The 139,730-nt window shown below is 45.6% G+C and overlaps 7 protein-coding genes and 1 long non-coding RNA gene across 13 annotated transcripts; 2 read left to right on the plus strand and 6 right to left on the minus strand.

Annotated features, from left to right (window-relative positions):
• Positions 1-9,803: 9,803 nt before the first annotated feature.
• Positions 9,804-34,439, minus strand: GLP2R (glucagon like peptide 2 receptor). Of its 3 annotated transcripts, none has more exons than XM_023938476.2 (13): positions 34,061-34,439; positions 29,020-29,128; positions 26,534-26,638; positions 24,270-24,391; positions 22,167-22,273; positions 21,412-21,568; positions 20,755-20,914; positions 18,847-18,907; positions 17,638-17,707; positions 17,115-17,203; positions 16,306-16,444; positions 12,402-12,443; positions 9,804-11,283 (listed from the first exon to the last, which is right to left on the minus strand). In XM_023938476.2, exons 1-13 carry the CDS (start codon positions 34,163-34,165, stop codon positions 10,966-10,968), a joined length of 1,584 nt encoding a protein of 527 aa, XP_023794244.1. In that variant the 5' UTR covers positions 34,166-34,439; the 3' UTR covers positions 9,804-10,965. The 3 variants fall into 3 exon arrangements, with proteins under 3 accessions (XP_023794244.1, XP_086712812.1, XP_086712813.1); XM_086856686.1 differs by lacking the exon at positions 34,061-34,439 and adding an exon at positions 31,530-31,767; XM_086856687.1 differs by lacking the exons at positions 9,804-11,283; positions 12,402-12,443 and adding an exon at positions 13,207-15,060 and having other exon boundaries at positions 34,061-34,388.
• A 1,761-nt stretch (positions 34,440-36,200) lies between these two features.
• Positions 36,201-46,578, plus strand: LOC111937513 (germ cell-specific gene 1-like protein). The gene is made up of 5 exons (XM_023938935.2): positions 36,201-36,836; positions 38,417-38,464; positions 41,406-41,558; positions 43,697-43,808; positions 46,281-46,578. Exons 1-5 carry the CDS (start codon positions 36,527-36,529, stop codon positions 46,534-46,536), a joined length of 879 nt encoding a protein of 292 aa, XP_023794703.1. The 5' UTR covers positions 36,201-36,526; the 3' UTR covers positions 46,537-46,578.
• Positions 46,579-49,437: 2,859 nt separating this feature from the next.
• Positions 49,438-64,507, minus strand: DHRS7C (dehydrogenase/reductase 7C). Its single transcript, XM_023938478.2, has 7 exons — positions 60,571-64,507; positions 59,922-60,077; positions 55,190-55,302; positions 53,294-53,504; positions 52,937-53,029; positions 51,035-51,190; positions 49,438-50,593 (listed from the first exon to the last, which is right to left on the minus strand). Exons 2-7 carry the CDS (start codon positions 60,073-60,075, stop codon positions 50,385-50,387), a joined length of 936 nt encoding a protein of 311 aa, XP_023794246.2. The 5' UTR covers positions 60,076-60,077; positions 60,571-64,507; the 3' UTR covers positions 49,438-50,384.
• BLOC1S3 (biogenesis of lysosomal organelles complex 1 subunit 3) lies at positions 64,508-66,065 on the plus strand. The gene is made up of 2 exons (XM_086857009.1): positions 64,508-64,544; positions 65,122-66,065. Exon 2 carries the CDS (start codon positions 65,125-65,127, stop codon positions 65,602-65,604), a length of 480 nt encoding a protein of 159 aa, XP_086713135.1. The 5' UTR covers positions 64,508-64,544; positions 65,122-65,124; the 3' UTR covers positions 65,605-66,065.
• Positions 66,066-66,315: 250 nt separating this feature from the next.
• Positions 66,316-69,235, minus strand: CCDC61 (coiled-coil domain containing 61). Of its 4 annotated transcripts, none has more exons than XM_023938479.2 (14): positions 69,127-69,235; positions 68,552-68,711; positions 68,389-68,471; positions 68,134-68,291; positions 67,932-68,060; positions 67,762-67,837; positions 67,597-67,679; positions 67,396-67,508; positions 67,234-67,312; positions 67,062-67,126; positions 66,895-66,973; positions 66,760-66,823; positions 66,601-66,667; positions 66,316-66,512 (listed from the first exon to the last, which is right to left on the minus strand). In XM_023938479.2, exons 2-14 carry the CDS (start codon positions 68,697-68,699, stop codon positions 66,415-66,417), a joined length of 1,242 nt encoding a protein of 413 aa, XP_023794247.2. In that variant the 5' UTR covers positions 68,700-68,711; positions 69,127-69,235; the 3' UTR covers positions 66,316-66,414. The 4 variants fall into 4 exon arrangements, with proteins under 4 accessions (XP_023794247.2, XP_086713133.1, XP_086713132.1 ...); XM_086857007.1 differs by having other exon boundaries at positions 66,760-66,817; positions 69,127-69,214; XM_086857006.1 differs by having other exon boundaries at positions 66,760-66,817; positions 69,161-69,212.
• A 1,195-nt stretch (positions 69,236-70,430) lies between these two features.
• On the minus strand, positions 70,431-73,732 carry LOC111937223 (ADP-ribosylhydrolase ARH1-like). Its single transcript, XM_023938482.2, has 7 exons — positions 73,706-73,732; positions 73,416-73,639; positions 72,616-72,714; positions 72,439-72,544; positions 71,807-71,886; positions 71,553-71,736; positions 70,431-71,044 (listed from the first exon to the last, which is right to left on the minus strand). Exons 1-7 carry the CDS (start codon positions 73,714-73,716, stop codon positions 70,672-70,674), a joined length of 1,077 nt encoding a protein of 358 aa, XP_023794250.2. The 5' UTR covers positions 73,717-73,732; the 3' UTR covers positions 70,431-70,671.
• Positions 73,733-76,596: 2,864 nt separating this feature from the next.
• Positions 76,597-82,056, minus strand: LOC111937224 (ubiquitin carboxyl-terminal hydrolase 17-like protein 6). The gene is made up of 11 exons (XM_023938484.2): positions 81,891-82,056; positions 81,237-81,428; positions 80,687-80,797; positions 80,503-80,605; positions 80,292-80,359; positions 80,065-80,135; positions 79,464-79,546; positions 79,114-79,225; positions 78,272-78,412; positions 77,954-78,054; positions 76,597-77,229 (listed from the first exon to the last, which is right to left on the minus strand). Exons 2-11 carry the CDS (start codon positions 81,412-81,414, stop codon positions 76,686-76,688), a joined length of 1,512 nt encoding a protein of 503 aa, XP_023794252.2. The 5' UTR covers positions 81,415-81,428; positions 81,891-82,056; the 3' UTR covers positions 76,597-76,685.
• Positions 82,057-96,770: 14,714 nt separating this feature from the next.
• LOC147649788 (uncharacterized) lies at positions 96,771-101,204 on the minus strand. The gene is made up of 2 exons (XR_015277934.1): positions 100,887-101,204; positions 96,771-99,867 (listed from the first exon to the last, which is right to left on the minus strand). It is a non-coding gene; the product is annotated as an uncharacterized LOC147649788 (long non-coding RNA).
• Between the last annotated feature and the right edge of the window lie 38,526 nt (positions 101,205-139,730).

A 139,730-nucleotide genomic window follows, 5' to 3' on the forward strand; every position in this document is an offset into this window, starting at 1 on the left:
GTTAACACTTTGCTTTCACTGGCAGAGGTACAGCAAGGGGGGGATTTTGCTCTGGTGCTCAGCAGGTAGCTCTGTTTGCCCAGGTCTGTTAAGCCACCTGTGTTTTGGGAGTGGAGCCACACCTGTGAGCTCCCTCGTGCTCTGAGCAATGCTGTCACACACTTGTCCTGTGCTGGAGGGCTCTCTGGCAGAGAGAGCCTCATTTTCAGCCAGAGACTTTTGGCCCTTCTCTTAGCAAAAGGGCTTCCAAATTCCATGGCTTCAGATCTGTTTGGTGTCCTGAGTGCCAGAGCTCAGTGGTGAGTGTGCTTGCCAGCTGCACCCTCAGCTGCCACACAGAATGAGAACTTTTTGTCCATCATCCAGACCTTCCTGCCTGTGTCTTCAAAGCACAGTTGAAAATCTTTCTCTCTAAGGTATTCTTTCAGCTTATTTCCTACCAGAACTCATTCTGGATCCAGTGCTGTTGGCTGATTCCTGTAGGAGTTTTTGAGCTGAAAGCAGTGAGTCCTTTACCACACGGGCCAAATGCACTCTTCTCCCATTAGCAGCAAGATTCCAGTTTCTTTCTTGGAGCAGTATCCCAAAAAGGCCTAATTTTCACTTTGCCAACCTGCTCCAGATTCAGTCATCTCTCTGACTCACGCTTGTTCATCACTTCTATGGGTTGGACATCTTTTGGAAGACTTTGGTTGCTCCCTTGTAGGGATGTTAGTTCATTATTGGACACTGGAAATATAGAAGATAGCTTTAATTTTATTTTTTTTTTTTTTAGTTTTAAAATACTGTAACAGCAGTGAAAATCATACAGAAATCCCTGTTATGTTTCTAGACTCCCTTTCTCCCTGTGCAGCCCCTCCTGAGCTGCTGGAGTGCAGCTGTGCTCCCCCTTATTGCACAGGTAAACACTGAAGTCACTTCCTTGAGTGCCTGCCAGGCAGGTTGCAAACTTGTGCACTGCTTCTTTTTCCCTTTATGCAGATATTTTTAATTTGCTTGGGTTGTTTTGGGTTTTTTTTCTCCTAACAGGAATTTTCACAGCATTCATGGGAAACTTCTATATGCTCATAGCAGTTGTAGTTTCTCAGGCTTTGTTAGAACTTCCTAGAATTGTCCCTGTTTTTAATTTCATTATTTAAATATTGGCTGCAAGTTAGGCTTGTTGTGTAGAAATGGGCATTCTTCACCTGTTCTTTGAAAGTGCTTTGAAAATTGGAATACAGCAGGGAGCTAAGAGATAAGACTCTTTGAAAATCAGGCTAACAAACAAAAATGCATAAACCTCTTTTTTCCTTACTTGTGCTCAAGTACACGGATAAAGTAAATCTCAAGAAATGAGAAATAATTAACGTGTAGTTGCTCTCTGTGCAGCTGCCAACAGCTCCAGTAGTGTTCTTGTGTGGGGCTGCAGTCAGAACACACCTCTGGAGTATGGACCCACAGGTCCTGATGCAGCTGTAAAAACCCAAATCCATAATTCAGTGTCAAAGTAGCTCTGCCCATTTATTTCTTCAGTCACACACAGGGAGAGAAAGGGCACTGCTTAGCCAGGTGGGTCCTTCACTACCAAGCACCTTAAGAAATCCACACAAGCACTTTGAAGGTCCCCCTGGAATGAGTAGATGTGACTTCTTGATGTGATTATTTGATGTTTCCTTCTGAACTGAAAACAGATTTACTGTTTCACAGTATCTGGTGTGCCCTTGGCCACTAGTGCAGCCTGCTGTGTCTGTTCCCAGAGGCAGCAGCAGACTCTGGTATCCTGAGGGCAGTCCTGGTCACCCTGGCATTGCTCTCATTTGGCAATTATGTCTTCAAAAGACAGTGCCAAAAAGGCAGTTTTCAAAATAATGAGCTTTTCAGTTCACAGACCTCTCTGGAAAGCCTGCAGGCTTTTTGCTACCCAGTGTGTGTTGAAATGGGAGAGTGGCGTGGCAGAGGTTGCTGAAGCATTGGCTCTGAGGAGTTCCTGCTGTGTGGACATCTCCTCCCACCCTCTCACAGGGATGGGGAACAGCCCCCAGGCATCCTGTGTGCACCAGAGGAGCCTGCTGGTCACATCTGTCTTAACCAGGTGGGCAAGAGGCACAGATAAATTCAGTTTAGAGCAGACACATAGGGCAGGAGGATCATTACCTCAGTGGCATCTCTCTCAGACCCTGATGGGCCCCTTCCTTCTCCCAGTCCTGCTCAGCACTTGAAAATCAGTGCTGAAATGTGTCTGTTGCTTGATGCAGAGGTGTCCAGCTCTCACCTGGTTGCACCCATGGAAGACCAGCAGGTGCCAGTGCTGCCCTGGGCACTGGGGAAGGGCTCTGGCATTTGGCTGCCCAGACCCCAGGGCAGCTGTGCTGAGGCTGCTGTGCCTCAGGAGCCTGGAGCACACAGCCCTGCTTTGCACAGTGGGAATGAAGTCTTTCCTGGCAACAAATCTTGGTCTTTTCCTCAGAATCATTGTAAGAATAACAGCCATTGCTTTGTCTTACAGTAGATTTTATTCATACAAGTGTTGCATCTTTCAACTCCTTATTGTACCCTCTCCATTGTTACTGTAGCCAGCCCTTCATCAGTGAAATACAACACTTTTCAGGACCTTTAAATTTGAAATTTTATAGAATATATCTGTTATTTCAATGTGCTGACCAAACTTCATGCTTTTGGGTGTTTTCTGAGAGTTTTAAGAGCTTTTTTGGAGAGGTTGTTTTGGGTTTTATTTTGGATTTTTTTTAATCAGCCACAAGGTTTGGAAGTGTAAAAACTTCTTTCTGTGCTACCCACAGTTTCTTTTTCCTTCCTGGATTTTTTTTTTTGAAGGGACCAACACATAGCACAATTTAACTTAAATTTCTAATCCCATGCATTCCTCAAGGCAGAAACCTTTTGTGCCTATTGATGCTTCTGAATTTAAGAACTGTACGTGGATAAAATCTTTCATAGACCAATAAAAAAATTAAGTCTTAGATTAACCACTTAATCACAGAAGAAAACCACGTATGGATTTGAGACACTCAAATTTAATTCCCTCAACTTACATTAAGTTGAACTATTTCAGGTGTGTTATAAGAGACAAACTCAGTGGATACTCAGAACAAAAGTTTTCCAGCTGCTCTATCTAGGTTCAGTGAGTGGACAGGACTAATTTTGAATATATATCAGGACTATAATTTTGAATATATGCAGGCTTTTAGGGCTACTGACTTAACAAATAACTGAGTAATGGTTTGTATCTCAACCCTATTAAAATTCTGCTAGTAGATCCCCTTGAAGTGCCTCTTTAAACAGTATCTGCTACAAGCACCTGAAGAATACACAGATTCACCCTCCAAATTGCCAAACCTCAGGAGCAGCCACTGTGCACAGATCTGGGCAGGAATCTCAGCCCCTTCCTTGCTCTGAACTGTGCACCCCTTTAGGACACCCACATGTCCAGGAGACCTGCCTTTGGATCTGATAATTTGCTGTCCAGCTCAGGCATTCTAAACTCTCAATCTTGAGAATGAAATGGAAAAAATTAGACTTAAAAGCAACTGCATTGAAGCTAATCTTTGGACCCATCCTTGGGTTCAGTAGAATAAGCAGGGAATTCTGCATAAAAACATTATGCATAAAAGAGTTGTTACACTTCACTGCATAAAAATAATTTATAATAATTATAATAATAAAAGCCCACCACTTTTTTTTTATTATTTTTTTTTACAGCAGTTGCAGAGAAGAAATATTTTAGTCCTGGAACTCAAAAGCTGAATGTGATTTCAGGGATCTCACACGTGCTAACATAATGATCAAAGTCATGTTAATCCCAGAATTTGGGAATGATTGACCTGAAATCCCTTGTTCCTTTGGAGTTTTTTGATGAAATGGCTGAGATTATCAGAATAACCTAAGGAATTTGGAAGTCCATACTCTGTCAGGTCAAAAACACTCTTTAGGGGCAGCAGCCTCTATCCATTATGAAAACAGCAGGTACTAGTGTTGGACAAAAATGCTTTTTTCTCCTTTGATGATTTCCTTGTTTTCTGCAACACAAGACAGTGTGAGAATTCCACTGGGCAGTTCTGCAGACACTTTAGCAGCAGGGATTCACAGGCAGGCCAGATTTATCAGTCATACACTAAACCAGAGTTTTCTACCAAAATAAAATTGCTTATTTGGTTCTTTTTGTGTAAGTTTTCCTAAATACTTCTAAATTTCTAGGAAAGATGTCTTTTGCCAGTACTAATGGCTTGTTTTTAAAGATGCTTAACCAAAATTTTATAACTTCCCATAAATTCTGGCTGACTAGACCCCTTATAAATAGTTTATTGATCATGCAGCCTCTGTCTGGGTTACTAGTAAATCTTGGATCATTGTGGCAGTTACAGGATGGCTTTTGTTCCCTAAGGATAGATGAAGGAATCGTTTACTGAACTGAAACTGAATGAAGAAAAGATTTAAGGGGCAGATCTTCAGCTCTGGTAAAGTGGCAGGATTCAGTGGAAGCTACTTGATGTCAGCTGTGGATCTTGTCCTTCAGTGTTGAAGGCATTTCCTATATGTAATTTTTCTGTCTTACTGTAAAACAATTTCATATGGTTAAACTGTATTTTCCTATATTGTTCTGCAAGTTTATATACACCATAGTGCTCATCTCATCTCCTGTAAAATAAACTGTACAGAGACACATTGAGCATGGAATTGTCTTGACCCAGTTGCTTTTTCTTCTCCCACAGCCCCAAAGCTCACGAGTGAGATCCAAGACATCCTGTGCATATTATATTGTTGATATTAGCTTGATGCAGCTTGAATTTGCAGCCACATCTGGGGTGTAATCTCCTTGTGCTTACTCTTTTCAGGTCTTTACATGATATTCAGAACCATATTGTTCCTTTGGTTTTTATTTTAATTTTTTTTTTTTTCTGGAAATCAGCTGAAGAAACTCATGTGGTTAAGTGGTTCTTGAGCAAGCAAGCTGAGCACAAGCAGCCTGGAGCAGCTGCCTTGGAATGGGTGTGTTTTCATGTTTTAAGTGATCTGGAGCTCTTCCCCACCCCGTCAGTCCTTTACTTTCAAGCTTCACATGCAGCTTGAAGCTCAGTCAAAAACACTTTTATATCTAAAACCTTGTTAATGAATTTTCTCCTTTCGGTATTTGCGTTGACATGTGTGCTGACAGGTTTTCTGACAAAGTCAAAATCAGGCCTGCCAAAATCCTGCCTAACCCAGCCCCTGCCTGTGGGAGGGGGCTCAGAGCACTGGGGTCCAGTTCTGCAGAACAAGAGCCCCCCTTCCAGCAGGGTGTGACTCTTGGAGGGAGCACACCCAAACATCTCATAAACCTCGGTGGAGATTCTTTCTAAGAATTTTTCCAGTTTTGAACTCACATAAGAATTGGTTTCTGTGACTGCCTGCACTCTGTGCTTGTGCATGGAGGTGGGAGGTGGTGGCAGAGGTGTGCACAGTCTTCTCAGAAAGGAGAAGACACTGAAGGTGAAACATTGAAAAAGTTCCAGGTGAAAGCTCAGTTTTCACAGCAGTGTCTTTGCACCTTGTCCAAAGTTACCTAAATCTGTTAAAAACCTCTCAAAAGGCTGTTTCAGGTTCTGGTGCATGGTGTAGAGCAGCTGGTGAGTACCCTCCACATCCTGTGGTACATTCAGCTACAACCTGACAGCAAAAATCACTTCCTTGTAGAAGAGTTTGACACGACCTTGAAAGCCAAGTTGGGGAATTACTGAACGAGGCATTTCCTGTGCTGATGCAGTTCCATGGCCAGAAAAACATCACAGTGAGAGGACCAGAGCAGGTACTGGCAGTGGCAGGGTGGCAGCCTTGCAGTCTGCAATATTTAGATGCAGAGGTCACGAGGTTTAACACCATTCTGCACAGGAATTTCTCTGCTAGACTTCTGCAGCCATGATAATTAAAAAACAAGCTCAGATTCCACAATGTAATTGAGCCTTTGACTTCTGAGGTCCATCCAAGAGGAGAAACAGGAGATAACTGCACCTACAACGTTCCTTAGACACCTACAGATGTCTCAGGCCAGAACCTAAAGCAGTGCTCCTGGAGCCATGGGCCAGCCCTAAGGCAGGTAAGTGCTTTGGTGCTCTTGGGGACCCTGACAGTGATCTCTGGGATCTGTCTTCATCTGTGTTGGCCACTGCACACAAAGAGACAACTCTGCCTGCAGAAGGTCACAGATGTTTATGATGATTTGCAGTGTTCATGGAAGGATTCACATAAGGCCATTGAAATAGGAGTAGACATGGTAACTGCTGTGAGTCAATTGAGAAAGTTAAACTTATTTTACAGGGTGAATGGGCTGAAAGTGTTTTTTAACGTTCAGGAATCAATGTGACCTGTGCTCTGCACAAGGCCCTTAGAAGTGAAAGCTATTTTTAAAGCAAAAGTAAAGCTAAGTGCAAAGTTAAAGCAGTTGGTTTGGCTCAGATCTTGGAATCTTTCCTGGTTTGCTGCACTCTCACCATTTTTGTCATGTGGTTTCAATGAACACAGTGGCAATTTCTGAATTGATGGTCAGATGGCCCAGGGAATTGTATTTGCACAGCTTACTTTGAACTATCCTAACACACAGGAGAGGTTTCAGCAGTCATGATCCTCTGGCTTGACTTGAGCCACAGAAATACTCAGGTCATATTTCTTCCTTGGGGAAGTTACTGTCTCGGTCCTTATACAAATGAAAAATAATTACAGACATGCACTGGTGAAGTATTTATTGTAGGGACAAACAGTCCAACCTCAGTGGTCTGTGCTGCAGGCTGTTTGCACTGTTGTTTTCACAAGTCCCTGAAAGCAGAGGATGAAAACTTTCAGCTCAGATTTGATTCTGACTTCCTGTTTTATCGAGTAGAAAACCAAACACTCAAGTCTCCCAGAGCTACAGCAGAAGTTACAGGTTTTTATTTACAGAGCTATGATTTTTTATTTTTCCTTTTTTTTTTTTTTTTTAAAGGCTGTATGATTTGTCTCTGGTTCTTTTCTCAAAGAGACTGAGACTGGATTTTTGTATCAGCTGCTTGGATATTTTTAAGCTGAGTTCTACAGTCAGCTCTGCTCTCAGGCTTCAGGGGCTCTTCCCACTGTGCTTCCTCTTTCTGCAAGTCTGTGTGAAAGGGAGGAGGGCTGGATGGCACTGTGCTGGAACATGGAAATGTGGGGGTTAAGTCCAGACACCCTCGTAGCACTGCTGACAGTTCTCAGGGATCTTTCATGGTTCCTCACATTCTCATGTGAATGAGAAATTGAGCTGCAAATTGTGTGCAGCTGTGCTTTAGAGCACAGCTACCAGCCTGGCTGAGGAGCTTGCAGAGAGCACAGGCAGACACGAGTTCAGTGCCTTTCTGACCTTCCTTGCTTTGTGCTTTCCTTCGTTGCTGAAACCAGTTTATTTCTTACCTCCCAGGTCTGTGAAAAGTAAAACTCTGGCTTAGGCCAAAGGTCCACACAGCCAAGTGTCCTGGCATGACAGCAGCAGTGAGCTCCAGTTTCACAGGGAAGGGTGGGGGAAGAAAGCTTTGTCATGAATTACATGGAATACATTGTGATTTAGCCCTGGATTTCACTCTGATCCTTTGCTCAGCAGTGTTGGAGTTAACCACCACTTGACAGATTTTTTGCCTCCCTGCAAATAGACAGATGGACAGTTTAGTCAGTGATTGATAATTGATTTTCTGTGATACCTTTCTCAAATGAAAGCAAATAAATCCACTCCTTTCCTTCCCTGAAAGACAAAAGAGAAAGGGAAAAAAAAAAAAAGACAAATTCTTCCTAATGCCTTTTTGCTGGTTTTGTTCCTTTCCTTAATTCTTCTAGGTGGTGTTTTGCATCCTCTTTGGTGAGCCAATGTGATGAACGTGATGCTCAAGGAAACAGCCTTGGAGCCTTTGAGGGCTGTGTAGGTGGCAGCTGAACTTTAATTTCCTGGAGCTAATTGCAGCAGTGAAGATCACAAGCAGCTGCTTCTAATTGTAGTTGTGTGTGGCTCCAGGAATGGCTGCAGAGATACCTAAACATGAGGTGACATTTAGCACAGCAGAGAGTTTGTGGGATTTGAAATGGCAGGTGGAAAAAAAATAGTTAAAAATCCAGAAGGATGGTTGCTGTGGAAGCTGGGAAAGATGATGGCAGCAAAATAACATCATGAAGAATTCTACAGATACAGAATTTTCCTTCATGGGAGCTCAGACTGATGGAAAGAGGGAAGAAAATTCCTGAATCAAATGAAAAGAAGTGAAAGGAAGGAACAGTATTATCAATTCCAAGGCATAACTGACAGAGCTTTCCAGAATGGAATGTTTGTGCTTTACTGTTTGAGCCTTTGAGGCACAGACTCTGGCATGTAGGAGCAATATATTTAACAAAGAATGTAAGTACACATGAATAATTAGCATACATTTGACATCTCTGGCTGTAGGAGGAGCCACTGTGTCTGGAAGGTTGTGCTCTAGGTGTAGTAAAATATAAAAGATTAATAGCCTGTCTCACAACAGATTACTGAGATGGAATAAACCTTATTTGTACATACCAGATCAGTTATCACACCACATCTCATGGCAAAGCTCTTGTGAACCCCACAGGCTATTCTGGGCTTGGAATGTAATTTATTAATTATTTTTTTGTCATGCAAGTTTTGACAAGAAGAAAAATCCTTGGCAAAGACAACTCCAAAGCTGTGGCAGTCAGGTTTGGGCTGTCTCTGATGTCCTGAGGATTAATAGAACACCTTGTCTTACTGAATGGAGTGCAGACCCCAGGACTGTGGGAAGCCTTTATCTCCCACCAGGTTTTTTCATGAGGCAGTGGAAATCTGGGAGTAAAGATGAAGAGAAAAACCTGTTACCAGATCTGCACAAGCAAGATTCCCCCTGGGGGAATGTTAAACTTTCTGTAGCCTGACAATTACTCAGTGTGTAAATTATATACATAATTCACATAAAAAACCACTTTAAAACACCAGCTTAGGTCACGCTGTCTCCTCCACTCTTGTTTTGTCAGAACAAGATCCTGTTTCTTGTCCTTCCCACTGTTTCTGTGTCCAGTCTGTGCACTTGCAGCATCCCTGGCTGCTGCAGGTGACTGTATCAGCTCCCCAGGCTTCAGTGTTCTTCCAGGGGCTCCACAAAGGGTGCAAAGAAAATCCCAGCAGGATTCCTGACCTTCAAGTTCCCAGGAGGACAGTCAGCTACTCCTGACTCTAACATATGTGAATTGTGAAGTTTGCTGCTGTCCCCTGGAAATATTTAGAAATTGGGAGTTTCTAATAATTCTGTCAAGTAAATCATGCTGTATTCTTGGTGTTATCTGCTTAGGAAGGCGCTTTCTGAAGGAATCCATGTGATGGTTGTTTTTGTCTGGATCAGACCTCAGGCCAACAGGACCTGCTTATATAACAAGAGTTGATTTTATAAACTGAAAGAGGCAAAAAGCCCAAACACATAATAGAGAGGAGAAAATGCAGCTAGAGGGGCTGCTTTTCAAAACACTCAAAACTGGTTTCTTGACCATATGAAAATCTTTAAAATGCAATTAAAATGTAAACTATTTCACTGAGATGCCATAAAATCTTATCATTTCAATGTTTTTAACACCTAAGTAAAACACATTGTAAATCACTTTGATCTCTTTTGTGTCTTAAACAATGGCTCTAGAAGAAATCAGTCTGTTTTAAATTGAGGAAGACACAATGTGTGCATGTGTGGTGTCTGGTGTTTCCAGTGGCTGCTGAAGAAATCCATTGCAGTAAAATTCTTCATAAACAGAATTCACATTCTAGTAAAAATCCTTTAAAAACTCCAGATCTATTATTTTAAAACAGATCAAACATTTACAGTTTATTAATATATTACTGAAATATACAACTTTGTATTGATTAAATAAACACAGATAGAACTGTAAAAGAAATACTTTTTTTTAAGTGCCAGAAATATGTTTTGAACTAGAGCTAGTCAATGAATTGATCTGTTCTTTGCAATAAAAGAGTATAAATACCACAGGTGGCATGGCTAAACCTTTGTAGCCTGATAAATAATCATTGAAGCACTGGTAAGCTATATAAGCTGGATCATAGAATATTAACCAACTTTATTGCATTTCATGGGTCTCTGGATGAGTTTGGATGTGAGAAATGAAACTTCACCATGGCTCTTGTTAAATGGAAGAAGAAGGATTTCACAATATTCTTTTGGTGCTGTCACAATCCCATGTCTTTATCCATTTTGGGTCCCCTGGGAGGAAGGTGGAGGTGGAATTTACCACTGAGTTGTTTTGTCATTAAGGACACATGTAGGGGAAACCAGAAATCATGGTGGCTTGTGTAAAAAAAAAAGAGCCAGAAAAAAATAAAAAGTAAAAAAAATTGCATCAGAACATTTTATTTGGGCACATTCCATGGAAATATTTGGGGATTTTCATCTCATAATGACATTTCCAGCACTAAACTTTTAAGTGAAGATGCTCAAAAATGCAAGCAAAAGCTTGGTTCTTCCCAAGTTTGTTTTTTGGGTTTTATGTATATGTTTGGTCTGGTTTGTTCTAGAATTGGGGCGGTTTTCTTGAGCTGGGGTATGATTTCAGTCTGTGAAGGAAAGAGTCTTCCACACACATCTCTCTATTTATGAACCACTCCTATGAAAAAGAAAAACTAAGAACTTCTCATGATGTGAGTCAAAGGCAGTACATATGGATGAAGCTGATAAAATGTGTCTCCAGAGCTTGCTTATTCCCAGAGTTCATCCAGCAAAAATGTCAGCTGAAAGCCAAACTTCTCCATGCAGAGGAGCTCTCCTGCCCAGCCACAGGTCAGCCACATCCAGATAAAAATCACTTTTCTCAGACCAAGGAAACAGGAACACCTGGGGTATCAGCTGCTTGTTCCTCACACTGCACATCCCAGAGCTCTGAGCAGCTGCAGGTGACAGATCTTTGCAAACACTGGCTGCTGGCAGGTTCTGTCCCAGGGACACCTTCCTAAATCTCACTTTCCTCAAAGACTTCCTCGGTCGTCTCTCCGGTGGTGACCTCTCCCTCGCTGCTGTCCGACATGCTCATCTGGGGAGGGCCTGGGCTGGCCTCTGTCCTCTGCCTGCCCAGCAGCTGCTTCAGCTGCACGTCCCAGGGCTTGCTCACCTCCAGGCAGAAGCGCTGCTTGCTGCTCAGGTGCTGCTTTCTCCGTTTCTGTGAACATTTCCTCAGGTATTTTATGTTTTCCCCGACAAAGCAGAGTTTGCAGCCAAAGGGATCTGCCAGCAGGAAACGGGACCAGTGCTTCTGCAGCTCTGCTTTCACCTGAGGGGAGGAGAAAATAGTCACTGGTGATGGCATGTGGGCAGCCTGTAGTTCACTGACACTAATACTGGTTGTAAAATAAGAGCTTCCTGCCCCTTTGGGGTTTACCTTGCACCCTGTGCTTGGAGGGGAGGAACAGATTTGTTTGCTAAATCAATCTGAAGAGTTCAACCTCTTCACCCTGACTTAAGAAAGTTTTTCCTCTGCAAATGTGACATGTGAGAGTTCAAATGACTCCCCTGTTTACAGCCTGCTGCAGCAAGGAGGAGGAGGAGGAAAGCCCAGGGGTGTGGAAGCAAGGACCACGCAGCTTTACCAAGTTTTGTGCTGGTGTAGCTGCTTTGTTTTGTTAAAACATTTATTGGCAGCCTAATGGAAATCCTCAGCACTGAGTGTCCCCCTGCCTGGGCTGCCCTCAGTTTCAGCTGTGACATTTCCCAGGTTCTGCACTGGTTCCTAACTCTGATCTCCACACAAAGTGTCAGCAAGGTCTCCTCACAGCTCAGGCACACACAACAATCCTTCTCCAGCCCCACAGCCAAGGACACCGCTGCAGCTCCAGGCCCAAAAAGTGCAACCAGCAGGGAATTGAGGAGAGCAACCTGGGAGGATGGGACTGCATCACCTGCAGCTGCAATTGCACAATTCAGCCCAAGCTGGAAATGGACCAGAACTGATCCAAGGGTGAAACTCCTGAGCCAGGGCCCATCCTGGGTGTACATGTTGCTGCCTAAGATAAAGAACTCCAAATGTGATCACTTCACGTGGAGCTCAGGGGTAAAGTCAGGGCTCAGCCTGACTGACCACACATTCTGGGGTTTGAGCTGGTTAAAGGGGGGGTTTCAGGTGACCCTAAACCTCCAATGGCATTTCAGACCCCCCAGGCTCCCCACATCTCCACAGTGCTATCACCACTCAGCCTTCCATGGAAAATCTTTGCATTTGAGTCCAAACCTGTGCTAGTTCTTGCTGTTCCCTTCACTCAAAACAATTTTACCAGCTCAGAAGAACACGTATGCTCTCAATAAGCAGAGCTGGTCAGTGTGTTCATCATCCTCAGTGCCATTAATGTACTTTACTAATGAACTAAAAACTTCTCTCACAGCATTGTGTCTTACCTCTCCATTAGCAAAGCAATAGAGAACTGCTACCAAAAAACCCTGTAAGAGAAAGGGAGTGAGAGAAAAAAGTCAGTGTGCAGGAAATACCTGAAGGTATAATTTAAATGTGACATTAGTGGTAAAACCATAAATATAAACAACTAAGTGTTGTTTAATGTTCAAAGTGTTCCTTAATGTTCAAAAAGGAAACTAGTTGCCTGCATTTATTTATTAATGAAGTACCCAGTCACTTGTTTTTGTGAAGGTCCTTGGCAAGTGCAAGGCACATTCTGTGCAGATGCTGAAGAACAGATTACAAAACCCAGTTTTATCTTCATTTTGCTACCCCATAATGTTTTTCTCCAAACTATTGCTGTTATACTGTGACTGCTGCTATTTCCAAATGTGGTAAAATGAAAAAGACACAGCTTGGTTTCTCATATTATCTGTATGCTTGGTTGTGAGTGATTCTCATTTGGGTTCTTTTTACAAATTATTTCTATATTAAGTGATTAGTGTTAGTTCAAAGTTCAGCTACACTGAGTGTTATGGCCATTTGGAATTGCTGTTTTTCCTTGGAAACTGATTTAGATAAAAACCTTAAAAAATCCTACAGATACAACTTGTTTTAAACCAACCCCCAAATTATTATTTCCATTTGCCTCTTTCTGTCTGTTTGATCTCAGGCTAAAGCAGATTACAGGCTGCATCTCAGCCCCACAGACATGCAGATTTATTCCCACTGCTTCAGGAAATGCCCTTTTTTGGTGTGTCTAAAGGCATCTGTGCCACAAGTTCTGATTAAGAGAATAAATACTCTGAGTCCCAAGGAAATATTTATATTGCAGCTAAAAAGGTGCAGTTCAGTTGACAGCATTCAGTTGTTCTCATATTTTTCCAGAAATGTTTCTGCTTTGCCCAGACATAAGTTTAAAATTAAATTCACATACACAGAAGCTTCAACTTTTTTCATTATATCTAGAATTAACCAATAGCGTTCTGAGCCTGCTGTTAATTTTCTAGCAGTCCTGAATTATTTAGAGCCATTAATTCCTTAAGCATATGTGTAGTTTATCTGCCACACCAGTGGAAATGGGGACAGGAGAAATAGCAAACAGAATTGCTTTCTCTATGTATTTTACTTCTCTCTTTTTTCATGCTTCACCTGGGTTATGGGAGGAAGATATAGTTAATTAGAGTTAATAATAGGTGATATTAAGTACAAATTGTAATATAATAATTACATCACAAATATATAATGTAGTTTCATTTAATATTTTAAATATTAAAATATCTTAGCATATATTATATTAAATAAAATTTGCTAGCTTAAAAAGCAACTTTTTATGCAGAACTTCTCCTGCTCCTGGAGGCAGTTCTCTTTTTTTGGGGGGGCAGAAAGTTCATGGTTCTGCTGGGTGGTTTTTTGTTATGAGTATGAACTCTTACATTTGGCCTCACAGGCACCTCAAGCAGAATCAGGATTTAAACACTCCTGAGCCTGGTGATAAGCACTGGGAAAGGCTGAGGCTCAGGAGCTGCCTGTGTGAACCTCCCTGGGCTGCTCTCAGTTTGTAAAAACCTCTGGGAATGTCGTTCACTGTCGCTGCAGGATCGGAGCAGGCGGTGACAAGCGCTGTGAAATCCCACCAGGAGCTGGAAGACTTCGCTGATTATTTATATTTGATGCTCACTTTATATCCTGGTTTCTTTCATGCTTGCTCATTTTTCTCCCAGTAAATTGATTTTCACACTTTGAAACCTCTCCAATGTGTTGTGACTTCTCCAACACACGTGTTCAGAATTATCCCAGTGTGAGTGAAAACGCAGAATCAGAAATTCAGAAGAAATGTTCATTAGCACCAGTAGGAAAGGACAGATGCACACGTAAGCCTCGCTGTTGTTCTTCAGTTCTAATGACAATTGTAATGTGATAAATTACTCATCAGATAACTGGGTTATCTCCACCAGAAACCAGTGGTTTTTTCCTGAGGGTAACAATTTCCATGCACAAGCGAGCCAAGATGTTTAGATTGTTCCATTTCCTAAAGCAAAGCAGCATCATACCTACAACACAACTCCTATTTAGAATTTAATTTTGTGCTCCTTGAAAATGTTTGAGTTAAACCTTCAGCTGAGATCCAGGGATAATTGTTTTTCTTTAACAAAACAGTTTAACTGCCTTTTAAAACTACTGAGAAGATTTACAGACTAAACAAATGTAATTGGGTACAGTTTATGTGCTTTTTGGCTAATCCCTTCATAAATAATGCTGCAGCTAAAAAACAGAATCTGCAATAAACATTGGCTAAGATCTCTGGGTATTTTTTAATGGAGCTTTGCTTCTAAAGCATGGCTTGCTGCCAAGCACATGCATGTTTCTCTAAAAGGAGTGAAGTTTGTGTTCTTTAGCAAGGATGAGTAAGCTGGTTTATATATCAGATTTCTTTGTACAAGCCAGTAAATAAAATCTTCACTTAAAATGATTCTGCACTTTTAAAATAACATCTAGGCACTGCAACCTCTCCAAGTAAGGCTATTTCTAACCAAGGAACCATTAAGCTCCCTTCCAACCCAAATAATTCTGGGATTTTGTGAACACCATGTCAGCAGGCTCCTTGGGGTTGTGGCTCTCCAGGAATTCTCTGCTGTCACTTGGGACATTTCTCCCCTCGAGCTGTGGTGGAAATTTTATATATTGAGTATAGCCTCAGTAACAGTGTCAAAACACTGCTGCATACATACACCAGAGCACAGGTGGATATATATGCAAAGGTTAAAACCCAGGATCATCATAAATTGTGGGAAAAGTGCAGCAATGCTGGGATGGCTTTGTGCCTCAGGCTGCAGAACAGGGCAGCAGTGTCAGAGCAGTGAATCACTGAGGAGCTGCCACTTGGAGCCACAGAGATCACTGGGCTTTGCAGCAAATACAGATCTGGAAATTGCTGTCCTGGTGTCCCAGGGAGATCAGGGCAGGAAGATGTGGGTAAAGGACAGCTTTGCTGAGCAGGTTCATCAGTACTGTCTCAACAATCACTGAGCAGGCTGCAGAGCTCGAGACAGAGGCAGAGGCAATGTTTGTGCCAGTGCCCAGCTCTCTGGCCAGGCAGCCTGGAGAGCAGAGTCCCAGGGAAGCACACCCTGTGCTTGAGTGGCCACCAGAGAATCACCCCTGAGCTCCAGCAACAGCTCCCTCTGCAATCTGCACTAGGAGCTGGGTGTTTTATTGCAGTGGGGCTCCTTCACCCCCTCAGCCTTGCAGCTGAGCTCTCAGGGCAGCGTTCACATTCCCTTCCTCACCTCAGGCTTTTCCCACTCACCCCAAACTATGGCAGGACATTGAAGAGGAGCCAAGTGCCTGAACATCTGTAAAATCCTCCTGACTGGGTGGGTGACAAATTTCCACCTGCATATGCTAGTCCATCCACGAGAGACATGATTTCTGTTCCATCCATGTGAGGGCTCTGACAAGTTTTCTCCTAAAACTAAAAACTGATGCAATGTACAGCACTTTTATGGGTGCACACCTGGGAGTCCACTGGGTCACTTTGCAGATAAGGTGAACAAATTTGGGAAAATGAAGCCCAAACCTTGGATGAGGCAGACATTCTCATGGTTATGATTTTGGCTGGGAGTGTTTTAAATGGACCATTTGAATCCTGTTTTCAGGGGCCTTTGATGAACTGTTACCTATTACAGAGGGCACCTCTTTTTCTGAAAATGTCTGACTCCTTTTTTTGATGTTTGGGACTATCATTTTTGAGTATGCAGTTTGTGAGTGTTTTATCTTGTTACTGCAGCAGAGTATTTGGAGACATTGTAGGTTGGGATACAATATTAAATTAAAATTCACTATAACTGTGGTGAGCAGAAAATGCACATGGATCTATGAAAACAATGCTTGCAAAACAGTACTTACATGAAATGAGCTCATTGTCAGCTGAATGAAAAGTCTTATATGTCTTGAAAGTCCTTCCACCTGTTCATCAGTGATGAAGGTAAATACAAATTCATGGATCCCCAGCAATGGGATCAGCACAAGTGTAGATCTTGCCAATCTTAAAAAGAAAATGATTGTTGTATTTTTAAACATTCTTGGTGCCAAAAAACAAAAACTCAAAGAAATTATTCCAAAAACTTGGCCTCAGTATTCTGACTTTGGAATGGTAGGAGCAGTTTTGTGAATTATTTTGAGAATAATGTGTGCATAAATCTGTGGAAAGTGTAGTTAAAAGGCACGTGTAAATGAAGTGTTTTCCATGGCACATCCATGGAATAAAGTAATGCCTGACTCTCCATCAGGCTACAAAGATAGTGCTAGAGGGCTTTTCTTTTTCTTCCCAGATTTCAGTGACAAAGGGAAAAATGTGTCACAAAATTGTGTCACTGCAGCAGAGGGCACAGGTGAGAGAGGAGATACCTGGGACCAGAGATCTCACTGCCCTGAAAAGCCTTTGTGAAAATGCCCCCAAAGCTCAGCACACAGGTGCTGACTGCCTTTGCCTCTCAGACAGGGAAATGTCTGCAGAGCCTGAGGCCCCATTCTGAATATCTATTAAGAATATTCATCATATTCTGAATATCTATTCAGAATATATCTATTTCCCACATTCTGAATATTTATTACACCTGGTGGTGGTAGGTACATCTTCAGGGAAAACTGAAAAGTTTTTGATGTGACAAAATTTTTAAAAAGAGGCCAGAACTTCTGTGTCATTTGTTACATACCTGTATTTGTAGTCATGAAAACTCATTTGCTGAGCTTTTAGTTTGGAAATCAGCATTCTGAGAATTTTTAAGAAGATGCCAAAGTTAACCTTGAAGGAAAATACATATGGTTTACTTACTGCAAATGTTATGACACTAATCAGTTAACTGTTAAATAAATGTATAATTGATATTAAACACTTGCAAAACTTGCCACCAAATAACTGGAATGCAGTTGGGATGAGGTTGGAATACAAGCAGGTTATTGTCACATACTAAACATGCAAAGTTGAGTAACTTAGCATTGCCTTATTCAGGTTGACATATAATTTGATACATGATCCTTCAGTACAAAATTACATTTCAATTTTTTAATACAGAACCCTGCTTCCTCATTTTTTGAACAAAGCTTTATCTCTTCTGTCACTTTATGTCTCCCATGATATTTCTGTGGTCTTATTTGTTCCAAAATTTTGAAGGACAAAAATGGCACTAATTACAAAGACCAAGGAGGGATAAAAAATACAGGTTATAGAATTCTTACTGCAATGGAAAACAACATTGGTCCTCGGATGATCCACCAGATCCCCATGTGTTCATTTGTTCCCCAGCACCTGGAGAATAATTTAAAATATAATTACTTTCATAGAAAAATGTTAAAATGCTCACATAACTTGTGTATGTATTTCAAAAGGAACTTGGTGAAGTTTAATTTTTTCAGGTGGCCCCCAAAATAAATGGAATAAAACTAGGAAGAGTTTCACCAACAACTCTGAAGATCTTTCCACATCAATGCTGATAAAGGTTTCCCTAGACCATAAACTTCTGAACTGTCTGGCAAACTCCTTGAATCCACAAAACATGACACCAAACCCTCATAATGGAATTAATCCTACTTAAATTATCTGTCTGAAACTGGAGACTGGAAATGAGTAAACTGGGAATTGTGACCGTGCTTCTTGATCTGCTAAAAAATATGCATACTGTTTCCTTGAAGCTGTCTGTTTTTCTCCTGTTTTAACCTTCTGATTTGTCCTATTTCTGCTTGCTGATTAGCCTGAGGTTCTGTGGGATCTTGGCTTGTCATTTACAATTTATAAGACATCTGACTCTGTAAGACCATAATTATGGTTTGGATGTTGCTTATTATCCATGTTGGCGTTGCAAATAAAATTCTCTAGAAACCACAAAAAGTAAGAGGAGAACAAAAGATTCCATAGATAAAGCACAAAGTTTATGTGATGTCACCAGCAGCATCCCTGGAGACCAGACACTGGTGCTTGCCAGTGCGTGCTGCTGTCCCTGATGCCCTCACCAAATACCAGCTCTCTGTGACTTCCAGGTTTTGTCATGAGCTTCCATTACAATTCATTTTTTTCTTAAAAAAGTGGCAGTGAATCCAAATTGAACTCAAAGTCTCCAAGGAAAACACTGGTCTCTTCTCTGATGGATGCTCTCCATGAAGGTCTTGGTGCACACAATGTGCTTTATGTAAATGGATGAACATTTCAGGAGCAGAGTAAATTCATTCTACTCCTTGCTAAAATGCATAAGTAAATATGAGGATTCCTTTTTAAGGAAAGTTTTTTAATGTAAAAGTACTAAAGGGAACCTTGAAAATGTAACAAGTATCAATAGGTGCTGTATAATCTGATAATTTGCTGCTCAGTTCTTGTGTCAAGTACTGCCAAGGGCTTTCAGCCAAGCAAGCAGAAAGTCAGGATTCCAAAGAACATTTTATTTAATAACCTACCCTGTGTTCTCCAGTTTGGATCTGCTTATTCCCCAAGGGCCCACAAACAGGATTGGAACAACTGAAAAGAAAAGAAGAGTCTATTCCAGCCAAGCTTGTAGAAATGTGTGGTGAAAAGATTTCTGCTTTTCAGTTTTCTGTTCAGAACGGTACAAAAATCAACTTCATCCTGGTTTTCCCCATTTGAATTTGTAGTTCAAACACAAAATTATTTTTTGTGGTATAGTTGAATCTTGCATTTTCAGACTGATGAATACATTCACACATGAGCACACTCCTGATCTGCTGAAATCTCAATTTCTGACCCTGAGAACTCAAACTGGCACTCGAGGCCTCACAAACCACCCTGGGCACAGTTGTTGAATTTTAAAGGAGTTTTCAGTGAAGGCATGGAATGCTGCCTGGATATTGAAACAGCTGACAAAGGATTGTTGTCCTGGACCCCTCCAAGAGAATCCAAATCCCCTCATTGTTGCCCCCAGCCCTTCCTGGAGATCACAGACTGCAGGCTGAAAACAAAACCCCTGAAGGATTTCTGCAATATTCCAATGGACTAAAGCACAAATCTCAAATCATCAGCTACAACAAGGAATGTTCCACTGAATTTTCAACCCAGTAACACACAGGGGATTTTCTGGTGGAAGTGGAAGAAATCAGAGCTGTGGGTCCAGAGCAGGGATATTCAGGATTCTGGGACTCTAACTGAGGTCATGGAGAAAGCTGGAGTGTGGCAACACAGAGAAAGGGCCAGAAACAAAATACTCCCCAAGAGAATAGATTTGTGAGTAGGTCAAAGGGGGAAAGAGATAAAAGGGGTCTCACTTGGGTGGGAGATGGTGCAAAGAGAGGGTCTGCAGGAACACCTGGGGCATGGGGAACAGAACAGAACTCAGATCCAGGGGGATTTGAGGAGGTCCCATGAGGAAAGGTGACACCAGGATGAGGAGGGGGTGATGTCAAATGCAGCTCCTGTGCAGCAGCTGAGGAAATGGCAGTGTGAGCCCTGGGCCAGGGGTACTACAAATGGCTGTAAGACATGTCCCATCTTAGCAGGGATTGTAATAAATAGAAATAAAAAGTAAAGCTAATTTGTGGGGAAAGCCTTTAGAAAACTGGTGAATGTGAAGTGACCAATGGATGAGGAACAACAGGAAAATAATCATTATTATTATTAACACTCTTCTGATAAGGAGGAAATTTCCTAACAGAACTTGTCCCCTGCAGTTTGAAGAAGGAATGAAATTACTGATTCCTGTTCCCACAAGCTGGTGATCAAAGCAACAAGGGGATTTAGAGATAATGAAAGAATAAAACAACACCAAACAGCACAAAAAGCAGTGCTCTTGGTGCATCAGCAACCTGTGGGCTCATAGAGCCAAGGGTCCTTTAAAGAGGAACATGAGAGGGAGCAGAGAAATCCAGGACCCCCCAAAGGAATTACCTTTAAATTGTCTTTATTTCATAGATAATGCCTGAAGTGTAAGACCTGGCTCATGCAGTGTTTCAGATTGTCTCCTGACCTAAAGCACACCTGAGAACTTTCAGGTGAGCTGGGAAGGGGAGCATTTAAGTGAAAATTGCTAATGATTTTTGCTGTAGAGGTTCTCTATTACAAAGGGAGGAAACGAAGGTGCTAGTAGCACCATAATATTCAGTGATGACAATATAGAGCCTAATATAAGGAAATTTCTTCTTCTGCCCACCAGGCATCTGTTTTCTTATGAAACAATTCCCTGATTTCCTGCTCCAGCTGAACTGCAGCCAATGAACCACTGCTGACATATCTCCATTTACAATTGCTGGCTAAGAAACTAATGAATAAAACAGAATTCAGATTTACTTTTTTTCCCCTCCACTGACTCAGCAAAGCACCACATAATCAGTGCTTGGAAACAGATCTGGACTTACCCCATCCTATCACGATGTATGTCTGTAGCAGTCGTCTTTCAGAGAGCACCACAGTTATCAATAATGTATGCAGATAAATCCCTTCTACTAAAAGCCAGAAGTAATTTGCCCCAACAAAGTAATGCATGAAAAACTGGGCAGTCCTGCAAATGATTACAGTCTGTGGGGACGAGAGACGAGGAGTCACTGCAAATATAGATGTCATGATCTGCATGTGAGAGTTTTTATTGATGAGCTGTTAAAATAATAGTCATTAACATCTTGCAGGTAATTTCCCTTGTTGACATGGGCAAGCTGCATTCCCACAACAACGTACAAGTATAATTTATTCACAGTGGTCACAAATGAGATGTAAATAAATGCCAAATAAAATCAGAGATTTCTTTCTAAAGGCTGCAAGGTGTGAGTTGTTTTGCTTAAGTGGCTGTTTCAGAACATTACAATCAATTAATATGTTCTTTCTATTCACTTAAAATAAATCTCTTACAATCAGGATTTCATCTTGATTATCCCAACTTTTATCCATAAAAGCTCAGCATCCAAAGCTCAATTCACAAACACCTCAACACTTGATTCTGTAGGGCAAATTTCCAAAACTGTGACTGTTCTGATCACTAGAAGCACACATTCACTATTAGCTATGAACTCCCATGTTACCTCTGGACTCAGGTATAATATCCATCCAGTTTCATCATTTGGCCTTTTTGAGTAAATATTGTAGTACACAGAGTCTTTTATAAGAACTGCTGCTGCACGCAAGATAAAGGATGCAAATAAATTCATATGGATGTAGTTTCTTGTGCAGTGAAGTTTTCTGTGGGAGAAAATAATAGTGAATGAATCCTCTGGAAGGGATCTAATTTGCAGAAATAAAAATTTTTAAAAACCAGCAGAAACCCAGCAAAACAGCTGTTGCATTCTTATTGTTGCCATCGATGGATTCTGCTTAGAAATTGCATTTGTATTGCTCCTTAGCAAAATACAAGTTATTCCCATGGAATCAACAGGGCAGTTTGGGTTGGAAAGGATCTTAAGGCCCATCTCATTCTATCCCTCCTGCCATGGGCAAGGACACCTTGCCCTAGATCAGAGTGCTCCAAGGCCCATCCAGCTTGGCCTGAAAATCTTCCAGGAGTGGGGCAGTTTCTCTGGATGACCTGTGCCAGGGCCTCACAGTAAAGAATTTCTACCTAATATCTACTCTAAATCTACCATCTTCAGCTTAAAGCCATTCCCCCTTGTCCTATCACTCCATTCCCTTGTCCAAAGCTCATCCCCAGCTTTTTTGTAGCCCCTTCAGGTACTGGAAGTCACTGGAACACTGGAAACTAAAGAAAAAAATCAATTTCATAAAAAGAAGAATATGAATACAGGGCTCTGTACATTTAAAATGCATGTAAATTTATACTAACCTGAGTAAAGAAAGTATAAATAGAGCCAATACCAGTGAGATGAGAGAAAAGTAATATCCTACAGTGTATAGCAGCTGTAATGTGGTGAGGAGTTTATGTTCTTCTTCCTGGGAACAAAGAAAAATATGTTATGTAGCAGAGGGACAGAGCAGAAACACAGCTCAGAAACTTTGGGGGTCGCCTTCTTTGAGTTTCAAGGAGCCAGGGCAGGATCCTGAGCTCTCTGCACTGCCTTTTGAAATCAGTCTATGACAGAGACACTTGCAGCCGGAATTCCTATTTAAATACAAAGGCACTCCCAGGATATTCCCAATTTCCCTGGCACAAACACCATTGGCAGTCCAAACCACAGCTGAGCCTTGCTGTGACTCCAGGGTGGGTTAAAAGCTGCAGAGATGAGCTCAGTGAACCTGCACACACCAGGGTGTGTGGCCTGCAGACAGCCACTGCCAGCTGTGGCTGAACAGCTCTGAGAGTCAGCTCTGACTGACTTTCCTCCTGAGTTCAAAGGAAAACAAATAATTATTAAATTAGAGCTGTCCTGAATGTCTTTGAATGACAAATAAGACCTCAGAGGAGGAAGGGAACTACCCCACTTTCACAGATTATCATGGCACATCCTGAGCTGAAAAGTACCCACAAGGATTGTTGGACTCCAGCTCCTGGCCCTGCACCAATTTCCTTCCAGTTTGCCTAATTTAACATTTCTTTCTCCTAAGTTTTTTTCTGTTTTAGTTGCTTATGTCTACCTCTCAACTATTCAAACTTCTAGCCTAAGGAAAGCATCTCTGAAGAGGGAATGAGATCCAGGATCTGTAGCTTTCATAACCCCTATCTGGCCAACAGAGATTTTCTTGGAACCTGTGTCTTTTCCTCACTGAATTTGCTGTTTTTCTTGTTCTACTACTCAGCACCAGGGACTTCAGCACTGCCTTCCTGCCAGCAGTTTTCTGTAATAATTTGGTGCTTGTGAGCCAAACCTCTCTTGAAGGGGGTGAAAGTGCCCAGGGAAAGCAGGAGATAGCCAGCTGTCAGTCCCTCTGCTCCATGGAAATATCCCAGCAGGTAAAAACCTTGTAAGAATCTCAAGTTATCATCTTGGCTATTTCAATTTTGCAGCACCAAAGCACATGAAACCATGCTGATTCCTCTGATGTGTGAAGATACAGGCTCTGGGTTATTTCCAACATCTTGGGGGGTTTCAATTATATAAAACAAACAGGTACAAGCCCACATTTAGTGTTGGTAGGAAAACTGGTTAAAGCTTTCAAAGAAGTTGCCTGCTGTCACACAAGATGAAATAATGTCTTGCAGAAAAAAATATGCTATCCAGAATGGTCAACAAACCATGGAAAACACTCAGAACTTATGAATATTTATTACATTTGCATAAATAAACTGAAAGTTTGGAAATCCATGTACTTACTATATAAAGAGCTCAGTAAAAATTAGCAATACACAGATACTAAACTAATAATGTTTCATAACTAATCAGTAAAGCAGTGGTACTTGATAAAGTGAAAAACAGCACTCAGTCAGTATTAAAAAGTCAAAAATAATGGTAATAGTGCTTACCTAAGAGACCTAATTCTGACATCTGCTAGGCTGAACTCCATGGCAAAAGAAGTTTGGCTGACAAAGTCCAGCCCCTGGCCTGATGCAATATGAGAAATACAGGAAGGATGGCATTAGGTGAGGGGGAATCCCCCAGTCTCTGACCAGCCAACTTTGAAATAACCAATTAACAGCTCATGAAATGCTGCAAGGCTCAGAAGGGAAGTTGTCTGACTTTGACAGACTAATGTGATTTGGGAGATAATTGCTTGACAAGTTGCAGTGGTTTTTTTCTATTTTATTAAGACAAAATCAGCACATGTGAACACTGGACTCTGAACAGAAAATAACTTGTGGCATCTAAAGCAGGAATCCCCTTTTTTAATATTTTCTCTTCTGCTTCTTATAAATAAAATAACAGCTTTCCATTTGGTAATTTAAATGAAATTTGAAGATCTTTTGCAAGTATTAAATGGAAATGTTTTGTCAGTTACTCAGGAAAGGATTAAGAAGATTAAAGTTTTCAACCATAATATAAAACATACTTACATTTTTTTGGAAATGATTTTTCTCAGAACATTCTGAACTATCCCGCCAAATGTCTGTGGAATTTTCCTTTGTTTGCCAAATCCCTTCATCCAAGCAGACTCTGTATACATGTCCTACACTTCCTGAAAGTAAACAGAGTTTTGGTTTGAAAGGTCAAAACAGAGATTTCATTTTTCATACACATCTGAAAGATTTCTGCCTTACACCTCCACAATAGACTCCACACCATCCATACTCAAAAAAAATAATAAAACCCACTTTTCTTTTGCCTTTGTCAATACATTTTTTATATTGACATAGGACAAAGTGGGAATGTAGTCCAGCAGAAAGAAATTCCCAAAATGTACCTGGCTTTTACAAGAAAACCCATGCAGTACAGCCAAAACATAAGCCCACCTCTCACTTTATTAATTTTTCCTCGTTAAGCTCATGAATGGGTAATTCATTGAGCAGGATTTGGGTGGGGAATGCTCTTTCTCCTGATGCTGCAGGCTGGAGTTTTATTTCTGTGCTCTGGGCCCCTGCAGCAGGTGGGGTGAACTGATGAAGATTTCTTGGTTTTCCTGCATTATCCCAATTTATCCTAATTAGGAATTTGCCCAGAGCATCAGAGGAATGGTGTGAGGACCCTGGGTTGTGTTTGATGTTGTCCTTAACAGCTGCCATCTGTTTATTTCTAATCAGACCTGAGCTTTTCCAATCATTTTTGAGTTGAAGCGTTTAAGGGTGGTGGCAACAACCAGAATATCTTGTTTTGCTCAGCTCAGAGCTGGGAGAATTGCTTTGGGAGCACAGTTTGTTGTGATGGAGCAGGATAATATGAACACTAGACACTGGAAAAAACCTTAAACCATCCATGAAATGCCATCAGAAATTTTGCTTTTGTAGAAATTCAGACAGAAAAAAAGTCTCCATTCCATGGAGGCAAGATGCTTTTGTTTATTATGAAGAGCTGAGTGTGTTCTGAATGGCTGGCAGAACAAGTTGGGGAGATCAGATAGAAACTTGGTGTCTTACTGCTTATTAGCATCAAAATTATTTATAAAATTATTATATTTATAAATATAAAATACATTATATATAAAAATATATATTATACATCTATTTTAATATATAATATATATAATCTAATGTATAACATATAAAATACATATAATTTTAGTATATATAATATAATATTTTATTATATATAATATAATGAGTTTTATATATTTATATAATATATATAATTTTAAAATATTTTATAATATATGTAATATAAAATAGATTATATTTATAAAATGGATTATCTAATTATTATATTAGATTACATTATATAATATCTTATATCTTATATATGATATATTATATTTTATATTATATATTACATATTATATATTATATTATCTATTATATATTGTCTATTATATATAATATATATTTTATATTTTATATTTTTAGAATATATTATTTCTTATATATTATATAACATATTAAATGTATCATTATATTTAATATAATATATTATTTTTATATAATATATAATTATATTTACTATAAATATTATATTAATATGAATATAATATTAATATAATAATAAATATTAATATAAATATAATTAAAGAACAAACCATGTGTGGTTTGGGCTGCAGAAAGCTGGGATAAGCAGCTGACAGTAGTCTCCCATAAATTAAAGGACTTGGGCAGAACTGGTCCCTCCAAGGGGAATTAGAAAAGCAGCTCAGAAAGGGAATTTAGCAGGATTCAGAAATGCTGCCCTGTGGTGATAGCAGCCCCCTTTCATTCCTTCATGGGAATCTTGTTTGGTCTTCAACGCTTTTGCTCCTGGAGGTGATTTTTTCCCCGTTCCCGAGAGGCTCCCACTGCATTCCCTGCAGGAAAGGGAGGCTTGGGAGGCTGCTCTGCTCCCCACTCGCTGCTGCTCTGCTGCTCCCGCTCTCCTGCGCCGAGTTTGGCTCTTCCAGCTCTCTGGAATCGGGGCTGGGACCAGCAGGGACCCCAGAAACTGAACCCTGAGTCTTTTACTCTGAATAAACCCTGGCAGCGTGGTTCTGTGACCTTGCAAATGCTCCTTTACAGCAGAAAATACAGAGCTGTGGCAAGCACAGATGGAGAAAAAGAGCAAAAAACTTCGAAAATTATTTTGTGCCTCAGTTGAGAAGTGGTAGAAAGAGGTGAGACTTTTCCTCACTTCAGAGGACACTGAATTCCTTTAGCTGAATTCCTGGCACAAACTCCAAGACAAGGTACCACTTTCACGTTACCATTTTCCAGCCATGGCAAATACGAAGGACAAGGGACAGAGACATTTCCTGGGGGTGAGTAAGGCCAGCAAACAAACTGATCAAATGTCCCATTGCAGTGTATTCCTGGGGAGAGAAACAAATACAAGTTTTACAAAAAGCTGTCCAGACAATGGACAATCATGGAAACCATTCCAGGTAACCTGCAAGCTCCTCCAGAGTAACAAGATGTTGCAGATAAATGTTGTGTATTCACTGTGCTCCATGCACAGCACAGAAACAGGAGCTGCCCTTCTGCCCTGACTTCACTCATCACCTGAAGGCTTCACACTCCCCACTAAGGTTATTGCCTAAAATCACAAGGGAGCTCACCAGGGTCTGCAGATTCCTTCTGAGGGACAGCACAGGGACAGCTCCAACCTCTGCTCTGTGACAGTGGCAGAATCCAGGGAATGGCTGGAGCTGGGCCAGGGGAGGTTTGGGTTGGATTTTAGGGAAAGGTTCTTCCCCCAGAGGGTGCTGGCACTGCCCAGGCTCCCCAGGGAATTGTGACATTCCCAAGGCTGCCAGAGCTCCAGGAGAGCTTGGCTCCCAGGGATGCCCAGGGTGGGATTGTCAGGGGGTCTGTGCAGGGACAGGGACTGCACCGGGTGATCCTTGTGGATCCTTCCAGCTCAGGGTGTTCTGTGGTTCTGTGATTTGATGATTGTATGATCCTCAGGCCTCTGTGATCCAAATGTAAGAGTCAGATCCCAGCCATGCTGTCCCTCACTGGGTTTGGTGCATGCAGCAGATGGGTAAATGGAATATATTCCACCTTTCCACCCCTGTGACACCAGTTCTCATCTCCCACCGCCTCTGTCACTCTCTCACAGTGACCCCTTTTAGGCTTTGGGCAATATCTCTTATTCCCAGAGATATTACCAGAGGTTATACCTCTGGTAATATCTCAGAGTAACTCAGTTTTAATCTTCACAGTTATCACATCACACACAGACTGGAGGTTAAAATAAAACATTGGAAAATGAAGAATTGAAATGGTGCAGGCAGGTGACAGCAACATAAAATAAAATAAAATAAAATACATTAATGGCTGCCCTAGTGTCTTCGTTGGTTTCTGTCTTTCTTTTAAGATAACACCAAAGTTCTCTCTTAACTATAATGTTTTTGCTCATCCTAAACCAGAAGGGAATATCCCACTTTATTTTCCATAGTGCTTAGTAATACTTTGAGAAAATTGTGTAGAAAAAAGCACACAGGGAGCAATAAAGATAGCTCTGTGCTCTCTCACCAGCATCTTTTTGGGGTGCTTCTGCTAAAATGCAGAGCACAGGATGTACATTCCTACTCATTCTGCTGTACCTTTGAGGCTGAGCATCTGTGTTATGATCCATGCAGCTGTAGGCATTTAGAAAGGTATTTTTATTGTTCTTTACCCCAATTTCTGTTTGTTCAAGTGTGGACTGGGGAGGCTGCCAGGAGAAAAAATACCTATATTTTTTTTATTTTTAATTTTTTTAAGTTCATGAAAGCTGAAGTTCTGAGTCCCTGTAGTTCTCTAGATCACCCACTAAAAACTACTGCCCTCCGGTACCTTGCTGGGTCACCTGGCTTAGTTCTAATTGCCACCAAAGCCATCATTCTCTGCTTTCCTGGCAAAAGACATTGTTCTTTTGCATCATGCTAATGTTTCCTGCACACCAGGTGCTCACCACAGGCTGTTGACTTCCAGCTGCTCTCTACTGTTCCTTTCTTCCCTGTCAGCATTAGCTGTAAGCCATCCTCCAGGTGTACTGGCTGGGCTGATGGATGATTTGCTTTCCCTGCTTCCCATAAAATTTTGGTCCCCTCTGCAATCCTCATCACTGTTGTTCCTTGACTGTAGTCACACAGTCAGTCACTTATGGAAGCTTCTTTTCTCTGGATTTCTGTGGTTTCCCCTTCACTGTTTTCCACAAATGTCTCTGACTTCTGACCCCTCCCAGTTTGGAGTCACCAACAAATTTGGGGAGGGTGCTTTCAACGCCTGCCTATAGCCAGTGAGTCCAAAACAGAGAGCACAAATTCACTTTTCATCTTTCCTTGGTGAACAGCAGCCACACCTTGGGCTTCTCCAGCTGCTCACACCAAAACTGTGCCATCCTCTCCAGGAGACAGACACCTAGCTGGGCAGAGTTTATACATTTAGGAGTATATAATTTTACATTTATACATTTAGGAGTGAAATAATGATGGATTATGAAGTCCCCTTTAGGCAAACAGCAGAAAACTTTGAGCACCCAGTCAAAGGAGGGAGGTGTGAATTCAGGAGGAGACACTCTAGGTGTGCTGCTCTTCATCTAAGCATCCAAAACCACAGAGAAAGGAAAAGAAACAAGGGACTTTAGGCTAATATTTGTGTCAGGTGAATTGTTTACATTTAGAACTTAGGAACAGACATACAGCAAGACAATATCTGCACATTCATCATTGTTACTCAGTAAATGTTTCATTGTTTAATTCCTTACCACTGTCTACAGATGATTCCTGCAGCATTTTCAAGCATTCCTGTTTATATTTGTTCCATCCAGTAGTGGTTTTTTCCAGCAGAGAACCTTTGGCCTGGGAGTGAAAATACTGTACAGGAGAAAAATCAGTTAGAATATTTTAGTCCTTAATGACAAGTTTCTTTCTATTTTAAGAAATTCTGGTCTGAGCACAGAAATAAGGAGAGAAGAGGAAAGGAGAGGAGAATGGAGGAATGGTAGGTGAAAAAGGTTTAAAGGGCTTTTTGGTTTTAGAATGTTTTTGAAGATAATCAAGCACACCTGGTTGAGTAGTATAGGAAAAAAAACCACAAAATTGAACAAAATAGGAATGAATAAGCAATGTTATTTAGGTACTAACACCTCTGGTGCATTCTGTACTCCACCCCAGCATTTCACAGACCACTTAGTTTACCAGTAATTGCAACTGTGCCATTGACACCTTTCTAGTCTGCTTTTTATTTTTTATTTTTTTAAGAAACACTTTTGTACATTTTAGTTTAACATGCCCATTTACAGCGTGTTGCCCTTTCTACCTCAATAGATCACCACTTTACTTTCTTCTTGTGTCCAGAGGTGAGAAGAGTCTTCACCCTCTAGATTTCCCACATAATAAAATGACAGAATAATATCCAACAGAACAACATGTGGGCTGTGAACTTCACTTTTGTTCCTTTAAACCTATGGTTTGTTTTTTATTTTAATGCAGAAAATCATATTTATTTACTTTCAAAACAAGAACAGCTAGCTCTTATGCAGGATCACCATTTCATGCATTTTTACTGTGTAAAATGTTGCCTGCTCAATACTCTGCTTTTAGTCTCTCAGCTAATTTCCAGACACCCCACTTTAAGCCTGAGGGATTTGAAAGGCTATAATCATTCTTCCCTGGATGGGCTTGCAAGATAAGGAGAGAATATTTACAGCAGCCATGAGAAAGGAATGCATGTTTCCAAAATAAAAAAGCATCTTGACATTTCCCTCATGCAGGCCTCAAAATGTTGGGAGCCAGGGGAGATTCTCCAGACACTTGTGGGTCAGTGAACCTGATTTGAAGAGGCAGAGACATGGAGATGACGCATTTGTGGACAGGACTGCTCGGCTGAAGGAAGAACACTCTGGTTTCTGATAAACAAATGTGCTCAACAGCCAAGGAAATAGAAAGGAAAGTTTGCAGTGGCTACCTGGCAGCTTGGCTGGTCCCACTCCATCAACCAAGAGCTGGAGACACAGCCATGGAAAAGTTCACTGGGCAAGAGTGAGGAGCAGGTTAGGCCTAAATGACAATTCCACATCACTGCCTGATGGAATTGTCCATTCCCTCAAGCCTGCAGGCACGGTCACACTGGTCACTGTCAATGTAAATACTGTGAGATAAATTTGTTTTGGTCACACAGCCCATACCTGGTCAATGTCAATGTAAATACTGTGAGATAAATTTGTTTTCTACCATAAAATTTTTCTGTGAAAAAAAATCAAGTCTGCACAGAATCAAAGCTGCAGCTTCCCCCCAAAAAAAAGTTAAGAGCTGTCAGCTCTTATTTTTATTTTATATTTTTATAATATATAATATATTATATGATATAATATAATATAATATCATATATCATATCATATCATATATCATATCATATCTGATATATTATATATAATATATTTATATATAATATATTTTTATATAATACATATTTGATATATATTTAAAATATTAATTTTAAATATAGTTAGAAGGACATGTTTTAAAAATTTAAATTATTAATCAAAACAAAACATTTCACAGAGTAGCTGTGGCTGCCCCAAGTGTCCTTAATGGTTGATCTAAAAGACTAAGAAATCCCCTTAGGTTTATGTTTCAAAGAAATAATAAACAGATATTCAACAGCAAAAGATAAATTGAATGGCAGCAGCTTGTGAATTGATTATCAGATACTTATGGAGAGACTACCAACAAAAATAGGCTGAAGAAAGCAATCCTGCTGTTTGTACACGACTATTCAAGGTGCTGGGGTCTGCACCCTGGGAAAAGGCCAGAAATACAGAGAAAGGCTGAGGAATGCTGGCAGTGCCTGGGAATGGGGAAAATCAGCTTCCATTCCCTTCTTGGTTTGAAAGGGTTTGATGCAGGCGCCCCAGGGAGGAGATTTCAGTCTTTTCTGCAGTGGAACATCCTGTTAAGGCCTTTCTGTATGAGCTGTGTGTTTATAGAGTTATTTACCATCCTGTGAGGGTCAGAGGATGTCCCAGGATACGCAGGGATCCCCCAGTCAGCTCCTGGCCCTGCACAGACCCCCAAGAACCCCACCCTGTCCTGAGGGCTCTGTCCCAGCACTCCTGGAGCAGCCTCAGGGCTGTGTCTGTTCCCTGGGGAGCCTGGGCACTGCTCAAACTCCTTCTGGCTGGAAATCTCTCCTGATATCCAACCCAAACCTCCCCTGACCTGGGTTCATGCCATTCCCCCTGGGGCATGGGTCACAGAAGGAGGATTTTGATACCTCTGAGCTGCCACTTGAAAGCAAAGCAAGCAGACTGGGAATAAGGAAAAAATTTTGGAGGGAAGGGGAAATGATGTTCTGTGTTTCAGTGAAAAGGAGTCAATGAAAGGTCAGAGGCAGGCCTGCCTCGGTGTCCTGCCATCCATGGCTCCTCAGAGAGGGGCACAGGGTCTCTGAGGAAGAGGGTGGTCTCTAGTGTGGGTCAGTGTGAGGAGCACAGCGATCACTGCTGCACTGTGCAGGCTTTCCTGTTGGAGAAGGCCAAGTGACAGAAGAACAGAATTACACAATGGTTTGGAAGGAACCTTAAAGACAAGAAAGATCTTGTTCCATGGGCAGGGACACCTTCCACGATGCCAGGTTGCTCCAGGCCCTGTCCAAGCCGGCCTTGAGGACTCGCAGGGCTGGGCCCTGTGTGCTGAGAGGAGCCAACAAACTCCTCTGTGCAGCTGGCACAGGCTGTGACTGCACACCCCAGGAAAGCTCCGTGATGATCCAAACTTGGCTTAGACACAGTGCAACTTCCATGGTACAAATACAAACTTCCAGGGAAATTTCCCATGATCTCAACCAGTGGGAGCACACAGCTTTTGATCTGTTGAACCTTTCAGCTGCCATTCGGCCGCTGCTTTTAAACAGCGACTTCTGACTCGGGAAAATCAAACTCAGACAGAAACTCGGCAACTCTGTGATCTCTTGTCCTCCACTGGACACAATTTCATGTTGTCTGAAGTTTTTTGGTAAAAAAAGAACTGCCTCAGCCTGCCAGCCTGTCCCCTGCTTGCTCTGAAGTTCATCCATGAGGAAATTTAATGAAGATTCCCTGGAAGTGTCTGGCCATTTATTTAGGTTGCACCAAGAAGACACCACTCTTTAAAAATTTGAGTTGGATGCAGAAGAAAATGCTGCTGGAAGCTTTCATTTAGGAAATGGATTCTATTTGGTTGCAGAGAGGTTTAAATTTAAGTTTTTCATAACTGATCACAGTATAGTCAGAATTTCACCCTTTTAATTTTTTTTATACTAAGCTAGCAGTGAAATGAAATGCTCCTGTTTATTCAGTGTGCTCTCATGGACAGAAAAAAGCCCCTTCAATTTAGGCATAAACTAAAAATAAATGCTGAAAAATATTTATTCATTCTTTCAGCCATGATCCAGGTTTAGTCTGATGGATATTTTCCTAGCTATAGATGTTTTTGCTAGAAAATACAGATATAGTGATTTATGGCTGTTATTCCTTTAAATGTTTCTTTCATAAGAAATACAGCTCGTATTTCTTTAAACAATTTGCAAGAACCACTATGACAATTTAATTCACTGTGATTAGTCTAGCAAAGGTTTGATCTCACAGAAGTATTTGGGAGATTTTCTGTTAGCACTGATGGAACTAATGCATTGGCTGAGGTGTCTCACAAATCTGAGTGTTTCAGTTCTAGAAACAGAAGCTCTAAGCAGAGAAACTCCAGATTTGAATTATATGAAATTATTAGGAATATTTTATTAAAAAAAAAAAAAAAAAAAAAAAAAAGAAAAAGAAAAAAAGTATTGATATCCTCAATTTTTTCTTCATAAAAATGTTAGAAACACAGATGTGTTGGCAGCATGCAGCTGCAAACCCACTTTCTTAGAAACCCAAGAAAATGGAGATTAAGTGGATAGAAATACCTTTTTGTTTTCAGTTTATTGTCTTGATGCACATACACATCATAGAAATGTACCCTATATACATCTATATAATAGATGTGTGAATATTAGTTAAATTGAAATTGAAATTTACCAAATGTCAGTAATTGTTTTAAAAATTTATTCAAATTAAGATTGATATGAATAAATAAATAGGGATTCCTAAAAATCTAAATCCCAAAAATCTACATGAAAATTTCCTTGAAGTGAATTACACTGAGATATTTTCTCATTAAACCTATACCCATTCTAAATTATAAGGTAAGTAAGAAGTAAGCAATTCAAATTTTGTAAAGATTTAGGGGAAAAAATAAAAATAAAACGGTTTAATGGACCTCTACAAGAAATAAAGGCAGAAATCTCATACAGATTTATTTGCTTTCTGTGTGAAGGTGAGGTGCAGGATTCAATGCTCACAAGTCAGAGGCTAAAAGTTGTGCCAGAAACAAATCAAAGCTGGGTTTAGAACAGAGAAAAAAACAGTAGAAAAGAAATGTGATTCATAATAGTATTTTTATCTGGTAGGAAAACTGAACAAAAAAATATAATTCAATATCAATCAATACTGGTATGAAAAGTGATTGTGTAAATTGTTGTAAATATAATTTATTCACTGTATGAATGAGGATTAATAGAATAAAATTGTAATAAATGTCCTAGCCAGAGAGAGTTCTAATGTAAAACTACAGCTTTGCAGCCATTATTTCTCCTGACTAATTAGTAATAAATAGAAGTTGTTATATCAGAAGGTTTTTTGGTGCAAACACGCTGGTTGTGACAGTTAAAATGCTACATGCTAGGAATTCACTTTTATACTTTTTGTATTATTAATTGTTGAATTAGCTTACCTGTTTCACAAGAAACAGTACCATGATGGAGCTGGCAGATGTTGGAGGGATCCTGGACCAGAGTCCCATGCTGGAATAGAGAGCAAGAAGTGTCACCATGCCCATTTGAATAAATTTGTCCCCAATATTCTGATATTTCACTCTATAGATCAATTCTATTTAAAAAAAAATAAAAAAATAATAAAAGTAAAAATTAAAAGTCTTCTTTTATGAATGCCACTGTTCCATGAATCTTTTTTCCAAATAAGTGAGGAAGTCTCCTTAAGTGTTTAGCTTTGCTAGACTCCAGCTACGTTTTGTTTTTTCTGATTAAAGGCAGAGAGAGCTCAGTCTAAACTTCACAGCAACTCTGCTTACTGTAGCTTGTCCATTAGCCAATAAGAAGTTAGAAAACTATTAAAACATTAAAGGGCTGATCCTGTTCCTTGAAGCTCCACAGGAATTTTGCCAGTGATTTTTCCAGAATGCAATCCAGCTCCAGAGAAACACACATGTATAAATATATTTATATACACCTCATGAAACCAGTAAAGGACACCTTAGAACACAGAAAAAGTGTGTAGGAAGCTTGCTGACTCCAGTTGTCTGTCAGAAAGCTGCTCAGTAAAAGTTGGTTTTATGCTTTTTGATCATATTTTGTCAAATGTGCAGGATCAGGGAGAATCTAAATATGAAAGAAAAATTATGTTAGCAGCAGTTAAGTTTTATTACAATTTTTGTGATGTTCAGTGATGTTCAAAGCTTCAGTTGCCAGGTGGATTGTGGCTGTCTTGGTATCATCTGCAGATATTTGGTTTACACTCCTCTCAACTTTATTCCAGCAAAAATCACACTTTTTTATACACTTTATATATAAGAATATAACACTTTGCTTGAAGTAAAGTCCAGCAAATCAATTTGCTCCTCTCTTATTTTCTTCCTTTCTTCACAGTGTAGACAGAACTAACCAATAAATACTCATGCAATTTATTTCTATTAAATGGAGCATTCTTGCTTGAAAAATTTGATTTGAAAGTTGTGGTACCAGCATTGCTAAGGCTTGAGCAAAAAAACTGTCTGTGAAACATCTCAGATTGCAGCTGTCATCCAGAAGGTATCAGTGGTTTCACAGGCCTTAAAATATCTTTAATTACAGCCATATGCAGATTACTGAAGGAATAGGAACACAGAGAAGTGTTTAATCCCTGGAAGGATTTCCCTCCCTTCCTCCCTCCCGCTCCTGCTCTCACACTTTGCTCCCAGTCCTGTTCTCACAAGTGCTACAGCCCTGGTGAAAGTGCAGTGAGACAAAGATGCAGGGAAAAAACACCTCGTGGCTCCAGCTCCAATTCTGGGTTTTGGTTTGTTGTGAGATTTGCTCTGCCTTTGTAAACCAGACCTGCTCGGTCTTGCACTCTGCTGCTGGCCAGCTCTGTAAGCTGAGCTTTGTATCAGCCCTGAGTTTCACTCTGGGACTCACCTGCTTCTCCAGCTCTGACATCTCTGGGCAGAGAGATGTCCTGAAAATCCAAATTGTTTTCATTAGAAGATCCCTGTGTGACTTCAGTGTCTGTCCTGTGGAACCATTCTCCCCCAGGGCACGTTTTTTACAGTTGTAAAATGAAGCAGAGTTACTGACACCCCAGCTCCTTTTGGTTCTTTGCATCACCAAACAGGCAGAAAAAACAATATATATATAACTTGTCAAGGTGGGGAATGGTTTCTAGATGAAGGAAAAAGAAATGCTATTTCACAGAGTGAGAACATGCACATATAAAATAAGGATAATTCAGCATTTTCTCTAATGCTTCACCTCACTTGGGCAAAACTTGTGTTATGTGTTCATGGTAGAAAATCATCAAGAGCAAAGTCAGGTAATTTATGACTTTTATTTGTCACTGGTGGAACTCTGAACACAGGCAGCCTCCTTTCTAGTGCTGCATGATGTGAAATGCTGTAGCTGACCAACCAGTTTTAGCTCTTTATGAGTTTTTTATAGTAAAAAATCTGTATCCAATTTAAACAGTGCTCAGTGTTACAAAAGCATTTGGAATTGTGAGATTTTGTTTATTCCTTAGCTCAGAAATAGAGAGATTCCATCAGTCTGACCCCACCTCCAAGCAAGGTGAATAGGCACGTTTTGTTTGTATAAATAAAACTTCAGTGGTTGCACACTGGGGTACATCCAATGCTTCTGTGTTCTGTGTATGATTCATGGGGCAAATTCTCATTTATTGTCACACTTCCTCACATTTCTTTCACAATACATTGCTGCCAAGCAACACTGTCCTTTATTCTTAATCTCCCCTGCCACATGATTTCTGGTCATGCCCAGATCTCTGCTCTCTGTCTTAAACTCCTAAGCTGGCACAATTTTCTGAGAGGGATGAAGAATGGGGTGGTGAAAGCAGGCAGGTGTTTCACCAGGCAGATGCACAGATTTGCAAAAGGGAGTTTCTAGAATAATTGCTGGAGCAGTTCTGGAAGATGCCAGCCTCGATCCCAGAGGCAGACAGGCGGCACAGAGCCTCAGCAGCATTTTCTCTGAGTTTCCTCTCTTTAGTCTTCTCTATCACAGCATTCAGCAGCAGTTACTGGTGCGAAGGGACGAGGAAAGTGGCCAAACCTTTCTGCAAGGGGGACAGCAAAGGGGATCTCTGTATCCGCTTCAACAGCGCCGACGGCAACAGCAGCCAGGCTGTGCAGTACATCTGGGAGACAGGAGATGACAAGTTCGTGGAGAAGAAGTTTCATGCTGGGATCTGGTATTCCTGTGAAGAAATGATAAATGAAGAAGGTGAGTAAACCCATGGAAATTTATTGATAAAGTAATCGTTGTTCATCCTGTTTATTTGATGGTCCTTCCCCTCTGCTTCGCTATTTTATGGTGTTTTTTATGGTGGTTGTAGCCTTTAAAAGTTGCTCTTCTCTGGCAAAGGGGACCTTAGAGGGTACTGTCCAGTCAATTCCTAAAGAATTCCTGATAAATTCTGCAAGGAACATTGGTGTGCCAGGCTGGGGTTTTGATTGAGGTGACAGGCTGTGGTACAGATGAAGATTATTTGGTTTTTGTTCTACTCACCATAACAGCAAGTGAAATGACTTTAACAGGAAAGCATTTCATTTTTCCAGTGATTTTATTCCATTAGTCAAAAAATGAACATTCTTGCTTTAAATGATCATTTCTGATCTCCTATGACAACATAAAATACTCAAAATGTTTTGTTATTTTAAATTGTTTGCCCTAATATGTATGTGGGATCTAAATGAGTTCCTGGATTTCCTCTTGAGCACAAGTATTTCTGCTTTCTTACTGTGATCTCACCTTGCATAAATCAAAGCAGAAAAGGATTATTTCCATCCTGCTAAAACATGATATGGACACTTGCTAGCCATAAGTGGTGGCATTTAATTGGGTCTCACTCTGAATATGTAAATATTATTAGAATGAAATTAGCTTGCCAATACAGAAAATTTCTAATCAATTTTGGATTTTTGTATAAGGGCATTACTGGTTCAAGAATTCAAGTATTTATTGTAAAAACAGATCAACATTTAAGTTTTTCCCTTTATTGTCCTGATCAGTTTAGAACAGTTCTAGAACAGAACTTCAGAGAAATCAAAGCAGCTGTCACCCATGCTATAAAATGCAAATATTTTCACAGTCCCCTATCCTGAAGGTCCAGTTCTACCAGAAGTTCTTGCAAGTTATTGAGTTTTAAGGAGTAAATGATGAAGATCAGAGCAAATTACATCCAAAAGACACCTTTTATCCAAGCTGTGGGTGCCAGGCTTATGTAATTTGAGCATCTGCTATGGAAGCTCATGTTTGGGAGCTCGTGTTTTCCGACTTGGGGCAGTTAGGAGCTGGAAAAAAACACCCAGAATGTTCAGATCAGAGCAGAATTAATTCCAAGAGCTTTGTTCACAGCATCTGTGTGGGGGTCAGGAGGGCATATGGGTTTGAAAATCAAAGCTTACAGGAAGAAATTGGAATGAAGCTTAGAGGGAATTTGTTGCTGCTGCAAGGAGAGCAGCTCTGTCCTAACAGAGGATTGAATCCAGGCTGCCAGGTTTGCAAGGGAATTTTCCTCTCCTGGATTTCACAGCTACTACCTCATGGAAATCAACTCGCAGCCTTTCTCTAAATCTTCCAGGCTCTGTTCCTACCTTGAAATAGTCTGTGAGGACTCTCCAGTTAACCTCAGGAGAAGGTTGATGGAGCAGGGTCTCTCTGGACATGAAAAACAGCTTCTGCTGATCATCTCACTTTCTGCTCATTTGATAGATTTTCCATTTTCTTCTTTCTATTAATCTATTCCTTTAGATCATTACAGAATACAAATAATCCTGAATTTGATTTAATTTTTTTTTCAGGTGAGAAATGTCGAAGCTTTATCAGTCTGACTCCAGCTTCTGATCGAGGTAGATGTGCATATTTTTTTAGTAGTCAAAACTTACTTGACCACACTTACCAGTATAAATATTCTGCATTAAATTAATTAATTTCAAAAATTATTGCTTTAATCCCAAATAGTTCTTTTGTCCTTTATTTAGTTTTCCAACTTCTAAATGAGGGTCATATGACTTAATATATCAATCTATGTCTTTCTGAAGACACTCCACTTGAATATGAGTGGCTTTTGAAGTATGAATATGGGTACTGGAAGTGGAAATTTGTCTATTTTTGCCCTCTCTCTCTTCATACCTCCATGTTTACAGCCAGGAATTCTGTGGCAATGTGTGAACATCCACCCAGGAGGGGACTGAGGGAGATGTGCTGTGCACCAAACCAGCCTTGGTGGAATCTGAATCCCCTCCCTGTGCCTTACTCAGAGCTGTGAGGAGGCATTTCCATTATCTTCTTTCAATAATTCTTAATGAAGAATTCTAATTCTTAATATGGAATATTTCAAATATTCTTGGGAAACATTCCTGCAGATGCTGCCATGTGCCTTCCTGATCCCCAGTATGAAAACATCAGTCCATCACTGATCTGATTAGACCAATCACTTCACAAGTGGCTGATGCAGAAAAAGCCCCCAAAACTTCTTCTTTCCAGCATACTGGGACTGGGGTGTTCTCCTGGAAATGCAATTTTAGATCCTTGGAGAAGGAGAAATGCTCAGTCTGTGAAGGCCAGTCTTCCTTCTACCTGCTGCAGCTTGTCATAGTGCCTTAACAGCAGAACAGAATTCTGTAGCATGAGAAGAAAGCTGTAAATGAGATGTGGGTGTAGTCCCAGGGAGATGAGGGGTGTTTGTGGGTCCTGCCCTGAGGGTTCCTCACAAGGAGAATTGCTGGTGGACAAAGAGCTGAAACTAACTCTGAACAGCATCAGCAAATGTCCCAGGCACTGGCAGGCCAGCTGGAGACAGCCAAGAAGCATCTAGGTACCTAAAACCCAGAAATCTCTCCCTGGCTAGTGAAATCCTGTGTGGAAATTGCCTCCTGCCCTGCACAGGAGGGGTTTGTGCTCTGCCCCTGTGGATGCTGTGTGATCCAAAGTCAGGGTGCACCAGGCTCAGCCTTCCTGAATTGCTCAGCCCTGGGTCTCACACTGATCCCCGTTGTTCAGAGCATTTCTTAGAATGGCTCTGACCAGAAATGTTCAGATTCTCACAGCTGGAGCAGCCAGAACTCTTGGGCAATGCAACATCTGGACCTCCTAATGAAAATCACAATTTTTTACTGAGACAGATTTTCTGGAGAAACAAACCATGTCCAGGAACACCCACACATAGCCTGGCCCAAGAATTTAATGTCTAAATGGCCCATGAATCAGAGAAGCCCCACAGACACAGTCAAAGCCAGAATTTGGGGTTATACACCTCACAGACATCATCTCCTCCCCTAGGTGGTGTCTGGTAATCAAGGATTTGTCTCAGCAGTGTTTCAATTTTTAAGCTGTGATGTTTTTGTGTATCTCTTTACATGAAATCACTGCTTGAATCCACATCCAGGTGTCTCAGGACACATTTGTTTTTTAAAAGGTTTGGGGAAGATCATTTGCCAGATCTTGCTACAGCAAATTTGGACACAAGAAGGCCTCGTGCTCCTGGCTGTGGGACATTAGCAGGCTAAAGGTCGAACAGCAGGCTGAGACTTTAATGGGAGGATTAACTTCTTGCATAAGATGTAATTACCAGATCTCCAAAAAGAGAGGAATTAGCAGATAACTAGAGAAATGAATCCCAGTGAAACCTGGAGGCTGTCTGGCCTCATGAAGCCTTCTCTGTCCAAAAAAAGTCAAGATCCTGCTTGGCTGGAAGTCGAGCTTGTGGGGAAGATTTTATTGAATGAGCAGACCCACAGGCAGTGCAGGGGTGTGTGGCCTCCAGGTTGGTCACTGGCTCTGCTGCTCCACTGTGCTCCTCTCTTCTATAAAAACAAATTTGGTTCTTTTTGTATTAGCTTTATTTATTTTTATAATCACTTTGGTTTTTATTATATTAACTTTGGTTCATGGTGATTTTAGGCAAGCCACTGAGTATAAAACCACACTGTGCCACCTGTAAGATTCTAAACATGTAGCAGGAACATGCTGATCATGCTTTTCCAAATACTATTATTATTACTATTATTATTATTATTACTATTATTATTAATAATAATAATAATCTTAATTATTAACTTATTAATTAACTAATAGTTTATTAATTTAAAGTTATTCATCATAAAAATAATTAATTAATAATTAAATTAATAATTAATAATTATTTTAAATAATGAATACATTATTATTCATTAATAATAAATATTAATGGAATTAATAGTTATAGTAATAATTAATAATTATTAACAATTATTATTAACTTGATTTTCTATTTCCGATATCAAAGATCTCAAAGCATCCTGTAAATTACAATACTAGATCCAAATGAAACAGTGTTAATTAATAAAATGTATCAAGTAGCTTGATTTTTTTATTTCCAACAGGCTAATAGGCTAATTACTACTACTATTATTATTATTATTACTATTACTATTACTAGTATTATTATTATGATATAGATATAGATATAGATATAGATATAGATATAAATATAAATATAAATATAAATATAAATATAAATATAAATATAAATATAAATATAAATATAAATATAAATACTAATAATACTAATGCTAATAATACTAAGAATAAGAATAAGAATAAGAATAAGAATAGAAATAATAATATTTCCAGTAATACAATAATTATAATTTTGGGTGCCCATTGCCACTCAAGTCTTCCATAGATGCTGTCATTATCACAGCATCCTCACATCCTTTTCTGATTGTATGAACAATACAAATGGAGAAGGAAATGGAGGGAATATGAAATGATTGCTGACAGTAGCAGTGCTGTTGATTTGGTTTCCAGGGGTTTTATGGCTGTCTATTGTAGCAGAGCTGCTCTACGTCGTGCTGCTCCTGACTGGGAACATTCTAATGTCAGTGGAAATCTGCTACTACAGTTCTGTCATTGATGGGCTGAAGATCAACGCCTTCTCTGCAGTGGTCACTGTGCTAGCAGGTACAGTCAAGCATTTCCTTTAATTACACCCAGAACATTCTTCCATCTGAAAATTAATAACAGTGCCCAAGCTTCAAAACTTTTACAATACCCACTGAGATGCTAACAGTACAAAGTGAGGCTAAATTTTATGGGAAAAATATGATTTTTAATTAATTACTTCTTCATGTGGTCTGTTTTGAATTTTGTATTTGTGGCTTTTGCTGTCTTTAACTTAATAGTTTTAATTTGATCATTTTTCATTTAATTGTCAGGTTGGTTGCCAAAGTAGTCTTCCAAGTAACTTGATTTTTTATTTCAGATATCAAAGATCTCAAAGCATTCTTTAAATTATAATACTAGATCCAAATGAAACAGTGTTAATGAATAAAATGTATCAAGTAACTTGATTTTTTATTTCCAACATGCTAAATATAAAATCAGTGCTAGTCAAACTGAAATAGCACTTTTAAGAGGGAGGAGAATGTACTTGGGTAATTGCTAATAGAGAACTGTCATTAAAATTTTCTTCCATTTTCTGCACATTGCTTCATAATCCAGTGCTATTTAATCTTAGGATTTTAGGCAAATTCAATTTGGGAGAACTTTCCCTAGTCCAGTCTGAGGAATCAGCTCTGAATTATCTGTTTTATAATCTGCTGAGCAGGAGGAGGTTGGACCAGAGATTTCTGAAGGCACCTGAAAGATTCAATCTGTATTTCAGAATTTTTACTGAGGGATGTTGCAGTAAAGCAATTACAGTAAATTTATTTACTAGAATTTTGTGTGGTGCACATGCCACTCTGCTTCATATGTTCTGGAGTGTGCAGAGTGATTTATACTTGGTGATAGCATATCTTTTATGACATTTAACTGCAAGTCAGACAGATGGCAAAAAATTCATCTCAAGGTTGCATTTCTCTGCCAAAATTTTTGGCTTTTATCCTGATCCTAATGTTTCTGGATTTAATGTTCATGCATTTGTGCCTTTTCTTATGAATTAAAGATTTTTTTGTTATACTTTTTCCTCTTTAACATAATCACATTTTTAATTCATCACCAATCTCTTTTATGGTGGTAAATAAATGAAGTTCATTAAACACCTGATCATGATAATGGGGAAAAAAATAGAGCAGATAATTCCTTGCTCTTTGCATTTAATTTTTACATGTGAAGATGGCTCTTTCAGTTCCCTGAGTGCAGTCCCCAGCCTTTCCTGACTGTAATTGGATTATCTCCTTTCTTCTTAAAGATTTCCCTGAAAGATGTCCAAGCAGTTAAAAATCTCTATTACCAGTTCCATTTATTGCTCAAGAAAGGCCCCATTTCTCCTGTGTCTGACCAAACCTCACGATCCACAGACATGGCTGTTTTCAGAGAAAGAGATGTGAGCTTTATTGAACTCCTTAGGCAGTTTTTCCACCTACAATAATCCAAATAATCACAAATAATCACTTTTTTTAATATTATTTCTTGGTTTTGGGCCTGTAAAATATGAAGCAGACCTAGAGAGGAAGCAGCAAGTTTATCCTGGATATTCTGTTTACCTCTATGAATAAAATTTCTTGAAATACTAAAAAAGGGAAGAACATTTGTCCTAGCTGTTAAATTTATGTATGAATCATTTTGTAGGTATAAACCAAATTTAGTTGCCTTTATCTGGAATGAAGATGCAATTTCTTGTACAACATACACTTGATTCTAGCTGAGCAATGCAAATTAAATTATTCAGCATCAGCCTCTTCCATAACCCAGATTTTCAGTACTTTCTGGTGTTTGTCCACTTTTTCATTCACCTCATACCTGATAAATCTGGCTGCATTTACAGCACTGGGAGAGGGCAGAAACCTGCATGGCTTTCAAAATCTTTCCACTCAGTGACAGGAAACTGGGAAATGTGTCCTGTGCAATGCAGCTGAGCAATATTTTCCTGTAATAACTCAGGAATTACACTACCAGGAAGTTTTCAGAGGATGAGAACCAAGTGTACAAATATACAACATTTCAAATGCACTTAAATGGTAATGTCCAGTATTTTTGAGCTCTCTGTAGAATTCAGATACTTCATAAAATATTCTTCAAGAGTTCAAGGGACAGCTACAAAGAAGAATGTCCTCAATTTACATTTTCTAATGTTTTTATAATATTGTGTTTTTTAGGTCTTCTGGGCATGGTTGCTCACATGATGTACACAACTGTATTTCAGATGACTGTAAATCTTGGTCCTGAAGACTGGAGACCTCACACTTGGGATTATGGCTGGTCCTATGGGTATTAACTGGTTTATATTTGGTTCTTCCATTACATCTGAGTCACTTTCACCCTATGTTCAAGGAATTTATAAGAAATTTATATATACCTAATTTAAGAATTATATATATAATTCTTATATTATATAAATAATATAAATTACATATATAAAATATAAATTATATATATATATCTAATATAAGAATTTTTATATATAAGAATTTATACATACCTAATTTATAAGCAATGCCTTTACCTTATTTCACTTCTGAGGATGCAGTTCAGTAAACAAGTGTTGCTCTTGTAAATCTTAAATTATGTGTCATAAATTAAATTATGTCTTACATTATTGCCCAGAATGTGAAGTTTGCAAGGTTTGTATTTGCCATTCCTCAGACAGGACAGAGACAATGCTCTGCACTGAGCAGAGCTTCTCCCTACACACCAAACCCAGGTTTAGCATTCTCATCTCCCAGGACAATTATCTTGACTAAGTTGTTTAAAACTCTTCCAGCTTCAGTCAGTTGGTATTTTCCTGTCACATTTGTGCTTCAGATTGCTGGATCTGGAACGTTTCAGAGTCCCAGAATTAACCTGGTTGGAAAAGACCTTTGAGATCACCGTGAGCTGTGACCCAACACCTCCTCATCAGCCAAAGCCAGCACTCAGTGCCACATCCAGGCTTTCCTTAAACACCTCCAGGGATGGTCACTCCCCCGCCTCCCTGGGCAGCCCATTCCAGTGCCCAAACACCCTTTCTGTGGAGAGATTCCCGATCTCCAGCCTGGAGCTCCCCTGGCCCAGTTTAAGGCTGTGTCCTGTCCCTGCTCCCTGGGAGAAGAGCCCGAACCCCCCTGGCTGTCCCCTCCTGCCAGGGAGTTGTAGGGAGTGATGAGGTCTCCCCTGAGCCTCCTCTTGTCCAGGATAAACACCCCCAGCTCCCTCAGCCGCTGCTCACAGGATTTGTGCTCCAGACCCTCCCCAGCCTTGTTGTCCCTGCAGCATCTCCAGCCCCTCCTGAACCGGGGGAGCAGAGCTGGGCACGGCACTCGAGGTGCGGCCTCCCCAGTGCCCAGCACAGGGCAGGAAGGTTCAGACCTTGGAAAATAGCTTTAGGTAGCATCCACATCGTTCTGCACATTCACTAGGAGATCTAGTGAATTTATTCAGAAAGAGTAATTAAAAATAAAGCAAGCCATACACACAGGGCCCTCACACCTCCCAGAGGTCTCCCTTGGTTTCATCATTTTTGTCCCCTTCCATGCAATGCTGTCTCTCTTCTCATATCCCACACCTGCCCCTCCCTTCCTGCTGTAGAGCCCTCATCTGCAGCCTCCCTCAGCTGCTCTCCCATGGAAACCTCCTCTGCTGGGAAGAGAGGAAGGGATGCTGATGCCATTTGTCTTTGACAAGAGTTTTCCCACAGCTGTCCCCACCTGAGGCTCACTCAGGGTGTGGTTTGAATGATGTGAGGAGCAAAGACTGCTCAAGCTTCTCCCCTTCTTGCTTCTGGGAGCCTTTCACATCTCCATGTCCACCATCCTCAAATTCTGTCAACACATCTGATTTCTGATCACCCTAGAGATCAATCCTGGCCAAAAATACTGGGAAAGGAACAGGGGAAAGGTGGGTGGGGAAGGATTTATTTAAAAATATAAATTACATATAAAATTATATTAAAAATAAATGACAGATATAAAACACATCATCAAGAATGTGTTTACAAACAGCTCTGAAGGAGAGGTGAGATAAACAGGAACCTCTTAAACTGATTTCTCCACCAAGGCACATTTCATTTGGTAATTGTAACCTTGGCATGTTTAGAAAGCTACTGAAGAGCAAGTTCCTGCACTGTGAACTCCAATTCCTGCTCATGTGGCCATATTTTTACATGCTGCTTTTAATTTCACACATTTTGAACTAATTGTATTTCAATATAATTTTTTAAGTTCTGTCTCCTTGGGGATTTGCTTTTAACATTTCAGAGTTGATGTCCTTTCCTTTCTCACACTCATTTTCTTAAGAATACATTTCAATGCTCTGAACCTGCTTTACCCAGCTATTTAATAGAGCCTTCTCTGTTCTTTTTAACACTTTTGGGTAACTCACATTTTTCTCAGTGTCCCCTGTAGATTTATGCTCTTAATATCTGCACCTTATAACTTTTTATGCATTCCTCATTCTTTTTTAAAAACCCTTTCTGATATTGAGCTCTGAATTTAATAGAGAATTAAAGCTCAAATAGAGCTTATAGAGAGAAATTGGAGGTGAGGTTTCATTAAACAAGTATGTTAAAATAGATATTACAACAAATATGTAGAGGCCAACTCAGTAAATGGTCATTAATCAAGAGAATTTCTTCCTCACCTAGCCTGTTAATCTTTCCCTAATACACACCAACACAACCACACACATAAGCAGTGTTTTCAAAAATAAAATCAAGTATGAAAATGTCCAGCTAATTTCTGATAATTTTGTGTTTTTTGTTTATAGCCTTGCATGGACTTCCTTCGCTTGCTGTATGGCTGCAGCTGTCACCACTATTAATAAATATACAAAAACCATTTTGGAATTCAAACACAAAAGAAAAAAGCTGGAAAGGAGCTTTAGGATTCAGTACAAGTTTCCTGACCACACAGCTCCAGAGAAAGTTTGCAATGTGTATGTGAACTCTTTCCAAAACCCCACAGATGACCCCGCACACGCGTTACGAAGCCTGCGGCACCTGGCCACTATTTCAGTCCTGTAAAGCTGAACCAGATCTCAAAGCATCCTGTAAATTACAATACTAGATCCAAATGAAACAGTGTTAATGAAGAAAATGTATCAATGTGTAGTATTATTTATTTTTCTTAATAAAAAATATTTATTTCAGTGGTTGTTTCAATGAAGTCTTGGTGTTGGAAACGAAGATTGAGGTGTCTCAGTTCAGTTAAAAACAGTGACACAATTCCCCAAAGCTGTAGTTTTTAAGCAGTGTCTAATGGTCATAGAGAGTGAGTTTGTTAGAATTTTAGAACATCACCCTGATTCTTTATTAAAAAGACTGTAAAAAATCCCATCCTGAAACCAAAACCCACGAAAAGCAGGGCAGTAAATCAGGCAGGTGGTGCATGGCTTGAATAATTTTTTGTTATGAAAGGCACAATCTCTCCAAGAAAATCTGTGGACTTCAGTTTATGGTTTGAGAGTACACATGGTGGATTTGCTGGGAAAGGAAGGCTGATAGAGGGAACAGACTTCCATTGTAAACACTTACCTAAAATGAGAATGAAAACTGAAATCTGGAAGATTCATGAGAAAGCAAACTGAAATCTGAAAAATACATGGTTGTGGACAGACACAACTCACCTACGGAATTCTCCAGGAATCATTCTGGCAACAGAGTCAGAAAGAATCAAATTTTGATTTATACATTTACACATGAAGAATCTATAATCACATTAAAGATGTGGAGGTGGAAATGATTGCAATCATCAGAGATGAGGAACATGGAGCTTCCTGATGGAACAGAGCCATGTGCCAGCTTTTCTTCAGTGTAGGTGAATCCTCCTGTTACTGAGCCCCTTGGGAAACTCTTGTGAGCTCTGGGTGGCAGAGGTTTTGCACAGCCTCCTGAGCAGCTCTGGGACTTGGGAAAACCCTTCTGTCTCTTTATTCAGGCAATAAATAGAGTTTGAGCTTGTTATGGCAGCAGGATGTGCAACAGGTCAGGTAAAGGCCAGTGATAAGGTGGAGCTGATAACAGAGAAGCATCATTAAGTCAGAAGAAAACCATTAGTGGTAAGAGAGGAGAGGTTTTGAGTGTGTTTAATATATTCAAGAAATGAGATTTCTTGACCTTGTTGACAGCAGGTCCCAAAGCTGCACTGCTGCAATCGTAGAAAAATGATTTCCTAATATCAAATCAAAATGTCATGTGTTCCAGTTCATGTCCATTACCTTTTTTCCTTCTACTGTGCATATTTGAGAAGGATCTGGCTCCACATTCCCCACACCATCCTACTAGGTGGCTGCAATAGCAATAAGATTTCCTCTTTAATCTTTAGAAAAGTCTTTCTTTATCCTTTACAGTGCTCTGAAACTGCCACCTTCAGTTCAGCAGGGGAACAAAGCAGTCATTAGAAAGTTTGGTGCCCACTCTGTTAGGAGCAGTCTCAATCCCTTGACCAAAACACAAGATCCTGATTCCTTCCCCTTGTTTCACACATTTCTTTGTCATGGATATGTTTCCAACACCTTCACTGATAGAGGAATTATTCCTGATTCCATCTGACTTTCTGCTTTTTGTCAGCCCTAACTCTTTCTGCAATAGATTTTTTCCCATCTCATGTTATTGCTGGGTGTCATGGAGGAATTTACACCTCATGCAGTGACATACTTGTTTGATGCCTACAAATCCATTGAAAAATCCAATTTAAATAACAGCCTCATTTTTTATTTATTCTTTTACTTAGCCTGCAGGTAACTAACACAGCCTGACAGTCTCTGCCATATGCTGTTTCCTCAGGATTGTTTCTTACACTGGTTTGTGTGCATATAAAGTGCTGTAGGTGGGTAAGAGCCTTTCAGATAATTGTGCAGCAAGAATTTGCCCAGATCCATTCTTAAATCTCAAGCTGTCTGCTTTTTTTCATGCCAACCATTCAAGAAGCTGTATGTCTTCTGCTGGATATCTGGTAAATAAATTCACCTGATGAAATGCAAGATTTTTTATCCCTATTTGTAAGCCACTAATTCATATTTCATATACTTTATTTTAACTTTGATACCTGGTAACCACATTATTTGAAAGCAGAGGAATAACAGCAGCATTTTTACGCTGATTCATTAGATCAAATCAATTTTGATGAATGTGGCATCTCAGTAAATTTCAGACACCTGTGGCACAGATCTAAAGTAGTCCTGGTTACCACTGGAAGACAATGAGAGAAATAGGAAACCTCTGGGGTGAAACTCCTGTTATCCTCAACTCATCTGAATATTTCTTTTTCTTATGATAATATTTTTTATGTGCAACACATATCCACAGGTAAGACAGTGAAACAGAGATCTACAAATTAAATAGAAAACTTCAGATTAAATAATATTTTTTTCCCCAGAGGGAAAAAAAAATTATTAAATCTGAAATGCCAGTGGAGGAACCTCATCTTCAAGATGAGAAAAAGCCACTGAATTAGAGAAAAGTGTGACCCATTTAAAAGGTCATCTAATCCTTCTTTTCTTCTAGGCAGGATAAACTAAAGCTACATTGCTTTTTTACAGATGTTCCATTAATCTCTTCTTTAAAGCTTCCAAAGACAGGCATTTGAAAATTTCTGTGGCAATTTGTCCTTTGTGCTTAACTATTCTTAGCAGAAAATGCTGTCCCTGTAAATCTCCTTTGCAGTAATTTTAGCACATTGTCCTGCTCCAGCAGAAATGGAGAACAGTTCAGTCCTACCTTCTCTGCAGTACATTTTAGGAATTTGAAAATCATTAAGATACAACATTCTTCTACTTTCTAGATAAAAATACATCTGTTTTTTAAAACTTTCTTGATAGGATACAGGTGTTATTTTCTTTCACTGCCTTCTACTGTGGCTCCTTGAACTGCTCACTGTTTTGAAGGGAAATTGTGTGAAGAATTTCTGCTGATCTCTAGAACATGTAAAATGGAGCAGAAGGATGATTTATTAAAATGTAATCCACTTGTTTTTTACACCAAAGAATAACAGAAATCACAGAAATCACGGAGTGCTTTGGGTTGGAAGGGACCTTATAAAGCACCTCTATCATTCCAAGCCCCTGCCATGGCAGGAACACCTTCCACTGTCCCAGGCTGCTCCAAGCCCATCCAGCCTGGCCATGAACACTTCCAGGGGTGGGGCAGCCACAGACAATGTTGATTCATGTTTAGCTGGGATGTCCTGTGGTGTCTGATCCTTTACTGATGAAATTCTGCTTATTCTGCACCTTGCTCTTATGGAAATGTAGGGACTTGGCTGTTGCTGAGGTAAAGGCACAAATTTAACTGAGATCACAGCAAGTGCCTCTTGGTTTGAAACAGGAGAGTTCTTCTGAGGACCAAGAAAATCTTGAACAAGTGATGGTTTGTCTTCCCAGTTAAGGCACAGTCACTCACTCTACAACAAAACCAGAGCTACAACAGCAAATAGCTTCAGGAGGTGCTGCAGGGACTGACCCCTCATCCCAGAGGTGAATTACCTCCCTGAGTCAGGTTCCTTGAAGCCAGAGCAATTCAATCAGAGACACAGCAGAAGGTTCATGTCCCTGCAAGATGACATGTTCCTTTGCCCTCAGAATTCCTTTCATGTTTGGTGATTCTACCAATGAATGAGGCATGTAAGTGAGCTGGTGCTGGAAGTTATATGAGCAGAGGGACTTGCAGCAGCAAGAGCAGTTTGGTTCCAATGGCACCTTGTCACACTCCCTAAAACCAGAGGAGCAGAAGCTTTACAGATATTCCCCTGTATGTGTGTGTGATAGTGGCATTGTTCCACCCACAGCAAGCAGCACAAGTCACCAACATTCAAAACAGAAACCTTTTTTTTTTTTTTTTTTCAGCTCAAAAGCAAGGAAAATAACTGAACAAAATCAATTTTCCTCTTCTGTCTTCAGCTTTTCCCTAATCCCTGAGGCAACAATGGCAAAAAACAGCTCGGGGAAGAATGTCCGAATGTAAACTGCTGCTCTGGGGATGGGGTTGGCCATGAGCACCTCCTGCTTCCTCCTGCTCACTGTGGCAAGGACTTCCTCTGCCACCTCCATGGGGTGCACACCGTAGGACACCTTCCTGAAAAAGACTGTAAAGGAGAGAGGAGTGAGAGCTACAGACAGACAGACAGAAAGACAGACAGGGAGACACTCAGGGAATGGTGTTAAAAAGATACACAACTAGTGAATCACTTTCAATCCCTTCCCCACTCCATTCTCCCCATCAGTATGTGGCCAAGATAGTTTTATAACTGAGGTAAAATCCTTAAAGTCCTTAAGAGAAGGAGCAATCCTTTGGACCTTTCATGCTCTCCTCCCCCTCCACTCCTGATGCCCCAGTGTATTTTATTTCCTTACATAACCTTGTCTCATTCCACGTTCCTCCTCATTTCACCAGGCTAATATTACCTCCCTAATATCTCTTTTCTTTTGCTCCTTTCTGTCATTTCCATTATTTTTCCTTTTCTTTTTCACCCTGGAAAAGCCTCCCTCCTTCTTTATGTGCCTCATCTTGGTCCACCCAAACTTACATTTCCAAATGGATGCTTCCCAGTTGCCTGGTGCTGGTGGGCGATGGTAGGAACAGATGAAGGTTGGACTCACAGTGCTGACAGAAATATCAAATTCTTCCATTTCAGCTCTAAGACAATCAAAAAAGCCTACAGCAGCATGCTTGGAAGCAGAATCTAAAAGTAAAAAGCACACATATGCATGTTTAGATATATGATTGCATGGCAGCAGGTGCATAATAAAGTACCAATGTTAGGGAAAATGAGCATGGAATGATGAACCAAAATGCAAAAGAAATATTTCACTCAGTGAAATTATCATATTTAAAACAAGCAATAAGAAATTATCTATACAGGACAACTGTGCATGCAGTCTCAGCACATGTCTGCATTTCCCAGTCAGAAACAGCACATCCTGGGTTAGGAAATAACAATTCTGTTCTCTCTACAGTTCAAAAATATCTTTGGTGGATGGAATTGTCCCTGAGATGAGTCCTCACACTGTAACACATCCATGAAATGCAGTGAAATACATGTCCACTGCTGGAATGCAGTGTTCCTCATGCTTTGTGCACTGATTTGGGCTTTGCCCTGCAGCAGCAATCTCAGCTACTTCTAATGCTAAAGTGAATTTTAAAGTTACTAAATGTCAAGACTTTTTAATCTCCTTTTAGAGCCCTTTGCTGAGAACAGTATGAATAAGATGATAGCATGTGAAACTTGACCAGCAAACAGAACTGTGTGTTCAGTGCAGCAGAGCTGCAAAGCGCTCGAGCACTTTTATTTGACTCAGTTTACAGAGAAAATCAACCTGTGCACATCTAGGCAATGGCAGATGGGCTCTGGGAATAGAGAGATGATTCTCCATGCATTCATTTTGACATCTCTTCTCCTGGCAGCTTCATTTCATGCAAAGAAATATTGCTAGGGGTATTGTAAAAACTTTCTCAGGCTCTTCTCCTTGTTATGGTTTTACACACATGCAGTGTATCCTGACACCACTGTCTGTATCCTAGATGGGAAGCATTCCAGATGTCACAGCAATGTTTTGTTTCCTTTCTGAGACTTTTTTGCAGTTCTTTTGAGGAGGGAGACCAGAACAGCACACCATGTTTGAGATGTGGGCTCTGTGTGGATTTATAAATTTATTTATGCATAAATTTACAAAGACATAAAGACATGTTTTAATTTATTTTTTCTGTTGCTGTCCTTACAGCTTATATCACTGTAGTTTGCTTTCATGGGACTATAATTCACAATTCTGAGGCCTCACAGACTTTTAAATTCACACACTCTGATTTTCTGTCAAGCTAAGAATGTCTGTTTACATCTGTCCTAAGTTTAAAATGTCTATTTACATCTCTATTTTCTGTCCATTCTTTCTGTATTGTATTAATGCAAAGACCTTCCATCATAATTCAGAACAGCCTCAATTCCTTAGGAGTTTTGGATGAAAGACCTTAAAAAAATTCTGGAAAGCCAAGCAGAAAGCAATTCCTACATCTTCTTTTAAACTCCCACACCTAAATGCATTATTGCTTCACAAAGCAGTAGCTCTTACCTACTCATATTTTCTATTTACACACTTCTCTTTGTAAAGGTTTCTATAGATATGCACAAGTGTAGATGAGATATAGATTTTAACTATACAATATATATTTATATATATATATATTTAAAATTCACTGTGACATTTTTTTATCATCCTGTTCTCAAGTCCCCTAGGCAGCAGTTACATTTCAAAGGTAGTATTTTAACTATTTCAAATTGAGTTCCAATTAGAAAAAAAAAAAAAAAACAGCCAAATACTGTAGTAATATTGAATTTGGATGCAAATTTGCACTTTTAATAACCTGTGATGAGTGTCATGGACTCCTCACAACTTGTGCATTAGAATATATGTTTTTGCAATGTATAACTTACAAGCTGCACGAAATGGAATTCCTATTTTCCCTTGGATGCTATTAATTAGAACAATTTGGCCAGTTCTTCTTGAGATCATGTTAGGAAGAATGGCTGCAAAAAAAAGAGAAATGCAATAAAGAACCATGTAAATAAAAGAGCTGAATGGATTTCGTGAAAAGAAGCAACAGCTGAAGTGTAAATAACACAAATTCAGTGAAGGTTATCTCAATACTGCAAAATCCAACAGCTGGAAATTGTCTTCTAGACTTCCCCTGAATTCTACATGCAGAGCTGGTTGCAGCATTAACCCATTTAATTGTCAATGTGCTTTAATTGCTAACAGCAAAAAAAAAAAGAAAAACAAAATTAAAATACCTTTGGTTAATGTTATAGGTCCAAAATAGTTGGCATCCATTATCTTTTTATCAAGTTCCAGTGAAATGCTCTGCACTGCTCCTTTCACCTTCATACTTGCATTGTTGATCAGTATATCCACACAGCCATAGCAGTTCAGGATTTCCTTAGCTACATCTCGAATGCAGCTTATGTCTGTGATGTCCAGAAGAATCAGCTTTGGTGCATAGGTCTGATAAACAAAAGACTCATTTCAATGGTACTTGTTATATAAAGCTGTATTTCTGTTTCTATTTCTGTTTCCTTGTCTTGTAAATGAATTTACCTTGATACTCGAAGTGGTTTTGTTATTCTCATGCAAACCTAAGATTTTAAGTTTAACTGGATCTAGAAAGAAGATAGTTCTGCAATGAGAGCTGGGCTTGTTCAGCCTGGAGAAGGCTCTGGGGGATTTTAATGCTCCTTCCAGTGCCTAAAGGGGCTCCAAGAAAGCTGAACAGGGACTTTGGACAAAGGCCTGGAGTGACAGGACACAGGGAATGGCTTCCCAGAGAACAGGGCTGGATGGGATATTGGGGAAAATCCTTCCCTGTGAGGGAGGGTGCCCAGAGGGAGGGGAATGTGGCTGTCCCTGGATCCCTGGCAGTGCCCAAGGCCAGGCTGGATGGGGCTGGGAGCTCCTGGGACAGGGGAAGGTGTCCCTGCCATGGCTGGGGTGGGATGGGTGGTGTTTAAAATCCCTTCCAACCCACCCCATCCTGTGATCCTGTGATAATGGGATTCACAAACACTGAACTTCAGAGGAAACAGAACCCATGGGAAGGGTCAGCTGGACAAGCTCCCTGTGAGTTTTGTCTCTCTTGTAATCAGTAGAAACAGAAAACAGACACAAGGGTGACTCCTGGCAGTTCAAGTCCTGCTCTTTCTGGGAAGAACCCTTTGCTGACAAGAGACTGGGGTTTAGTGCTTTGAGAGATGAGCTGCATACACATGGGACAGGTGGAAGGTAGGAATGGTTTGTTTTGCTATAGGTTATACAAATGGACTTTACATGTGTGTGATTTCTGCAAAAACACATTTTATCAGCTGTGGGACAGAGGAATGACTTGAATTTTTTCCTTGACTTAGACAATGTAATCCAGAACCCTTAATCATAGTTAATATTTTCTCTGGTTGAATCTGTGCAGGCTAACATGAGCACAATACTTTTGTGGTTATTTATGCAGATGAATGAAACCCTCTGAAAAAAAAAAAAAAAAACACAAATATTTGTAGGTCTGATGAGCAACAGCTGTAAAATTTATGTGATGCCTTCAGGAACACCTGTGTACTGGAATGAGTCAGCTCTGTGCTGGTCACAGAAGAGAAGCTTTGCCATGAGCCTCAGGAAAAACCTGAGGCACTCCTGCATGTCCACTGCCTGTGGCCATGAGGAAAGGATAATGTTCTTTTTTTACTCCAAATCCCTTCTACCTGGGACATTTCCCCAAACAGTGAAGCTCAAAATGAATTTGATCTTTAGACCTATCTCCCACTCCTTGAGCACACTGATTGTATGAAAAAACTGATGGCATTTCCTGTCATTGAATGAAGCCCTTGGATCCCTTTCATCCAAATTATCAGGCAAATTCCTCTGCTGAGGGTTTCTAGCTGGGTGGTTTGTTCAGAACACTCAGGATGTTCTTGGAGGATGAGGAGCAGTCAGATGCTTTACAGGATTAGCTCAAGAGAGCAGGATTGTGGCACCATGCTCTAAAGGTGTTTCTTTCTCTGTCTCTCTGGGCTGTGTTTGGTTTTATTACCTGGGTGACCAAAGCTACCACAGAGAGAAAATCATATTTCTTGTACATTTTTTTAGTGGATCTAAGATTACATTCTGTCCCCAGGCAAGGTTTATCCCAGGCTGTGAACACCTACCGTGCTGGGGTCTGTCACGCTAATTAAGGCATCATAAAGGGCTTCTAACTTTTCCCATGTCCTGCCACACAACACAAGCCTTGCTCCTCCTGCATGAAACACACGAGAGCATTCTAGGAGAGAAATACATTAAAAAATATATTTATTTATATAATAAATAAATATAATATATTAATATATTTATATTAAAAATAATTACAATAGTAATTTACAATAGCAAATTGGTTTTGTTTATTTTGCTTGAAATGGGATGCTGGTTTTGCTAAGGGTGTTGAATCTATGCTTTAAAATAATTAATTCCAAAATAATATGAGGAAAAAAAAAAAAAAAAAAGAAAGCATTGACTTGTAATGATACATAGGTGAGGAATAAATTAAATTTAATGGAATGGGATAATGCATAGTTAATAGTACAGCACAATGCCACTGCTCAGTAGTAGGATTTAGTAAAAAAATAATTAAGAAATAACTATGTCAGTTATTGGATTATGAGATCGAGTTAGAAAAAATTTTCTCTGTATCCTTCCCAGACTTGCTACAAATAAAACTACACATAAAAATACAAACTGCATCTTTTGCAAAGCTTCCTGTCTGCTGCTCTATAAAGAAACCAGCCAGCCCTGTGTGCCACCTGCATGAACCTGGGCAACACATCCACAGCTTTGAAAAACAGTAATACAGGTAAACCTGCTTTCACTGGTCCACTGGTCCATCCTTTCTCCAAAAGACCCTCTCCTCCAGATGTAATCCACCCCAAAACCTTCATCCCCTGAGCCCTAAACCTCCCCAGTAAGCAGAAGCATTAGGGACCAGCTTGTTCAGCTGCATTCCCTGGAACCTTCCTGAGAAAAGCACCAAAAGTTTTGGGAATGCAGGGCTGGAAATGCATTTTCTTCACTCAGATATATTCTAAGCTAGGAGTTTACCTCAGTTTAAGAAAGATCTCAGAGAATTCTTCTCCCTTTTTTACACAAGTGAATTATGACAGTGCATTTCTGAAAGTGGGAGCTCAAATAACAACAGGAACTGGCAATCAGTGCTACCTCTCATCCCCACTCAGCACTGGCTACAGGACTGAAACCAACTCATCAGTGCAGGTCTTTGTGGGGGTATCCAAGCTAAATTCTGAAATACAAGGCTGGAACACCTCGATGACTTGAGTCTGCTCTGTTTTCTTCTCTAGGTGGTGTTGAGGGAGAATATGTTCCTCACCAACCTGTCTGAGCAGAGAAATGTGTTTAAAAACATGAAGTGTAGATACCCCATGGGCTTCCCTGAGGAATTCAGTGTTGGTTGGATCCCCCTGGCAGCTGCAGGCTGCCACAGGTGCCTGTTCTAGCTCAGCTGAACTGAAACAGCGATGCTCAGCCAGGAATCCATCAAGGCTGTCCCCCTAACCAGGAAAGCTTCACAACCACCTGCCTTTGCTGTTTTTTTCTTAGAATAGATAAATTCTTGCACATAGGCCTGTGGATGCAACTGATGCTGTGCCCAAAACCAGAGGTCTGCTTTGGGTGCAGCCAGAGTTAATTGGCAGTGGGTTGGGTCTGTGTGCTCATATGATTGAAAATCAAGAGTTATTTTTCCTGATTGGGTCTTTCTTCAAAAAAGCTATCAGCCTTGGAGCTCTCCTGTTTGGTCCCTAATCAAATCCACCTGACAATCAGCATGGGAAGAACAGGAGCACAGTCCTGCAGTGCCTTGCCAGCCTGTTTGGTTTGTCTCAGCTCCCTTTGTTGAACAGAAGGAGCCCGGTGTGATGGCTTGCTGCCCTCCAAGAAACATTTCCTTCAGATTCCAGTGCCCACAGGAAATCCAGTTATGCTAATCTACCCATTTTAGATTTCTTAAATTATCATGTTAGGCTCTTAATATCTGCATGGAATTATTTATGGATCCACCCTGGTAGTTTTGCAAACCTGTGCAGCTGGAAGCTTTTATTTAAGCAATCTTTTTCATTATTTACAGCAGTAGTTTTATGAACGCCTTCCATTTTCTTTTTCTTTTTTTCTTTTTTCTAGCATAGAAGGATTTTTAATTTAATGCCCAAAAGAGTTTTTCAGAACAAATATAGCAGTATTTTCCAACAATTGAGGCAATCTTGTGAAAAAAAAATGAGATAAAGGCTTCTATGTGAACAGCAATAAAGATAAAAAGGGAAACCAATGTTCTCCTCTAGAACTTCCCTGTACTTTTCTGAGTTACTGCACTCAGAAGAAACAGGAACAAGGTTTCAATAACAACCACAAACCATTGAAAACATCTTCAATCATCATTGATTTGTTTCTCTTTTTTAACTTTGATGAATGTCGCCTTTATTCCGGAAATTCTGGCATGTAGGAAAAGAATTTGGCAGTTTCCTTAGAGCCCACATCCACAGCAGCTGGATTTTAAAGCTTTAAATGAATGGCCATCACATATGCCTGAGTGGAAAGTTAATTTTGCATTATTTGGAATCATTCAAGCCTGCAAATAACATCCCAGTGTCAATCTATGGGATACTGGTCACAGGAATATTTAGGATAATAAAATAGAAGTGCTTTGAGTTACCTCATTTTTCATCTACATGAAAAGGAGTGGGGAGGCACCACAAACACACAATTGCCTTTCTTGTGTCAAGAGACAGGTAACAGCTACCCACAGGGAAAAAACATTAATAAAAGGAAAAAAAGAAAAGAAAAAAGAGGAATAATAAGGAAGCTGAAATTAGGAAAATATTCCCCAGGGTTCATGCAGTGCTGGAGAAAGACAGCTGGAGAAATGTTCAGTAAATTTTCTTTCTTACTGGAAGATTCCAAGATTTGCCTTGATGCCACAGCCAAATAAATTCAGCACTGATGATATTTCTGCTCCAAGTGAGATTTTTTTAGCTAGAAAACATCATATAATTCTACAATACATCCAATCTCAGTGGAAGTACTCTAAACCATGCCTCTATCAAAAAAAATGGAAATAAAATGTCCTGGTTCTGGCCAGAAGAGGGTTAACTTTTGTAGCAGCCAGAAGGGCACAGTCAGGGTCTGGGCTTGTTCTCCTCCAGCTCACCCAGAGAGGGGTCACAGATTCACAGAACATGCTGTGATGGAAGGGACCCACAAGGATCAGAGTGCAGCTCACTGCTCTGCCCAGCACCAAGCCCAGGATCCCACCCTGTGCCCAAGGGAATTGTCCCTGAGTCCCACCCTGTGCCCAAGGGAATTGTCCCTGAGTCCCACCCTGTGCCCAAGGGAATTGTCCAAATGCTTCTCTGGCTCTCGCTCTGTGACCATCCATGGGGAGCCTGTTCAGTGCCCCACAAACCAGAGCCACCCCAGCCATGGCAGGGACACCTTCCCCTGTCCCAGGCTGCTCCAAACCCCATCCAGCCTGGCCTTGGGCACTGCCAGGGATCCAGGGGCAGCCCCAGCTGCTCTGGGCACCCTGTGCCAGGGTTTCTCACCCTCACAGAGAAGGATTCCTTCCCAATATCCCATCCATCCCTTCCCTCTGGCAATGGGAATTCCATGTCCTGTCACACCAGGCCCCTGCCCAAAGTCCCTTTTTGGCTCTCTTGGAGCCCCTTCAGGCACTGGAAGTGGCTCTAAGGTCTTTCCAGAGCCTTCCCTTCTCTGGGATGAACAGCCCCTCTCTGCCAGCCTGTTTCATAGTAGAGCCCTTTGGTCATCTCTGTGACCTCCTCTGGACTAGAGATGGTAAGTGGCTGGCCACCCAGGCCATCAGCTGTTAAAACAGATAAATTATTGCATACCCTTGATGCCTTCAGCTTTTAGCTTTTCTATTTTTCAGATCCTGCACTGCATTAGTGCATAACTCTGAACCCCATACAGAGTGTCAGCTGCTGTCCTCACATTTTGGTCAGACAAAACAATCCCTCTGGGCCTGAGATCCAAGGACACACCACAACCTCAGGCCCTGAAAAGTACAAACAAAAGTGAATTGGGGGATAAATCAAACTGGGGGAATATGACTTCATTACCTGAAGCTGGAATTGGAGGATTAAACCCTAATTGCAAATTGACCAAACTTATTTCTGCCTGAAAAACTCATGACCATCATCCAGCTTGGGTGCAGCCCCTGGGAGGATTTGACTGCCCAAGGTGTATTTTTAGAAGGTCTTTAATAAATACCCACTTTATCCTCTGACTGTCTAGCCTCTGTTCTAGCTGGCCACTCCAAGGCATCGCCCTTCCTTGTCCTCTGAAGTCACACAGGGCAGAGCTGGGCAGCCCAGCTGCAAGTACTGGATGATGCCAAGGGAAAAGCAGGAATTAGGGTGATAGAGGGGGAAGAGATGCAAATAGAGACAGAGGGGTGAGCATTGCTGTTCACAAGAAGCAGGAACTGTTGAAGTCTCTAAGGGCAGAAAAGGAATATGTAAAGAGTAAGGTGGCACCTGTTTATGCAGCTACCCTGCACTGACAGCCTGTGTAATGAGATCTTACAGTAGCAACATGCTAAAAATAGCACTCAGTGCTCATATAAACCCTCTTCTTCTACTGAATTAAATAAATACAAAGCTCTGCAGCACCTACTAGTTCACCAGTGGTTCCCAAGGCTGAGGCTAAAAATGTACACTTAAAAATCATAGGATTTGTTTATAAATGTATTTATTAACTTGTGCTTCATCCAGCCAGTTATGAACACATCCAAGGCACCGTGTGCATGGTTATCACCCAGAGGGTCACTCTGTTCTGCTTCTGTTCTCTGACAAGAGAAGAAATGAGACAACTCACCCTTGCCTAGTCCAGAGATGGCATCTGTGATCACCACCACCTTGTTCTGCACCGCTGACTTGGACAGCAGCCACCTGACTGACTGGTAAATATAAATAATTCCACTGATCCCTAAGAGAAGCAGCGGTAGGGCAAGTATAGAAAAGATACCCATGGCTGTGGGAAACAAAAGACCTCATGAGAGTACAGTAATCACAACACACATTCATTATTTTTCAATTATTCCTATCAAAAAAACCAATATTTTTTTTTTTTACATAGGAAATCCTGTATGCCAAAGCAGCAACTTGAAACAGTAGGAAGGTTATTTTCCAATCAATGGTGTAATATTGTTTTTTAATAAACAGGGCAATACTGTTCCTTTGTCTGTTTTCCTCATCTTTGTATGGTCTAGGCAAATCTGGATTCCTTTTATGCAAAATTACTGTATGTTGGCAAGACTATAATAAAATACACACATATATATATGTGTGTGTGTGTGTACACAAGTATGTACATTCTATTATGCCTTGAGGCAAAACATAAAATAAACACTGAACTTTTAATGACATTTTTATTATTAAAAAACAAATTTTAATCCAAATTTCAGATAAAACTCACAATAGAAGTCTTTTCTATTCCAAAAGATAGAGAAAACACCATCACTTACCATGGCTATGAAGGCTCCAGGTACAGACAGAGCATTCTATGGTATTTCTGTAAACTTTTGCATTAAGGGTTTAATTAAGATCCTTTTCCATTTTCACAGAGCACTGATTTGTCGAGGCTGCTTGCCCTGATTGAGAGTGGCTATGTATGGCCTGGTGACAGAGGCAGTGCCAGAGTAAATATAGCCTGCCCAGTGAGATCTGCATGCCTGACCTATCACCCCCAACAGCCTGGGCAGCCACAGAAAAGCTCTTTGCACAGTATCAATTCACCTGCACAAAGAACCACCCCTTCTTCTGCCTTGTGCTCCACTGCAGCTGTTTATGATGTCTCAATTTCTTGTGATTTGCCCCCAAGTGACCTCACACATCAAAACATTTGTGCAAATGCCATAACAGGTCTTCTAAACCAAGCATAAAGAAGTTGCCACTTGAAATAATCCCAGTGCAGCAGTAGGAATGATGAATGAATGTGTCAGGGCAAGGTCTCTGAGCAGGCTGCCTGGGGATCCAGTGCATCACACAGACCAGGCTGGCATCCTGTGCTCCCAGGGGCTGCTTTCCACTCAAGACAGATCTGTCCCTTTCCCAGCAATTTCAGGACCATTCCAACTTAAGGCAGATGATCTCCACTTTCCATGTTTACATTTACATCTATCTCACCTTTCCTGTAGAGACGTTAGCTGTTCATAGAATCACAGAATCACAGAATCACAGAATGGTTTGGGTTGGAAAGAATCTTAAGCCTCATCTTGTTGCACTCCCGTGCCATGGGCAGGGACAGCTCCCACTGGACCACTGGGATCCCACCCAATCCCCACCCAGGGTCAAGGCTCCAAGCCTTGAACACTGAGGGATGGAGCAGCCACAACCTCTCTGGGCAACCTGTGAGACCAACCCCTTGAGGAAAGGATATGTTCCCAACATCTTATCTAAATCTACCCTTTCTTAGTTAGCTGGACCTCTTTGTCCTGGCACTATTTACCCATATAAAAAACTTACATAAATATATCATTTACCATTAGAAAAAGCTGCTCTCTGTCTTCATATAACCTCTTTTCAAGTACTGGAAGGCCACAATGAAGTCTCCCCAGAGCTTTCTCTTCTCTTGGCTGAGCACCCCCAGCTGTCCCAGCCCATCTCCAGAGCAGAGGGGCTCCAGTCCTCAGAACATCCCAGGTGAGGTCTCACAAGGGCACAGGAACTGTGACTGCTAACCTGATAACCACACTTACTGATTGATCTTTGGAGCTCCAGAAAGAAGAATGGTTTACCATAAATCATCCCTGTTTTGCTTCTTAAAAATATTTAAGTATTATTACTGTCTTAAAACTTCAAGTTTCTGCCAACCAGATTCATAGCTCTGTTTGTGCTGTGTAACTGGTCACCTAAACTCTAATTTTCATTCCCAGTTTGAGAATGTAATTCTACAGATGACAGTCATTGATGTTGGAGATTTCTGACCACAAACAAGGCCTTCATGGCTGGTTCTGCAGGGACCAGGACAGTGGTCACTTTGGATGAGTGGGAATGGTAGAAGATTATTTAAGTGAGTGTAGGAGGGGGTGTTCAGACAGAGTTTGTAAACCTAACTTACTCCAGAAACTACTGACTTAAAGAATCAAGACGTGTACTCTTGCCTCTGAAAGTTGAAGTTGCCTGCCAAAGAACCCATGGTTTAAGATTTCCAAACCACAGAATTCTTTAATGTGTCAATGTGTGAAACATTGCATGCATTTCTAGCTAAAAAAAGACAAAATTACAGATAGGAATAAATACCTGGCTTTAAATGTAAATTGGTCACAGTGTCTGTAATGTGCATCAGTTTCTGCAAACAAATGTAAAAACATTGAGTCATGCCAGGCCACCTGCAATAACAGAGAAGAAATCCAATTTTCCATCATTTCTAAAGTCCCAGCTATCTTCTCTTACTTTAAAAGCATTGGCTTTTAATAAACAGATGAGCAGTTCCCTATCAGCAACTGAGCCAGTTTGTTTCTTTTATGGAACATGACGTGTTTGTTTAATACATTCAGGGTTCTGGAAATGTTTTTCCTGGAAAGTTGAAACATGAAAAAAAGAAAAAGCACACACTAGAGATAAAGGACTTATACATGAGTTCCAAGTGATTTGTTTCCAAATGAACCAGAAAAAAGATACAAGAAATGTGAAAAAAGCAAAAAGGGAAAAAAGTCAATTGAAACAACTAGATAGCTCACAGTGTATAAGACTGTAAAGATAAAATGCTATCATTATCCATTAATATAATGAAGAATTACAAAGGAAAACTGCCAGAGACATCTGGAAAAATACAGATATACAGTGACTGCATTAACCAAAACACCCACATCTTCTGAAGCACAGAAATCTCAGGCAGGTGAAATACCAGAAAAATGTATTGTGCACTGCCACCTTCAGAGCACTGTTGGGAACACCAGAGGAACAAGGAGATTGAAAAATTGTTCTAGAGGGCAGTTCCCATAAAAAGGGTAAATTATCTGCAGAGAAACTGGAACAGAAACTTTGAGGCTTTCTCCCTCCCTCAGCTGGCTCTGCAAGTCTCTATATCCTGAGCTCCAGGAGCTGCCCAGATGATGCCAGAGCTGAACAGTGTGTGTCCAAATCTGAACCTTGATGGAGATCTAGGCCTTATTTCCTTGTAATCCTCAACCCAGGTGGCTGCTTGAGAGCATCAGCATGCACTTGCAAAAAATCTACATTACTGACATTCCACATTGTTCAAAAGTGCTGTCCATAGCCTGGGATGGGTGTTTGATGTTTGCTTTGTGGGGCAGGGCTGAGGGTGGGGGGATGCAGGGTGCTGTTAGGGGCTCAGAGTGCTGCAGGAGGTGAGGCTGCTGGGATTTGGGGTGCCTGGGAGCCCAGGGCTGAGTGCCAGAGAGGTGTCCCTGGGTGCAGGGGCCACACAGCTGCAGCAGCAGCTGGGGGGATGTGCTCCTGCACATTAACTCCTGCCTGCACCAGCCTGAGCTGAGGCACAACCCCCAGAAGTGGCACATCACCAGTGCCAAGCCCTTCCAGCAGAGAAAGTCTCTCCACGTGGGCCTGGTCCACAACCCTCCTTGGTCTGGATGTAGTCTCCTCCTGGGGCTGGTTTGGGTCTTGTTCCCAGTGCCAGTTTTGGGGCTGGATGTGTTCACCACGTTGGTCCTGGTCCTCAGCATGGTCCTGACTGTGGTGTCCCCTGTGGTCCTTGTCCCAGTTCCAGCTGTTATCCTGTCCTGGTTTTGGTCCTGGTCACAACTCTTGTCCCAGTCCTAGTCCTGGTCCTAGTCCTAAACATGGTTCTGGACCCTGATCCCAGTCCTAGTTCTGATCCTTAAATGATAGAAGGGGCCTCTACACCATCCCCCAAAGCCCCAGATCCCCCAGATCTCTGCAGCCTCGGTGTCCAAAGTCATCACGGCCCTTCCCCAGCCCCGGGGGTTCCTAGAGGCGCTGCCCTGGTCTGGAGATGAGGATGCCATGTGGGACCGTGCCAAAGGAGTCACACCAGGTGGCATTGGTGAGTCTGCCCCGTCACAGAGGGCCACCAGAGCGGTGACACGGCGCTGCCTGGCTCGGCTCAGCTCCTCACTGCCCTGAGGCCCGTCCTGGCTCTCCACCTCCCATCCCGGTGCTCTTCTGCGGCAAGTCCCTGCTGCATTCCTTACACAGGGGGATGGATGGAGAGCTGTGCACTGAAGCGGCCCCTGGGAGCTGTCAGCTCCGGTGTGTGCTGCGTGTTTAGGGCTGGGTTCCCGGCCCTGTCACCCGCAGGTCTTTACATACAGCTCTTTACCCGCAGCTCTTTACCCGCAGCTCTTTACATACAGCTCTTTACATACAGCTCTTTACCCCCAGCTCTTTACCCGGAGCGGCCGCAGCTGCGGACCCGCCATGCCCAGTGCCGCCACTTCCGGCTGCGGTCACGTGGGCAGCGCGTCATGTGACCGGCGGCACCGGCGGCCGGGAGGTGGGAGCGTCCCGGGGGGAGCCCGGTGTGGGGAGAGGGGGGAGCCCGGTGTGGGGAGAGGGGGGGATCCCGGTGTGGGGAGAGGGGGGGATCCCGGTGTGGGGAGAGGGGAGCCCGGTGTGGGGAGAGGGGGGACCCGGTGTGGGGAGAGGGGAGCCCGGTGTGGGGAGAGGGGAGCCCGGTGTGGGGAGAGGGGGGACCCGGTGTGGGGAGAGGGGATCCCGGTGTGGGGAGAGGGGAGAGCCCGGTGTGGGGAGAGGGGAGAGCCCGGTGTGGGGAGAGGGGGATCCCGGTGTGGGGAGAGGGGGAGCCCGGTGTGGGGAGAGGGTGGGAGAGCCCGGTGTGGGAAGAGGGGGGAGCCCGGTGTGGGGAGAGGGGGAGCCCGGTGTGGGGAGAGGGGGGATCCCGGTGTGGGAACCGGGGTTACTACCGGGGATGTGGGGCTGGGGGAACCCCCGGGATGGCTTGGGGGGCCGCGCGGGTCAGAGGGGTCCGAGCCCAGGGCTTTGGGGAAGGACTCCGCGGGGCTAAGCCCGGATCGCCCCCCGGCCCTCCTGACCCACCCGTGTCCCCCCAGGCCATGGCCGCCCCCCGCCCCCCCCGGGTGGTGCCGGGCGAAGCCTCCGAGAGCGACTCGGAGCCAGAGCTGCTGGTGGAGACGGCAGGGGAGGCCCCCGGAGCCGGGCTGAAGGTGCCGGGCGAAGCCTCCGAGACCGAAGAGGAGGACGAGGAGGACGAGGAGCAGAGGCCGAAGACGCCGCCAGTGCTGGCGGAGGAGCCGGCGGCCGTTTGGGGGGGCGGCCCCTCGCTGCTGCAGCAGCGGCTGCGGGAGGGCACGGGGCGGCTGCGGGGGGCGGTGGGCAGCGCCCTCCGGCAGAGCTACGGCAGCGCCGCCCGGAGCCTGGGGGGGCTGGGGGGGGCCCTGGGCCGGGCACAGGTGACCGCAGCCGCGGCCGCACACTGCCTGCGCCTGGCCCGCCGTGATCTGCGCGCCGTGGCCGACACCATCGACATCGTCACAGCCTGTCACCTCCTGCCCGACATCCGCGGGCAGCTCTGACCGGCAGCGCCGTGTGGCACCGCGTTCCATCCCCACTGCGGCTGTCACCAATACCTGGCAGACATCTGCCAGCATCCCTGCTGTCCTCGGCATCGCCAGTACCGCGTCTGCCACGGCAGGGTCATCACCGTCGGGATCATCAGTGCAGCGTCCTGCCGAGGGTGGAGTTGTGGTGGCATCGGGTCATGTTTGCAGCATCCCACACTGACCGTGAAGACCACCATCATCACCAGTGGCATCATCACCAGTGTAGCCACAGTGACACCAAACAGTGGCTTTGGCACAGAGAACACCAGTGTGGTACCCCAGAAGCTCCATGCTCTGGTGACATTATTGCTGCTGATCCCCTGGCCAGCTGCCGCCATCCCTGAACTGCAGCCTGGTGCTGGCTCGTCACCATTGTCCCCAGATGCCACTGTTTTATGTGACATGGAACTGAATAAAGCCGTGATGGTGTCAGAGCCACAGTGGGAAGAGGACAGTAGTGTAGCAGGAAGGGGGACAGAGTAGGGTGACATGGGTGCTGGTGTAACATTACAATTGCCTTTGAACTCACTGGCAGCCCAGGGGACAAGATTGGTGGCCTGGGCTGTATCCCATAAATCCCCAGGCACTGGTACTGTCACCCTCTTGTGATGTCGCTGGTGCCCCCAGCCCTATCACTGTGTCCCTCCTGGGGAACACCACCCCCATCCCAAGAAGGACATACTCTGAGGCCACACAAAGGTTTATTTGGGGGGGATACTTGTACCACACCACCACTGTCACCCCCTGAGGACACAGGGAGAGGATGTGTGTCCCTGGAGGGGGTCACATGCGGGTGTTCAGGCTGTCCATGTACTCCTGCAGAGCCTGCAGCCGGGCGTCAATCTCAGCCAGTTCAGCTGAGGGCTCCTTGGAGCGGTTCTCTGGGGAGGCCAGTGAAGGAAAAAAGGATTAACAAAGGTCTGGACTGGGGTATCCCTTGAAGATGTAGGGGCTCAGATGGGGCCTCACCTTTACCAAGGCGCTTGCCACCAGTCCTGCATGCTGGCAGCTTGTGGCTGGCAGCTGTGTGAGGCACCTGGGTGGGAGGTTGAGGTCATCAGTGACCTCCTGGTCACCCTGCCTTGGGGTGAAGAGGGGTGGGGAAACCCCAAAGGGGCAGCCACTCACCATACAGGGGCCATTGCAGGACGAGGTGCTCAGGGGTCTCCGTTTACGCGTCACTCTCCTGTCCCTGCCCAAGGTGGGGGGGTTAAAGGCTGCTAAGAAGGGATGCCCAAGCATCCTGCCCAACCCCAGCGTTACCTGCAGGGCACAGGCTCGAGGCTCTCACTGGCTTTGCTGCCAGAGCTCCCTCCCAGGCGCCAGCTCCGGGAGCTTTCAGCTGCAGGGAGAAATGGAGATGGGGGGAATTAAGGAAGGAGCCCCACACAATGGGTGCATCCCCAGCCCTCTTCATGCTCCCCACTCACCAGACGAGCTGCGCCTGTGGCTCCTTGCTGGGCTGGCACTGCCAGAAGCCACTCCATGCCGCTGGCTGCACCCCAGGGAGATGGTGGTAAGGGGGAACATGGGGCTGAAGGGCAGAGGAGACCCCCCAAGTACCAGGGAGGGACGGTAACAAGCTCAGTCACCATCACTTACCTTCTGAGCTCAGCTTCCTTCTGCTGGCGCTGACGGCTCCTGACAAAGGCAGTGGGGTCGAAGCGTGGTCGGTGGGAGCCTGGCAGGGGGAGGCAGAGGAGGGGTCAGGGTGAGGAGTGCCTTGTCACCTCTTCTGGCTGTGTGTCCCCAAGTGTCCCACACCTGCAGGTGACAGGGACTGTGGCGAGGGGCGGCCCCGGCTGCTCCTGTGGCTTTCCAGGGATGCTGAGCGTTGCTCCTTGGGGCGTGGGGCCGGGCTTGCAGATTTCTGGCGGCTGCCAAGAGCACCAGTACCATCAGAGGGGCACAGGGGAACACCCCATGGTCATGAGGATCCTCCTGCAGGGTTCACCCCAGCCTCACCCCCTCCTGCAGGAGGCCAGTTCAGCTGTCAGGTTCTTCACCCGCAGCTGCAGCCTCTGCTCCGATGCTTTTGCCTGGGTCAGCTGCAAGGGGAGAGAAAGGTTCACTGTGCATCTGGCAGCCCCTGTCCCTACCAAGAGCAGCTTCTAACCCCTCCCAGCCCACCTCTGCAGCCAGCTGCCGGTACTCGCGCTGGTGCCGGGCCTCTGCTGCCCGCTTCTCCTCCAGCGCCTGCCACAGCCTGGGGGGATGGCAGGGGGTGGTCTGGGGGTTCCAGTCTCACAGAGTAAGGAAGGAACCCCCAAACCCTTCCGGGTGTCACCAGCCCCACTCACGCGTCCCGCAGGTGCTGGGTCTCCTCCAGGCGCCGGGCCCGGAGCTGCGCCAGCTGCTCCTGCAGCTCCCGCACCAGTGCCGCAAGGTCCGGCCGCCCCACGTAGGGCAGGGGCAGTGGGTAATGGATCCTGGAGGAGAGCACGTGGAGGAGGTGAGGCTGGAGTCACGCCCCTGTGACCCCTGCCTGCTGTCCCCTGTCACCTATCGAACTCCACAGAGTAGATGAGGATGAGGTAGCGCTTGGTGTTGAGGGAGGAAGAGCTGGAAGGGAGAGGCCGGGTGACCGCTCCCACTTTCCGGCTATGCAGGGTCTCCAAGTCGGTGTAGGTGAGGAGCTCCAGGCTGACGGAGTCGCTACTCTGCAGAAAGTTTGAAAAGCAGGAGGGCTCGGTGGGACACACACCCCACCCCAGGTACCCCCAAAGGGCCGTGTGTGGGGGAGCAGCACGGCCACACCTGTGTGAGTGCCGACTCCAGCATACTGCAGAAAATGCCAAACTGCTTGAAATTCCCCGTTTTGCGGGTCAGGTCCTCGATGACTGCAAGGAAAAGGGGGTATTTCGGTCAGTGGCAGCCGTGGGAGACCCCCTCATCCCCCCTGGCTCCCTCCGGCACTCACAGGCGGCATCGAACTCGCCCCTCCACAGGTCGGCGGTGCCGTGAGCCTCCACCTCCACCCGCAGCGTGGAGCGGGTCAGGGTCACCCGCACCGTGTGTGCCCCGGGCCGGAAAGCGCACTCGGCCTGCAGGTACCGCGGCTCCCCCATGGCTCCAGGGGTCTGTGGGCAGAGGGCACCCTTGGCACACAGGGAAACCCCAGGAGTACCGAGGGCACCCCCAAAAACGGAGAGGGTACCCTCGGGAAAGGGGATCCCAGCTGGAGGGCTCGGGACAGCTGAGCTGGGGTGGATTCTGGGCTGGTGAGTCCACTGCGAGAGCAGAACTGATGGGGCAAGAAGAGGAGCCCAGACCACCACAAAGGACCTGAGAGCTTTTGTTGACTCGGGCTCTGCTGGGGGCGGGCGCAGTTTGAGGGGGTGGAGAGAATACAGAGGAACAAGGGGAGAGCCATGGCCTCGGGCCTGCTGCCTGGGGAACAGCGGGGATGGCAGGGCTTCGGGCCTGTTCTGGGAGTACCGAGGGAAGGGAACTGGGGGTGGCCCGGGCCCGCGGGTGTGCTAAGGCGACAGGTACCGGGAGTACCCCGGCCGCACCGGGGAAGGCTCACCGCCCGCCGCGATCCTCCGCGCCACAGCCCGCCCCGCCACAGCCCGCCCCGCCCCGCCACAGCCCGCCCCGCCCCGCCACAGCCCGCCCCGCCCCGCCACAGCCCGCCCCGCCTCATTGGCTGGCCGCGCCCCGCCCCGCCGCAACCGGCCCCTCTCATTGGCTGGCCGCGCCCCGCCCCGCCGTGCCCCGCCCCCTCATTGGCTGGCCGCGCCCCGCCCCGCCGCAGCCCGCCCCCCTCATTGGCTGGCCGCACCGCCCTACGCTGCTCATTGGCTGTAGGCGCCGCCCGTCATCGCAATGCCGTTAGCAGCTCGACGCTGCCCGCCAGCCTCCAGCTGCCATTGGTTATAAATAGAAGCTCCGCCTCCCGCCCCACTACGCTATTGGTTGCTGCAGCTGTCACTCATTTTGCTGGGGAAAAGGTGGAGCCAGGCCCGCCTGTGGAGGCCCCGCCCCTTCCCTTGCTCCCTGAGGGATTCCGGCCGCCTTTCATCATGGCCGCGTCCTGCTCCCATGGGAGATACGGAACGGAGCGGGTTACCGGGCCCGGAGCAGGTCTGGGCTGGACATGGGGGGCGTACAGAACCGGAGGCAGTGGAGGAGGGTGCCGATAAATTGCGGGGCCTCGAATCCGTTTTTATTAAACAGAGACTGGGGCAGTCTGGGGGACGCCGCTAGAGGCCTCAGGACTCCACCAGAGGGCCCCAGTGTTGGGGAGGATCTCCCCAAAATTACAAAGTTTCCTCATGAAATGGTTGGAAGGGGCAGCCCCAAGGCTCCAGATCCCCAGGACGTTGGTCCCCACAAAATAAGGGGGAGGAGAGCAAATACAGCACTCGTCAGCACACCCCCAACCTGCCCCGGGGACTTCCAGCAGCCTTTCTGAGACAGGACTGCATCCGTGGGTCTGTCTGCAGTGGGTGACAATGATGGCATTGTGAGTACCCCAGATCAAACTTGGGGCCTTCGAAACCACACTCTGGGCCCTCTAAATGAGTCTTTGAACTTTAAAAACATAAACCTCTGAATGTATAAATGTAGCATGAAGATGTCGGTTTGGTTTAAATGGACTATTTGGTCTTCCAAGTGTAGGCTTTGTTGATTTAAAAGTGGTGCTGTTTTCCATACTTTTGAGGATTGTGTTATAAAAATAAAGGTTTGCACTTGGAGAAGCTTGGGGCTGAATGTGAAGAGTAATGCTTTGGAGCTTAAGTGGTGGCAGAGGCAGGACCAGAGGCGCAGGGGCACAAATCCAGACCCAGAGTGACTCGGGAGGAGATGTTTTTTTACTGAGGCTCCTTGGGCGGCTTCTGGGCTCTGCCTGGGGAGGACTCCGATGGACACAGCTGTGGTGCTCTCCCTGGGGCTCGCCTTGCACCCCAGCACACCCTGAAGGGCCCTGCTTCACCCAAGGGTCTGGCAACTCCTCTGTGACCCCGTGCTGGTCTCTGCTGTGGCAACCCCCGGGAGCTTTCCGTGTTGAGGGACAGCAGGTGCGGGCAGGGACGCTCACGGTGCTCCCCAGGCCAGCTCGTGGAGCCGGTGGGCAGCATCGCGCAGCCGGCCGCGGTACTCCAGGCGGCAGTGCAGCCCCGGGGGGACGGACAGCAGCCCTCCCCGCAGCCCCCAGCAGCCAGCAGCAATGGTCCCCGTGGAATCGCTGTCCCCGCCGTGCAGCACCGCCCTGGCACACAACTCTTCCCAGCTCCCGCCGGCCGCCAGCAGCGCCTCCAAGGCCACCATGGGTGCGTCGTGGCCGCTGCGCCCTGGCCACCCCTCCAGTGCCCAGCCCAGGTACTCCGTGTCCCGCTCAGCTGGGGATGGGAGGGATGGCACCCGCGGTGGGCCACGGCCTTCCAGGAGCCCACGGGAGTCCAGGTACCTGCAGAGGCATGAGGATGCTGAGGTCACTGGGGACACTGGTGTCACCAGACAATGGGGTAACCAGTGACACTGGGGGTCACTGGGCTGTGGCTCTCCAGCAGCCCCTGTGACCCCAGATAGCTGTGGGGACACTGGGACAACCAGGAAACCTGGGGGGGTAGCAAGGCACTGGATGCAGTGGGGACACCAATAACACCAAGAAAACCCAGTGCCCCAGGAACCCTAGGGACACAGAGGTCACTGTCCCCAAGGATGGCAGCTCTGGCAGGGACACGAGGGACACTGGGTGCAGCAGGGACAGGACGGGCACTGCCAGCTCCATGGAGAGACTGGGCATCAGGGTCAGCAGTGGCACCAGTGACACCGCTGGGATGCACTGCCAGGACTGGCAGAGAGCCTGGCTGGCACCAATGACATTAATGGACCCCTGAGCCCTTCTCAGTATCCTTCCCAGCCCCTCTCTGTGCTCCCAGTGTCCCCTCAGGGCCCTCACAGTGCCCGCTCACCTGTGCCACGCCTCCCCAAAGAATGGCCAGGCAGCAGCATTTTCCTCCACAGCCACTCCAGTGCCCTCCACGTAGTCCCATGCCAGGGGCAGCACTCGCAGCAGCTCAGCCCCCCAGCGCTCTGGGGGCTCACCCCGAGCCCCCAGTGCCCCAAAGAGGGCCACTGCCAGTGCTCCAAGGTACCCTGTGAGGACAGGGGCTTTAGAGGGGTTCTGGTATCCCCTCCTGGCCACCCCTGCCAGTCTGGCACTCACCAGTGGGGTGGTGGTGCGTCATGCGCCCGCTCTCGATGCTCACCCGGATCAGAGTTGGCAGCTCCGAGGCATGCGGGTACCTGCGCTGGCATCAGAGCAGTCCCCACTCCCCTGCTCCTGTATTTCCAGCCTCATCCCCATTCCCATACCACCACCCTTGTCCCTGCTGTGCTCATTTTCCTAGCCCCATCACTTCCACATCCCACTCTCAACTGCTCTGTGACCTGTGTCCCTCTGCCCTGTTGCTGTCTCCATGTTCTCTGTCCCCAATCTCCCAGCTCCAGCACCACATGTCCTCAAGCTCTGGACCTTGTCCTCTCCAGCTCCACCAACCCCATGTCCCCACCACACTGTGTCCCCTGTTCCTGTCCCTCTGACATCCTCATGTCCCTCTTACCCTACTCCCATCCCTTCATGTCCCCTTCCCACCCCATTTTCCCAGCCCAAACATGCTCATGTCCCCATTCCCCCAGCTCTGACACCCCCTTTTCCCCGTCCTGTGTCCCCGTGTGGCATCCCCGTGTCCCCCCTTCCACTCATTCTGACACCCCACATCCCTGTCCCCACCCCCCCACCTCTGATACCTACATCCCTGTCCCCAGGTGTCCCCAGGTGTCCCTCAGCGTGCCCACCTGAGGCCGATGGCCAGGCTGCGCATGGCGGCCCCGCAGCCGGTGCCGCGGGGGTTGAAGGGGATGCGATAGCCCTCGGGCTCCCCTGGCCGCAGCTGGGAGGTGCCTGGGAGGACACGGGGGCGTGAGGCTCCCTGAGCCCCCCTGCCTCTCCCCGGATCCTGGGGCTCTGCTCACCTAGGATGCTGCTGGGTCCCGGCTTGCGTCCCTCCATGTCCCCCATGGCGGCCACGTAGCGGCGAGCCAGCTCCTGCAGGAGGGGTTCCCCCTCCAGGCCTGTGCAGGGGTGTGAACACCCACCCAGGTTACCCAGGCTGGCAGGGAGAGCCCCATGCACCCCCAAAAGTGAAAGGGGATAAGAAGATCCCCATTGCACCACCCCCAAAAATGGGGGGAAAGGGGACACTGCCCCACAGATCTCCCAAAACTGGAGGGGAAGCAGCACTAGTTTTGTGGAGAAATGGGGAATCCTCCTGAACATTCCAAGCTGAGTGAGAGAGGGGTACCCTTCCAGGTTCCCAAAGTGGGAGGGGGAAATGTCCCCTTCTCCAGCACCCAGTAGAGGAGGAAAGGGCACATAAATGAGGGAAGACACACAGACACAGACTCACACTCCCCATGCCACCCCACCCAGAGGAAATGAGGATACACATCCCCCCAGAGCCTCCCTGGAAACCCCTAAAAGGTGGGGGGAAGTGGAATGAAGATGCCCCCAAAGCTGGGCAAGACCTTCCCAGAGCTCCTCCCAGAAATCCTCCAGTTTGAGTCAGGATGTAATGGGGACATCCCTGACACATCCAGGGCTGTAAGGGGGTACCCAGCCGCACCCCCAGACACCAGCCACGCAGCCCAAGGAACAGAGCAGGGACACTCCATCCTCTAGGGGACATACTGAGGACGCTCCCTCCACAACAATGGGGACCCCAAGCCCAGGGACCCCTCCCTTGTGTCAGTGGGGTGTCACGGAGCCCCCGCACCTGTGGCCAGCCCCTCGGCGGTGGCAAGGTGCAGGACGGTGTCATCGCTGACGGGCCACTCGGGGGGCTCCAGGTTGATGGCTGCCAGCCCACCCAGCTGGGCCAGCTCGGCGTGGATCTGGGGGCCCGAGGTGCAGTACTCCCAGCGGGCCCCCCGGTACCCCAGCGCGTCCCCCACCCCGCTCAGCACCATGGCCGCCTCGTAGCTCTCCACCGAGGGCACCCTGCGGGAACAGAGGGTTCAGGGGGTGCCCACGGCGGGGGAACCCCGGGGATCCTGGTGCACTCACGTCTCCTCCATGGTGGAGCAGCTGGGAATGCCTGTCAGGCTCAGGGCATGGGGCCAGTGCTGGCCACGGGCCCTTAAGGGGACCAGAACTCCCCGGGGATGGGGGGTACAGAGCTGCTGCCCCCACGGCGAGGGGGAGAACGCAGGGAGGGACTCCAGGGACATCCTGGGTGGGGGAGGCAGAGGGAAGGAGAGGCTCCAGGGGCCCCAAAAGACATCTCTTTTTAGGGGCAAAGCTTTAAATTGCGGCAACAAAGAATCCTTTGAGGGCGCAAAGCCTAATTTCAGGGTTCAAACTCTGTTTTCAAAGATCAATTTTTGGGGCCACAAAGGACATCTCTTTTTAGGGGCAAAAATCCCTTAACTTCTATTTTAGGCTTTTTTTTTAGCTTTAACATCTTTTTTTAGGGGCAAAGCTTTAAACTGTGTCAGCAAAGCATCCTTTGAGGGCACAAAACCTAACTTCAGGGTTCAAACTCTCTGTTTTCAAAGCTCAATTTTTAGGGCCCCAAGCCCCCTTTTTAAGACCCAACCCTTCTTTTGGGTGGTCCAAATCCCTTTTTTACCACTCAAAGTTTCCACTGGAGTGCCTGAAGCCCTCTGTTCAGCACCAAAGCTTCTCTTGTTGGGGCCAGAGAGGTTCACCTCCATTGCAGGATTTGCAAGGCAATTTGTAGCCTCTTACCTATTAATTTTTTCCATGCCTACAGCCACCATTTTGGGGCCAAAATCCTAAGTTTTGGGCTCCCAACCTCTTTTATATTAGCTGTTGCCTTTTTTAGGGCACAGGGTTTCATTGTTTGGGTCCAAACCCTCATTTATTGGGCAGAAGTTCTGCCTGTGCTACAAATCTACATTGGGATGATCCTAAACTTCATGTTTCCTTCCCAAGGTCTTAGTTCTGGCTTCCTAATCAGCTCCTTTTAGTCTACAAAGTCTCATTTTTAGTGTCCAAAAATGTTTCAGTTCACAACTTCTCTTTTTGTGAATTCCAAGCAGGGATTTTCCTCTCCAAAGCCTTCTTTTCAGGCAATTTGGCTCTTTTCCCAGTTAAAAAAAAACAAAACAAACAAAAAACCAACCAAAGCCCTGTTCTACAGAGATTAAAGTGCCACCTCACACAGGGTTTGGTTCTGAAGGCAAGTTTGTTGTTTGAATAATAATAAGCTCCAGGTTGATGATCATGAAATAACAGGATTCTCAATAATTTGTGAAACCAGGAGGGGCACTAGCAAAATTTCCACACTGGGTTTCTGGAGGGCAGGTTTTGGCCTTTTCAAGAAGCTGGTTTGGAATGTTCCTTGGGAAACAGCCCTTAAAAACAAAGGGGTCCAGGAAGGATGGATGTACTTCAAGAAAGTAATCTTGAAGGCACAGCAGCAGGCTGTCCCTGTGTGCTGAAAGACGAGCTGTCAGGGATCACAGCCCGCCTGGATGAGCAGGGAACTTCTGAAGGGACTCCTGTTCTTCGTGTCCAAGCCTCTTTGTGGATGAGGGACCAGCTGGCAGAGCTGGGCAAGTTTCTGCAATGTCTCCCTGAGTGCTTCCTTATTAGAGGCAGCACTGAGAGGAGATCAGGGTGGGCTGCTGGTGCTCTTTGTGCAAGCTGCTCCCTACTAGGGATGCTTCTGGTACTTTCTGCACTCCTCTGCTTCCTCTCTGGCATTGCAGAAGTCAGATCATCTGCTCCTTCCTCATCCAGGCTGACAATCTGCCCGTGCCACCGCTGTAGTGGGGCGAGTCCCCTGACCCAAGCACCATTCCTCCTGGCGTCCTGTGCCAGCTTGCTGAGTTCTCTCTGCCTCAGCATCCAGGTAAGAAAGACATTTAACAGGATCAGCTCCTGAGCCTTGGGAGATGCTGCTTGTTCCTGGCTCCATACTTGTCGTGGTGCTGCTGAGCAGCACCCTCAGGGCCTGGCCCTCCAAGCCCTTTTCAGTCACTATTGGCACATCCAGCCCATGTCACTTGGAGTGACTTGAGCTCTGTGTTTAAGAACACCAGATTGCTAGATGGGCACATGCAAGCACACAGCTTTCAAAATCTCATCACACAAACATCTCATGGTGGGTATTTCCACCACTGCCTCAAAGCCTACGAAAAAAGAAACACCCTGTAAATGACTCTTACATGACCATGTCACAACTCACCAGTCAGAGGCATGATGTTCATTGTGAATTGTCATCAGCCTCAACAAAGACACTGGATGATGTGTCAGAGAATTCTTTATGTTTTATTGTTGCCATAACTCTGGCAACCAGCCCAATATTTAGGCTTAAAAGATGTTGGCTAACAAACCCTTAAATCCTACATTAGGCTTCCTTGAGTGGTGGCTGACAAGCCCTTAATTTCATAAAGTACACTTCAATAATTTCTCAACTCCCACCACAAGCTCCTCAAAGGTGCTGGATAACAAGCCACAACACACTTCCACAAGCTTCCCACTCAGCAAACTTCAGTATGAAGCACAGGGTAGAATGTCATAGCCATGCTTTGTCCAGACAAACCAAGGGAGGAGAGTAATAAAGACAGAAAGGGAGAGAGAACAAAGCTTGTCATCAGTCGATAGATCCCATGCTGGTTCTAGTGTGGATGATCTGGAGCTGGGATTGCAAGACAAAAAAAGCCAGAGAAGAAAAGGAAAAAGAGCCAGGGAGGCAATTGGCTTCCTTTTGTAGTTAATTTGGTGGCTACCAAACTACAACACAGACTCAATTTTTTGAGCTGTTTTCTTCATGCATGCACAGCCAGCTCTTTTGGCCCTCTTCTGGGAAGTGAGCATGAGTGTCAAAGCAGAGCAGGAATTTGGCTCAGCACACTGCTGCCCCACCTCTGCAGGACTCTCCTCCAATGTCCTATTGTAATAATCAGAATGTTTGACACAAAACATACTTAGGTCTGGTCCTCCACAAGCCAACAAGGAGTTTTAATTCTGGCTATGGCTTTTCTGCTGGTTGATTCCAAACAGGTGGGGTTTTGTTTCAGATGCTGCGCTGCTGCATCATCCAGGCTGTGCTTGTCTGACATGCATCTCTGGGACGCTCAGACCTCCTCACTGACTGGTAAGAGTTTGTGATCTCCACAAGCTGCCTCCAGAGAGTATAGTCCTGCCATGAGGATCTGCACAGCTCTCTCTGTGCTGGCAATGTTTGCACCCAAGCAAGGCTTGGTTCAGGCACCTGCTGGCAGATCCTGCTGGAGGGCCCCGGAGCTGTGGCATTCCTGGGAGCACAGTCAAGGCATAAAGGATTGGTTCTCTTCCTCCTCCTTCCTGTTAAGTTGCCAGAGTTGGTGCTGTTGATGATCCACCTGCAGAGATCATTGTCCCACTGTGGGGATCTGCTCCGGGCCCTCTCCCTGGCGTGGTACCTCTGGCTGTACATCCCCTTGATCCTGCCAGGCAGACCCTGTGCTGCTGAGGAACCTGCCTGCTGCTGGCTGGCCCCTCCCTGGCTGAGGATGGAATGGGAATATGGTGCTGCTGCTGAGGAAGCCATCATTTCTCTCATTTTCAAATCCGAGCACCTGGAGGAAAAAAGAGTTATCTCTGCTTCAGGCATTCTTTGTAGACTCCTCTGGGATTCAGTCACTTCCTTGGAGCAACAGAGAGAAGACTTCACCAAGGTCACCACTAGGAAGTTTAATCAGGGTCTTCCCACCAGGTCTGCCACTGTCAAAGTGAGTCCTTGTCTTTTTTACCCCTGTGGCCTCCACAGAATCCTAGAATCTGGATGAAATAAATCTCATTCCAATCCCCATGCCATGGCAGGAACACCTTCCACTATCCCAGGTTGTGTCAAGCCTTGTCCAACCTGGCCTTGGACACTTCCAGGGATCCAGGGGCAGCCACAGCTCCTCTGGACATTCTGTGCCTCACCAGCCTCACAGGGAAGAATTTCTGCCTAATATCTAATCTAAATCTTCCCTCTTTCACTTTAAAATCATTTCCCCTTACCCCATCACTACACTCCCTGACAAGGAGTCCCTCCCCATCTTTCCTAGGGGCTCCCTTTAAGTCCTCTTCTCCACACGAGCCAGCTTCAGAGAGCAGACAGGGGGCAGTTTACACAGGGCAGCACCCTAAAGCCCAGCAGGGAAAGGGGAGGACTGGAGAGGGGTAGTTCAGAAGTGACAGCACTGAAGGATGCAGGAAGGAATTGTCTCCTATGGCAGAATCAGGAGGAGGAGAAAACAAATGGCTAAGACAGGATAAGGAAATGTTTTCTGACCACATGATCCTGGTTATTACCTGGCATAGAACAGCAAGTAGGCTTGCTGCCCTAGAACTGTGTGGATGTCACAATTATCCACAGACTCATCGTCCATCTTGTACCACAGCCCATTGCTGGCCTGCAAAGAAAGGTGTCCAGTTCTGGAGAGGAGCTGCAGGGTTTCTCCACAACACCTAAGGCAGAAACCTGCCAAACCAGGAGTGCTCAAAAGCATATCCAGTTGATCCCCAAAGGAGACCTTCTCCCCCAAAACCTTGGCTGCCAGTAGCACTGCTGGGAAAGTTTGTCTTTCCCAACACACATTTCTCCCTGTCAGGAGGGAAGTTGCTCCTTACCTTTGTGTAGCACAAAAAGTGCCCCTCAAGACAGGTGTCCCCACTGTGAACCACGATGGCATATAAGGAGCAGAGGAGGGGTTCTCCAGCTGTGTCAGACATGTATGGCCGAAGATCCAAGTACTCAGGATACTCCACAAACTACAGAGAGACCAAGAGGGCTCAGAAATGGTCCCCAGCTGCCACATTCAATAGTCTTCAACATGTAATGGCTGGGGTGGCAGGAAACTGTTCTCAGCCAAAGCAGCTCTGTCAGAGCAGAGTCCAGGCTCATCTTTTCATGGGAATTCTCCTCTCCACAGAAGGGAACACAATAATCCCAATGTGAGCATCTTGTGACACCTTGTGTGTCACCCTGAAACTAAAGCCTTCTGATTGTCTAGAAGATTATTTTCTTTGCTATTTTCCTTTTTGATTGTTTAAAATATTGTTCATTTTCTCTGTTCATTTTTTCTTTTTCTTTTTTTTTCTTTTTTTAAAGAAGAAAGCATGAGATGTTGGCCTGAAAATTAAGCCTTCTGATCTTGTTTTTCATAGTTGTAGTTACTTTCCCAGGAAAGTAACTGTAAACATAGATGTTTATGCATTCCTTCTAAGAAACATCTTTTGATGGATGTTTTGCATGACCAGTGTGATTAGGAAAGTGATAACTTAATTATCATCCCTGGTCATTGTCAAGAATCTAGAAATACTGGAGTCAGAAAAATAAAGTGTTTTTTTCCTTTCCTATCATACCATCGACACGTGTCTGTGTGAATCATTCTGTGTCTTTTAGTGACACTTGTGCCATGAACATCTTTGGGGAATCTGCTTTAGCAAGTTGCCCTCCAGTGCATACACACCTTGCTGATCTTTGTGCCAGTCCATTGGTCAGCCCTTTCCAGACACAGCGTGAGGACTCGGGGTGCGCGATGGACCGTAACCACCTTGGAGGCAGCAGCTTTCCTCCTACACCTTGAAACCAAGCACACAGCCAAGTGCTGAAATGCACCTGATCTTCCCCCAAGAAGGCCAGGCAGCCTCTCCCCCGTCTCACACATCTTTACACTATTTTAAGGTTATTCAGAGGCAAATTAAAAAGTTGTGTCATGTTACTGAGCATTAAAGCTCCTTGAGAAGATGATTTCTGTTTGGGGCCGTGCAGCCCCTCACACAGGATCTGGTGTTATGATGTCGTGTGGAATCATCTTACTTGCCACATCTGAAGCACTCTTTCTGATCCAGCTGCTTGGGTGTCACACAGTCCTCCAGAACTGTGGTGAGGGATGAGGCTGCCTGGAGGAGTGGGAAAGGAGCTGCAGGAGATGCTCTCACCAAACACTTCCCAGGAGCTGACAAGAGCCAGGCAGCTGATGCTGAGGAGACCTGGCATTACCCCAGAAGGAGGCAGGAGGGTGTGATGCTGAACATTTCCCTCATGTCCCAGGGGCTCCCAGAGTCATCAAGTGCTCCCTCTGTGTTGCCACCGATCAGTTCAGCTGCCAATGGCATGCAGGGGCATCAGCAGTGAAAACTGATCCTACCTGTGAGCCTGGGAGCCAGATGGATATTGAGGGAAGGCAAAGGGAAGGAATAGGAGAGTATGTCAGGGGTGTAATGATGCTGGCCCAAAGCCTGGGAAAGACCAGGGCCATGGCCTCTGCAGGAGGACACTGAGGACACTGTGCTTTCCCCTTCCCACTCACCACCAAGCTCCCTTGTGCTCGCAGTATAGGTTTTTAAGACAAGTGCTTTGGTTCTGGAAAGCTACAGGGGCCTTGGGATGTCTTGAAGCTCAGTTGCAAACTTCTTACTCTGATATCCAAAGAGACATCCAGGAAGGCCTTGTAGGAATCAACAACTGCTTGGCAGCTCAAGCACGTGACTGGAAGGAAAATCAAAATGCCGAGTGAAGTTAGCTGACTGTGCTGGTTTATGCTCATGGGTTGTCCCATGCCAGTCATCACAGGACCAGCTGCTTGTCCCAGGCAGACAGAAGGGCACAGACAAGCTAAGGAAAGCAGCAGTTGTTGAAACGTACCTCTAGATTTCATGAAGCCCCCAAATATTTGATGGATGATGGTAGTTTCTTGCAAAGAGACATCCAAGCTGGAAATAAATGGCAAGGCAGAGAGTTACCTCCTCCAAGGGTTTAACACTGAAAGGTCTGATGTCAGTTTTCCTTGATGGGAGCCCATCAAGGAGTCCAGTGGGTTTGGGAAGACTGGAACTTGCAATTTGCTGGTGCTTACTCGCGGCGTGCGCTCAGACAAGCTCTGTGCATGGCACTGAGAGTACAGCGTAAGAACTCGTAGGCGTTTTCCTGCCTGCCGTATTCAAACTCTTCTCCTATGACTAAGAAAGAATTTAGTAGCTCTCCCCTAGAAGAAGGGAAGACCAAGAAGAAAACCTGTTGGAGCACCTGGAACAACTTACATTTGAGGTCCTTGAGGACAGCTGCAGGCAGGATGGTGCTGGCTGAGGAACACAGGACCTTCCTGACGTGTGCTTCCATGGTGCACATCATGCAAAAGCCTTGCTGCTGACCTGAAGAGGGAGGGAGCAAGGAAGGGAGGGACAGAAGCTTCTCAGGGTAACAAAACATCTCATTTTCTTGGAAAACTTACTGGAGATCTTGAAGTTCTAAGAACAGTCTCCACTTTACTCCCAAACTGCCAATGTCCCAACAAGCCCAGGACATTTGAGTGCACACATACTTCAGAGGGAGGCTAAACTGGCAGAAGTGCTCTATGCAATAAGTCAAGAGAGTTCAGCTTGCAGAGGTAGAAGCTTGGGGCTAGAAAGAGGTGTTCTGCTGAAGGTGAGTGCACCCTGATAGGACAAGCATCTTTTAGCTGATGCTCAAAGATCATGAGCTCATGGGGCCGACAAAGAAGGACTGCTGTTCTTCTAAACCTGATTCCAGGTTTTGGGAATCCTTGAGATGCACCCAGGAGATTTACAAGATATTCCTAAAAGTACTCACATGACTGGCTGTGCTCATAAGAGAGCAGGTAGTTGGCCAGAGGGGGTGTGTACGTCAGGCACTGCAGGATCACATTGATGTAGCAAGTATTGCCCAGGTTGAAAAGTCCTGCTCCAGGTCTCTGTCTTTGCTGCCAGTCCATGCAAATCTTCTCTCGGGGAAAAATCATTTGAGCCATTCCCTCAGCAGTGTCTGCAGGGAAATGACGTTTGAAAAGAGATGAGACAATGTTGTTAGTTTAAACCATATTCACATGTTGAGTTGTCTACAGGAGCACCAAGGACAACAGCTCAAGTCACCAACTCAGAAACATCGGGGACAGCCCAGCACCCTGCTGACATCTGCTGGTAGGGAAGCAGTTTTGGAAAACTCTTTTCCCCTGTGTACTCTGCCAAAAGTCCAACAAAACCACTCTGATTTCTGGGCCTCAGGCCACCTTCCTTTCCCTCCAGAGTCTTGTATTCCCAGAACTCCCAGGAGCTGTTCCACCCTGCAGCCATCGCTCCTCTGGGGAACAGAGGGGAAATCTTTGGATGACAAAGCTCCAGAAAGATCTCCTCCAAGTATCAGGTCAGCACCAATCCCATCACTTGAAGGGAAAGGAAATGATTGTACAAAATTCTTTTGAAACCCCAAACATGACTCACAAAGTACCTTCAGCTATCAAAAAAGTTTTGGTGGTGCTTGTAGCTGTGGTCAAGGATGAAGAACTCTTGGAAAAAGGCCAGGCCACAATGGAAGGAGCCTAGATATCCTGAAGGCCAGCTCAGCCCAGCTAGCTTTCAGTGGGCATTCTCAGGATGCCAAGCATTGGTCAGGTGAGATCACAATTGCTGGGCCACTGCCATATCTCTGCCCCTTTGTGACATGAGGCCACATGGGGTCATGTCCCTTTGAGGCCACAGAACCCCAGGGCTGTCACAGCCCAGGAACCTCCCACAGCTGAAAGTCACTGGACCAGGTGCTGTGGGTAAAGGGTTGTTTGTCTGTCAGCAGAGCTCCAGCAGCTGGAGGAGCCAGAGGCTGCTGAGGGCTGTAAATGGACCTGGTCACAGTTCAGGGTGGCACATTTGGAGTGCTGGAGGTTTCTGTTCCACTGTTCCCAGCTTCTTTCAGTCTTTGAGCCCCTAAAGATTCCTTTTTAGGAGGAAAAGCCTTCGGTTGTGGCTGTGAAGAATCCTTTGAGGGCACAAACCTAACTTTAAGGCCCTCATTTTCATTTCCAAAGGCCCATTTTTAGCTCTGACAGACCCACTTTGAAGACCCAAAGTCCCTTTTAGAGGGTCCAAGGCCCTCTTTTACAGCTCTAAGCTTCTACTAGAGTGCCTAAAGCCCTGTAGTCATCATCAGAGTGTTGTTTCTTGAGTCCAGAGAGGAACCAGGATCTTCACCTCAAGTTTGTAAATGGTTCTTCAAGAGTGAAAAAGTTAATTCAAAATTAACAAATTAATTCCTGTTGCCCTTTGGGTGTGGTGCAAGTAAGAGTTTGTACTTAGAAGGGGAAGGTGATTTGAGAAGAGGGATGTTTGCAACTCGGCTCTGAATTTGGGGCAAGTTTGAGCTGGGCTTGGAGCGTTTCCTTATTTCACGAGTCGGCAGCGCTATCGTGTGGCTGTTTTGATGAGCTCTGATGGAGCCCAGGAAAAAGCCAAATGCTTCTCTGCCCCAGCCCCATCTGTGTGAGGGCTCTGCTGTGGATCCTGGCTCTTGGAGGCTGAAGAACATGGTCCCTCATAGGGCTGGGAAGATGAATTGTCTCTTTGTTGGTTCTACAGTTTATTGCCTGCCAAAGAAAAGTGAATTCCAGCACTGCCTCTTTCTTCTAGAACACTTCGTGTGGGACCAGCTGTTGAACGTTTTAATTTTGTAACTGGGCTCTGTGAGACTGAAAATGCATGAAGGTGCATCCAGCTGTGCTGGGACAGAAAAGCGCTTGGCTTTTTCACTGATGGAAACAGCCACACGATAGCGCTGCCGGCTCGCAGGAGCAGGAATCGCAGCCAGCCCAAACCATCCCAAGCGCAGAGCCAAAGTTGGAAAGAGCCAAACTGGGAGCTTCCCTGCTCTCAAATAACCTTTGTCAGGACAGAAAGTTTTCGCTGGCTTTCCCCTTCTAAGTACAAACTCTTGTTTGCAACACACCCAGAGGGTGTGACACAGCGTGAATTCCTCTGCTCTAAGCAGGCTTTTCACAGTCCAAAAGCCTGAAAACATCCGGCAGAAACAGAACTCACAAAAGTGCCAGCTGAGAAAGCTCTTGCTGCCTACAACTTAACTGCACCCATCAAACTACCCCAGTGCCTTGGCTTTCCTTCTCAGCACTGTGTCCTGTCATAATCCTTCAGTCCCACCGAGTCAGATCCACACAGAACAGCGCCCGTGCTGCTCACACACCAAACACACTTTACTACTTCAGTACCAGGACTAAAAGCTCAACAGCCTGGAGTTTGCATTCCCCCTGGAACTACTTCAACAGGTCCAGCCCATGGAGCTGCCTGCTGGGAGAAGTGATTAAATTCACCAAGGACCACCCAATGTCTGGAATCAAAATTGGTTTATTTGCCAAAGAGAGGAACTCTAAGCCCGTCTCAAAAGAAATGGGATTCCTTCCTCCAGAATAGAAAAGATGTGGGTGTTGATGCCATAGAAAGGTGCCAGGACACTGTTACAGGGCATTACCTGCCCTGGCAGGCCAGGCAGGGACAGGAAGGGACAGGCAAGGAAAGGGGAGGCAGGGAAGGGGTGCACAAGGCAAGGGACAGGCACTCAAGGCAAGGCAGGAACACAGGGGGTCAGAAAGGCGAGGCAGAGGAGAGGAAGGCATTGAAAGGCAAGGGAGGACAGGAGCAAGCAGGTGAAGGCAGGGGATTGAAAGGCAGCACAAAGGAAGGGAATGGATGGGCAGGGCTGGGAATTCAAGGGGTGGCTGTGCAAGGCAAGGCAAGCGAGAGGTGGGCAGGGCTCAGGGGGAGCAGGCAGGGCAAGGCAAGGTGAGGGAGGAAAGAAGCAGGCAGGTAAAGGTGAGGGATAGGTGTAAAAAGCAATGCAAAGCCAGAGGTGTAGGCAAGGCAAAACAAAGTAGGGGATGGAAAAGAATGGAAAGGAAAAGCAAGGTTTGGTAGGAATGGCAAGGCAAGGCAATAGACTGACAGGCAAGGGAAAACCTGGGGGGTTTAGGAAAAGCAGGGCAGAGGAAGGGAAGCCCAGTGATGGGTAGGCAAGGCAAATCAGTGGCAGGGTAGTAAAAACAAGGCAAGGACAGGGAAGAAAGAGGAAAAAGTCATGCTGGGTCATGGTCTCTGAAAAATGAAAATGATATTTCTATTACACAAGAAAGAAGTCCTGTAACCCCAGTGACCCAGGTGCAGATGAGAGGTGGCCCAGAGAGGTCAAGGCCAGCCAGGCCTGTCTCTGCTTGCTGCTTTTGTCTGGGACAAATCCTTGAATGTGTTGAGATTTGGAGGTGCAAGGCAAATTTCAGCCATGGGCTTCTGGATGAGAAGGGCAGTTCTTTGCAAAGGAAGAAAATCATGAAGCCCCAGTGTTCAAGGTGCAGATGAGAGGAGGCCCAGAAGAGGACAAGGCCAGCCAGACTCGTCTGTCCTGGCAGCTTTCATCTGTGAGCAGTCCTTGCAGTACTGAATTTTGGAGGTGGAATCCCAGTTTCAGCCAAGAGCTTCTGGATGAGAATGGCAGCTCTTTTCCATAGCAAAGAAATCACATGGCCCTGGTGTTCCAGATAAAAGACATCTCAGGGGAGGTCAAGGCCAGCTAAAGCCACCTGTCCTGTCTGATTTTGTCTGGGAGCAATCCTTGGAGCTATTGAATTTTGGAGGTGCAATAAAACTTTTGGCCATGGGCTCCTGGATGAGAAGGAGAACTCCTCTCCATAGGAAAGAAAGAACACAGCCCCAGGGTTTCATGTGCAGAGGAGAGCCAACCCATGGGAGGTTAGGGTTAGGGGGTTAGGGTTACATTTATGCAAGGATTAGGGTTATGGTTAGGGTTAAATGAGGGTTAAGGTTAGGTTTATCTAAGGGGTGGTGTTGTGTTTAGGGATAGGGTTCAGTTTAGGGTTAGGATTTGGGTTATGTAAGGCTTAAGGTTAGGGCTAGGTTTATCAAGGGTTAGGGCTAGGGTTGGTTTTGGGGTTCAGCTTATATAGTGATTAGTTTTATGTATAATTAATGGTTAATTTTTGTGTTATGTACAGCTTGGTGTTACAGATAGTGTTGGGATTAATGGTTTTTTACATTCCAAGTTAGGGTCAGAGTTAGTTTTAGGATTTGGGATGGTTTGTGTCTGAGTTTAGGGTTAGGCTTTTGTGATGAATCAGGATAGGTTTAATTTTAGTGTTAGGTTTAGGGTGATTTTTGGGTTAGGGTTCATTTTGGGATTATGGAAGGTTTTGCCTAGGGTTATGTGAGGTTTACCCTTGTGGTTAGTTTTAGGGTAAGTTTAGGCTTAGGCTTTGGGTTAGTATGAGTGCTATGTTATGGTTAGAGTTAGATTAATGTTTAGGGTAAAGTGTTATGTCCTGTGTTAGGGTTAGTTTTATGCTCTCAGTTCGGGGGAGTTATTATGGCGGGAAAACAAAAACTCAAAATTGTAAAAATCACCTTGGATAGGAAGAATAGAAAGAGCTGGGTCGGTGAGCCAGCTTATTAATTAACTAGTTCCCTCATTATCTTCAGCGGAGTGTGGGGCTGCTATTTGCAATGTGCAGACAGGAATAAAGGGCACTTGGAAGAGGTGGCAGGAGCTGGCAGGAGCTGTGGCAGCAGAGGGGTGTCAGCTGAAACCCGGGCAGGGCACAACCTCTGCGGGGTGATGTCCCACACAGGACCTGTCCATGGCTTCCAACAGCCTCCTCCAGCCTTGGGGACAGCACTTGAGTCAGTGCTCCCAAACTGGGCTGAAAACATGGGGTGGACACGCACCCACTCTGGCCAGGGCTTCTCCCTCATTGCAGGACTGCTTTTCAAGCTGCCCCTGCAGCTCTTTTGGGTTTTGTCACATGGCTTAAGCATTTCTGGCTAAGGTGGGGCTGATGGAGCTCGGCAGCTCATCAGCAAGGGCTAAATGGCAGCAGAAGTTCTGGGGCAGGGGCTGAGGAGGGCTCAGGCTGCAGCATGAGGAGCAGGAGCTGTGCCTTCCCCTCAGCAAATATTTATGCTTTAAGCTTTCTCGCTTAAAGCCCTAATTGGAGTCTAGGTGAGCTGGCACACTAGAAGAGAGCCTAATAGAGACATTGCAGTGCTATTAGCACAGATGGTTGTCATATGTATGCAAATGAGGAGCAAATTGAATTTGGTGTCCCCTCTCACCAGCTGTCCTATCAGCACTGGCTCCTGCAGCAGCAAAAGGCACTGCCACTGCTCTGCTAATCTGTCATCGCAGATTAATTACAACTAACACATTAATCTTCATTTGTTTCCCCATACAAAGGAAGTATCCTGTTCTTTCAAGTACACTCTGATGGGATGGGGTGCACCAACCTGGGAAAAGGAGAAAGAAAGGGAAGGAGGGCCAGGCAGCTTCATTAGTGCAGCCCCGGGGGCTGGGGCTGCTGCAGCCCTGGCGGGGCTGTCGTGCTCCTTCTGGCAAAGCAGAGCCCACTGGGGGCACTGGGAGCCTCAGCCACCTGCCTGCAGCTCCTGGGACCTCCACTTTGCTCCGGGAGCCTTCCTGGGACACGTTTCTCTGCTTGGCTTTGTCCTCCAGTGACAGTGTCACTCCTTTCCCAAGCTGGCAGTTTCCAGGGGGTGCTGGCCTTGGCACAGGAGTTTGCTGTGCTGGGCCAAGGAGGCCCTTCAGGCACTTTTACTGCTGCCTTGGGTGGCAAGAGAGCGACTTGCTTCAGTCCCACCACTAATTTTGACATTTTGATGGAAAGCAAAATAATTATTTCCTTTTTTTGTTTTGTTTTGTTTTGTTTTGGTTGTTTTTATTTTGCTTTTTTTTTTTCCCCAAGTGAAAATATTGCAACTGAAACATTTTACAGGCCTCTGGAGCTAGCACCCACTATGTTTTTGGGTAGAAGTCTAATTAGTCTCTAATGGTTTCCACCCCCAATTTTCTGCTGTTTATTGGAGTAACCCATCGTTCTCCTCAGCTCTGTTAGTTTAATGTTTGGGCTGCTGTCTGCTCCATATCTGCTCTCTAATGCTGTGATCTGAACTGTCCTGATGACAAATATTAATGATGTCTATTTAATCAGCCTGTAGAAGCTCAAATCCCATCTATCCCATGGGCTGGAGAGATGCTGAAGGAGCCAAGGTGAGCAACTTCCATCCAGCTTGAGACAGCAGGAGCTCTCTTGCAGGCAGCAGCACCAAACAGGCACTTTCAGCCACCCTGGAGCTGTTTTCACATGTCCTTTTGATCCTAAAACCTTCTTGCCTTGCTGGGCTGCTCTACCCCACCACTGCCCAGGATTCACCATTCCCTTTGAGTGCAATCTGCCAATGACCCACACTGGCTGGATTACTGAAACAAAATGAAATTAAATTAAATGGAAGCCTTGTGATGGCATCACCTCATTTCTCCTGCACTAGCAGAGCCACCTGGCTGTGACTCTGCCCCAGCTCTGCGAGTGCTCTGCTCTGAGAGCCACCCCAGAGTCCCCATTCCCTTCTTGCAGGGCCATGGAGCTGCTGCTGTGTGGGAAGGAGGAAAGACGTGGCACCACAGTGACACTCATCTGTTCTCTGCCCTCCTGATGGCACATTGTGAAGTTTGCTAGAAGTGACACCACCACCAGGGTGGTTCTGCTGCAGAGATTTCCTGTCAGGGGGTTAAACCCAACTGCAGAGCGATTCCCAGATGAGAAAACCCGGGAAGGTGGGGTTGCATTTGTGGGAGCAGGTCAGGAGCTCGTGAGGGATTACCAGGACTGAAGTGTGATCACTGCTAACCTGGCATAACCAACAGCAGGGATTCAGCCACAGCCACCCTTTCCATGGAACCTCCAGAAGGAAGCAAACCCACTCCTGTGAGAAGGGTTTGCAAGGACACAAACAGCTGCAGAGTCTGGCGACAACATCAAACATTTTGCGGAAATAAATGGAATGTACACTTGTGTTGTTCCAAAATTTAATGTTTTGTACTGTTCCAGTGATTTTTAAATCATGGGAAACTGCATTGCCTACTGTTCTGATTGTCATGCCTTGTTCCCAGAGAGCTGGAGCTGGCCTAGATGGCAGTGGAAGGGAGCAGGGCTGTGTGGGGTATGCTGCTGGTAGCTGGAGACAGCAAACCCAGTCACTTGGTGCTTTAATAACTCCCCACAGGAAAGTTGAAGAAAAATGTTGATTAACAAGAAATGGTAATTCTAATATCTAAATGTCTTTTTGCTGGAAATTTTCTGTAATACCTAAAAGACAGAGTTTGTTCTGAGCACAGAAAGTGCATTTATTTTGGCCAAAGCACAGCCATGTCTCATGCCAGCCTGGTTTCCTCCCACGTGCTCCCTGGGATGAGCAGTGACCTGAGGCCACAGCTGGTCCTGTCCTGGTGGTGAACCCCAGGAGCCTGTGCCACACTGCTGGGCTGGGCAGAACAAGGAGCCCCATGGCATGTCTGGCCAGCTGGGGGGTTTGGGGACAGGGACATTTCCAGTCCTTATCAAGCAGTGCAGATGAATGCATTTCTGAATGCTTCTAGAGTAGGTTAATGATGTGTTCAGTGTAGAACTGGGCAGGAATGCTGGATTTGGGGCTCATTTCTGGTCAGGGTACAGAAGATTTTCTATTTTAACCTTGTATGAAGTGCTTGTATCAATTCCATCATGAGCAGGGCAGCCCATTTCTGCCCCAGTCCTGCTGCAGGGGACTGGTGCTGTGCTGTGAAGGAGCTGCTTAGTGTGGGGTGTGTACAGAGGGAATCAGACCCACCAAAATGTGAATGCCCACTTCATTCTGGGGTCACCAAGAGTAGTCTGTGGGGTGATGTGGGCCTGCAAGCATTGAAGAAAGATCAGGAAAGGCACAGAGCACACTTTAGTGTCTTCAGGGCATCCTGTGCACACAGCTTTTTGGAACTGAAGTTTGTGGTGCTCTGCTATTAAACTTAACTGGCATTTGCATTTCTTAGAGATGGGGTTTAACTCCACATTTCTACTGCTTTTCAGAGAAGCTGTCACATTCTCAGAGGGTTGGCTTCTGTCATTGATACCTTTGGTCAGTGCAAAGACAACTGCAGAGCTGTGCTTCGGGACCTCTGCCATGAGTAGCCAAGCCCTGTGTCTCTGATCAGGTTATTTCAGTGAGACAAGAGCCCTCAGACCTGTCTGGCACCTTCAAACTTCTGCTCCTGACACTCCTGTCTGCCACCCAACAGCTCCAGTGCCACCCCTGCCGTGCTCACACTGGAGATTCAGTTTCTTGCAGTGACTGATAATGGGATTATCCTCCTGCACCCACAGCAGGACAGCTGGAACCACATCCTTCATGGAAGAAATTTGTCACTGGTTGGCATGTTTGCTCTGTCAGGTTGAGCTCTTTATCTGTGCAGAGTCCTCCAGCTGGCAGTGGTGCTACCTTGTGTGGCCCCCATGCCAGCAGAAACCAAAGGGCCAGCAGAGATGCCTCTGAACAGCCAAAATGGATGTTTCCAGCAAATTCCTTGCACAACACGTTGCACTTGAGGCTGATGTGACTGCTGCAAGTAGTCACATTTTCCTGCCCCATGAGGAGCGCTTCCCTGCGAGACACGGAGTGTTCGCTGTGGTTACGGTGTGGAAATTCAGATATTCCTTCTGTCTAACAGGGTTTGAAGCTCTCTGAAGTTGGGCAGTGTTTCTATTAACTGCAGTCCTCATACCCAGCCCTTAATTCATGCTGGGCTGGCAGGAGGAGTGGGGGGAGTGCCTGGCAGAGGGCAGGATTTGGGGAGTCCCTGAGATTTGTATATTTTGGCTGAAGCTTGCTTGTGGGCAGAAAGGCTTTTGGGGCGTGAGGCTTAAAAGGGTCTTTGAGTAGTTGTGCTCAATACTCCGTCAGGGTTATGTTAAAGTGTCCCTTTTTTTGTCAAATATATGTCTAGACAGCAAATTCGTACTTGTGACCGAAATGTTTCCCTCCTGGCCTCATAAAAACATACCATCACCTTTAAAACATCGTGCTTCTGTAGAAAAATTTGCTGCTCTGGAGTTACAAGGAGCACTTGAGCATCCCTGCAAATGGAAAAACAGAGTTAAAAATAGTGTCTGGTTTTCCAGGGAGGTTTTGGGCAGCACGTGGGGCATCATCAGACTTACCAGAGGCACATCCTGGTTGTTCTTCACAATTGTTTATATTTTGTGTGAGTGTGTTCCTCCCGTTCCGGAGAAGAGGGAAGGCACCCAAGTACTGTCCACCAATCCAGAGCTCCAGAAAAACCAGATTTTCTCCCCTTTCCCCCCTGCTGCAGGGGCCTCATCATAGCAGGAAGAGCCGGTTCACCCTCATCACCTCCTCTCTGGTTTGCATAGGCAAAGAAATGCAAAGCACACGCCAGGGAGGCGATAATTCCTTGGTGCCACCCCTGGCACAGGTGACAAGGTGATCCCAGCTCCCTGCTTTGTCCCCGAGGGTCCGCATCACTTTCTTTGCATTCCAGCCGCGATCTGCGGTGCTCGGAGTTTATTGGGATGCAAACACACTTGAACAATGCAGGTTTGCCAGGGCTGGTGCCCGAGCCCTGCTGTCTGGATGAACAAAACTCTGATTTTGGATCCAGCTCCACCTGTGCCCGCTGGGCGCGCTGCTGAATGAATGGTGCGGGGTGGGGAGGCAGCTGGAAATTCAGGGCTTTTCAGTGACCCCCAGCAGGGTTTGGATGCTGCCCAAATCTCTGCTAATTGGCCCCGGGAGACCCCCATTTGCTGCACCCTCATCAGTTTGCTGAGCCTGACAGGGGGGAGAAAAATCCCTGGATGGAGTTGGTGGGGGCAGCGCTTTTTATTCACATTCAAATCCCCCAGGTTTGGGTAGCAGCGAGCACCTCCTGCCCCTGCAAGAGCCCACCTGGGGCTGGCACCTCCAGTCTGCTCCAGCACACCCAGAACCACCGGGCTCGTCCCCAGGACTGAGCTTTGCCCGGAGTTTTCCAGGCAGAACTGGAAATGGGGAGCTGGGAGGAGCTGCAGCTGGCCCAGGGAATTTTTGACGGTGAGTAATAAAGAATTGCAGTTTGAAAGAGTGAGATTTGGGGATTCCGTGCTGTTGGTGACAATGAGCTGCCAGCCACAAGGGGGGTGAGATAAGTCAGGGCTGGCAGGAGGTGAAATCAGTCACTCCTGAGCAGCCTGGCCCCATCCCTGACTCCCACAGGCTCTGCCAGCAGCTCTGGGACAGCAGGGAGAGGATTTTCCCCTGGCTGTAGCTCCCAGACTCTGGAGCCACCATCAGCCAGAAGAGCTGATGAAAGGTGGAGTTTGGAGCTGATGAATGCTGGCTCTGAAGGTCTTCTCTTCCTCCTGATTTGATTTGGGCCCCTGTGCCACTGCCCTGACACCATCTCTCCTTCCTCCCTCTGGTGCCTGATGAGGCTATGGGTGACTTCTGTGGCCTTTGTGTCAGCAGGGTCCATCTCTGCCTTGTTTATTTATTTTCTACCAGTTTGTAGCTGATCAGAACCTCACCAGCAAAAGCAACTCCCCTCATGGCAAACACTGGAGAGGGGGTCTGTGCAAACTGCTGACTTTTTATTTCATGGGAACACCCTCTTCCCAAGATAACATTTATCTTAATTCATTTCCTGCAAGAAAACTTAACTATATATTTTTAAGTGTTTAATTTTTTTGTTTGTTTTGTTTTTTGTTGGTTTGGGGGTTGTTGGTTTGTTTTTTAGGGGGTTGGGTCAGGAAAACACAGTGTTTGTCTCAGCATGTTGTATTTGATTCTTTCTGTTTCCTCCTTTTTAATTATTAAACGTGAGTATCTTTTGAAACAGAGCTTGGTCTCTAGATGAAACATCAGAAAGTTTTCCTTGAAAATACTGAGGAAAATGTGTTTTGGTATTTTCCATTTTGGCATATTCCAGAGGAAATCATGGTATATTACCATGTCCCATTTTTCTCCCTGATTTTGTTGCCAAATAACCCAATCAATTTAATGTGAGTTTGCTATTAGTTTCAGTCAATTGTAATTAATTTTTTTAGAAAAAGAAATGCTTTCCCTTGAGAAAAGAGGAAGGGAGAGGAAATTATGCTTGTGGCAGAGCAGGATTGTGAGTATTGCCTTCAGACAGCACAGAACAGCTTATGGAAGGTGGAAACTGGAGTTGTAAATACGAAAAAACTTTTCATCTCTAACCAGGCAACAATTTCTCTCAGGCAAACCACAAAGATCTTACCAAGACCCCAGGAAGTAGCTGGAAATGTTCCCACACCATAAATACACTTGACATCTGCCATTGAACAGTCTGTTGTGTGAAATGGAGCCAAATTGGATGAATTGTGTATCTATTTTCTACTTTGCAATGCTCTACGTTCACTTGCTACAGTCTTCCAGTGTTTTAATACTTTTTAATTTCTTTTTTTTTTGGTATCTTTTCTCCACCTGGTGCTCCAGTGACTTTGTCTGCAAGGAAAGGTTCTGCTGCCACACAGGCTGTGGTGGGGAGCTTTGGATGCTGCCAAATTTTGTGGTTTCTGCTGCCTCCCAGAATGACAAACAACATCTCCAAAGCCTTGTGGCACCTTCTGTGTCCTGGATGGGACCTGGGGCTTCTTCCTTCTCCAGGCAGATGTAGAAGGATGTCACAGAACCTCCTCTCAGACTTCACACCCGAGCTTTAATGGCCTTTCAAGGGTCTATTGTTTTCTGGTTTGTTCTCTTTGTGCTCAGCACCTGGCATGTAGAAAATGTGCTTGGAAGGACAAATAAATCATTCTGATCATCCTGATGGTCACAATAAATCACACAGGCCATGGGAATTGCTCCCAAAGACGCTGTGGGAGCTGGGTGTTGGGTTTTGTTTAGGCCAGACCCTCAGTTCAGATCCCCTGCAGGTTTTGGTGCCTCACACCAGGAGCTGATCCCTCTGGCGTGGCTCAGGGTGGGATGGAGGCAGAAGCTCAGGGAGAGCCCATCAGCTTTGGCCTTGCTGTCCCAGCAGGTTTAGTGTGGGTGGTGGGGACATGACATGGAAAAACAGCCAGCTTGGGTTTTTCTACTTTTAATGAGGGCAGAAAGTAAATAAATGGACTAAATGGCAGAGCAGAGTTGCCCATCCAAGGCCCTGAGAACTGTGAACCAGAGGGGGAAAGAAAAACTTTAAAACTCATGCTATTTTTGGGAAACTGATAACACAAGATTCCCATTTGGCTCTTGTCTTTTGAGCCTGTTCTGCTTGGCATTTTTTGTTCAACCTGACTAGAAACCTATTATTTTGTTTAAATGAAAGATGATCCTGATACCTGGCTGAGGAAGCCATTGCAAAACAAACTTGCCAGCTTGCAAAAGAGAATTGCAACACTGGCAAGGAGCAGCTAAAGTTTAAAGAACCTCCTCATCTAATAGCCCCAAGCTGTTATTAATCAGGTAAGAGAGAAAGCCATGCACAGCTCTCCCTTCTGAAGTGACTCATGAGGAGGAACGCTTTTACCATTAAAAGTTTTCATTTCAGCAATTCCTTCTTTGTGCACAGAAGCCTCATTAAAGCATGGTCAGCTGTCTGTCCTGTTGGACTTGTTTGCTCTGGGCCTCTGCCTTGCTGGGCCAATTTAGGGAAGCATTGGTTTGCAGACCAAGGTGTTTGCTCAGTTTGATCTCCATGGTGGGTGGATGTGAGGAAGAGGAGCGACTTGTGGCGTGGCAGCAGAATCAAGTCTGGCTAAAAGGCAGCAGAGGATAAATGGAAACACTTGACTCCCCTGCTCCACGTTTCCTAGGAGCATTTTCTTTTAATTGAGTGGGCCATTGTTTGCTGAGCATAACCTCTTGCTTCCCTTTGTAAGTGTGCCACCCCCTTTAATTAAGAGGGATGAAAAGGGGATATTCCATCCTGCAGAGGGGCAGGAAGGGGTGCAGCTGAGGCTGCTCTCTCCCATACAGCTCTGCACAGCCTGACACACTCAGCTGCATCACTCATCCTCGCTGGGCAGCACCGTGCACTGGCTCCAAATAACCCAAGGATGGCAATTCAAGAGCCATGGAGGGGTTTGGGTCAGAAAGGACCCTAAAAACCACCTTGTTCCTGCCATGGGCAGGGGCACCTTGCACTGGACCAGGTGGCAGGCAGATTCCTGTGGGCTGCAGGAGTTTGGTGAGGTCAGAGCCTGGATCAGGGGTGCAGTGACCCTTTGGCTGCAGGAGTTTGGGTAGGCTCAGATGTCACTTTTGGACACGATGTAGAAGTGTGAGTTCAAAGCACACACCAGGACAAGTTGTAAGGAAAAGGGGTTTTTATTCTTTGAACTTTTCAGCTTTTATAGGGTTTTATGCTCTAGGTTTAACATGATTGGGTAAGGGAACATCACCTTTTGTCCCATTGGTGTGACAAGAGAAAAACACACTATCTACAGTTATGCAGAACTGTTTTGAGAAAGCAAGATGGTTTACAAATGCTGTCCTTGAGTGCAAGATCTCCCAATAAACTTTCTCTTGGGAACAGATCTGCCACTGACAGCCTGCAATTCTCTCAGGCTCAGAGAAAATCAGGTGCACAGTCAGAGCCAGGCTCTGGGCTGCAGACCCAGAGAAAGCCAGCACAGGGCTGAGCATCAGTGGGGACATTCAGTAGCTGCCTGGCTGAGAGGATTGGCAAAAAGATGATTTTGAAAAGCAAAAGCACGAGGCAATACAAGCTTTAATATCTTATTAAGGAGGGTGATGCCTATCCTGTACTGAAATTGATGCCTACTGGTTTTTAATTTTCTTTTTCTTTTCTATATTCTCTGTATTCTTTGCACAGAAATTTGGAGCTCTGTAGCCTATTACTGCATTTGTAGCTAGTTTTCCCAGTATTTTTGCCTGCCCTGATATGCAGAAAGGCAAAACATATTCCAAAGCCCCTACCCTATTTTGGTTCTCCCTGGGAGCCAAGGCCAAAACCCAGTTCTTTGAGACACATTTTCATCAACAAAGTGATGAAAAGTCCCATCTGAAGGGGGAAGGATTTAGAAAGGGCTTGAGCTAGAGGAGAATTGCATCACCAGTTGTGCTCCTAATTGGTGCTTTTTGTCAAATTATTATTATTATTATTATTATTATTATTATTATTATTTATTTTACTTTTACTAATCTTCTAAAACTGTATTCACCCCTGTTGGGGGGGTGGCTTTTGTGAGCATTTTCTATCTCTGCCCCTGGAGGCCCTCAATAAAGACCAGGCTTTATAATAAATCTATATTTTATTATATATAATAAATAAAATAACAAAATAATATATAAATATAATATACATATAATATGCAACATCATATATATAAGATATTATATATAATACATATATATTTTAAAGACCAAGCTTTGTAATAAATCTATATTTTATTATATATAATAAACAAAATAACAAAATTATATATATATTATATACATATAATATATATAATATAATATGTATAACATAATATATAAAAGATATTATATGTTATATATAATATATATGAAATATATAATATATATAATAGAAATAAAATACCATATATTTTATATGCCATTTCATAATAATTTATATTATTATATATTAATTAATTTCATTCATATTACAATATTATATAATAAATATAGTATAGTATAATGTAATATAATGTAATGTAATATAATGTAATATAATATAATGTAATGTAATATAATATAATATAATATAATATAATATAATATAATATAATATAATATAACATAATATAATATAATATAATATAATATAATATAATATAATATAATATAATATAATAATCTGTATTTGTAATATTTTTATGTATTATAATGTTATTATTATATTATAATATAATACTAATATTATCTCCAAGGTGTGGTTTCATTTTCAGGTTCGTCAGGCCATCAGGATGAGCCCTGAGCAGTGCACCTGAGGGATGTGGAACAACATCAGACAAAGGGATTTGAGCCCTTCAGTGGCAGGGCCATTTGCAGTGCACTAAAGGGTTAAAGTGCCGTGTCCCCAGGCTGTGCTGGCCCTCCCAGGACTGATGTGTTTGGTACATGCACACCTCCCTGCAGACATGAGGAGCACAGGGAGCTGCTCTGTGCTCCTGTTGGTGGCTCTGTGCTCAGGGAACGTGTGGTTCCTGGATTTCAGAGCAGGGAGCAGGACACTGAAGCTTGGTGTGTGCTGCACAGGGCTGGAACCACATCACAGCTCAGGGTCTGCACTGCTGCTTCTCCAGACCCTGAAAGAAATGGGGACATTCATTACAGTGGCTATTACCTGTCTTGTTCACCTGCAGATTTTTTCTTCATGGCATGGTCAGAAGCTAGAAAAATTAATTGTAGGCAGAATCTGGCAGGGAAGGGATCAGGATCTCTTCTGAGTCCTGCTCATGTTCAGCCCTGACAGCTCAAACACAGCACAGGGATGAATGCTGAGCAAGTGGCTTCCCACCCCCTGCAGTGGCATCCCCTTCACAGGAGCTGAGGAGTCCTGCAGGGAAAGGTGTGGGATGAGGAGATTGTTGGGGTTTGGTTTTGGCTCAGTTTTAGCTCAAAGACCAAGTCTTTGGTTAAGATTCCTATTGTGATGAATAGACTCTACACCTGATTTTTATTTAATTTTAAACCAGTTCTCAGGACAGGAGTTAATATAGATCTCATCTAACATGCAGGATATTTTCACTGGTATTGATGAGTAACATGCCCAATTCACTGATTTGGGTCTCAAAAAATCACATCTAGATATTTAGGAATACCCAGACATGAAAAGGAACTTTTTTGCTTCCTCTTGGCCCATTCTTCCCATACTGCAGAAATCATGGAGGAGATGCAGGTAGAAAAGCCTGGCAGTCTACAAGAACAATATTTTTGCTGTCCCAGACTCTCTGAGGATCGCAGTAAATCTTCAAGGTAGTACCAGACACTGCTTTTGCCTTTTTGTGTTTTTCATTATCTCTCTGGTGGCCTTTCATAGGGAAGGAACACACTGAATATGGGCTGTACAAATATGCTCTTTTCCATCTGGAGAGAGGAAGTGATATTTTTTTAATGCCTGTGATTAGCCTGCAGTAATTTGTTTGTTTGCCTGTTTGCTTTTTTCCTCCCCTCCCCAAAATGAAAACCCAGAAAATTTTTGGTTTTTCTGCAGCCTGAAATGCAACCTTTTGTTTCCATGCCTTAGTAATTGAAGGTTTACATTATTGCTGCTAAAGCCTTTTTCCATTAAATTAACATGAAATCAGTAATTAATGCTCTGCTGCTGGAATGTTAGTGGCTCTGAGCTCTGGTCTGTAGGAGAGTTTGTCCATCAGCATATGAGAGAGACCTTTTGCTCCTTCCTTCTGTGAAGTCTCTTGCATGGGCTATTTCAGAACCCACTCATCTGGAAAGTGAGCATAAGGCAGATTCTCCAGCCTGGTGCTCAGGGTGTGCTTTTGGGAGCCAGGATCGCTCACTTCCAGTCCTTGCTCCAATGAACCTGACATTAAAATGCTGACAATGAAAGCAGCTTTATTAATCCTGCCAGCCCAAAACGTTTGGAAATCATGGTGTCAATCTTGGAAATGTTGAGATAGTGGAAAATATCGCTGAATCTTTGGCTGGTTTTTATTTCCCTTTTGGTTTGTAGTTTTTGAGGGACAAGTTTTCAAGCTTTTGACCATGACCAGGGCTAGGAAAAGCTGTTTGGATAAACCTTTCCCCTCCCTTCACAGTAACCCCCTTGGAGGGATTTCTTCCTCCTTGTTTTATTTTATCATCTCCTTTGTACCCCTCAGCAGAGAAAACATCCTTTTAGTGAAGGCACTTCAAACTCCAGGGCAAAAGAAGCATCCCCTCCCCAAAATCCTTGCCTCCAAAGGGGATATTCATACCTCCCTTTTACACTGGTGCTGACTTCAGCTCACCAGTTTTAGAAGGAATAACCTTGAGGTGTCTTTTAACACTGTTCCAGACTGAAATGATTTGCTCATCTTCAGTTTGCAGCAGAGCCTGACCAGATTTTCTCCCAGTGACCTCATTTGTGCCTCATTGTCAGATTATTTTTCCTGCTTTCCCTCTGTGTATCAATATTGAATCAACAACTTGTCATTAGACAAACAGGTCCACGTTGATCTAGAATTTAAATTTCAGCCTTAACCTATTGCTTGGAAAGATTCAGTGCCACTTCTCACTAAAAAACCCAAACTCTTCAGTGAAGATGATGAAAAGGTGTCAGGGTTACAGGGAAGCTCAAGGAGATGATTTGGGGAAAATGCCTCATTCCCCATTTCTGCCATTAATGTTGGAGGAGTGTCAGAGGCAGTTAAGTGAGCATTTTTGAAATTTATAAACAAAATAATCAGCCTTTCCAAAAACAACAGGCCATCTCTGTTTATCTAGAAAGAATGTGAAATGCAAGGAGCCTTCCCTTTGCAACTTGTGGTGCCAAAATAATGAGGTGAACTGGGTTAGAAGAGTGGAGTGGTTAACAGTAATCTTGCTTTTAAATTCACCACATTTGAAGAAGTCCTTAAAGAATTCCCATAGATGCCCTAGTGACTGATTTCAAGCTGTCTGCAGTTCAAAACATAACCTGCTCTGACATGGTCCCAAGAGGGACCGACATAATTTGTTCTTATTTTGAGTTACTATGCATAACAGGGTCGTGTTCCAGCAGTGAGACCACGCTAAAGAGGCACCACTGCAATTTCAGAAAATAATTCCCTTTTCCTACACTGAATATTTCAGTCTTTACAGGCTCAAAAGACTCGGAGAAAATGAAAGAGTCTTTAAGCAGCAGCCACACGCTCACCTCTGGCTTCCTGCATCCCCAGCTGTAACCTTCACAATGTTCAACTGTTATTCCTCACATGGATATTTTAAAGATTGGTCATGCCCATTAATACCTTTGTTCCAGCCCATGTCTTGCTGAATGGTGCGATACGATACAAACCATGATTCATAAAAGTTTCTTGGAAGTGGCTCAAGAGAGATTTTGGTGTTTTCAAACAGCTTTTTGAAATGTTAATGGCTGTTTAAGAGCAGCAGTGAGCAATTTCAGCTGGGGATGATTCAGCTGAGGAGGTTCTTGAAGCAAGTTTGTAGGAGTCAGACTCAGAGAAAACAGGAAAACTGGTATTTTGCTTAAACAGTTCAGAGTGGGAATTGCAGCTTTTTTAGAAGGAAAAATATTCCAGTACATTAAAAACCACTTTAAAAATCAAGAGACTTTCTCGAGAGCAGAAACTTTCCGAAGTTCCATACACACATAAGCAGGATTGGAGCAGTGGCTGGAGCTGCTCCAGCTTTATCCCTTTGATAGAGGGAAGGATTCCATGGTGGCTGTGCTGCCTTCAGGAGTCCCATCATGGGCTCTGATAGAAAAAATGGGGTTTTTATTTGTATTTTGTTACCCTGCTTGATCCAGCTGCCTGTGCTGATCCTGGGTTGCAGTGGAGTCCAGATTCCTGTGCAGGCACCAGCTGGAAAAGCTGAATTCCTGCTGCTGGGGAGGACCTGGATTCTCACTCAACACCTTGAACAAGTCACTTCACCTGTGCAATGGGGATAATGATGTTTCCTGTCAGAGAATTGCACAGTTAGGCACACTAAAACCATAAATCTGAGTGGGGAGATCTATAAAACCAGACCTATATAGAATAGTGACCTCTGTGGAATAACAGATCCATAGGAATAACATCCCTGACCCTGGTTAGCTTTGTGTGTTCTCAAGGGCTTTGTCTTAACCAGCAGCTTAAACTAGCTCACAAAACACATCTCCAAGTTCTAATCCAGAGAAATGGGATGTGCTGAGGTTCTGAATGGGAAATCCAGAATCCTTCATTTCAGCCTGAAAAGGACAGTCTGACTCAGGAAAACCAACAGGAGCTGGCTGTGTAGCTGTAAACGACCTTTCAAATAGTGATGTGGCTTTCCCTTCTTTACCACCACTGAAATGTAGCTGGAAAGAAAGGAAATTTAACCATCTTTCTTGTGATAAATGTGCAGCTCATTGAGGTTGGACTTGCAGCTCCAGTCCTGAGAACAAGCTGGCAATTAAGAGGAGATTCTGACATATCAGAGCAATGCCATCTTGATTTCTGCCTTTTATTCTTCGATATATTCTCTGTATTTTTTACACATATATTTGTAACTTTGCTGTCTATTATTGTAGCTTAGCTTCAGTATTTTCCTAGGCAGAAAGACAAAACAAATTCCAGGACAAATTCCCTACCCTATCTTGGTTCTCCTTAGAAACCAAGGTTGAGACCAGCTCTTCCAGACATGTTTTTATAAACAGAGCTTAGTCCTCATCAGAGGGGGGAGGATTTAGAAGGTGCTGGAGATGGGGGGACTACTTCACTGGGCATGCTTCTAATTGGGATTACTGTCAGATATGCTAATTTGCATATATCATTTATTAAATCTATAAAAATTGTATACTCGTGACACAGTGTGCATCTTTCCCAGCTGATGAACTCTGCACCCAGGGATCCTCATAGAAAGATTTTTAACCCCCTAACTGTGTCCAGAGAAAAAGGCATCAAGAGCAAGAGGGCTGTGGAGGAGAGACCTTGCTCCTGAAGGATCTTCACAACCCTCAGCACCCCGTGTGGAGCTGGCTTTGCCCTGGCCCTGCTCGCCTGGCACACAGTTTATTGCCGATGGAACAAGCCTTCCCAGAAGGAAATACTGCAACAACAACCTTAGGGGTGGCCAAAACCCAGCTGGAAAGTTTTCCAAGGCTGCTGGTGCATAAATAACACGTTGCAAAAGCTGGATTTAAAGCCCAGAGAGTCATGGATGTTCCTCAAGGCCAGAAAGCAAAGAGAAGCAAGGTTGGGGCACAGTTTATTTCACAGAACTGGGAAGTCTGGGCTGTATTTACCCAGCTGGAAACAGGCTCCCCATCTATTTATGCCCAGGTTTTGCCTCAGGTGCATACTTTCCCATTAGGTTTAAGTGGCTGGAAAGGGCCAAATACACCTGAGGTCATTTTTGGCTAATTAATATGGCAACAAGTGCTGATTAATTAGTTTGGGCCTGAAATTAGCTGAGATAATTTTTTTTCAATGGCACAGGCCATAGATTTATGAGCACTTCTTCTCCAAGACAAACAGTACTCTGAAAATGCTGGTTTTGGGGTGCATTCACCCTGAAAATTACTACCTGCATTTCTCAGGACTTCAACAGTAACTATTTTATTTCATTTAAATGCATGTTTTAATTTCTTTTTACCTGATGGAAAATCTTTCCACATGCAGCATCCAGTGACAATCACTTGCTTTATCATGACCCACTCTGCTTGATGGGTACCTGCATGCCAGAGCAAGTTAAAAAACCTTTGGGATTGAGGTGCAGATTTTCAGATCAGCTGGACATCATAGCAGGCAAAAGGTGTTGAGGCCTCAATGAAAAATGTGGTGTCCTCTGGTCATCAGCATACTTAACACCCAGACTTGCTGACTTTTAACAGCTTGGGCATTGAACTACCAATTTTGGTGATGATTTATTAATGTGGGCTGTGGTGTGTCTGACTTGTGGATATCCAGAAGTCCAGGAGCTCAAAAATGAAGGGGGAAATTATCTTTACACCTACACAGAGAAACTCTGCATTTTGCAGTGTATGTGCCTTGGTGTGGGTTGCAAACACATTGTCAGATAATTATTACAAAGCTGACGTGGGCATGGACAGTGATGCTGAAGAAATTTTGGAGTCTTGTTCACAGATTGCCATAGCAGAAGGGCCCAGCACTGTGTCTGGCTCAGGGATTCCCTGTGCAACAGATTTAAATTGGGTTTGGCTTCAGTTGCAGCCACTTTGGGAATATAAACTTGTAAATGGGAGTGGCTGAGCCCACTGAGGGCTGAGCTCTGCTGCTGTTACAGCAGGTCAGGAAGGAGGATTTCCTCTGCATGAGACTCTTTTAACTTTAATTTTGCTTTCAGTCCAAATCAGGATGAAACCATGAGTGTTCACATTTCTCATGTGCTGGAGGCACGATGAAGAAAATTCTATTAAAAGAAAAATCCATGGAACAGCTGCAAATGGCTGCCAGTTCTCAAATCCAGAGCTAACCCTGGGACAACAGCAGTACCCAAAGATCTCTCAGGTGGGAACCCAGCAAACCATATCAAACCCAAAATAAAATAAGATAAATAAATATTTAAGTATAAATGTCATGTCATTTTGCCATTGCATAGGGAGTTCTTTATAACTCTGCTCCATCCATCCATCCATCCATCCATCCATCCATCCATCATCCATCCATCCATCCATCCATCATCCATCTATCCATCATCCATCCATCCATCCATCCATCCATCCATCATCCATCCATCCATCATCCATCATCCATCCATCATCCATCATCCATCCATCCATCATCCATCATCCATCCATCATCCATCCATCCATCATCCATCCATCCATCCATCCATCCATCCATCCATCATCCATCCATCCATCATCCATCCATCATCCATCCATCCATCCATCATCCATCCATCCATCATCCATCCATCCATCATCCATCCATCATCCATCCATCCATCATCCATCCATCCATCCATCCATCCATCCATCCATCCATCATCCATCCATCCATCCATCATCCATCCATCCATCATCCATCCATCCATCATCCATCCATCCATCCATCCATCCATCATCCATCATCCATCATCCATCCATCCATCCATCCATCCATCCATCCATCCATTCATCATCCATCCATCCATCCATCCATCCATCATCCATCATCCATCCATCCATCCATCCATCCATCCATCCATCCATCATCCATCCATCCATCCATCCATCCATCCATCCATCCATCCATCATCCATCCATCCATCATCCATCCATCCATCCATCATCCATCCATCCATCCACCCATCCATCATCCATCCATCATCCATCCATCCATCCATCCATCCCAGGTGACTCTCACCCTCTCCAGGGGAGTGATTATCAAATTTTAGCAGGGAACCAATAATATTTCATCTGGAGCACATTTTTGCCAGCAAAGCTTCTCTAGTTGCAAGTTTTCCTCCTCCTCTTCCCTTTAAGCTGGTAGCTCTGACTGTTGCCCATTCAAACCAGTCTGGCAGGAGGCTTCTCTTCCTTGACAGGACTCTTCTCACATGAAAATTTATGTGAATTTGCAAGGCCTTCATTAGGTGAGTCCCATGATTAGGTGTGGAAAGGTGTGTATTGCAGAGGGTCTGTTTATCCCAGAGGTGACAGAAGCCAGATCCCATCACTGCCACGCAGAAACAATCCTACAGGAGATCATGCAGATGGAAACCTCAGAGAAGACTCTGCAACCCAAAGTCCTCAGGGTTTTATTTTTTGCCAAAAATGAAGTCACTAATGTCAATTCACTCTTTCATCCCATTTAATTTCATTCCTGCCTGCAAATCCCTGGCCTGGTGTGTCCCAGCAGAGTGGCCTTCACAGGGCAGCAGTTCCGTGCCACGAGCCCAGGTTCTCTCTGTAGTTACAGCTGAGTTTGGAATTGCCTTTACAGCCTGTTCACATCCCCTGCACCTCTGTCCTGTGCTGCTGAGTGCTGCCTTGTGCCAAACCCCAGAGGGAATGAGTGACAGGGATCTTCAGACTTCATTGTCTGAAGGGTTTTGTTGGGAGCTGGCACAGTCCTGCTTGGATTTCCATTGCTGTGTGATTGCTCCAATCTCCTGGTTATGCTTTATAATCCTGTTATCCCAGAGCTGCTTCATAACATCTTGTCCTACAAGTCTCCAACTCATGTTTTTGCAGCTTGTCAAGGGTTTTTTTGCCACTTTCCCCTACAACACCTTTTCCCTTTTTGTGATTTCTGAGCTGTCTGAGCTGCTTTTACATGAAACCACAACCAAATCCCAAGGCTTCATCATCCACTCTGCTGCTTCTGCTCTGTTTCCTGGGAAGTTTGAGCTGGTTTTCTCACTGAGTGTATTGTCCAAGTATTTAATAGCACCTGGTTCTTCTCAACTGCATACTTGAAGAGAACCCTTAAATTTCAGTCTCTCTCTTTACTGTCCTGTTGTATGCCAAGATAATCTGGAAAAGATGGTTGTATGAAATTGTCTCTTTGCATTATTGGAACCCAAACTGGCCTGTGCAGCTTAGCAGAGGCTAATGAACTCAGCTGGTCATTTCTTTTCCTTCATTCAGTTGTGAAAAGGGTTGTCCAGAGAGCAATTCACTCCAAATGGTTTGGGTCTGGATGAAGCACTTTTTGAAAAGTGCTTATTTCTGCTTCTGCTATTTCCAGCCTGCTGGGACTTAAAAATTCAGTGTAATGTTCAAAGATTGACACCTTTATTTGATGTATTCCTGGACATCATGAGTTGCACTTTGAACAGTGATGTTAATAGTGATATTAACATCTTGCTAACCCTTCATTAAGACTAGACAAGAGAGCAATGCTGCATTTAGGCTGATCACAAGCTGATGTGATCAGCTGATCATACAAATTTAGCCTGATCAGATCACAAGCTCAGGCTTTCAAAAGGGATTGGGAAGGTTTGTTACCTGGTAGGCATTTCTTACCTGGTTATGTCCTGCACAATTCAGTGTTAAACCATTAGCATTTCTGTCTTCATGTGGCATTTGCAGATGGTCATGCAAAAAGTTTTTAAACCCTTGCAGGCTCTTTAAACCTTGCTGCTCTTGGTAGGCATTTTTCAGTGGAAGGGCCTTCAGTGGCCCCTGAGCTGCACACCTTGTGAGTAGGACATAGCAGAAATAACAGATTACTGCATGTTTTGCTTGGTTTGTGGTCAATACACAGTGGCACTGGGAAATTGAGGAGACCTATAAATAGTAGGTCTTACACCTGAGCCTCCTGAGCACTGGACCACCTGCAAGGAAACCAGAGCTGGAGCTGAACACCTCCAGCCCCTGTGCCTGTGAGCAGGGCTGTGACCTCCTCCCTCCCTCACTGAGAAGTGCTGGGATGTGACACTGGTGGTTGGGTTCTTTTCCCCAGGACTGAGACTGTTTTCTCTTGTTTGGACTTGGTAGTTCATTTTTTAATCTATATTACATATATAGAGTACAAGGAGCTGCATGCACTAAGATAGAAAGGTACAAAATGGCTAACAGAGAACCTCTTCAAGGTCCTTTATATGTTTATTCGTCCAATAATCAAATGCCAAGTAAGTTATTTTTCTTAGTGACCCAGTGCCCTGACACCTGTGTGCTGCACTGCAGCATCTTCTATCCAATCACTCATTATTACCCAAAAACCTGTAAAAGAAGATGAAGAAGGAAGAAAAAGGAGAAAGGGACAACACTCTAAGTCCTCCATCTTGTCTCTTATTTTCTAAAACAGCTCAAAATTAAACTCTAACTTTCTCACCCCGTGACTTAAGAAAACTCTATCTAACCTACACACTCACATTCCCAGTTTCTCTGCTTAACTTTCAAAGCTGTCTGCATGGTGTTATGTGAAATTCAGTGCTCTCTTGGGTGTCAGAGCCAGGCACCACAGACAGGGGCACATATCCTGTACCTCTGTCCCCAGGAGGGAAGGAGCTGAGTGTGTCCTCAGCCAGGCAGGAGCTGGGCACTGCCTGTGGGGATGCAGCTGCTGGCAGCATCCCCCAGCCAGGAGGAGACTGCCCATGTGGATGTGCAGAGGCTTAGAAGGGGCTCAGTGACAGCCCTGGTGGTGTTGGTCCCACTGTGATGGGGATAGTTCTGGGCTGTTCTAGCTTGCCATCCCTCTGCCAGACCCTCAGGGTGAAGCAGAAGTGACCCTTGGGCTTGGCAGGGAGCTCTCCTGTGCCAGCCCTTTCCCTGTGCTGCTCCAAAACCGGGGGCAGGAACCAAGGCTTGTCTGAAATGGGCATTTCCTGGCTGGGAGGCAGAGGATGCAATCATTCTGGTTTTGAGCTGGGAGAACAGGAGCTGTTGGGGTTGCTGATGTGAGCCTGCCTTTGCAGCCACGGGGCCCCAGCCTGGGCTGTGGTCACTCCCCATCACACTGGAGCAAGAGGGAGAAGGGCAGAGGAGCTCTGATGGAAGGTTGAAAGCCAGATATTAATGTGTAGGATGGAAGGAGGAAGCTGACTTTGCAGGGAAGGAAGGAGAAGGAGTGTCACAGAGGTGTGGGGACATCAGCAGCTGGTGCTCAGAGCACCAGGACTCGGGCTGTGTGGTTTGCTGTGCCTCCATGGAGGATTGCCAGGCCCATCACAGGGTGTGCTCTGCTGGCCCCACCAGCCCAGGGTTCACCTTCTTCTGCTTCCATCTGGAAAGGAAATCATTGAATGCAGTTTGGATGGTGATGGGCTGGAGAGAGGCAAGTGACAGATCACCACAGCATCATGTACAGAGGTTTTGGCTCATCAGGAGGTGCAGGCTCCAGGTGAAGCTTTCTCTGGATCACCTCTTTCATGGCAGCTCCCTGCTAGGAGGGCTGAGCTCCTCCTTGCATGTTTCCCTCTCAAACTCAGGCACTGTGTTGCAGAACTGGTGGGAGCTGCACAACCTGTTACAGCAATGGCCTGGTCCAGTCTGGAACAGATGATGGCCCAGAAGTGGGGAGGAGACATCCACACACACACAGGAGAGCTCGAGAGCTTCATCCCCTGCAGAATCCAGGATGAAGAGACACGGAGGAAAGCTTTGAGGCTTTGTCAAGCAGAGCTCAGTGGTGGCTCTGGTAACGCTGTTTCAGTGGAGTGAGCACATCACATTGCATATTTACATGTTGAAATCAGTCACAGCCTCTATGCCTTCCCCACATGTAGATCCCATCAATAGCAGCTTTATGCAGGCAGGAGCAGAACCTGGGGACTGGAGCACCAGCACAGTGTCAGGGGAAGTTAGTACAAATTGCTCCATCGGCTGGACATTAAAGCAAGGAGTGATATCACTCTTAAAATAAGAAACCTAATGTAATGTGCTTTAATAGCTGAATAATTGCTGTGAGCAAAGAAAGAGGCTTTTGTGAGGGAGGATCAGGGAGAGCCAGGAGTGAGTGCTCATGACATCATGGCAGCGCACAAGAGAAACTTTATTCTCACAGAGAACGGCTCGTGGAGCTGCCAGTCCCAGATAACTCAGTGGGAGACTCCAGAGAAGAGTTAATAAAATGATTGATTTACAGCTGGAAAAATTAGAGCCTGAAAACTGGCAGGATGACATTGTTTGAAAGATGCACAAGAAACCTCCCCCGCTTTCTTTTTTTTGAGGAGAAGGCCATTTGCACCTTAATTTGGAGCTTGCAGCACTTGAACTGGTATTTTAGGGGACTCACTGTCAGTCACCCTTCCTGGGAAACAGTTGTCAAACTATTATCATCTTAATTTAGCTATATAAAAATAGATCTTAAAAGTCTGTACCTTCTTATAGGATGGAGTGGGCTTAAAATATTTTATTTCAATTTACCAGCTGTGGATCAAACCCAAAACCTTTATGCAACTCACACATTTCTTATTTCTGGGTTTGAGTGCAGCGTGTTTTCTTTACTTGTTAGGAAAAACTGTCAACTTTGTCTCAACTCTGTATATATTTTTATGGTGGTTTACAAGCACAAGGGAAACTAAGGGTCCTTTCACAACTTTTGGAGCTGGTCCATCATATTTTTTTTATTTTTTTATTTTTTTATTTTTTTAAGAATTTACTTTGTAAAAATACTTCTTAAGGTTGAAACACGTGATTTACTGTTGATAGAAACAAATTCCCAGGGACACTGCAATGTGTCTTTGCAGAGAGATAGTCTGGTTTGTTTTTTTTTAATGGAATTTCTCAGGCATGATGGTAGAGGAAGCTCCAGGAGCCATTTGCACCCCAGTGGTGCCACAAAAGGCAAAGGCATCCATAAAAAGTAGAGCACTTTTATGCTTTCAATCTTCAACCACTCATTTAAAACCTTTTTTTTTTTTTTATTTTTGGTGTCAATATGTTTGATCCATCAGTTATTCAGCTAATAAGTCACAAGTCTGGCTTTCAGAAATCTTTCATTGGCTTCCAAAGACGTAGCAAGATTTGCTCCAGACTGGATTTGACTCAAGACTAGACGGGAAAAAATAAAACCATCTTCACAAATCCATGTGAGTGTTGAGGGTAGTCATGTAAGATGCAATGAACAGGAATCAGAAGGATTTCTGTAAATGGTGTTTGTTGCAGATGAAGAAAAAAGAAAGGAAAATAAGGCCAAACATCATTAATACACATTTTGAGGCAGCCACAAACACAGTGACTTTATGTCCAAAGCTCATCTCTGTTGTTGAAAGTGAGTATCTGAGAAAGAGCAACACAATTGATGAGCTTTAGTCTCCCTCAGGAAAAAATGTAGGCTCTGTGTTGGCTTCTGCATGAGATCATTATCAGGCTGTTTGTGTTTTTAGAGAAGAATAGAAAGGACCAAGGTAAACTACAGAGCAAGGGCAGCTGAAAAGGTTTAAAAATTTTCTGGTGTTTGAGTCTAATGGACTCTGAAGCCAGATGAGTTTTACCAAGAGCTAATATCTTTATTTAAGACCTATTTAGATCTTATCTTCATCAGACAAAATCATTGGTATATCAACAGTCTGTTATCACAACTTCTGGAGTCTTGTCAAGTAAATCTACTTAAGGAGTTGTGCTCTGGGCTAAAAACCTCCTGAACAACTCAACAACTCTCCCATGCTAAAAATAGCCCTCAATTTTACCTAAATGTATGCTGACATGTAAAAATAATTTCATTTCCTGCTTGGGAATGAGAGCCAAGTGATGGTTTTTGAATAAGGAGGCTTCTGACAGAGTTTGGATTGATGCTGTCCTAACTTAGGGCAGCGCTGTCTGGAGGGAAACACCAAGAGAAAGATGTCATTTCAATATACACTTGGTTGGAAACACCTCATGAGAACAAAAATGATCTTAACAAGCCATGCAGCTGATGAGGAGCCCAGCAATGTAACATTCAGTGAGAACTGTAAAAAGGGACATTTTAGAAGAACACGAATTCACAAGTACCACATCAAAACTAATTGACTGAAAAATGGGCTGGTGTAAAAATGGATCACAAGTTAAACACGGGCCAAAATCACAATATAATGCAAATTCCCAGTCAAAGCTCATTCAGGGATGTATGAAGATAGCTTCTTTGCTTCCTTGGTGTGTTTGAGGTCTCGTCCAAAACACCACATCCCACTTGGAACCCAGTGCTGCTGAAAGAGAGGTGAGTTCCAGGCTGGAGGCCAGGAGAGTGTTGTGAAGGGCAGGAGGGACCAGCAGAGAGCAGCTGAGGAAGGTGAAGTGTTTGGTTCAGAGGGGCAGGAGGTGACCCTGGTGCTGTGGGAGGCCAGGGAGTGACGGGTGCCTTCACACCCCGCTGCCATCGCTGGGGTTCTGCAGTTCTGGAGGGGTTGAGTGGCTGAATCTCTTCCCTTTCTCTGCAAAACTCCTTGGAAAAGCTCAGTATGAAGTTCCCAGGTGGGGAGGTGTGGGGATGCTGCTCCTGGCTCTGGCCAGGTCCCAGCGAGGCCTGGGAAGTGCCAGCACTTAATGCTCAATTCTAGAATTCTTCATCTGGAGCATTTTCATGATACCAATTTCTTTTTAGTGCAAGTGTTTGTATATTTGTCATAATCTTGTTTCTTACTGAATATTTTCTAACCACAATTAAAGTTTTTCTTTCCTTTTGTACTGCTGGGCTTTTAGTGTCTCTCATTTCTGGGGAGGTGAGGTACAATGATTAGCAGAGCAGGCAGTCAAGTAATCCTTTAAAATGCCAAACTGATCTTTTTTCTTTAAATTAAACCCCCAAATAAACAGAAACCAGCAGGCCAGGGGTGGAAGCCACAGGAAGATTATTGTTAAGAAGAGAACAGGAGGATAAAACGTGTGGCTTTTGAAAAGTCCTTTCTGTAATAACACAGTTCTCTCTGTTAGCAGATGACAGAATAAATTAAAAATATTTCTGCCAGTCTAAAGATATTGATTTAGGAAGCCAGGGTTGCCTAATGGACTGGAATATCATCTCCATGTTTTCAATTTCCTCTGCTTTACCCAAATCATTCACTTCAATAATTAAGGCATAATGAACCGAACCGTTTTCCCCTTTATTCCCAACTCTCTCTGGATAAAGATTCAAAACAATAATTAAAAAATAAAAAGGAATCCTGTCTACAGAGCACTGCAGTAATGGGAATATCCTTCACTTTCCCTCTCCTGGGGATTCCTGGCTGCCTTTCTATCAGCTGCCATTCCTTGGGATGCTGTTAGGGGCCATCCTCCTTCAGGATGATCTCTCCAGACCCACATTCCTCACACAGACACAGCCTCCTGCCTGGAAAACAGGTTTGTGTCCATCCACACAGAGAAACCTCATTGATTAGGTCGAAAGAAAAATGGGAATATCTTAATTACTGCACTTGTTAAACTTTCCTTGACCTCTCCTGACGCCGTCACCTCTCGGATCCACTTCCTTGCCCAGCCTGTGACGGGGATCAGGGAAAGGCAGGGCTGGCCTTGGCCAAGAAGTTGTGCAGAAAAGGGGATTTTCCACAAAATCTGCACTTCTTGCATTTTTAAAAATCTAGTGTGAAAGCAATATAAACACTGAGCAGCTCATGCAGCAGAACATTCCTAAACCTTCCCATCCCTGGCTGGAGTCTCAGGGCATTTCCCTGCCCGAGCCAAGGCCGTGCTGTGACCTCCACCCGTCCCCAGCAGAGAATTCTGTGTTTTCCCAGTCATTCCCAGCCTTGTGCAAGCAGCAGCTCTCCTGGACCAGGACCAGCAGGGTCATCAAAATCAAAATCCTGAGCTCTCTCCTACAAGGACACTGAGCCCCTTCAAACATCTCAAAGACAAGGCTTGGGTCTCCTCAGGATCAGGATTTTTAAAAGTGGTTTGTTTAACAAAAGTGTCAATCAGATCAACATTTTTAAGGGAGCAAAATTCTTTCTGGTTTTTTGTTTTTTTTTTCCTAAAATCCACCCAATGCACATTGCCTTCCCTCATCACAGTCTGCTGCCCCTCCTGACCACCAGGGGCATAAATAAATTAGTTATGAGATTTTCCAAGCAGTAAACTTTCTTCTTTATAAAAAATGAAAAAAAAAGAAAAAGAAAAGAAAAAAGAAACAGCAGTATCTAAGAGCTTTCCATGCTGGAGACTTGGAGCTTTTCAAAGCCATGAAGTATTTATTTTAGGGTTGGTTTTTTGTTTTTTTGTTGGTTTTTTTTTTTCCATTAGGTCCTAATTCTCAATATTTTATAAGAATTTAAATTATCCAGGAGAACTGAGTTTTCATTTTGGGGGGAAATAAAAATCCCAAAAGTCATTTGCCTAATTAGAAAATGACCATTGAGCACAGAGTGCAAAGAGCATTTTGGATGGAGAAAACTGAGCACAGAAGGAACCAAGAATAGAGTTTAAAAAATCAGAACTGTTTGTTTTTCCTTCAAAGAGGATCAGCTTTAAGAACTGAGCAGACTGCAGTTAATTCAGACTCCTTGATATTTCACCCCAAAAGCAAAGCAGTGCTTTTTATTCTTTTCTTTCACTTCCTTCCCTGAGCTCTGTTTGCTGGACCAAGCCCCCCTGGTTCTCCCTGTGCCTTCATCCCACCACGCTCCTCACAGCATTTCCCTGCCCTGTCCGTGTTCAGCCCAGGGCAAGCAAGAATTTGAGGTCCCCAAATTTAGGCTGTATTCTCAGGACTGTCTATTCAGACCTTGCAGCCCCCAAAATCCTATTTTTGTGTCATGTGGAAGCTCAGAAAGCTCTGTCAGTGCCAGAACACTGAGTCCTCTGGGGAGCTCTAGGTCTCTTGGCTCAGGCAGGAGGGAGGGGGAGAGGGGCTGAGAGAAAAGGGGATGTGTTTTGTCAGAGTGAAAGCAGGTAAAACACCAATTCTGGGCCTTCTCAAACAAATCAGTTTGGCTGGAGCACCTTGGCACAAGTGAAACTCATGGGCAAACAACCTGTGGGAATTTCCACCCCAGGAAGAGGGAAGGAGTGATGGCCCAGGGAAGGAGGAATGAGGATGAGGAAGGGAGTGGGAGCAGGGGGGGCCTTGGGCACCCATCTGAATAATCCTTGGTGGGAACATACAGATTTCTCTCAGTTCACTCTAGACCGAGCACTACTGGGGAAACCCAGCCTTGGCTCATTTCAGAGCTTGTCTAAGCACAGAGATTTCTCCTGTGAGCATCAGAGCGAGCTGGGCTCTCTGCTGGCACACCCAAGGCACCCCAGAGATGTCACAATTGTCCTCCCAGAGCCTTGTCCTGCCCCTGCAGAGGCTGAGCTGAGCCCAGGGAGCAGCACTCCCATGGCTGGGGCTGATGAACGCTGTGACAGCGCAGCATGGACGGGGGTTGGGATTTGCCATAACTTTTCTCATTAATTACATTCAAAGGTTATTAATTATGAACTCACTTGTCAACATGAAGCTGGTTTACTGTCCAATAGGCAAAGCTGGGTTGGACACAAAGAGCTAGAGGTTTGTACTTCCCTCTGATGAACCAGCCACCTTGTCTCAGTGCTATCTCCATCTCAGCCCCTCTTTGTCCCCCAAATCAGGAAAGAATTTGCATTATTCCTCTGAAAGCGTTAATTGAGAGGAGAACAAATGGAGTTCCAGGCAATTTGAAGAAGCCTCATTACTGACTGAGGGCTTGTTTTGAATCAATGTCCATCAAAACAACAATTGCACTGCCCTGGCCCAACACCAAAACTGTTCTGGGGGGGCTGGGACAGGCAGAGACGGGGTTTTGTTCTCCAGGAGACAGTTGTGCACCTCTAATGATGCCCATTGCAGCCAGCTCCTGGCTGATTGCTGCACAGTCCAGTGCATCCTTTCCAGCATTAAACCCTTGTTATCCAGCAGCAGGATGAAGCCCAGGGCCCGGGACACGCCGGCCTCCACACTGTGCAGAGCTCCCACACAATGTCACACTGCAGACCACCCGCAGCAGGAGGTGCCACTTGCAATTAGGATGGGTTTTTTTCTGCTTTGCCTGAGGAGAGCTCCAGTCTGGCCCAGGGTGAGCTGTGAATGCTTTGCAGGAAGCCCAGAGGGATGAAGTTGATGCCTGGAGAGGCTCCTGGAGCAGAGGCTGGGCAGGGTTAAAGGAATAAAGCAGGGATTTATTAAAAGCCCTTCCAAGGATGCACCTTGGGCACTGCAAGAGCCCGGCCCTGGCTGCAGCCAGGATGGGCCCTGGCTCAGGAGTTTCACCCTTGGATCAGTTCTGGTCCATTTCCAGTTGGGCTGAATTGTGCAATTGCAGCTGCAGGTGATGCAGTCCCATCCTCCCAGGTTGCTCTCCTCAATTCCCTGCTGGTTGCACTTTTTGGGCCTGGAGCTGCAGCGGTGTCCTTGGCTGTGGGGCTGGAGAAGGATTGTTGTGTGTGCCTGAGCTGTGAGGAGACCTTGCTGACACTTTGTGTGGAGATCAGAGTTAGGAACCAGTGCAGAACCTGGAACAGATCACAGCTGAAACTGAGGGCATTAAAGCACCTTCTGCTTCTCTGCACAGGAAGGAGGCCCAGGGAAGGCTGCACAGGATTTCAGCTGGGCTCTGCAACAGCTCCTGGAGCTTTTTCATTTTTCTCTTTCCTCTTGCTTCCCTCCTTCCCCTTTGGCCTAAATTCCCTGCAGTCCCTGTTCATTTCATTGGGATGATCTCCTCCATGTCCAGGCATGTTGGGTGTCTAAGGAAGGTACAAAAGCCAGTGTGGAAAACCAGGAGTCCAAGGGTGTTCCTGCCCCTCTCCATTACCCTCATGGACATCAACCCATCCACTTCCTTTCTCCATAACTCACTGCATTATCCTGACTTGGCTGTTAAGTCTTGAATGGGTGAGAAGGATGTAAGAGATGGAAAGAGTTTTTTCCAGCAGCATCCAAGGCTGCTCGGACCCAGAGATTTTGCTTTCAGCCCATCTGTGCTTTCTGGGTGAGCAGAAGAAGGGCTGTAAGCAGGATAAGGGTGAGCAGACTTCTCCCCTGATGCTGGACAAGATCTGTGGGATGATTACTGAATTCAGACAGAGCTTAGGGACATCCTGTTAGGGTTAAGGGCAATATTTTACCAGCTTGCTTTGTGTTTGCTCCTTGGAACTGATGAACTGATGGACTGATGGCTGAAATGCCAGTGTGACAGAAAAGGAGCTGGGCTGAGCCTGCTTTGGATAAAAGCTTTGGTAGCCTGAGCTGTACATGTGCAGCTCATCACCAGCACAGTCCTACAAGTGCCCAGCTGATTCAAAGTGGTCCTCAAACAATCCAATAGTAACTGTTTTCTCTAAACATTTACAACCAACAAAATGTGCCTGTGTACACCCAGCAGAGAGCCAGGGAGAAAAACGGCAGCTGCTCCCCGCATTCCTGCTGGAGCTTGTGTATATTCCAGTGCTTTTTAAAGCATCTATTTACATTTTCAGTTCTGGATACCTCTTCACTTCCTGACAAGAGCTGGCCAGCTCCAGTCCTGGTGCAAAGAGGGTGACACAGGGGCACAGCCACACTCCTCTCTGCCCTGCAGAGGGTTGACCTGGGGTTTTTTCCATGACACACACCTGGACCTCCTGCTTTGCTTGTGACACCCTGTTGGTTTTTGTCTTTTCTTTGATATATTCTCTGTACTCTTCACACATACATTTGTAGCTTTGTAGTCTCTATTATTGTAGCTTAGCTTCAGTATTTTCCTAGGCAGAAAGACAAAACACATTCCAAAACCTCTATCCTATCTTGGTTCTCCTTAGAAACCAAGGTTGAGACCAGCTCTTCCAGACATATTTTTTATAAACAACATTTAGTCCTCATCTGAGGGAGGAAGATTTAGAAGGTGCTGGAACTGGGGGATGACTTCACCGAGTGTGCTTCTAATTGGGGATTATTGTCAGATATGCTAATTTGCAAAACCTGTAAAAATTGCATATGCAGGGTGTGCATCTTTTCCACCTGGCAAATAATGCATCTAAGGATCCTCATAGAAAGGTTTTATCACCCTAACTGTGTCTGGCTCATAATTCCAGGAGCAGCAGCAAAGGCATCACCTGTCCTTATGAGAAAAGGCTCTGGCCCTTGGCAGCCTCACTGAAGTGTCCAGCCTGGGGTCTGTGCTGGTGCCTTGAGGCCTCTCGTGGTCCCTGAGGTCCCTGGGAGCTCCCAGGGATGCTGCTGAGGGAATGTTGCACCTCATGGGGTGGCTCAGAGCCATGGGAACCCAGCTTGGGCATCCCAGTTTCACCTGCAAAGCAGCGTGGCAGCACTGCAGCTCCTCTGCTTTCAAACACAGCCCTCACAGGGAGTTCAGAGTCCTTTAAAACTGGAGAAATTGTGTTGGCTTCAGCAATGAGCATCAACCCATCACAAAGGGATGCAGGAAACTGGCTCAGCAGGAGCCATGACTCTCACCAGCTCCTCCTAATGAAGCTACCAAAGGCTGGGAGGAGAGAAAGTGCCATCCAGCCCATGCTGGGCTCTGGGGAGCTGTATTTTTATCAGACAGCATGGGATAATTTCAGTCTTTCCCTCCTTAACGATGTCTTGGAGCAGCACAATTCCCATCTCATTCCCTGCAGATGAAATCTTATTGCCCAGAGAAGCAATTCTGCCAAGAGAGCAGAAGGACAGGCAGCTGTGTGTGTCCTCCCAGGATCATGCTTCCCTTTGGAAAACTGCACACCACCAGGATCAGTGTCCCTGCTCTTCCACTGGGGCTCTGCCAGGAGAGGTGTCTGCAGCCATCTCGCTCCTCCTGGCACCAGCTGAGCCCTGGGTTGAAGTTGTCCAGGGGTGTTTTTGATGGGAAGGCAGCATGGCAGTGTCCCATCCCTGGAAAAGTGCTGTTGGATGGGCCAGCCTGTGTTCTGCTGACCAAAGAGCTCCCAAAGAGCTCCCAGAGCATCAGCATCTCCCGAGGGCACAGCCCTTGCTGGAGCAGGGACAGAGCCGAGGGACAGACAGGCAGACAGACAGACAGACAGACAGCTGCCAGCTCTCAGGGGAAATTCCCCTCAGTTCTGACCCACAGTGCTGGGCCATGTCAGGGATTAAATTCCTTCTGAAGGACAAACCTGAAGCTCGTGGGTGTGGGTCCAAGGAGGCATGAATGCTGTCTACAAGGGTGATCCTCTGCTCATTACAAAATATAAAATATGTGAGACTGCTGAGGCTGCTTTTGGACTCTCAGAGCTTTCTGATTTCTGCTAACAACCTGCCTTGGAGCTGCAGGTCATTGAGAAGGTCAGGAGAAGAGGAAAGGGCACTCTGAGGTTATATCCGATGCCTCCCATTCTTTCCCTTCTCTTTTCCCTGCCTTTGCATGGAGGGGATCCTCAAAGCAGAAAATACACATTTCTATTTGTTTCATTCCAGGTGGATTTTTTCCCTTTGGATGGAAAGATAAAAAAGCCTTTACATACAGCGAGACACAAGTGATCTTACATATTAAACAAAATGCTGACTATTTAAAGCCAAACCCATCCAGGGGGGATTTTTCAGAGCATTGCCCTAGGACCAGAAGGGAATTGGAATATCCTGTGCAATGTTGATAGATGATAAAATGTCCTGTAACTCCTTCTGCAGGGCATGATCCATAAACCCAGGTTCCCCTGGTACAACACAGGGACCTCCCTCTCTCCCCAAGCTGCCTCCCATTCACTTTAATTATCTGGTGCACCACAGCAGGTATCTTTCATGGCTGGTCACCTTTAATGGCTGCTCAACAGGAGAGATTTAATTAAATTAGCAAGTTCAAAAACAAACGTGGAAATGAAGAGAAAATAGTCCTGGCACGTTAAACATAGAAACCTCCATCACTTAACAGTGACATTAACAAATGATGCTCACTACTAATTTTTCAAATGACCAAGTCCAATATCTGGTGGAGATTCAGGGAATTCCTGTAATTCTCTTTTAATCATTTCCCTTTCCATGGTGGAAGGTGGGAGCTGCTCACCAGGAACACGGTGCTGGGCCCAAGAGGAGAGGCAATTCTTTCCTGAGGAGCAGTTCAGGTTTTGTCTTGGTGCAGCATCAATGTGAGCAGAGACTGAGACAGAGCAAAGTGCAGCAGAATTTTAGTCAGAGCAGGTTTTGATTCCCAGGCTCAGGTGAGCTGGCTGATGAGCTTTGCTTCCATGTGGCAGCACCTCCAGAGAGAACATAAAGACCTGAGTGCTGTAAAGCACTGCAATTTCATAGCAGTTAACAGCAAGAGACCGTAAAAGCCACATTGCTTTTTGCTTCAGCCTCCCCTTGAAGATCCATCTTCTTGTGCCTACGTGAATCTCTGATGAATTCCTAAAAGCCATGAGTTTATTTCTATTTCTGTGCCACTCATTCCTGTTTGCTCGTCCCCTGTTAACTGCCACCATCTGCTTTCACCTCTGTGAGTTGTGCTGTCCCATCTTGGACTCTGCTTTCACTCCCAGATTCCATAAATAAACCTTACAGGAAAAGGCAGTGGGGACTGACACTGACTGCAGCATCTCTCTCCATCAGTGTTTGATGGGGAGGAGCTTTGCACTCCTACAGCAGCTTTATTTTCTCCTTGCTCACCTTTTGGAGCAGCTGTCCCTCAGTGTTTTTCCCTGTGCACAGTGTTTGTGGGTGTTTTCTCCTGCAGGCAGATGTGTTGTGGGGAGCACTGGTGTGGGCTGTGACAGGACACGCTGTGCCAGCAGTGCAGAGCAGCTGCTTTGCCTGCTGTGTGCTGTTATTGCTGTGGGGAGTGGTTAACACCTCCCCACAACCACACAGGGACCAAAGGTGGGAGATGGCTCTGCCTGTCCTGGGATCCTCGTTCTGCATCACAGCACTGGCCACAGCTCTCAAGCAGAGATGGTTTTAGACACTGCTCATGGTTATAAGTGTGCATTGCATTTCCTGGACAGGCCTTGTCCTCCTAAGCCCTACACCTCTAAAAAAGGCAACCTCAGCTCCAAAGAGCTTGCAGTAATACCCAACAGTGCCTTCCCACAGTGGGGACAGACAATTCACCCTGCAGCAGGTAATTGATTAGTGCATGGAGCATCCCCAGGCAGAGCAGCAAGGGCAGGCACAGCTGTGATGAACTGCTGAGACTGCAAACTGCACTTCAGGCTGCCTTTGTCCTCTTGTTTCCTCCTGGTGTCTGCCATAGAATCACAGAACATCTGGGTTTGGATGGGACCTTTGAAGGCCATGGCTGGGGACAGCTTCCACTAGACCAGCTTGCTCAGAGCCCCATTCAGGCTGGCTCTGAGAGCTTCCAGCAATGGGACATCTCCTGCCTTATTTCTTGCTGGAAATCCAAGTACTTTTTGTCACCCTGCTGACTTCCCAACATGCAGGAGGGATCTCCTGTCCTTATGGGGTCTGAGTGTTGTACCTTGGCAATCTGAGGGCAGCAGGGGCAGGACAGTTAATGTGGATTTAATTTTTCTTAAGTTCCTGAAGATAGACAAATGTATTTCAAACCCTCTGCTTCAGCTGAGCTAAGAGGAGCAGCCAGCACCAAGAGGTTGATGGAAATCAGTGGTGATTTTTGTGCTGTCCTACACAACAGGTTCAGCTCTGATACAGGAAACTGCCCTTGTAAAAACCTCCCAGCCCTTTTGTGCAAGGCTTGGCAGGGGATTTCTCTAAAGCCGGGATGCACACAGATTTTGGGAGGGTGGAGGGTGCCAAGGACACTCTTGCTGCTGTTGTGGCTGCTGGAAGGATGATAACACAAAGGGTGAGACTCTGCAGTGTCCCAGCACAGAGGAACCCAAAAGGACTTTGCTTTGGGGTGTGATCAAAGCCACTTTGTGCTCTGCAGCCAGCCTGGCTGATGGGCTCACTCCATGTGGTCCATGCAGTTATCTCTGTTCTACAGGGAAACTGAGGCACCACCACAGCTGCACAGCACCCTGGAGGCTGGAGTACCCACAGCTAACAACCCCCAGGTTATTTAAAATGAAAAGTCAAACCCTCTGCCTATTTAAATGATGTCCTCCCAGGGCTGTCAGGAATTAGGGACATGAGCACTTTGCACTCTTTGTCAGGACTCAGGGACATCCCAGGCAAACTCACAAGTTCCCAAAAGGCCCATTCCCAAATGTTCCCATGGAGAAGATGATGAGCTCTTGGCTACCCTGGGTTTGCTAGCAGGATGCTCCAGGAAGGTCTGTGCCATCAGGGCATTTAATTTATGAAATTAATTCATGGAAACCCCAGCCCAGACCTGACACAGAGCCCTGGTCCTGCTCACAGCTGGGGCAGCTGCTGCTCAAAGCCTCAGTTTGATTTAGTTTAGGTTTCAAAGGCAACATATAAACATTCCCAGTGAAGACACTTCTTCTGAGGGGCTCAGCCAAGTGGGGTTTCCTTCTTCGTGTTTATGGGAAAGCATTTTGTTTGGATAGAAAAGCAAATAAGCAAATCCCCACATTCCTCTCTGGCACATCTCAGCCAGCTCTCCAGCCTCTGGGATGGAGACTTAGCACAAACTCCAGGGAAATTTGCATTAATAGTCCCTTATGAACCCCCTGGCTGTGTGTCTGTGGGGCACCAGAGCCTGGTTTAGGTGCTGGGAGAGGGTGGGAAACACCACTGGTGATGCAGCCTGCAAACCAAGAGTTACCCTGAGACCCATTACAGCAGAAAATTCCTCTTTTAAAGACTCTTCTTGCCTGTGACTCAAACCCACAGCCTGCCTACAGCCCAGGAAGGTTAGAAAAGCTGATATTGCTTGCACTGTGTTTCCTCAAGAACTACAAAATAAGAAAGAGTTTCCAATTCTGCCCTTCAGGGCAGGTTGGAAATTCACATCTAACATGAACACCAGAAGAAAAGATTTACACCCATGTTGTACCACTCACAATAGGCTTTAAGTGAGAATTAATTGGTATCTATACCTCTGAGCAGGCTGAATTTCCCCTGGGCCTGAATAAGTTCTGCCTAAGCCTTTTGTGGAGTTATTATTTCTTTCATTAAAGGGGTAGAAGAAGGGATGAAAATCTCCACTGAGAACAGCTGGCTAATTTTTGCTCTTTATTTATAACAACTCAGGTCAACATCTGATTTCTGGCAAGCAAAGCCCCAACATCTGCAGGAGGAGAGGCCTCTGGCCCCCTTAGCTGGCTGGAATTTTCCATCTAATGGGAGATATTTCCCCAGTTAATGAGAGTCTGTCGAGGCAGGGATGGGCTGACCAGGTGGTTATTTTTTGGATGCACATTTGGGTATCACAGGGTGAGTGACTGAGGGAAAACCCAACCTCATGCAGAGGTGGGCTCCACAGTCATGCTCCACGGAGCCAGGTTTTATTTCTGGGTCTGCTTTAAGGAACAGGAGCCTCCAAACCTCACGTCAGCCTCGTCCAGTTTGATCCCTGATTTGTGGGAGAAGGGAAGAGTCTGGTGTCATTTCCATGTGCCACTGACCTAGAGAGATCTCCCATCAGTGCAGGAACACTGACACATGATCTTCTCAGCAGCAGATTCCCAAGGGCTTTGTGCAGCAGGTCAGTAAATGTGTTTATCCCCACGCCTGGGGAAGACAAGGCCCAGTGCTGACAAGTGGCTGCTCCAGCTCATCCATTCAGCCCCACCACTGCCTTCTTAAGGGCTGCTCCTTCACCTCCCTACCCTCAGGATCTGACTCCAAATGTCATTTTACAGCTGATCAGCATGGCACAAGACACTTGGGATGGACCCAGGGAACCTGCAGAGCCTCGACTGCAGGACTGGGGGTGAAGGTGAGGAACACAAGCATCAGAGCTGACCTCACCTTCAATTGTGATCAAGGTGAAACCCCCAGGCAGAGGGATGGGAAGGCCCAAAATTAGTTAAAATCAGTCTGAGAGACTCACTGGAGCAGAGACCAGGCAGCTCTCACCTCTAAGCCCCCCAACCCCTCTCCATCCTCAAAGTTCAACCCCAAAAACAAAGGGAGCCAGTTCCTGACTGGGGACGTGCTGGGCATCCACAGGAAGGAGGCATTGCAGGGGTTAAGGCTCTTGGCAGCATTTCAGTGGTACGATGCAATAAAATATTTTATGACATTTTTACAATATTGTGCAATGGGATTTCAAAACCTCAAAAGAAAACACTGCGTTAAAGCAAGATGCAGCTGAGCAGAGCAAGCCCGGCAGGTGAGGGTTTGTCTCTTTCCCCTCCTCTCTTCTCCCCTCCCTCCACCCTTGCTGCAGGCAGCAGCACTTGCTCCCCATGCCATGGCCCAGCTGCCCTGCTGCCTCCCACAACATCTGTGCTGCCTTTGTGAGCGTGCCACATATTTCCACACTGAGCACATCCTGCATGTTGCTACAAACAGCCCCAATAAACACCCAGGCCAAGTGTGCCTGAACATGACAGCGTGTTAAACCCCCCTTTAAACCCATGGCCCTGTCATTGGAGCAGGAATAACATCTCCTCTTGCGCTGGGATTTCATTGCTGCCATTGCCCATCAGCTTGGCTCTGGGTCAGAGATCACCAAGGCTGTGTGAGCAGCCTGGGGAAGAGCATCTTCCCCAGCCACAGGACATGGGGGTTGTTCTGATGATCTTCTGACACTGCTCCAGAAATGATGGTCCCCTTCAAATGCAGAAGCAGAAAATCAGACTGCAGCTCCAAGGTGAATGTTTCTGATTCTTGGGGATCAGAGAACACTCCTTACAACATGCAGGATCTTTAATCCCAAAACCAAGTGGTGGAAGAGGCCTCTTTCTCTCCCCCAAGTAAGATCTTCCTTCCCCATTTCAACCCTTCTGGTAACAACATGGGGCAGGAATGTACTTTTATAGCCGAGGCAGCAAGGAAGTTCTTCTGTAATCGCTTTATTCCAGGAACTGGCACTCTAAGAAAAACCCCAAACATCACAAAGCTTGGCATAAAATTGTACAAATTGGCATTCAGAGTGAGGGGAGCTAAGAAAAGCCTAATCCAATCTTATGCTTTAGAGTAACAGCATCGTGGCAACAGATTGCCTGGGGTGGCTGGGAAAGAAAGGCTTGTCCCAGCATGGGATGTGTCCAGGCTCTCAGCAGAGCAGGGAGAGATTCACAGAGGAAGCCCCAGTGTTTGAACTTCTGCAGGCAGAGACATCTCCTGCCATGGCTGATTTGTCTGATCAAACAGAGCAAATCCCTCACTCTGATCCCACTGATGGCTCTAAATTGCTTTAACCATTGTGAAATGAGCCACACAATACATTTTCAATGTAAGCAATTTTCTTTTTTCTCCTTAACAGCTCTTTGGCCTGACTTCAGTAGGAGGTTCAGCTCCCTTGGAAGGTGCTGCTGAGGAGCTGATGTGTGTGTGAAGACTCACCTGAACTGCTTGTACTCTTTTGTTTCCTCCTCTGGATTACTAGAATGTGTTTTATTCCATAGCTCCAGCTGTGCTCAGGGATTCCTTGCTGTGGATGCTGCACACACTCACATGAAGGCACCTTCATTCTGGAAGGGCATAATTACAGCCTCATTAGGCAGGAGGGAAAAGGATGGTTGGAGTCCCAGGCACAGAAGATGTCCCTTTATCTGTGCTGACAGGCTCAGGCACTCAAGAGAACACTGGCTTTAGCTTAAGACCATGGAGAAACCTTCAAAAACTGAGTGGAGAAGCTGGGAATGTGAATGTGTGAGTTAGATAGAATTATGTTAAGCCACTGGGTGAAAAATATAGAGTTTGAGATACAGTAGTGAATAAGAGACAAGATGAAGGTTCTTGGGCTTGTCTTTGCCATTCTTCCTTCTTCTTCATGGATTTGGGAGGTATTGGGTGATTGATGTTGGAACCTGGGCATTATCCTGCCCACACACAAAAATCCTGGATACCTGTGGGTGTCAGGGGGGCCTGGGGGCTAAAGAATCCCAGTGTTCATCCATCCTTAGCACAATCTGCCTCTCACTCTGGGATTTCCCCTGGAGTCTTTTGGTGGAGCTCTGCCAGAGCTTCAGAGGGTTCTGGAGTGCTGGAGAGCTTTGGATGGAAAGCAGGAGCCCTGCAAAGGGACAGGCTGAAAGCTCAGCTGCACCAGGGACAATGGTGGCAGGTGACAGAGGGTGACAAATGTCCTTACCATTACCTCCTTGAGCTCCTTCTTGCCTGTTTGCAAAGCCCTCTCAAGTCACAAGCCCCAAACCTTTAAAAAAAAAACAAAACAAGAAAGGAAATAAGGAAAGTCCTTGGCTTGGAGGGAAGAGAAGGTTTTTACAAGTGATGGGAAAGCAGGAGGGGAGGTTTTGTCTCCTTTGAAGCAGCTGTGACTCCACCACAGGGCATGTTCACACCCACCATGAGGAATCACAACTGATGCCCCTTCCAGTGCAGTCCCAGGAGTGCAAAACTCTTCCCTGTTGCCTGTGGATTTATCCAAGTTCCCCCCAGCACCTCCCAGAGTGTTCAGAATCACCTCCCTGTGCTTTTCCTTACAACACAAGGCTCTGGAGCCCAGCCTGGGCTCCCAAAGCACCTGCAGCTCACCTTGAACACTTCTTCCTTCAGGGATCCTTGCAAAGCATCTTCTGGTGGCAGCAGCTTTCCTGGGAGAGCTGAGCCTGTGCCTGGACCCCTCTCTGGGCACCCTGGCTTCCAGGCCAGCTGCTATCAGTGGCATCAGAACTTGGATTACATCGATTCGTGTGACATTGCCCAACTGAAACTCCCCGAGGGAGGCTCAGCTTAATTGGCTGTGGTTGTTAATATTGTATTATTGGCAGACAGATGGTCCAGAGACAGGCAGGTTTCATACATTTTACTGATATCCTTCAGTGAAAATTTATTTCCACTTATCTTTCATCTTCACGTGCTTCAGCTGGAGCAAAGTGTTAACAGCAGCACCCTCCACCACGAGCAAAGTCACCACGAGGAGGTGCCTGGCTGGAAAACAGATGTGGAGAGGTGCTGGGTTCAATTAAAACAGCTTCATGGAATGGCTGGGGGAGAAGGAAGAGGTGGTGGGTCCTTCCTGCCAAGCCTGGAAAACACCTGGGGTGGTACTGCTGGAAAGGCTTTTCTCCTTGTTGCTTTTGCTCCTTTTGGAGTGACACAATTGCAGTGGAGGGTGCTCAAAACACAAAGCCCCAAGAAACATCACCAAAAACTCTCCAGATGAAGCCTCCAAACACAGAGAGATGGGATCAACACAAGTTTCTGAGCCCATCAAACCTAAAGCTGGTGGGGAGTTTAGGTTAGACACCAGGAAAAAATTATTCCCTGAAGAGCAGCTGGGACTGGAATGTTCTGCCCAGGGAAGTGCTGGAGTCACCACCCCTGGACTTGATTAAAAAAAGCCTGGATGTGGCACTCAGGGCCGTGGTTTAGATGAGTTTTTTAGATGGTTTTAGATGAGGAGGTGTTGGGTCACAGATTGGATGTGATGATCTCAAAGGTCTTTTCCAGCCTGGTTCATTCTGTGATTCTGTGATAGCCCTGGGTGGAAAAGTGAGAGGTTCCTCAGGGAGGTTTTTAACCAAGAGGTTTTGTGGCTCCCAGAGGAGATTCAGTATCCAGATGGGTACCTCTCCACAGGTCATTTCACTTGATCCTGGTTCTGCCACTGCCCATTAGCTGCCACCCCTGAGATGCAAGGCTGAGATAAACAGAAAAGATCCTGGGCTTTGAATTGCCAGAGGAAATGTTCATGGATGGTTCTGTGTGCCCTGGGTGTGCAGGGCTGCCCTCATTGGAGGTCTCCAGAGCTATTCTCAGTCCTGGCTCTGGCACCAACTCACCTGGTGGCCCTTGGTGTGTCTCTGCAGTGCCACTGACACCCCAGCTCCACCTCTGCCTCCTCCATCCTCCTGGGGTCTGCCAGGACCTGCAGGAAAGCTTCTCCCCAAGGTGTGGTGCTGACAGGGTTAACTGGTGACAAGCCAGCACCTCCCTCAGAGCCTCACCAGCACATCACCTCTGTCATTAATTCCCCTCCTAATGAGAATTGCTGCTGGCAGCTCCAGCATGACCTCAGAGAGGGTTTGAGGTGGGCTGGAGGCTGGAGGGGTGTGGATGGGGAGTCAGGACAAAGTGCTGGTGGTACCCAGAGCTCTGGGGAATGAGCTGCACTCAGACTCACGATTCATTCATTACATGAATGTAATGACTCTGCTATTCCTGTGCCAATTGCTGCTCCAGCCCAGCCTGTGTTTCCTCCTCCTGGTGGGAAGGGTGTCATTTGGGGGATTTGCCAGGCTTTTACCCATCCAGCCTCCCTGCTGGGCAGCCCTTTAGTTCTGTGAGCTCTTGGAGCACTCATCCTGCCCCTCCAGCCTCCCCCACCGCCCTCTTTCCCCCCTTGAAACACAGATGAGGGTCAGGGCAGGACATGGGGGATCCTGCCAGCCCAAACTGGGCAGCTGCCACACATCTCCTGGTGGACAGGCCACCAAAGCCTCGGGGGGAAGCCTTTGAACATCAGTAGATTATTTGGATCGTACTCAGCATTGCTGGGGTTTGTGGTACCCTGGGGAAGGTTTGGGAATCACATCTCCCACAGAGAAACAAGCATTTCTGAAATGTACACGCTGTCTCAGGCACAGATTGGGCAAATGGGAAAATTGCAAATTGCTCAGTGCAGGCAGTAGAGGAAGGCCAGGACAGTGAATGCCTGTTCAGGGGCCTCAGGGAAGTGCTGAAAACAAGGTGAGCTGAATCCTCTCTGAGTGATAGCTCTCAGACCACCATGGTGACATTTTTGGGACGTTGGATGGTTCAAGGCATTTTGTGATTTGCTGTGGAGGCTCTCACTCCATGGCCAGCACGGTGATTTGGCTGAGCTCAGGAGAGGAGTCCTGTGTTCCCCACAGCCCTCTTTGCTCAGCCTGTGCTGTTCCACACCCAGCAATGGGTCCAGTTCCCACAGTCACAGGGTCCAGCCACCCCCTGCCCTTCCCCAGGCCACCACACATGGGAGCACGGGACACGAATTTGTGTCAGCAGCACAACTCTCTCCTGGCACAAAAACTTTACTGCTTGGCCATCATATTTCACTGTTTTGCCCAAGCCTCAAGTAGCTCATCCTTCCAATACTTTCCACCTGGATAAAGTTTCCCCTCCTCCTGGGACCAGCTGATGAAGAGAGCCAGTGCGAAGCAGGTTTCTGTGAAAGAAACCAGCCCCAGCTCCAGTTGAAACCTTGGCAAACCCAGTGCTGCCTGCTTCTCATGTGTCTGGACCAGCCCAGGGCCATGCTGCCAGGCAGCAGCTGGGACCTGCTCCAGGATGGAGCAGCTGAGCCTGGTTTATTTTATTTTATTTTATTTTATTTTATTTTATTTTATTTTATTTTATTTTATTTTATTTTATTTTATTTTATTTTATTTTATTTTATTTCTTATATTTTATTTTTTTTATTTTATTTCTTATTTTATATTTTATTTTATTTTATTTTATTTTTTATTTATTTTATATTTTATTTTATTTTTATGTTTATTTTTTATTTTATTTTATTTTTTATTTTTTATTTTATTTTATTTTATTTCTTATTTTATATTTTATTTTATTTTTTCATTTTTTTATTTTTTATTTTATTTCTTATTTTTTATTTTATTTTATTTTTTATTTTATTTCTTATTTTATTTTTTATTTTATTTTATTTTTTATGTTTATTTTTTATTTTTTATTTTATATTTTATTTTATTTTATATTTTATTTTATATTTTATTTTATTTTTTATATTTTATTTTTTCATTTTATTTTATTTTATTTTATTTTATTTTATTTTATTTTCCTGCTGGCCCACAGTGAGTGCTCCTCTGATGCCCACACTGCCCCGACCAGCGTGTGCTCCCCAGGTCAGCCACTCACCGGGAACATCACCAGCAAAACAGCAAACAGATGTCATCCAAGATCATTCATAAATATTTTATAGCAGCCTGTGAGCCCTTTGGTGAAAGACAGAGACCTCAGCCCTGCTCCAAGCTAATTACTGAATGCCGACAAATGCTTCTAATTGGGTCGGTGGCAGCGACAATGTTATTGACAGCAGCACAGAGAGCAGCCTGCTGGTGTTTATTTGCTTTGCTGTGGATACCCATGGTAATAAAATGTAAATTGAGGGTGATGCATAAGACTTGGTTGGAGAGCTCCTGTATTATTGAATTAACACAGAAACCCGAGGAAAGAGGGAGATGTGAAGGGATGCAGGGAAGCTGCTGAGAGGACACAGGCAGGAGTCACTTGGCATTCGGTGTTTCCAGCCCAAGCAGGTGCCATGGAGTGAGGAAAGGGATGTTTTCCAGGAGTCTGACCCGCCTGCTTTCCCACTGAACATCCTGAAGCCACCGTGCTGCATGTGGACACTGCAAACAGAGCATTTTCCTAAAAGGATCCTGCTGCAATCAGAGCAAAAACCCCATTTTCTCAACTCATTCCCAGTGACAGAGGTGTCAGCAAATAGGAGATACGAAATGAAGGGGGAGAGGGTGCAGGATTCAAAGAGGCTTCTGTTCCTGGGCTGCCATGTGTTTGCCACACACCACTCGTTCCTCAGAGGCTGCAGCGTTGTCCCCATGTCACCAGGGATGATGTGACACTTGATTTGTTGCTGTTTCCAGAGCATTTTGAGGTCTTTGTTTGAAAGGAGCTTTTATTAAACTTCCTGCGTGCTAGGAACTGCCTAGAACTAATAAACAGGGTTTAAAGAAAGTAATTTGGGGACATGACAGCAGCTCGGTTCTGTGAGCTCTTGGGCGCGTAATCGTGTGTATGTGTGTGTGTACAAGAGCCTGGAGCTCACAAATTCTCTTGAGAACCCCCTCCTTTTGGAAGCAAAAGACTCCCATGTGAACATAAGTCTTGAAATGGCAATAATTTATATGCGAGTATTAATCCCCTCTTCAAGCAGCCCGTTTATTAAAGCTCGGCAAGTTTCATTTTTGAAGCTGGTTTCTCAAGATGTCATTATCCTCCTGCTGCAGCAGATTAGCGGATTGCTAGGAGGATGCAATTTGAGCTCAATTAATTCTGCTTCAAGTCCCAATTCAGTGTTGCTAAATAGCTCTCAAACCCTCTCATCAGGCTCTCCAGCACTCCAGAGCCTCAGGAATGCTGCCTTGGGACGGGGTTCCTGCCCCATGCCAGGCACTGCTCCTGTTTGCACCATCACTCCCCCTCTTCTAGAGGGCTTCTGCAGGACTTTTTGCTTAGTTACTCAACCTTGTGTGCAGGGAGCAAACACTGAGCTGGTCTTGCAAAATACCAGCCTCAGCACTCGTTTTTTCTTTTGCTATCACTTCCCTGAAGTCAGTCAAGCTGTTGGCACAGTCATTTCCATGTCTGCTCGGATACGGGGATGAGAGGGAATGGCAGAGCTAAGCAGATAAACTATAAAGCACTGAAATAAAAGTAGTCACAAGCAGGGTTTGGTTTGCTTTTTTATTCCTCGGGTAAGACTTTTCCTGACTGACATAAGTAGGATTGAACCAGAGCGTTGGCTTAGCCTGCTGTGCCCAGAGCCTGTGAATCCTCGCTCGTGGGTTTGTGAGAGTAGAAATTGGGGTCCTGGCACGTGTGAAGTGAAGACTCTGTAAATCACAGCTCATTCTTCCAGGCAGGAATTGTCATTTCTTTATATGTCTTTGCAAAACCAGTAAAACTGGGCCTGGAGCCAGGACTACCCAAATCATTATTCATCTTGACCTAGTTTACAAATAGGTATCAAGTCCATTTCCTTCACTCCTGTCCTTCCTCCTTCCTTGCTCTCCCTCTTGTGCTCACAAACACATACTGCACATCCTCTCTCCTGCTTCCAGCCAGCATCTCTTACAATGAGCCCACCTTATTTATTTGTTTAATATGAATTCAGACCTTACCAGGATATTCAGCAGCCTCCCAGCCTGACGTATCTATTTTCACTGGATGCTCGAGAGAGGAGAGACTGGGTGCCAGATTTAAAGCATCAGCATGAATATGGAGCAGGTGACTCTTTAGCTGCTTTGTTTTTGAACAGGGAGGATTTCTGCCATCTGAAGGGGAAGGAGCTGGGGGCAGGTGGGGGGATTGGAGCTGTTCTCAGACATGCAGAGCACAGGGTGTTTCCAGCAGCTCTGCAGAGGGAGGTAAGGACCCGTGGCAGCTGCACTCATCACCCTCAGCCTCCTCTCTCCAAATGCCCAAACTGCATGGTGACAAGTGCAGAGTGTCAAACACTGTCCCTGGCTGCCTGGAGAAGCAGTGGCTGCCCCATTGCTGGAAGAGTCCAAGGCCAGGCTGGACGTGGAGCAATCTGTTCTAGAGGAAGGTGTCGGTGCCCATGGCAGGGGGTGGCACTGGATGATCTTTAAAAGTTCTCTTTCAACTCAGACTGTTCTGTGATTTTATAAACTCTGAATTGTCAGGTGGGACCACAGAGCCCAAACAACAAAAGTACTTGCCCTGAGCTCCAAGGCACCAGTTGAAATGCCTGCCTTGCTCTCTTCTTCCTTGCAGTCTTCTGGATGTCTCAGGGCTTTGCTTCTCTGCTACCCCACACCTGCCCGTGGGCTGTGGCATCACAAAATCCTGTGGCAGGCACAGAGATGCAGGTGCTGACACTTCCATGCCCTGAGCTTGATGCTGTCATTGGCAACTGTGCCCACGAACCTTTGGAGCTGGTAATGTTTTGCACATGAGCCAAGGACTGCTATTAACAAGATTAGATAACAAAACCTTTCAGGCAGAGGGTGGTCAGGCACTGGAACAGGCTCCCCAGGGCAGCAGGCACATCATGCCTGACAGAGTTCATTTGGACACAATCTCAGGCACATGGTGTGTCCTGCATAGGGTCAAGAGTTGGATTTGATGGTCCTTTCCAACTCAGCATTTTCTGGGATTCTGTGGCTCTGTGCCTGTTCAAGCACTGGTGTCACAGACGAGCCTTTCTGAACACGTCTCACCAGCAAAAGGAAGAAAATGCAGCTCAATGAGAAAGTCAACTTCAAAGGGATTCCCCTGGCACATTCCAGACCTTTAGCCCATCACACAGCAGCCTGAAAAAACACTTGTTCCCTAAAGGTCAGCCTGTGTCACAGCAGTGGCCCAGCTGGGGAGTGAAGGGCACAGCTGAGGGACGTGGCAGTGGCCACAGGTGCCACAAACCAGCAGCCCCCAGAGCACCTCTGCTGCCTCAGTGTCCTGTTTTCACTCCCCTTTGTGCTTGAGCTGGGACAGAACACCTTGTCCTTGTCCCTGCTGCCAGACAGACCCAGCCTGTGGAGCAGAGCCGGGAGTGCCGATGGCAGGGAGACCTTGATCCGTGTGAGGCACAGGGTGACCCTGGAGAGACAGCACTGCCTCCCTGCTGGGTGTCTGGGGGCCATGGACCCACTGTCCTGAGCCTTGAGGGGGCACCACAGCCAGGCACTGTCTGCACTCGATGAGCCTTGGCTGTGGCAGGGAGGTGACCTGCACCCTGAGCCGTCTCCTCTCACCTGCACAGCCAGCAGCACGCTCTCCCTTCTGGAATTTTCTCATTCCCTGTATCAAACCTGCTGTAGTCAATGCCAATTGCCTGTCCTACATCACTGAACACACGTGTGGACTGCTCAGCTGTGCCCATGCTGTCCTTCACACCCGGGGTGATGAAGAGTGGGATGTGCTCTCACTGCCCAGGGATTTGCTCTCAGCCTCTCGTTGCACTGTGCCCTGTGGAGCTGATATCCCAGCAGGAAATCTGCACTGCCCGTGTCCTGCAGCACATCCTTGGTGGGTCTGTGCAGCCTCTGCAGGCTTGGGCAGCTCTGATGGCAGCACACTCAGCCTGTGCTCCATCTCCTGTGATGAGAGCTGAGCCCAGCCCCAGCTCTGCTGGTGGAGCCCCCAGGGGTGCTGAGGGCACCCATCTGTGCTGCCAGCACCCTGAGGTGGCAGGGACTGGGGCTGGGTGTGCTCTGCTCACTGCCTTGCCTCAGGGCATCACCCACAGCGCTGGGGTTTGGCTGCAGTGAGGACAGAGCTGGGGCAGCAGTCAGGGCCAGTCCTTCGGCTGCTGTTTGTTCTGCCCTGCTGTGCACAGGGGATGCACAAGGCTGAGGTGGGCACAAAGTGCCAGCAGCATCCAGGCCACCCCAGTGGGGTGAATTGGCACACAGCTGGTGGCACGTGGTATCTCATGGGGCTTTGCTGCCTCTCTAGCACAGCTGCAGCCCAGCCCAGCCCCTCTCCAGGCCTGTCAGCCCTTGCAAGGTGCCTGCCATGGCTGGGGTGCTTTGTGGCTATCGACTGAAGGGGCTGGATCAATACACAATCTGTCTTGCCTTTGTGGCTGGGAATCCTTCAAAAAACAGTTAAATGCTTGGACAGGCCCAAAGGAGGATGTTGCAGCTGGGGTTCGTGACCCTGGCAGATGCCTGCTCTGGGAGGCCTCTGTGAGGCCACCCTGCCATTCCCAAATAACCCCACGGGGTGATTCCCAGCTCTTGGGAAGGATTGAAGGGCACAGGAGGGGCTCGGATGCCAGCACAGGGATATCAGTTTACCATCCTGAGGCAAGACCCAGCGCAGACCCAGCAGCCACCACCTGGAATAATCTTCATTTCACACTGTGATCCAACCCTGAGCCTCTCAGATGCACCCAGGAGAGATGAAAGAACCAAGGCATCCCACATCCTCCATGCCAGGGCTGTGCAGAGCTGCTTGGAGGCCAGACCCACAGCCTCTAATCCGAGAGGCTCTGCGGTCCATGATGCTTTTAAAACATTTCTTTACATGGTAATTTTCCTAGGGGAACCCTGTGTCTTGGGAAGTTCATAAGAGTATCCACAAAACAGGGAGGAGAATGGCACAGATGGGTTTCAATGCTGCAGATTCCTGCTGGGATTTCCAAGGCATTTGGGTCTTTCAGCCTTTCTTGTGTCAGTCAACCTGCAGCTCATAATGCCCAGCCTGAGTGGAAAGAGAAGAAGCAACTTCCAAAAACTGCAGCTCTGCCAGCTCGGGGCAAGGGCAGGAGCTGAAGAGACTCAAAGAAAGGGCAGAGTATGGGATACAGCAGAAGAGCAGGCAGGGAAGGGGAAAAAGAACAGAAAAATGGAAATTTTTCCATGGTTATTTGGCTGTTGTTTTTTTTTTTTCAAATGGGAACTCTCTGTGAAACATGGGCATAATCCTCAAGGATCTTTCCCAGTGGTGCCAATATCACTGGAGATGCTCTACCACTGAAATGACCATTTTTGATCCACTAAACTGAACAAAACACATCCTTGCCTCGAGTCTGGCTGGTGCACCAGCCTTCCCTTCATGATGCAGATGCTGGAAAAGCAGAACACCAGCAAACCCCTTAAACAGGAGGTTCCAAAGGTTTGACCCAAGAGTGAGGATCAGCTGCACAACACCATCCAGAGAGAAAAATTACCAGGCATATCTCTAGAGTGATTCGACCCCAAAAAGAAGGTGATTTCCTAATGCTGTGGGTCTGTCTGTTCTGTGCAGAGCTCAGACATCTGGCAGAAGCACGAGGGGCCAGTGGTGGCCAGCTGTGTCCCCATTGCTGGCCAGCGAGCTGTGCTCATTGAAACACTGACCATGATTCTCATGCAAATGGCTGGATGGCCAGAACAGATGTGAAACATTTGTTTCTGCTCTTGCTGGCTTGTAAAGAAATAATGCAACTGCAATGGGGTTAAAAAGGGGGCCAAGCAGGGTGTGGGGGAGAAAGTTTATAACAATGGCTCTCCCTTGGTGGCCCAAAGTGATGGAGTTTATGTCAGGCTGTGCCAAATTCCTATCTCTAAGTGAATTGGACCAGCCCAGTCAGGCTTTGAGGTAGGGGCAACACGCAAATATTATAAATATAGGCAAGTGTGGAAGCTGTGTCATGTCCAGTGTGGAGCCATCAATCATCCCCTTCCCGTCCTCAGTTTATAAAGTGGTTTTTGATGGCACTTAGGCAGTTTACACCGGCTGTGAGGACGGGCTGGAAAAGCTGACTGCATGCTCCAAGTATGTGGTGTCTGCTCTTGGGGAGCAGCAGTGATGAGGTGCCCTGGCAGGTTCTGTTGATATTAGCAGTCAGAAAGAAGTAAAATCCATTGAAGCAAAGAGAGAGGCAACTGGGAAGCTGACCTGATGGCAGAGGGTGCCCAGCACCTCCCTCTGCACTGCATTGCTCAGTGCACACGATGGAAAACCAGGCTGGCAGGAGAAAAACCCCAGAGTGACACAGGGTGTGATGATGCTCCATCTTCCCTGAGACCTTCTCCATCAGGCTCTGGAGCTGTGGTGGCTGAGATGCCCTCTCAGACACGGGTGTGTTTTAAATGACTGCGAGTCCCTTTTCCAGGAGCATCCATGCAGAGGAAACCTTGAAGGAACAGAGCCCTCAGTGAGACCATGCCTGACGTGCAGATGCTCAGAGCTCACATAGTGCAACCATGTGGGTGTCCCCTACAGCTAAACACACCCCCACACCTCTGCCTGTGCTCCTGAGTGCATTGGAACACAAATATTTCCACACAGGCAGGAGCATCCCTTGGCAGCACACACACACGGGATCCTGAGCTCCACTTTTCCCTCCTGTGTCTGTGTGGATATCTCTGAGCTCAGACAGTGAAGGGGAACCTCAAAACTGAGGTTTTCCCACCTTCAGTAGTGCCTGAGCCCTCCCACCACACTTCTGCAGGTGTCTCTGACAGCTGCCAAGAGGGAGAGAAGGGCTCCTGGGCAGATGTGAAGGCGACAGAAGGAAGGGGAAGGGGAAGCCTGGTGCCTGGGGGTGGGGCAAAGAGGGCACATCCAATTAGTGCAAGGAAGATGTCAAACCCCTGAATCACAGAATCACACAATGAACCAGGTTGGAACAGAACTTTGAGATCATCAAGTCCAACCTGTGACCTCACACCTCCCCATCAACTAAACCACGGCCCTGAGTGCCACATCCAGGCTTTAACACATCCAGGGGCAGTGACTCCAGCACCTCCCTGGGCAGACAATTCCAGTGCCCAATCCCTCTTTCAGTGAAGAATTTTTTTCTGACAGCTAACCTAAACTTGCCCTGGCTCAGCTTAAGTCTGTGTCCTCTGAAGAGACAGCTGGATAACGACCTGAACTAACCTGTGCTCCTCTCCTCCCTCTTCCCCGAGTGGAGGAGGTGACCACATCTCGCTGGGTATGTCCAGCTTGGTTGGGAGGATCTGTGTAACCTCCCCCAGCCCCACTGCTCCCCTTGGGCAGAGCTGACAGGCTCTGTGTTGAGGAGAAGTGTGTGCCTGTGCTCCATGCAGCACTAAAGATGATGTTTGGAAACAGCCGAGCTGACGGCTGCTCGTGCAGCTCAGTAATTACACGCTCCATGCTGAACATGCAAATTAGGCCTGAATTAATGCTCCCAAGCTGACAAATGCTCAGTGCTGGTGCTGCCTCCAGCACCTGGGACACGCTGGAATTGGCTCCCAGGGTCACAAGTTGCACCTTGGCCTGGTTGTATCCATCCTAGCGGGGCTCACACACAAGTTGGTGTGCGGGAGTGAATCCCCGGCAGATGGACCAGGACACGCTGCCAAACACACTCCAGGGCAGTTTCCCCCTCCCTGGGGTTTTTTTAGGTGTGTTTAGCGTGGCCCTTGCCACTGCTGAGCCATCCTCAGCCTCAGTGAGTTCTGCAGGTGTGACCTCCCCCTCTGCTGAAGCCCAGCCATGCCAGGGCTGGCAGTGGCTTGGAGCTTTGCCCCACAGGAGCAGGGGCTGCCTCAGGGTGGGGTGCTAAGAACACAGAATATCCAGCCCAAACCCTCAGGCTGATGCAAGAAGGCCAAATTTCCCATACAAGGCAGGAATGTGCATCTCTTGTTCCCTCTTCCAGCAAGAACTAACGCTGTGATGCTGCTTTGCTTCCTTTTAAAGTGCTCTCTTCAGCCCAGCAAAGCCTGTAAGCGGAGCTGTCGCCAGCTCAGCCAGGGTGGAACAAAGAGGGGGCACCAGGGATTTGCCAGCCCTGCTGCTGCTGGTGTGCTGGGGGTGCCTCACTGCCCCTCTCCCTGTGCTTGGTGTTCTCTGGGTGTTACAAACGCCCCAGGGGCATCGCCGGGCTCTGGGCTCAGCTCCTGCTGCTGGGCCAGTTGTTTCCAGCTGTGGTTTCATCCTTCCTGAGGGGAGTGGGGTGTTACAAAGGTATTGCATGAAGAAAGCAAAGTATGAGTGCCTCCACATTCAACCTGCACATGTACCATTGCTGTACAGAGGACAAATTAGCCCGAAAACCTGCTGTGAAGGGCTTTGCAGCCAGGCCCTCATTGGTGTGACTCTGGCTGGTTTTTCCAGCCTTTTGGAAGACTGATTCAGCCCTCAGTGTTCTCCAAGAATTATCTGATACCCAATTAAGACCATTAAAAAACCCTTAACTTCAAAGCTGCTTGGTTGAGACTTCACAGAGAGACAAGGAATTTTATGCAGGAACAAGGTGAAGCTGGAAGTGAACAACTCTCCCCCCCATGGAGGGCACACCTTTTCCCCAGTCCAGTTGTTGGGGTGATTTTTGCTGGAATGTCCATCCTGGACTGGGAAACCCTTAACAAGTACAGATCTTCATCAAAGCCAACTCTTCTCCACAAAACACACCACTTTCACCAAAAGAACATTTTTACCAGAACCAAAACATTTTATCAACAGTTAGTAGCCAGCTTTCCCTGCGTTTTTAATGAAGAACCATAAAATGCAGATTTAGGGTTTAATTTTCCCTGTATTGTTTTCATTGCCTGACTTGGCTTTTTCTTTTTTTTCATCTTTTTTTTTTTTTTTTTTAATGGAGGATAATATTAAAAAGCACAAAAGGCCTGGAAGGTATTTATTGTCGTTCCAACCCACAGCCACTCACAAGTGTATCGAACCCGGCACAAGGAAGCACGCAGCGCACAAATAAAACGAGACACAAACAAAGGTAATAAAAGAGACAAGTATCTGTTTCAAAAGCACTGGAAGAGCAGCAGGAGTGTAACTACTTCATGTTCCAGATAATATAGCTGTCTGGAGTGATCCTCAGGAAGCTATAGCAGGGAGCAGTTTATAGGTTCCCCTTGGAGAGCTCTTGTAAATATTTGCCTGCAGTGGCTGAGGGCTGTTGGGAACATCCCTGGCTGCCAGCCCCAGCACAAACCCACTGCTTGGGGTGTCCAGAGAGCGCCCAGCACCCTGCAGATGTGCAGAGAGGGCAGCACAGGCCATCTCAGGATGTGCTAGGTTATTCCAGGAGCGGGTTTTCCACGGATGAGAGCTGCTGGTGCACAAGCACCGGGGTGTAACAGGTTGTTTCAGATGTGAGGCTCCTCTTCCTGTGGCTTTGTGCTCAGCACAGTGTCCCCACCCCTGCTGCCTGTCCAGGCTCTCCAGCTGGCAATCCATTGTTTCCCACAGCCTGGGGAGAGCTGGATGTCATTCCAGCCAGCACTGGATGACACCATGCCTTTTCCCATCTGGTAAAAGCCAGGGTGAGGGCTGGGCTCAGCACCCAGACCCCACAGTGCAGCTCCTTGACCCCTCAGTGTAGCTCTCAGCCCCCAGTGCAGCACACAGACCCCTCAAAGCATCACCCAGCTCCATTCCCAGTAGCTCCAGACCTTCCCATGCAGACTTCCCAAGCCCAGCACTGCCCCATGGACCCAGCCTGCCTGGAGGAAAGGAGCTCTGTGCCTGCTCCTGGGGTGAACAGAGGCACATCCGTGGTGCAGAAAGCCTCCCTCAGGAGGCCAGGATGGGTGGTGTTTGCCTGTGGGATATGTTGAGCCACCTTTGTGTGTTTCAGCTGGGCTGAGGCATCTCACAGACGTGGTGGCAGTCCCCCAAGGGCACTGGCTGCAGTGAGGGCTGCTCCTCCTCTGGCCCTGCCTCTGGCTGGGCACCAGTGGTGGGCTGGTGGTCCCTGGTGCCTTGGTGGGCTGCAGAGGGAGCTGGGGTGAGCAGCCAGGCACCAAGGCTGCCCTGCCTGGCTCTGCCACGTGCCAGCCTGTCCCACCATGCCAGCAGCCAAGGGCCACCAGCAGCGCCACTGGGAGCTGTGGCTGCAGTCAGGAGGGGAGATCCTGCTGGCCCCAGGGGCCCATAGCCCACCCCAGCCTTTGGGAAACACCTCTGCAGCTGCTGGCACGGCAGGCTGAGCCACCACGAGCTGGCAGCAGGCTCTGCATGGCACAGGCACCCCCTGAGCAGGGCGGCCACCTTGGGAAGGTGACAGGGCTCAGGACCCTTTTACTGCAGCCAGGTGTCACACTGCTGGGAACGAGGAGAAGAACAACACAAACTCTCTTGTGAGCTGAACAGGAGAGTGAGGTTTATTACCTCAGATCTTCTGTTATAGACCAATATGTGAAAGTACAGAAAGGTAAAACTCTTACTGGTCAGTGAATTAACACATCACCATCACTGGTCAGTGGGATTCATCACCCTTCCACCCTCTCTTGCAAAAAACAAACAGCACCTGCAAGGCTGTCTTCTGTCTCTGAGGATTGTTTTAATTCCTCCTTTAATTTCCCAGGCCACTTTCTCAGGCCAGACTGAGAGAGTTATGCAGCCTGCTATTCCAAAAGCACTGTGCTCCCTGCTGTTGCTCACAGTCAGCATCCACAGCCAGGCACCATGAGCTCCTGTCCAGTTCCATCTCCTCCTCTTTCTGGTTCTTATTAATTCATGCTCCTGATCTGAGGCCTCCCAGATGTCCTCATGTCTTGTGCCAGCTCTCTAATCAAGTTGGCCCTGTCCCAGCAGGGCAGGAGGTATCAGAAACAAGGTGCATTCACTCAGTGCCATGGCCAGCCCTCAGGTACAGAGATATGTGGCCTCCAGCCCCTGCCAAAGCAGGACTCAGATTTCACCGGCTTCCTGCTCATTCTGCCTGCTTTGGGGCACGGGCATTGCAAATTGTGCAACACACCGAGTCCTTTTGTCAGCTTAAGAGAGTGCAGAGTGAAAACAGTCTCTCAAAACTTTTCTTTCTTCTTTTTTTTCCTGGTCTATGTGGTATTTCCTGTGGATACTTTTGTCCTTCCAAAAGAAAAAAAAATTAAAAACCAAAGCAAAATCCCATCCTTCCATTTTTAGTGTCTCCAGATCAATATTTCAAGATACCTTTTCAACAAAACTACCAGGACTGGAGTTGATGATCAGGTCTCCAACACCTCTCCACCACCTGTCCTGTCTGCTTGGACTCTGCTGATGGCTCATGGGGATGCAGCTCCTGCTCCCAGTGCCCTCATGGCTCTGCTGCTGCCCTGAACACCCCCATAGAAAGACCACAACTCCTTTATTTAATAATTTGACTCTGCCAGTCTCTGGACATCCCAAAAACCTCAGTGGGTTTGGAAGCCCCTTGGGAGCCAGTGAGTGCTGGGACCAGGGCAGCAGCCAGGTGCTCCTGCCACCACTGCCAGCCCAGGCCTGGGGACATCCAGGGACAGCAGCAGCTCCTCCCTGGCCTCTCAGCCTGCCCCAGCACACCTGTGACTCTGGAGAACAATGCTTGTTCCAACAATCTAAAGGCAAAAAGTCCTTGAACTTTCTGTGTGATTTCAAGGGGGGGAAAGCCCAGGAGATTATTGAGATCAATAGAGGATTTGGGTAGAACAGGAACTGTCATTGCCTCCTCCCTCTCCCCTGGCTCTCAGATCCTTGGCCACTGCTGGCCTGTCCCCATTAGCCATTGTTCCTATTCATTTTAGATGAAGGGGCTTTTGTTGTAGGAGCCTATGTGGGGTCACATCACCCCTCGGTTATCAATCTGTTTCACTCTGCTCTGTCCCATACTCCATCTCCCCAGTACAATGGGATGTTTTCTTCAGCGGCAGCTTCCTGACAGGCAGGGGTTCCCTTTCCCTTCAGACCTTATAATCACTTGTTAAGTTGCGCTAGCCTCGGGCTCCCGGTCCCTTTTCCACCCTACTCCCAGTTTAACCCCTGATCCCATCTGTGCTACGGGTCACTGGGAAAGGGGAAAAAATACATTCATCCCATCGGGGCTGGCACGGGCTGTGCGTGCACAAAGCATCCGAGGTGGAAGCCTTCCCCTTTCCCAGCTGTATGAAAGCACCTGGAAATACCAGACGGTGGAAGCAAAGCCTTCAGCTCCGGTTTGCCGAGGGAGCAGAAGGTTTTGGTTGATCGGTTTAAGGCTGTGTGGAGGTTTAAACCTCTGTTTCTTCAGTGCCCCCATGAAGGGCATCCCAGCTCAGCCCATTTGGAGTAGGGAGCCTTGCTGCTGCTGCTGCTGCTGCTGCTGGTGATGATGATGGTGATGATGATGGTGATGATGGTGATGATGGTGATGATGGTGATGGTGATGATGGTGATGGTGATGATGGTGATGGTGATGATGGTGATGATGGTGATGGTGATGATGATGGTGATGGTGATGGTGATGATGGTGACGATGATAATGATGCTGAAAGGAGAATTTTGGCACCAGCCACGCCAGGAGAGGAGCCCCACTCACCCTCAACAGTAGCAGCTGAAATGACTGGAGCAGTGGAGCACTCCTGGGGGGAGGCAGGAGTGCACAGCAATAAAACTGCAAACAGATAAAAGGAGAAAGA

Source organism: Cyanistes caeruleus, chromosome 19, assembly GCF_971803275.1.
Source record: "Cyanistes caeruleus chromosome 19, bCyaCae1.hap1.1, whole genome shotgun sequence".
NCBI classification, from domain to species: domain Eukaryota; kingdom Metazoa; phylum Chordata; class Aves; order Passeriformes; family Paridae; genus Cyanistes; species Cyanistes caeruleus.

Bases quoted from the DNA above. Each gene is read 5' to 3' on its own strand.
- GLP2R (XM_023938476.2), bottom strand. From the start codon at position 34,165: ATGGGCATGGTGACACTTCTTGCTCTCTATTCCAGCATGGGACTCTGG. The intron at 22,274-24,269 runs GTAAGTATGTTT...CTTTGTTCCCAG, and splicing joins AAAATCATTTCCAAAAAAAT to GAAGAAGAACATAAACTCCT. The intron at 20,915-21,411 runs GTAACATGGGAG...TCGTCCCCACAG, and splicing joins TATTATACCTGAGTCCAGAG to ACTGTAATCATTTGCAGGAC.
- LOC111937513 (XM_023938935.2), top strand. From the start codon at position 36,527: ATGCCAGCCTCGATCCCAGAGGCAGACAGGCGGCACAGAGCCTCAGCA. The intron at 36,837-38,416 runs GTGAGTAAACCC...TTTTTTTTTCAG, and splicing joins AGAAATGATAAATGAAGAAG to GTGAGAAATGTCGAAGCTTT. The intron at 38,465-41,405 runs GTAGATGTGCAT...TTTGGTTTCCAG, and splicing joins GACTCCAGCTTCTGATCGAG to GGGTTTTATGGCTGTCTATT.
- DHRS7C (XM_023938478.2), bottom strand. From the start codon at position 60,075: ATGGGTATCTTTTCTATACTTGCCCTACCGCTGCTTCTCTTAGGGATC. The intron at 53,030-53,293 runs GTATTTTAATTT...TTTTTTTTGCAG, and splicing joins ACCTATAACATTAACCAAAG to CCATTCTTCCTAACATGATC. The intron at 50,594-51,034 runs GTAAGTTTGGGT...TCTCCTTTACAG, and splicing joins GGAAGCATCCATTTGGAAAT to TCTTTTTCAGGAAGGTGTCC.
- BLOC1S3 (XM_086857009.1), top strand. From the start codon at position 65,125: ATGGCCGCCCCCCGCCCCCCCCGGGTGGTGCCGGGCGAAGCCTCCGAG.
- CCDC61 (XM_023938479.2), bottom strand. From the start codon at position 68,699: ATGGGGGAGCCGCGGTACCTGCAGGCCGAGTGCGCTTTCCGGCCCGGG. The intron at 68,292-68,388 runs GTGTGGCCGTGC...AACTTTCTGCAG, and splicing joins TGGAGTCGGCACTCACACAG to AGTAGCGACTCCGTCAGCCT. The intron at 67,509-67,596 runs GTGAGGCTGGGG...TGCTCTTGGCAG, and splicing joins CTGGCCTCCTGCAGGAGGGG to CCGCCAGAAATCTGCAAGCC.
- LOC111937223 (XM_023938482.2), bottom strand. The intron at 72,545-72,615 runs GTGAGCAGAGCC...GTGTCCTCCCAG, and splicing joins GGGACCCAGCAGCATCCTAG to GCACCTCCCAGCTGCGGCCA. The intron at 71,887-72,438 runs GTGGGCACGCTG...ATGCCAGCGCAG, and splicing joins AGCCTGGCCATCGGCCTCAG to GTACCCGCATGCCTCGGAGC.
- LOC111937224 (XM_023938484.2), bottom strand. From the start codon at position 81,414: ATGGCTCAAATGATTTTTCCCCGAGAGAAGATTTGCATGGACTGGCAG. The intron at 78,413-79,113 runs GTGTGTATGCAC...GTCTCTCTGTAG, and splicing joins CTGGCACAAAGATCAGCAAG to TTTGTGGAGTATCCTGAGTA. The intron at 77,230-77,953 runs GTAATAACCAGG...TTTTTCCTCCAG, and splicing joins TACTTGCTGTTCTATGCCAG to GTGCTCGGATTTGAAAATGA.